The sequence below is a fragment of the Miscanthus floridulus genome, chromosome 11, assembly GCF_019320115.1.
Source record: "Miscanthus floridulus cultivar M001 chromosome 11, ASM1932011v1, whole genome shotgun sequence".
NCBI lineage: Eukaryota > Viridiplantae > Streptophyta > Magnoliopsida > Poales > Poaceae > Miscanthus > Miscanthus floridulus.
Window position 1 is genome coordinate 75,414,629 of NC_089590.1, and position 142,791 is coordinate 75,557,419.

The 142,791-nt window shown below is 46.8% G+C and overlaps 8 protein-coding genes and 2 pseudogenes across 17 annotated transcripts; 6 read left to right on the top strand and 4 right to left on the bottom strand.

Annotated features, from left to right (window-relative positions):
* The first annotated feature begins 14,048 nt into the window (after positions 1–14,048).
* On the top strand, positions 14,049–18,432 carry LOC136491243 (uncharacterized). 2 transcript variants are annotated; one of them, XM_066487491.1, is made up of 13 exons: positions 14,049–14,178; positions 14,259–14,566; positions 14,950–15,479; positions 15,561–15,650; positions 15,728–15,967; positions 16,116–16,337; positions 16,440–16,746; positions 16,838–17,157; positions 17,243–17,346; positions 17,433–17,527; positions 17,624–17,700; positions 17,782–17,884; positions 18,069–18,432. In XM_066487491.1, the coding sequence occupies exons 2-12, from the start codon at positions 14,296–14,298 to the stop codon at positions 17,881–17,883; spliced, it is 2,358 nt and encodes a 785-aa protein (XP_066343588.1). In that variant the 5' UTR covers positions 14,049–14,178; positions 14,259–14,295; the 3' UTR covers position 17,884; positions 18,069–18,432. The 2 variants fall into 2 exon arrangements, with proteins under 2 accessions (XP_066343588.1, XP_066343587.1); XM_066487490.1 differs by having other exon boundaries at positions 18,099–18,432.
* A 3,241-nt stretch (positions 18,433–21,673) lies between these two features.
* LOC136491245 (trihelix transcription factor ENAP1-like) lies at positions 21,674–22,650 on the top strand. Its single transcript, XM_066487493.1, has one exon. It carries the CDS (start codon positions 21,814–21,816, stop codon positions 22,435–22,437), a length of 624 nt encoding a protein of 207 aa, XP_066343590.1. The 5' UTR covers positions 21,674–21,813; the 3' UTR covers positions 22,438–22,650.
* A 134-nt stretch (positions 22,651–22,784) lies between these two features.
* LOC136491244 (cationic amino acid transporter 6, chloroplastic-like) lies at positions 22,785–29,259 on the bottom strand (annotated as a pseudogene).
* Positions 29,260–40,040: 10,781 nt separating this feature from the next.
* On the top strand, positions 40,041–44,962 carry LOC136494193 (subtilisin-like protease SBT2.5). 8 transcript variants are annotated; one of them, XM_066490355.1, is made up of 11 exons: positions 40,092–40,158; positions 40,466–40,556; positions 40,678–40,801; positions 41,027–41,091; positions 41,169–41,319; positions 41,931–42,331; positions 42,425–42,520; positions 42,661–42,730; positions 42,802–43,084; positions 43,367–43,695; positions 43,841–44,962. In XM_066490355.1, exons 3-11 carry the CDS (start codon positions 40,793–40,795, stop codon positions 44,825–44,827), a joined length of 2,391 nt encoding a protein of 796 aa, XP_066346452.1. In that variant the 5' UTR covers positions 40,092–40,158; positions 40,466–40,556; positions 40,678–40,792; the 3' UTR covers positions 44,828–44,962. The 8 variants fall into 8 exon arrangements, with proteins under 8 accessions (XP_066346451.1, XP_066346450.1, XP_066346453.1 ...); XM_066490354.1 differs by having other exon boundaries at positions 40,041–40,556; XM_066490353.1 differs by having other exon boundaries at positions 40,041–40,801.
* A 1,603-nt stretch (positions 44,963–46,565) lies between these two features.
* On the top strand, positions 46,566–74,872 carry LOC136492224 (uncharacterized; annotated as a pseudogene).
* Positions 74,873–79,698: 4,826 nt separating this feature from the next.
* Positions 79,699–83,166, top strand: LOC136491247 (glutamate dehydrogenase 2, mitochondrial). 2 transcript variants are annotated; one of them, XM_066487495.1, is made up of 9 exons: positions 79,699–80,426; positions 80,519–80,632; positions 81,255–81,476; positions 81,572–81,646; positions 81,760–81,876; positions 82,052–82,302; positions 82,490–82,565; positions 82,659–82,745; positions 82,836–83,166. In XM_066487495.1, exons 1-9 carry the CDS (start codon positions 80,319–80,321, stop codon positions 83,019–83,021), a joined length of 1,236 nt encoding a protein of 411 aa, XP_066343592.1. In that variant the 5' UTR covers positions 79,699–80,318; the 3' UTR covers positions 83,022–83,166. The 2 variants fall into 2 exon arrangements, with proteins under 2 accessions (XP_066343592.1, XP_066343593.1); XM_066487496.1 differs by lacking the exon at positions 81,572–81,646.
* A 398-nt stretch (positions 83,167–83,564) lies between these two features.
* Positions 83,565–86,015, bottom strand: LOC136491246 (uncharacterized). Its single transcript, XM_066487494.1, has 2 exons — positions 85,728–86,015; positions 83,565–85,288 (listed from the first exon to the last, which is right to left on the bottom strand). Exons 1-2 carry the CDS (start codon positions 85,881–85,883, stop codon positions 83,705–83,707), a joined length of 1,740 nt encoding a protein of 579 aa, XP_066343591.1. The 5' UTR covers positions 85,884–86,015; the 3' UTR covers positions 83,565–83,704.
* Positions 86,016–94,084: 8,069 nt separating this feature from the next.
* LOC136492225 (uncharacterized) lies at positions 94,085–94,387 on the top strand. The gene has a single exon (XM_066488316.1). The coding sequence runs from the start codon at positions 94,085–94,087 to the stop codon at positions 94,385–94,387; it is 303 nt and encodes a 100-aa protein (XP_066344413.1).
* A 5,533-nt stretch (positions 94,388–99,920) lies between these two features.
* LOC136492226 (uncharacterized) lies at positions 99,921–100,343 on the bottom strand. The gene has a single exon (XM_066488317.1). It carries the CDS (start codon positions 100,341–100,343, stop codon positions 99,921–99,923), a length of 423 nt encoding a protein of 140 aa, XP_066344414.1.
* A 7,732-nt stretch (positions 100,344–108,075) lies between these two features.
* Positions 108,076–111,315, bottom strand: LOC136493444 (histone-lysine N-methyltransferase, H3 lysine-9 specific SUVH5-like). Its single transcript, XM_066489528.1, has 2 exons — positions 111,169–111,315; positions 108,076–111,046 (listed from the first exon to the last, which is right to left on the bottom strand). The coding sequence occupies exon 2, from the start codon at positions 110,983–110,985 to the stop codon at positions 108,301–108,303; it is 2,685 nt and encodes an 894-aa protein (XP_066345625.1). The 5' UTR covers positions 110,986–111,046; positions 111,169–111,315; the 3' UTR covers positions 108,076–108,300.
* Positions 111,316–142,791: the final 31,476 nt, after the last annotated feature.

Consider the following 142,791-nt stretch of genomic DNA (forward strand, 5'->3'; position numbering starts at 1 on the left):
TGTCAGCCGAAGGAGTTGCAGTTGATCCAAGCAAAGTGAAGGATGTGCTTGATTGGAAACCGCCAACCACAGTTCATCAAGTTCGAAGTTTTCTAGGTTTGGCGGGGTATTACCGTCGGTTTATTCCAGATTTCTCGAAAATATCAAAATCCATAACTGAATTGTTGAAGAACCAAGTTAAGTTTGTCTGGTCATCAGATTGTGAGGAGGCTTTCTAGACTTTGAAGAGACTGTTAACCATTGCACCAGTATTAGCCTAACCTGATATCGAGAAGCCGTTTGATGTTTATTGTGATGCTTTAGGTATTGGTATTGGATGTGTGTTGATGCAAGAAGGCCGAGTCATTGCTTATGCGTCCCGGCAACTTAAGCAACATGAAGAACACTGTCTGACTCATGATTTGGAGTTAGCAGCTGTGGTTCATGCTCTGAAGATTTGGTGGCATTGCCTGCTTGGTAATACGTGCCATATGTATACAGACTACAAAAGCTTAAAGTATATCTTTACTCAGTTAGAGTTGAACATGCGACAAAGAAGATGGTTAGAACTGATTAAGGATTATGATTTGGAAGTACATTATCACCCCAGTAAAGCAAATGTGGTTACAGATGCCCTCAGTCGCAAAAGTTATTGCAATTGTCTGATAGTGAGAACAATGAGTTTGAATTTATGTCAAGAAATGGAAAAGTTGAATGTAGAAGTAATTCAACAAGGAAGTTTGACCAACATAATTGTTGAAGCCACTATTCGAGATCAAGTTATTGCTGCTCAGAAGGAAAACAAGGGTATAGCCCATATTAAGGAAAGAGTCAAGAATGGAAAAGCGGAATGCTTTAGTATTGATAATGAAGATGTGTTGTGGTTCAAGGATCGCCTGGTGGTACCAAAAGTTCCTGAGTTGCGGCAATCAATTCTAGATGAGGCACATGCTACTAGGTTATCAATCCATCCGGGAAGTAACAAGATGTACCATGACTTGAAGCAAAGATTCTGGTGGACTAAAATGAAAATAGAGATTGCTAGATACATAACAAAGTATGATACTTGTTAAAAGGTGAAAGCTATACATTTGAGGTCTGCTGGTGAGTTACAACCATTACCTATTCTATCTTGGAAGTGGGAGGACATAAGTATAGACTTTATTGTTGGTCTACCCAAGACATCAAAGGGATTTGACTCAGTATGGGTTATTGTAGATCGACTCACTAAGTCAGCACATTTTCTTCCAGTCAAGACAATATATCCTACGATCCAATATGCCAAGATGTATTTAGCAAGAATCATGAGTCTCCATGGAGTACCCAAGACTATTGTGTCAGATAGGGATACACAGTTTATCTCCAACTTTTGAAAACAATTGCATTCTTCATTAGGTACCAAACTTCTGTATAGTATAGCTTATCATCCGCAGACTGATGGACAGACTGAAAGGGTTAATCAAGTACTTGAAAATATGTTAAGGTGTTGTGTCCTTAACTATTCCAATAAGCGGGACGAATGCTTACCTTTGGCCGAGTTCTCATACAACAATAGTTATCAGGAAAGCATTAGAATGGCTCCATTTGAAGCACTCTATGGTCGTAGGTGCAGAACATCGTTGAGTTGGTCTGAGCCAGGAGAGAGAAGATTCTTTGGAGTTGACCTTGTGAAAGAAACAGAAGACAAGGTTAGGCAAATACAGAGTAATCTGAAGATAGCTCAGTCCCGCCAAAAGAGTTATGCGGATAGACGACGGAGACCATTGGTATTCAACAAAGGAGATTTTGTATATCTGAAAGTATCACCAATGAAGGGAGTTAACCGTTTTGGTGTTAAAGGAAAGTTGGCACCCCGATACATTGGACCATATCAAATTTTGGAGAGGTATGGAAAAGTGGCATATCGCTTGAAATTACCTAAACATCTTGCAGCTGTGCATGATGTGTTCCATGTTTCTCAATTGAAGAAGTGTCTCCGAGTGCCTGAACAGAATGTTGAAGTTGAAGGAGTAAAACTAGAACCGGATTTAACTTATTCCGAATATCCTATCCGAGTGTTAGATCAGAAAGATCATGTTACTCGAAGACGGACAATCAAGTTCTATAAGATACAATGGAATCAACATTCAGAAGAGGAAGCTACTTGGGAATCAGAAGATTACTTGTTAGAAAAGTTTCTAGAATTTCTAGCGTCAATATAGAATAGAGTAATGTAAGTTGAGTTCGGTAGTACAAATTGTGTTTTGTAAAGGGACCTTAGCTATTTTATGAACAGAGTTTGTATGTGTTCTCGCGACACATTTCCTTTTCCATTACTTACCCTATGGCTTTGAATCTCGGGGCGAGATTTCTTTTAGGGGGAAGGATTGTAACACCTCGGGTGTTTAAATATTAAAATCTAACATGTCATCATATGCATTGCAAATCATTTGGCATTTGGTGAAACTTTGAGATGCATACACTAAAATAAGTTTATATTTATGTGGTATGTGTTGCATTGTATTATTTGACTCAAGTTCAATGTTTGTTTGAATTTTGAATTTTTCCAGAAAACCCTGCTTTTCAACATTTAAACCCTACCCTAAAAATCCATTTCAAAATCTAAGCATATTTTGGGGTTGGGCCCAAAAGAAAAAGTGTAGAGCTTGGCAAGTTATACAAAGTTTTTTTTTGGAGTTTTTCAAGTTGTTTAAAAAAAATTTGAGTAATTCAAAAAGGCGTAATTCGTTAAATTTTCCTATTTGAATTCAAAAGTTCATTTCAAAATCTAGACCGAATTAGGAAATGGTTATAAAAGCAAAGTTGTAGAACTTTTGATTTTGAACAACTTTTATTTTTGGAGATTTTTGAGTTGTTATGAAAATTTGGGAGTAATTTGTGAATTTTGGCGAATGGCAAACTTATAATTTCGATGAACAGTGTTCACCGCTTGCGCTACACCGTCGGCGAGCTTCGGCTTGCTTCCAGTCGTGCGCGTGGCCGTCTGGGCGTCGCGTTGGCGCGCTGAAGGCTTTGTCGTGGCTTCCTTGAGCTTCCTGGCCATCCTTTTAAGCCTGAGCCGCCATCGTCGTTGCCCTTCTCCCTTGCTCTGTTTTTCCGTCGCCGCTGCTCCACTCCGGCGAGCCCGTGCCGTCGTTGTCGTGCTCCACCGTCGCTGATAAGCTAGTCCCAGCTCCGCTTTAGCCTTACGCGCTCAGCCAACCCATCAATTCAGCTTAATTTCACTGGGAACCACCGCTCGTCGTGTTTCTTCTCCACGGCCGGTAGCCCCGTCGTCGAGCCCGTGTCGCCGTGGCCAGCGCGCTACGGTGAGTCCCTGCCCTTGCCGAGTCTTGCTTCGGCTTCGCTGCAATGATGTAGTGCTTTGTGACCCATTGGTTTCTCATTTTGACCACCACAGCTACCGGAGCATCGCCGTCGTTGAAGATCGCTCCGCCGTGAACCCTGTCAACATCGACCCGTGTCATCGTAGCTCATCCGGTCCTATTCTTTGCTCCAATGTGTTCATGGTGAGCTACTGGACCTTCCCATGCCCTCTGTTTCCCCGTTTTCGGCTTTGTTTCGCTGGCGTAGCACTACCATGTCACCGTGTCCGCCATGGCCGACGACGAGCTAGTGTAGGGCTGTAATCCGTGCTGATAGGGACGTCAATCGATGCGCCTAGACTTAGTGATCATTTTGATACGTTGGCCGTCGCCGTTGATCTCACCGTCGGTGAGAAATCGCTGGTCAGAGCTGTCGCTGCCGTAGTCAACGTCGGAGGTTGAAGATGACATGTGGGACCCGTTGTCAGTGACTCAACGTTCAAATGGATTTTTTTTCTATTTTTAGATTTGATTGAGTAGTATCTGTTTTTGTTATTTTTGTATAGATTTATTTAAAGCTCCAAAAATTATGAAAATTTTTGTGTGACTTCTCTGTGATGTATAGTATTTAAGAAAAATATGAAATAATGTTTTTCAGTAATATTTAAATGTGGTAAAAATTGCTCAATTAATTCATAAATGGATTTCCATGATTTTTCTAGGCTTATTTATTTATCCAAAAATTATGAAATTTGTTTTGCCACTTAGTTAACATGTAATGAACATGTACTAAAATTTTGAGCTCCATTAGAATAAGTTAATTTATTTCATAATTTTGAATTAAATAATTAATTCATAAAAGCAAATAGTAACCTTTAGTGATTTAGGTTTTGTTTGTAATTTTGGATTGAGTGATGACCTCGGGTCATTAGTTGATAATGATCCTTGGCAATTGATGTATGTGTTACGATAAAGATTTAGTTGGTTGACTTGCAACTGTACCGCGAAAGAAAGTTGTATTCAAATTGTTAATTTTGCATCCATCATCGAGCATCATGTTTCATATTCCACATCATGTTAAACATGGCATTGTTATTACATGTAGTGAACGAAGGTGAAAACGTGGTAGTTAATCAAGCTATTGAGGAGGTTAATCCGTCTGTTGAGGTCGGATCGAATCCTTGTGTAACGTCGCAGGAACCGGACTTTTCCGTCAACAAAGGCAAGCCCCGGATGCATACAACCCTACCTTGTGTTTTACAAATTAATTTTGCTTTTGCTTTCCGTTACTGCATTAAGTAATTAGGAGTTAAGTAAGAGCCTAATTGGTGCATTACCACCCTTGTTATTCCATATTTACCATATTACCAGTTTTAAACTCGTATATGCCTAGTTTTGCTTAGCTATGCGTAGAACGATGAAAGTTGGGTGACCCCCTACCACCTGCAAGTTTTAAATGGGACATTGGTCAATATTGTTAGCATGTGATATGGGAATATGAAGTAATAAATCTAGACCGGGCAGACTCGGTGTGTGTGAGCCACAAGACATGGAGGTCTTGTGAGCGGGTTCTTTCCGCCTATGTCGATTAAGGCACGTCCGTTGTTAAATTGTATGAGGTGAGAATTTGTAGTACTAACCACATACTCCGGTAAGCCTGAACTTGGAAATTCTATTACGAGAATGGCTACTCGCGCACTGAGAGTGGAGAGATGGCGGGAATAGTGTGTACCCACGTGGCCATAGGCTGGAATGGTGGAGTACTGTATTCTCGGGTGGCGCGGACCCGTTCTTGTTTTAGAGGATCCGAGGGTAGGTTGATATATGTGAGTTAGGGACCTGCATATGTCGTGTGGTCTAGAATCCCTAGCTGGGCTTAATCAGTTCGAATCGTCGTTGCTCCTCGGTTATGGAGACTCAACTCACTGTTCATCATCGTAGAATTAATAACCGGAACTTGAATAAGGCTGGTAAAGGTGTTGGATATGAAGTTTCATGATCTCAGTGCGGATCGTGTCAGCTTTGTATATAATTCTTGAGAAGTTTTCTATATAAAGAATGTTGTTAAAAGAGCTTTTACGCAAAAGAACTTTGATCATTGTTAAAGCTATACCTTGAATCCCTGAGCCTGTATTACTGAGTTTATCAATTAATATTTCGGTTAAGTCTTGTTGAGTACTTTTGTACTCAGGGTTCGTTGACCCCTTGTTGCAGGTGAGCTTCATGAGCAGATCTGTTTTGGATCGTGCTGCATGACTATCGTTTGTTCTGACGATGAGAAGTAAATGTGTGATCCTTGGGCAGGATGTTTATTTTGTGTGTTAAGTATATGTTCATTATGCCACTCCACTACTACTATGGTTTGTAATAATTATCGAACTTAGTTTGTAAGGTTTGAAACAACTGGTTTGTGAACTATGTTATCGTAAGACTTCCGCTGATTTCACTCTGGTTTTGATATTTGAATAAATGTTGTAATACTGTAATGACTCTGTAACGTGATCCTGCTCAGAAATCGTGGATGATTCGGGGTTCCCCGAGGACACCCGACAGTCTTTTTAAGTTATTGGAAACATATGCATAAATGTCAAAGGTCGTCGGACAGTGACAGGTGCATGTGGGCCCTATAACTTAGGAGGTTCTACCACACGTGGCGGTGAGCAGGAGGAGGCGACGACCGTAGGCGCCGACGGTGCGATGGCGCAGCAGCAGAGCGCGCGCGGCAGCACGAGCAGCAGGCGGCGCAGCCGCGATGTGGAGCAGCGAGCGCGTGCCGGCAGCGGTGAGCAAGAGGCGCAAGCAGGAGGAGGTGAGAGGTGACAGCGGCTACAGGTGGCTCTAGCGCGTCCTTGGCGCCCTGGCGAGAACTGCCCCCATGCGGTGGTGGCGGTGCAGCGCGGCTCCTTCGTCGGTGCATTCTCCCTCTCTCTCTCCTCTATGTCCATCGGTTTCCTCGGTTCAAACCAAAAACCAAACCAAGAAACCAGACACTGAACTCGTCGGTTCCTTCTTCTTCCACAAACCGATCGGGTGCTATATCTTGGAAACCGAAGTTTGTAGAAACCAAAGAAACCGAATCGAACAATCAGTTAAAACCGATTGCCCAGGCTGAGTCCTTCCATAGTTGCACCTATTACCGAGACTACAGAGACGCTCCCTTCTTCAGTTGCATCATCAGAGCCGCCTGCTACAGTCATACCTGCAGAGTCTTAGGCCACACCTATCCCTGATCTGACCTAGACCGCTTCAGCATCGCTTCTAGCTATGGAGGGTCAGACTACTCAAAGCTTAGGATTAGATGATGATGGTACACAGTTCCAGCTCGCTCCTCGCACCTCAGCGCCCGACTCGTCTGCTGCAGCCACATTGTCTGACCCTTAGGTTTTGGTGTTTGATGCCAAAGGGAGAGAGGGATCGAGTATGTTAGTCTTAGGAGGAGCGATACATTTAGGGGAGTCTATCTATTAGCTTATAGATTATCTATTACATTTGGAGTTTTATGTGTGTGATACATTATGCATTTATGTTTACTATTATGCATTAAACTACTTAAATGTGATCGTGATATTTATGTGATATGTGACATGTGTGCTCTCTACTTTGAATTATTTATATGTCATATCACTTGTGTTATGCTCATTTACTTTGCTTCTGCGTTTAACTCTGATGCAAATGAGCTTTATTACTTGTACTCATGCTTATTTCATACCTTTGGAGTACATTATGTTGGCTTGAGTCATATAAGCTTGCCTAACTCTTTTGTTCTTATTGACAAAAGCTTATATGATCCAAGCATATTAAAAACCTCAACTCTTTCACATACTCGAGGTGGTATTGTTATCAATCACCAAAAAGAAAGAGATTGAAAGCATCTAGGCCCTTAGTTGAGTTTTGGTGATTAATGACAATACGTGATTACTGTGACTAACGTGTGTTTTGCAGAGGCAATTAAGTTAGTTCACTATAATGGAGATCGATTGGGCTATCATGGTGGTCATGCCCCTACGATGAAAATCATTTTGGTTTTCAAAGGATGGACGGCAAGATTAAGGATGGACTAGTTCTAAGTGTCGTTTGGTGTTGAGGAGACACTTAGAGTAGTTTATGACTTTATTTTTTTTCTTTGACCATACTATTAAAGGGGGTATGGACGGATAGCTTGACCTAGGTGAGTCTAGTGGGTTAGGTGTGGTGCACACTTGCTAAATCTAGCACTAGGTAGCTCCTAAAAAGTTCTTAGATCCATTGGAGCAAACTTTATTCACGTATGATCGAGAGTTGGAAGTGAATGAAGGGTCAAATGCTGACTGGACGCTAGTTTCGGAGTGATCGGACACTGGCACAGAGTTCGGTCAGTTCATTTGATCAAGGTGAAATTGTTTGGACGCGACCGGACGCTGAGAGATGAGTGACCGGCCACTGGGTGCCAGCGTCCGATCGACTTCAGTAAGGTTCTAGAGAGGGAAAATCATGACCGGACGCTGTCCGGTGTCCGATGATAACTTAAACACTGGATGTTCGGGGAGAATTGACCGGAGCGTCCGATCACCCCACAGAGGCACATAACGGTTTGTTTTTCAACCAAGGTTATAAATACTTCTCCATTCATGTGGGAGGGTACTTTTGCTTATTTCAACAGCTGAGAAACACCGTTGAGAATGCCAAGAAGAGTAAGGTCCTAGTGAGGTGATTGAGATTTAAGAATCCCAAAGAGAGCCCTCATTAGTGAAAGCAAGAGTAGCAAAGTGTGCATCCACCCTTCTTATTAGGCTTGTCGTGGTCAAGTGAGAGTTCATGCTTGTTACTCTTGGTGATCGCCATTACCTAGATGGCTTGGTGGTAATTAGGAGTTTGGTGATTATCCGACGGAGCTTGTGGATGACCCAACTCAAGTTGTGAGCGGTTGTGGGTGATTCACTACGGCGGAGTGTTAGAGAATCAACCCGTAGAGAGCACTTGATTCTTGCGCGGATCAAGGGGGAGCTACACCCTTACATGGGTGCTCCAACGAGGACTAGTGGGGAGTAGCGACTCTCCGATACCTCAGCAAAACATCGCCGCGTTCCTCCTTCTCTCTTTACTTTGTACATTTACTTTGAGCAATTCAATTCTTGTCATTTACATTGATAGAATTGCCATGCTAGAGTAGGATTAGAACATAGGTTGCTAAACTTTTGTGCGGTAGATCAATAGAAACACTTTTTAGGCACAAGGGGTTAATTGGGCTAACCGTAGGACTTAATTATTTCAAAGAAATTTAGAATTAGCCCAATTCACTCTCCCTCTTGGGCATCTTGATCCTTTCACCCGGCATACCCTGTGGCTACGCCACTGAAGATGACACTTGTACATGTCTTGTTTAGTTCCAAAATATTTGATGTTCGCTTCACCCAATTCCTCGTCAAAAAGCATCGTCTACATTGATTTTGTGCCATGTTCCAACTCGCTGACAGAGGTAACCACTTTAGCACATCTAGCACGGCTTTTCCCTATCCACCCACAGAAAGAGTCAAACACTCTACTTGCCTTTGCATCGAAAGGGAAGCTATTTTTGTCGATCGGAGCTAGATTGAGAGTATGCCTATATCCTCTGTCGTAAAATAAGTACACATCTTACTTATCAAGAAGTCAAACTTTTATGAAGTTTAAGAAATATATACAAAAGTACTAATATTCATGACATGGAATATACTTTCATAACAAACTTATTTGAAGAAACACATATTGATACTATTTTTAATGATAGGAGTTAATGTCATACTGAGCTTGAAAGGTGCATAAGATACCTTTCTATAGTAGTTGCCCGTCATGTTGTTCGAGAAATGAGCTTATAACTCATTTCACCAATGATTATCTATACTATAATTTCATTGTACTAATAAAAAATTGATGTTTATATTTGTTAACATAAAAACTTAAATCACGTTCGTGAAAAAGTCATGTAATATTGATGACTATAAGTGGAAAGTTACTTACATCACACTGAAAATATTATTATTAATAGCACAAGACATATTTAAAGTTAAGTTCTTGTAGCATTATCTTTTTCCCGTTGTAATGCACGAGCAAGATCCTAGCGATGTAGAAGACCCACCAATAGTAGCGGGTAGCACATATCCTAATATTGATGAGTTTTAAGTTGGCACTTGCCCAACATGCTATCAAACATAAATTTGAATATATGATAGAGAAATTTAGAGTTGTAATTGTTATTTACTCTTCTCGCATGCATGATGCCTCATATTGTCAGGTGCAAGTCAAGGAATGGTTCTAATCAACATGACAAAATTTCTATTAGCTACCATCTCATGACAACAAAATGTTGATCACATAGTTGTTGCAATCAAGCCTAAAAGGCAGAAAAACATGTGCTGCAACCAAGGCTAAAGGAAACAAACAAGCGGTTGCAACCAATACTAAATGGAAGAAGTAGGCTGAGGTCAATGAAGAACCAAAAGATAAAAAAAAATAAGTTGATGCCTATACCTCTCAACAGTCTTGCCATGGGCACAAGAAGCAAAAAAAAGGGCTTCTCCAAGCTCTGCAACGAGTGCTAGGAGAAAGAGAAAGTTTAGCTTATGAGCTTAAAGCAATTTGTGATGTGTTCATATGTTTATTTTGTTTGTTTTCAACATGCACACGTAGTATGCAAATTCTCTATTTTGAATACTTTTTGTTGGTCAAGATGACATGTCTATATACTGATGGATGACCTTTTGTTGGTCTGGTATGGAAGAAAACATATTCTAAACCTGATGTATCGATGCAATTATCAACTTATTATTTTCCTTTCTTGAGATCTCTTTTTACTCCACAGCTCGAGTGGTTAGCGCAGCGAGGCCCGAGGCAAGAGGATCAATGTTTGATCCCTCGTTGACACGGTAACTTTGCATGGCACGCATAAATTTCCCCAATCCTTTTGCATGGCACTTTGTTTTTTTCCCTTTGGTGCTCGCACCTGCGCTTGCATGGCACGCGTAGATGGTTTTCCCCTTTGGCGCTCACATGGCATGAATTTAGGATCGATTTGTTCACTGTCGCTCGATTTTTCTTGTGCTCGCGTGTGCCCTTGTATGGCACGCGTAGATGGATTTTTCCCCTTTGGGGCTCGCATGCCGTGAATTTAGGATCGATCTGTTCAGTCGCTCGATTTTTTTTTCTTTTGGCGCTCATTTGATTCGACGTATGGGTTACTACTTGCTTCTTTCTTTTTCAGGCCTTGTTTAGATTGGGGTTAGAAATCAGTATTTGGCACTGTAGCACTTTCGTTTGTATTTGACAATTATTGTCCAATCATGGCCTAACTAGGCTCAAAAGATTCGTCTCGTAATTTACAATCAAACTATGTAATTAGTTATTTTTATCTACATTTAATACTCCATGCATGTGTCCAAAAATTTGATGTGATGGAGAGAGAGTGAAAAAACTTGCAATCTAAACAAGGCCTCATTTGTGCATTGATTTCATAATCCCTGACAATACTACGGACGCGACAGGGTCTGCCGGCATGACGTCTCCTGCCGAGATATCATCATTCGACGCGACAGAGTCCTCCACCGAGACGTCGTCCGACGACACGATGTCCTGCGACGTGTTGAGTCCGGCTCGAGGCATAGGTGGAGATCTTGACGTAGGTGGCGTAGTCCGACACGGTGAGGCCTGGGGGTTCGTGTCAAGAACCAATAAGGGCCTGTTTGAAACGGAGGATTGCAAAACAGAGGAAAGGAAAAAAACGCAGGAATGGGAAAAGAACGTATGGGCAAAACAGAGGATTGGAAAACCGTAGGAATTCTATATGAATGGTGTTTGGAACGCAGGAATGAGATGATATATATTAATCCAGAATCAATAGTAAGAGGATCATTAACCGTTTCCTTTAACATAGACCTTGAATGATACAAGCTATTATTAAGACTTAATTGGACGAGCTGTTGAGTAGATTATCCAGCCCAGGAGGCATGTGACGCACGGGCCCATGGACCAATTCCATTTAGATAAATTCATACAGCGCAGGGCCCACTGGTTCTTATCTCCCCTGCCTTCTTATCTCTTTTACTACTCATCTTCTCGAATGCGCTCTCCTCTGCATACCACGCCGCCGCTCACGCCTGCCGTGCATACCGCCGTCGCTCGCTAGCACGCCGCCGCCGCGCCTGCCGCCCGCCGCGCCATCACTGCACAGCGATGTCACCGGCTTGTCACCAGTCAGGGCCATGGTGCGATGTTCTTTGTATCCATGCAGATCTTACTTTGATGCCGGTGGATATGATTATATGAAAGAGTTTGCTTCCTTCAGCTTCTTTAATCCCTGTTTTTCGGCGTGTACATCCGTCTCACCTCGGGCATCCGCCAAAACTTTGGGTTGTAGTGGATGTTTTTGTTCCTGTGTTTTGTGAAGGGATGGGAGCCTTTCCGGAGGAACAGGAATGTTCATTCCTCCAATCCAAACGCCCCCTGACGTCAGCAAAACGCTGGAAGTGTATTCCTTTGGATTTCCTTTGATTTTCCTGCAATCCAAACGAGCCCTAAGGGAGCATGGCGCCGTCGAGCGCTTTCGTCTGTTCCCAGACCCAGTGCGGCATGCCAGCCATCTCTACGATGTCGCCGGCTGCGAGCGCGTCCGTCTGCTCCCAGACTTGGTGCAGCATGCCAGCTGTCTCCACGATGCCACCAGTGTTGTCGCTGATCGGCCATGCGTGGAGCGAGCAAGGAAGCATGGGGGAGCGGAGGGGATATGGAGATGACAACAGAAGGGGCGCGATTTTATTTCCCCTCGTGAAGCGGCGCGAGGGAACCAAAGCGACGGGGTGTTCGCGTCCACAGGCCGGTTAAAGGGGTGTTTGAGACCGCTCTGCTTCACATTTTTTTTAGTTTCGCTCCATGTTTTTTTAGCCAAACGGTTTGAGCTCTATGCACTCTGTTCGAAGAAAAAGAGTGGGCAAACTCTAGTTTTTTTTGAGCTGCTCTACGATGGAGTTCGTGGAGCACTTCTGAACACCCCCTAAAACTTGTCTCACACTAAGATACGTAAAACCACGTCAGGAATTATTTCAGCTACTAAATGCTTATATATACAAATTAAATAGCAATTCTGGCCTGGTATATAAAACGACTTTAATTTCGGGTACGGGGGAGTACCGACACAGGAGTACACGCAAAACCATATTTCCATCGAAATCGGAGAAGACCAGAACGACCTCTGTCCCGCGGGAAGCGGTCAACGCGAGACCATGATGACCTGTTAGCAAATTCGTAACTAAGGGCTCGTTTGGTTTAAAGCCTGGACCAAATTTGCTTGGGTGAGGAGGTGCCTGGGTGCTGCCTGAGCTCCATTTGGTTGGGACCCTGGATAGCTGACTGGGTCAGGCAGGGGCTGCCTCAGCCATGCGACCGAAAACAAGCGCCCGGGTGTAGCGTCGATGTTGCCTGGGTGGGCTACTGTAGTGCTGTCTTATCAGTGCTTTTTTCTCCTTTATTTATATTATTACTTTGCTGTACGCTATAGTTCCTTGATGAAACGAGTGAGACTCTTATTTCTATTTCCTATTGTTTATCTGTGATCGGCGGCGGATCCAAAGGGGGGCTGGGGGGCTCCAGCTCCTCTAATTTCTTGATTTCAAGCCTAATCACTGTAGCAAAAGCTTGATTTTATCATTAAATTTTCATGCAAATCAACATCTCCATTGTTTTAGCCCCCCCTTATCCCGCATCGTGCATCCGCCACTGTCTGTGATAGGTGCAACCGAGATACATTTAGTACATTTTATTCTGTTTATTCCTTAATCATATGAATGAATTATTAGGAAAATAAAATATTAAATTATTTATATTTTATATTACTTTATTAAAGGTTTTATTTATATTATTTTGTATTATAATAATATATATTACTCGAATGATGCTGAAGTTTTATATAGAAGAAAATATTTCTTTTTTATTAAATTTCTCAGGCATATTCTATTTCTTTTTTCACAGCCATGTGTAAAAACTTTTTGTATATTTTATATTTTCTAGTCTTTCTCTCCTCGGTTGATCATGTTCACGTTAAAATTAGCATAATGTGTGCAGTATAATTATAATTATCTTTCTTTCTCATACGTTCTTTCCTTATAACATTTTTTAAATAGCTAGGAAATCTATTAACTTTATTTGTAATTGTAATTTCAAATATATTATTAATTGAGAAAATATGGATGCTTTTATTTATTTATTATTATTTATAACCATAACCATGTAAGTTTAAATATGGTATTATACTTTTTATTAGCTTTTAAATATATAATGTATCTTTTATTAGCTTTTCTAGGCACATGCTTCCAATCAAATGAACTATCTTATAACTTGTCTAGCCAAACAAGTACTCCAGGCTTTCTTTGAGGCCCTAGCCCAGCATGTTTGCTTGTATATGATCCTAGATTATAAGCTAGAACATTATTTTTCTCTCGTCCATATCATTTGCGACGAAACGAACGTGTTGCTAAGCGCGTGTTTAGTTTTCATCCAAATTTTCAAAAAAGTACTACAGTAGCCATCACATCGAATCTTGCGATACGTGCATGAGGCATTAAATATAGACGAAAAAAACTAATTACACAATTTAGTTGAAAATTGCGAGACAAACGTTTTAAGCCTAATTAGTTCATGATTAAACACTAATTACTAAATAAAAATAAAAGTGCTACAATAGCTCAAGTTCCTAAATTCAAGGAACTAAACACGCCCTAATTAGCCCAATTTGATAAGAACGCGATTCTCCCCGCGGAAAAAATACGTAGGCCACTCCAGGTCGCCAGGTCTCCGTGTCAGGTCACCGCAATCCAAAGCCGCACCTTTCGCCTCCGGCGCTAGGGTTTCGCCTGCCTCCCAATTCGATCCGCGAGTGCACCAGGACCAGGTACGCCCCCACGATTCCACCCTCGGCACCCAGATTCGGGCTCTGGTTCCCCTAAATCTGTGTTTTTTCGTGGTGTCCAGGTGATCTCTTCCCCTTTGGTCTGCTGTGACGTGGGAGATGCCGCCGAAGTCTAAGAGGGGTGGCGCTGCCGCCGCGAGGAAGGCGCCGGGGGCGAGGGGCCGGATGGGGAGGGCGCAGGCTGCTGCGGAGGAGGCGCCGGCTGTGGAGGAGATGAAGGCGGCGCCTTCTGAGGAGGTGAAGGTCGCCGAGGAGGCCCCGAAGGTGGTGGAGGAGCCGAAGCGGCAGCCCTCGCCTCTGCTGCCGCAACAGCTGGTGGTGGAGGAGAAAGGCTCCGATGCCGCGGCCAACGGTGCCAACCGGGGCGAAGGTATTGTTTCTGCTCCTATTTCGTGCATAGGTCGTGGACTTCTGCTGTGATCTGTCCTGCGGCCTCAGAGATTTAGATTATTAGTTGTAGCATGGCGGTTGTATTATGCAATAATCCCTATTATACTTGGTGGAACATGAACATATATTTTGGCCATTCTATTGATGACAAGCCCAGGATATTTATTTTGATGCCTGTGGCCATTTGGCATTCTGTTTTGACAAAGACTACTATAGGTTTTACTTAGTTTGAAATAGAACAAAGAAGATTATGTGTTTGTTGTAATTATGGCTGATGGGCTCTGCTCTATATGGGTCAGATATTGTTCACTGTTTTATCTTAAAATAAGCTGATGGGGGTGTGTCTTATGCTCAAATTTTTAGATGACGGAGTTGCAAAAGAAACATATGAAGAAGAGGACAAAGGCGAACGGCTGGAGTTTGAGGATGAACCAGAATATGAAGAGGAGGCTGCTGTAGACTACGATGAGAAAGATTTGGAGCAGTATGAGGAGCAATACGAGGATGGTGATGAAGAGGTGGAGTATACTGAAGATGTGGTTGAAGTGGAGACAGATATGGTGGATGAGGAACTTGATGAAGGTGGTGATGATGGGGAGGGGGAGGGATACGAAAATGCTGACGAAGAACATCATGTGGATGTGGATGATGAAGAACATAATGAAATGGTCAAAGAGCACCGCAAGCGGAAGGAGTTTGAAGTTTTTGTTGGTGGGCTGGATAAAGATGCAACAGAAAATGACCTTAGGAAGGTTTTTGGTGAAGTTGGTGAGATCACTGAAGTTCGTCTGATGATGAACCCTGTCACAAAGAAGAATAAAGGCTTTGCCTTCCTGCGATATGCAACTGTAGAGCAAGCAAGGCGTGCTGTTTCAGAGCTAAAGAATCCACTGGTTGGTCTTAAGATTGACTATTTTATGTTTCTGTATCCTTTTCACAAATGGCTTACATGTTTTATTTAATATATACTCCAGGTGCGGGGTAAACAATGTGGCGTTGCTCCAAGTCATGACAATGATACACTCTTTGTCGGCAATATCTGTAAAACATGGACAAAAGAACATGTATGACAATTGAGATTTGTTTTTGTGATTTTCATTTGCTTCTTCACTGAAGAAATAACTTGTTTTGGCTTTTGCAGTTGAAGGATAAACTGAAGAGTTATGGAGTTGAAAGTTTTGACGACTTACTACTGGTTGAGGATACTAACAATCCTGGGATGAATCGTGGCTATGCCTTGCTTGAGTTTTCTACTCGACCTGAGTCAATGGATGCTTTCAGGTTATTGCAGAAGAGGGATGTAGTCTTTGGAGTTGATCGTAGTGCAAAGGTTTCCTTTGCTGATTCCTACCCTCAAGTCGCTGACGAAATAATGGCACAGGTGACTACTTATTTTGTACAGTAATTATAACTTAAAAATCAATCATGAATTGCCCATTAACACGTGTACCCAATAGTTTCTATGTATCTACCTGATCTGTTTAAACTTTAAAGTTGTTGCATCCTGATTTATGTTATTTATGATTCAGGTCAGAACTGTATTTCTTGATGGCCTTCCTCCCTCATGGGATGAAGACCGTGTTAAGAAATATCTCAAAAAGTATGGAGCTATTGAGAAAGTCGAACTTGCTCGAAACATGCCAGCTGCCAAGAGAAAGGATTTTGGGTTTGTTACATTTGATACGCATGATAATGCTGTTGCTTGTGCTGAAGGGATAAGTAACTCTGAGATTGGTGAAGGTGATCACAAGGTGTGTTTTACAAATTGCAACTATATTTGCAGTGTCCATATAAATATATATTATGTCATTGTGCAAGTTTTTTTTTGTAATGATTGCAATTTCCCGATTCAGGCAAAAGTAAGGGCTAGACTGTCGCGGCCACTACAGAGACCACCTAGAATGAAGCATGGATTGAGAGGAAATTTTAGAGTCGGGCATGGTGCCCCACGAGGTGGCCGTTTACCGTATGCTCGTGCTCCTCCACCTCGCAGGCCTCCGCCACGTCTTGTTCGACCTGCTGTTAGTCGCTTACCACCCCTCAGGAGCCATCCATTGAAGCGGCCCATAGATATTAGAGATAGGAGTCCTGTTATGTCAATGCCGGATAGAGCTAGGCGTTTACCTCCTCCAGAGAGAGCTTATGACAGGAGGCCCCCAGGTTTGCAGGCCTTATATGCAACTGAATCATTTGTTTTTCAGGGCAATGTATTATAGTTGTCTCACTTCTCCCACAATTTGTTTATGTACAGCTCCAGTTTATCCGAAGAGAAGTCCAAGGAGAGAATATGGGAGGCGTGATGAACTTCCTCCTTCAAGGAGCAGAGCTACGATTGATTACAGCTCTAGAGTTCCAGTTGATAGACGTCCCTCTTTGAGGGATGATTATTCACCCCGGGGATCAGGTTATTCAGACCTAGGTCCTCATAGTGCCCCGCGTCTTTCTGATAGACGAGCTTATGCTGATGATAGTTATGGGGGGAAGTTTGACCGGCCTTTACCGGCCTATAGGGAGGGCCGTGGCCGTGATTATGACACCATTTCTGGATCAAAGCGTCCATATGCAGATTTGGTGAGTGCGGTTTATTTGTTTAAAAATGCCCAGGCCTTGAAGTTTGGTTCTCAAATCAACTTAATCATTTTAATGTTCTGTCAAGGATGACGCGCCTCGGTATCAAGAAATTGGTGTTCGTCAGTCCAAGGCACGCTTAGACTATGACATTGGCAGCAGTGCTCGGTATGGAGATGCGTATAGCGAGAGGTTGGTGGACTCGAGACCGAAGTCTTTTCTTTTCTTTTTCGCCTAATCATTTATTCTATTCAACATGCTACATTTTATCCTCATAGGCCTGGACGACCACATGCGGGATATAGCAGCAGCCGATCTATCCCTGGTCATGATTCAGCATATGGCAGCAGCCGTCATAGCATGAGTTATGGAGGTATATAGTCTTTGAAGCTCTGTTATTTTTTAGGGCACCTTTAGCCATGCTCTTATTTTAATTTTCATAATGTCAATTTTCATTCTACTCTTGCAGGTTCTGCTAGCAGTGCTGATGCTGGTGGTATGTACCCACCGAGTTACAGTGGTAGCTATGGGTCTCGTGGATCTGATGTGAGTATGAAATACATCCAATTCTACTACTAACTTTTTATTTGGGATTCCTGAGTTCATTTGAATTTTGCATTTGGGCAGGTTGGTGGGAGTTCATATTCTTCGCTTTACTCCTCGGGCCGCAATTTGGGTAGCAGCAGTGGTGGCTACTATGGAGGTAGCGGTTCCAGTTCATATTACTAAGGTGCAAAATCAAATCTTTCCGCCTTTCCCGAAGTTTGTTTCATCATGCTTAAATTATTTGTACCGTCCCTCATCTCTATCACACATGCACACATCATGGTGCTATTGTTGGGGATGAGAAATGTTTCCCCTTGTGTATCAAAGATGCGGGAAGTCCAGAACCATAAACTACTTTAATTACACAGATTTGGCATCACCTCGTCTTTGTGGAACAGATTTGGCATCATAGGACGTTGGTGTAGGCCCAGCATTTTATGGAGCTCCTTGATTTAAGCCCTACAGATCTGGAAAAGAAGTGCCAAGCACCCAAGTGAGGCAATGTTTTCAAATAAGACATTTCAACGAAGCCAGACCATCGAGTTGGTTGAAGCAGTAGTCCTGAGGATGTTCTGGCTTGTTTATGTAATGTAAGGATTTGCTTTATCTGGTCAAGAGTTATGAACATAAGAGCCAGATATGGTGTTTTAAGTGTTTCGACATGTTTACTTCCAGTGTTTCTATAACGTTATTGAGACAGAAATGGAGTGTTCTTTGAGGTAGTTTCTGCAATTCAAGGTATTTGGGGATTACATCTTGTGATGTGCTGGCAAAGATCAGGCTTACAAAAGAAGCTTTACAAGGAGTGCTTCTTGTAAGGCTGTTAGTTTCTGAAAACCTTCCCTTCTCTTCTCTAGAGGATCAATAATTGCCAAGACAGAATGTTGATTGGTCAGACTTAAATTCTGGACTCCTATGTTGCATTCCAGGTACAAATGGTTTTATCGGTTGCCAAAATTTGAGAGAAACCGCTTGTGTGGCAAAAATTTCCCCAAGCAGTTACTTTGGCTTCTCCAAAGTTTAAGATAACAGAACTTGAAGCAAAAGGACATTTGAAATTGAGTATAGCCTTGCAATACTATGACTATATAGAGCACAAGGCATCAGGTAAATTTAACAAGCAGTGCCAGTATTGAACACCACCCTGGTTTGATCACCCACCATTTATGAAATTCCTTTGAACTGCTTTATGGAGTATGGATTACTAACAATTTTGAGATTAATGGGTTTTGGATGATTGCAAGCTTTCAAGAATCTTGCTGGAGGCGTAACACACTGACTGGTCAAGTTACAGAAAAAGTATGATTTGTCTGACACCATTAATTTCTATGACATAATTTCATAACATAGTTTGGACCAAACATGTAGCTCAATATCCTCACACTTAGTCTTTAAACCCACCATATGTGTGATATGTCTTATCGGTCTAATTTGTGATAGCATGTTTGTTTTGTGGATCATTTTTACCAAATGATAACTTACTTCGCCAACTTTATATAAGTTGAAGAAAAAAGGCGTGCTTTGTTGCTGTGTTTTGACAGTGACTAATTCTGCTCGGCATCCTGCAAAGTAGCTGAAAGATGACTAGTAATATCAATACCCCAGCTATACAGGCCGCAGAGAGCTTAAACCTGAGCTTAACTTATAACTTCTGGTGTCATCCTTCTGTGAGGTTTAACAAGGAAACCTCATGCACTAACTTTGGATTTACTTGATCAATTGAGCTAGGGATAATAACGCTATTGGATCCTGAGGTCAGACTGTCAGAGACAATTTCGTCCTTGGAATTGGTTTTTGGAGATAACCTAGTGATGACACTGAGTAGGATGAAAGATCAATATGTAGTTTCATGAAGAGGCTGCTCTGAGATGGCTTTTGCAGTATTCAGAAACACATTTTTGTGAGCTTATCGATGTACTTTGAGGGCCATTATTTGTTACTTATGTGTTAGTAGTTACTGGAATAGGACTTCATGAGGGAAAATGATGATGGTATTAGATCTAGCAGAACTGTTGATTGCCAAATGTGCACAGAAGGAATACTTTATGCAATGGCATCAATGAGTTTGATTACTGGGGGCCAGAATGTGTGGGAATCAGCACCTGCTGGTGCTGCCTGGTTTGGTGCTCATTTGAAAAAAGGGCAAGGAGATTATTTTTCCTTGATGGGGGCAAGGATGATAGGTCTGAAAGCAGCGTGGCATGGAAATATTTTTCTTGAAAAACAGTAGGCACAGGATTAAGTACAAGAATATTCCATTCAAATTCTGAGTTGAAGGGTCTTGAATTTTTCCCCTCTTGCTGGAGCAAACCCAAGGATCTAACACAGTTTAGTCTAACTATTTAGTTAAGTATTCAACATAAAGATATTTTGGAATCACAATAAGTTTTTTTTTTGGAATTGTAACTTTGTAAGGCTGCACCATTAGTCCATATCAATTTGACCATCTGAAGGGCATAATTTCCATTGTTTTTTTTTTTCTGTTATTCACATGGTATTTTAGTAATGTTATTATCAAAGCAGTTGTTGATGCTACCATTGCTGTTTTGACGCTGTTACTTGCTTTTCATGCTAACATGGCTTCAATGTCATCATTGTTTTTGAGCCCTTTGAGAATTGTAGCCACCAGCATGCCTCTCCAAAGACGTGGGTCAAGGTTCAAACCTGTAGTGGTTGCTGTCAAAAGCAACCAGATTTCTTAACTCTTGTGTGATGTTGTAGTGCTCTCTAGTTTACCAATTTGAGCTTGTAAATAACACTGTAGGCATGAACGGAACCAAATGTACAAAAATATAATGAACTGCTCATATAAAATGTCATATGGAGATATACTGGCGTTTGTCCCGCGTCGTCCGAATTTGTTTCCAATTTGAGCTTGTAAAGAGCACTGCAGGCATGAAAGGTACCAAATGTACAAAAATATAATTAAGTGTTCATATGAAATGTCATATGGAGGTATACTGACGTTTGTGACGCGCATGTGAATATGATAGTTTTATTCTCGGTGGTTGTGGTCATATTTGGCTATACGTTGGACTGGCGGTGGGCTGTGGAGGCCAAGCTGGGCGCTGCCCGCGCATTGAATTTCCATCTTCCCGTGGCCACGCCGTGCAGCTCTGTGCGTCTGGCCTTCAGGCCTTCCGACCATGTTTCTGATGTTCTTGTGTGTGATGGGGACTGCCTCATGGTCATGAGAGATGGCCATGGCCGATCATGCCGTGTCCTCGTCACCTTGGTGCCCTACGTCTTGGCTCGATGCTCAGATGGGATGGAGGCGATGGTGGTGCGCGACTGCCCCGTCGCACACTCTAGAAAAGTTCAGCTGACGGCTCCATCGCCCAATCCTTGTCTTTAGTGAACTGTCGTTGACATGCCGGCAGCTCTCGCTGCCTGATATTTTCTACTATACGCATTGATGCGTTCCACGCTGCCGGCTGCAGCACGCGACCACCTTTACACCCGGATGCGGGTACGCGGCACGTCACATCACGTCGCCCTTGTGGTGTGGCCACGCCGCGTCGGCGTCGGCGTCGGCGCCCCCGTCGCTTGGTCACACACGGACACGGCCCCTCCGCGCACGCCGAAGCCGCGCCGCGAGTCGCCTTGCCGCTGACGCACCGCTACCCCCAGAGGTGGGCAGGTCGCACGCGCCGCATGCCGCCGTGCGCGGCCAATCGCACGACATGACGACCACCGCTCACCGTCCCCGCTCCAGAAGCCAAATTCCATTTCGGCCCCGACACCAAAACATAATTACCAACAAGAGGACTCAGGAGACGATTGGAGTCCACGGGGGCGGCCCACCCGTGATCCGACGGCCGTCGCGCTCGCTCCCGACGCATCGCAGCCGCCCAGCAGCCGAAAAGGAAGGGGGACGGAAGCCCACCGCGAAATTTTACGAGTCGCACGTCCCGCGCCGCGCGGGGTGTCGGTCAAGGTGCCCCCACGCGCCGCGGTTGGCGCCGCCGCCGCTGCCGCCCACCGCCGCCCGCGTGCGCCCACCGCCACCTGTTGCCGCCTAAGGGGAACGCCTCCGTTATAACCCACAGCACCATCCATGCCGTCCTCCACCACCGCTTCACCATCCCCTCCAGGCCCACCACCACCACCACCATGGCCTCTCCTTCCCCTCCTTCCCCCGCCCGCGCCTCCGGCCGGCGCGTGCCGCCCCCGTGCTGGACGACCGACGAGACCCTCGCGCTCGCGCGGGCCTACACCGCGCGCCGCCTCGCCGTCGGCCGGGAGCACCTGACCTCCGCCGACTGGGCCGCCGTCGCTGCGGCCGCCCCGTCCAAGACGGCCAGGCAGTGCCGCCACAAGGTCGAGAAGCTCCGCCGACGCCTCCGATCCAACCGCCGCCGCCCGTGCCCGCTCCTCGACGCCATCGACCTCCTCGACGGCCCTTCCCCGCCCTTCTTCTCCAAGTCCCAGTCCCGATCCACATCCCTGTCCTCGTCGCCGCCGCCGCCGGCGGTTTCTCCGCCGTCTCCCCCGTCCCCTCCCGCATCCCCGCCCAGGAAGAGGCGGCGGGACGATGCCGGGGACGAGGACGGTGTGAGCGACGTGGTGGGGGCTCTGAGGGCCATCGGGGAGGGTTTCCTGCGGGCGGAAGAGAGGAGGATGGTGGCCGCCCGGGAGATGCAGAGGATGCGGATGGAGATGGCGCTTCGGCACCTTGATGCACAGAGGAGGCTCATGGACGCGCTTGTCGGCCGCATCGTCGATGCCTTGGACTGAAGTGGTGGCACAAAGGTGTCTCCTCAAGGTTTCCTGCTTGTCCTCGTTGCATGCTGGCTTGCGAGTTTAGGAGTTTCTTAGTGCTGTTTATATGTAGTAGCTGTGATGGATCTGTGATGTAGTTGAAGCGGACAAGCCTTAGTGTTTTTTCAGTCTTGTATTTGCTTAAAAGGAGAGTTTCTTATGGATGAAGAAGTTGTCTTGCCTGTTCCACATCTGTTGACTACTTGCCTCCTTATTTTTGTTTTAAATTTGTTTGATTTTATGTTCTGATGATAGTAACATATAACTAGTGATAACCTAAGGATGCTAGAAGATTAGAGCATTGAGTTCTGATAACAATTGTGTTTTCCGGCCCTGGACTTCTAATTCCTAGAAAAGAAAGAACACAATTGTCATTGCTATATCACAGATTTACATCATAAAAAAAAACCTTTGCTACCTTTGCCCCTGTAACATATGGAAAATAATAAACTGAACTCAAGAAGCAAAATAATGAACTGGAGATTTTTTTTTCAGGGACTGTATTTTTTTCAGTCATTTGCTAGTGCCTCAACCTGTCAACTGAGGTCTGAGGCCAATAGTATCCTTTATATTTTTCATTTGAGATCCTGAATGAAATCTCACTACTGGGTTCCACTTTGCTGGTTGCACCAACCTATATGTTTGAGATAATCATGCCAAGGTTTCATTTTCAGTTACGTCCTCCCAGCAGTATACATCTGTTTAGTTCTTGTAGATTTTTTTGCTGTATGGAGCTGATATTCTGCATTCTGCATATTTAATTGGGCTACTGATGGAACTCAATACTCTGTGTATTGTATGTCTATGAAGAATTTCTTGTCCTGAAGTTGGATATCTCAATGACTGAATGGAAAAAGGGGGAGGCAATATTGGTTCTCAACATCCGCATATTAACATTCCTTGGGTCCATGATTGCTGCATCAAATATACATTTTGATACAATTAGTGGTACCGAAGCAAAAATCCTCAAGATAAGGTTGCACAGATTTCCCTTGAAAAGTGAGGCAAAAGTTTACACTCACCTCTTGTATGTAAAACTATTGGTAAAATTGAAGAAGTTGGATTCTACATGCTCTTCTTTATATAATGAGGTTATTCTTGAAAGACATGTTCCACTTGGAAAATTGCACGGTACAGAAAACGAACATGACTCTTAGCCACATGAATTATTTATGTTGGTTACGGATCCTTCATCAAGATGTGTGGCAGTGCTGATAGGCTGTAATCCCGACCTTCATTTTATCCTTTATTGACCACCTTTTCTAAGAAAATAACTTCTGTGGACAATATGTAGTGCCTTTTTTTTATTACTTTTATGTGCTTCCTTTTGCAACTAACAATTCTATTTGGTGAATAAGAATAACCATTCTCTTGTCGTTGGGTTTCTACTTTGAATCCTTCTCATCTCAGGACAATGTTTCTGCGTGTACATGTGTTTTGTGTACATGAATGTTCGCTACTGACAGTGGTATCTTTTCTTTCTTCTTTCTTTCTTTCTTTCTTTCTTTCTTTCTTTCTTTCTTTCTCATTTTTCAGGAGAGTCAACTTTTAGATGATGATTATAATTTGTCACATACTACTCATGTTTGCTATATGTAATTTGTTCTTAGGCCCTCTTTGGCAGGGCTCTGGCTTCTCCAAACGATGAAGCCAGGGAAAGCCACATTTTTGTGCTTTAGGCTTCTAGGCGAAAAAACGGCTTCGGCTTCATCATTTTTTGCTTGGTTTTGGCTTCTCAAGCCATTTTTGCATGTGCATGTTTGGCAGGGCTTTTGATTAAGCTGGTGGAGAAGCCCCGACAAAGCCCTGCCAAAGAGGGCCTTAGAGAGAAGGGAAAGGCTTTCCATCTATTAGGCTAGCTTTCTGCAGAGCTGCAAGTTTAATTACTTTGAATGACAAATCTGGGACTCTAGGTATTCTGTGGCCTGCTACAGTTCTGTTATTGTTCAGAAACTTCTTATCCAGTGAGAACAATACATGGGTACTCAAAATTTTCCAAGTATTTTATAAGTTTCGGTTCAGAACTGCAATCTAATAGTTCTGTTTGTTGTCAGCGGATTTGGTGCAGATGAAGGCACCACTAACCACTTAAGCACGGTCTTGGACTCACCATCAGAGTATGTGGTCCTTAGTATGCTGGTATCCAGTCCTTTGGCTCACTGTGCTGTTCGACAATTGGGTTACCACTTGAGATGAGCATTAAGAAATGAAAACTGAGGTATGCACATTGACTCGATGAAGCATGCTGATTTGAAAGCATGAATACGCTCCATGATGTTCGGCTTTACTCCCGCATTCCATCATGTGTGGTCCTTGAAATTTCAGTACAATTATGTATGTATGACAGCCATTGTTTAGGGTTATCCTGTATAACTATTTAAAAGCCTAGTCTATTGAATATTTTCATCTCATGAGTCCTACGTGTCTTGATAAATTGTGAATACGTTCTTCCTTAGGAATGAACTTGATGTATCTTTTGAAATTTATATGGAGTCTCTTTTTATTTATAGCATGAATACTGGTTATTTAGTTCTCAGAACTGAAATTGTCTGCTATGCTTCTTGTGAAAATTCTCATCTAGTTAGCATCTTTTCCTCGACCAGTAAGGTTAGAGGATGTGCTTGTATGATCTATTTGTTCTTGGTGAGGAACTGACATTTTTTCTCGAACACGCAGAAGAGTTAGTGTACCTTTAGGCATCAAACTCTATGGCATGAAAGGTGAATGGTATCAATGTGTTCATGTGTTAAAGCTATCTGAGACTCTGAGTGAATCCTTTCTCCATACTAATGGAAATAATGTGAGTGAAATAGTATCAGTAATTCTGAAGTCTGAACACAGAATATTCATTTTAGTTTTCTCTGTTTATTTCTCTCCATGTCATGAGTTAGACAGAAAAGCAAAATCATTAACTTTAGCTTCTCATGTTTCATTAACAATGATTTTTATAGACTACACCAGTGCTTGTACATTTTTTAGGACATACTTTCCAGTAAACTTGGATATGATTATCTTGTTTTGTATCCTCACTCCTGCTCCATCATACCAGCTGCAGGCGAAAGTAGTTTCTAGCTGGGGCAAGTCATGTTTGGTAGTTTCCTGCATTCTAGGGCGTTGTCATTTGTTGTGGTGAAAATAGATAGATTTTCAAATAATTGGTCAAACAAAAACATGCCTTGCACAATCCTGCATATGTACCTCGAGTAAAAAGTAACACATGCCAATGGTTTTGGGCCAATCAGAAAGCACAAAAGCAGGAAAAAGGAGGGATTAACCTAAAGCAAAAGACTCTTTTGCACCATCTTTAGGCCTGGGACCATCTCCAAGATGGCCTAATTGCCAATCTATTGAGCTCCAATGTAACTTCTGGCATACCCCGCCACTGCTAAGATATGTCCAGATTTGCCTGATGGATCATTGCATTGACAATCTCATTTTCTTCTGCGGAGTATGTGGAGTGCACCCCATAGCAGACATAGAAAACTATGATCACAAGGCTCCAGATGCCGAACCTCTGGTATGATCTCACCTTGAGAGTGGTTATCAGGAACACATTCAGGAAGACAGATGCAGCAGCAGGCCATGGCATTAGAGGGACCGACCACTCCAATGGGGGTCCAGTGATGTCCTGCCGTGCTGTGCAGTGGAAAATGGTGGTGATTGCTATGGAGATTGCCCCAAACAGTGTCATCCCCCATCGGCACCACCCGTCGATCTTCCTCGAGAGGGAGAAGCCGAGAGAGCTCAGCGTGAGGAGCAGCAGGAAGAGGAGGACATGCAGGGGCCGGTTTGTGCCGATCTTCACATACCGGTGGTAGATGAGTGCGTTGGCGACCAGGTAGAAGACCAGCAGGGTTCCGATGGATATCATCTCGAACACTATTTGCAGCTCCGTGAAGAGTGCTAATGATGCAGTGCAGAACCCTGGGCAAAGAAAGTGCTAGGCTGTAAGAATGTACTGCAAAAAAAAAAGGCTCTGGATTATCTAGTGACACATCTTTTCCGTTAACCAGTTAATGGAAATGGGACTTGTCTCGGGTGGAAAAAAAATCTAGTGACACATCTGTGACTATGGATATATCATTGCCAAGAGTTAATTTACATCCATTAAGACCTTGATTTTACTATAGTTAATGTATACTGATCTTAACATGCTCTACCTATAGAAACAATAAGTTTAACTCAAATTATGGGAGACACTGCTTGTTATGTGGACTTTGCCCATCGATGTTGGAAGCCCATATCAGAGCATCAAAGCAAAAGTGAGGCTAATCTAGTGCAAGAGGGGCAGCTTATTATATGGATCACTTGGTCTAGAGTAGGTTTATTTTGTAAGTTATCTTGAGACTCATAAGCCTAGCCTATGACTTTTAACTATTATATTTACTACTCCTACTTGCTTGTCCCTTTTTCTACACATGTATACCAATTCTCTTATCTCACTCTCTCCTTTTTTTTTCTGGGAATGATGCATTATGTATGTAGTTCTCTTAACACTAATTATGTCACCATTCCAACCATTTGGGAGTTAAAAGTTTCAGCAGTCTTGTTGGGTGTACCTAGAAAGATGGTGGCGTTCATCGGAGTGCCTGTGGAAGGGTGGACCTTGGCGAACCACAGCGGCACGAGACGCGCTCTGGAGATGACGCACAGGTACCTGGCCTGCCCCAGCATCGCCACCAGCAGCGACGCCACGATGCCCATGCTCGCGCCGGCGCCAACCACGCTGCTCGCCCACCTCCACCCCACCTTCTCCCTGAACGCCGACGAGAACGGGGCGGCCTCCGATATCTGCAACAACGCAAGGCACGTACGGTGAGCCGACAGCCGAGAACAGTAGGCACCGAGCGAGCGACCGGCCAGGAGCAACGCCTGCGTATGCATGCATGGTCACACCTCCGTGTAGGGCAGCATCACGCAGAGGGCGACGGACATGAGGCAGTAGAGCGAGGACACCACGAGCACCGAGCCGGCGATGCCGACGGGGAGCGCGCGGGAGGGGTCCCGGATCTCCTCGGCCATGGTGCACGCCGAGTCGTAGCCTATGTAGCTGAAGTAGACGATGGCGGCGCCATCCAGGACGCCGCGGACGCCGTAGGGGGCCAGCCCGTCCGGCCGAACGAGGTTCCTCGCGCTGCCGTTCCACAGGCCGGTCGCGATGATGAAGGCGAAGAAGAGCAGGTGGAACACCGTGAGCACCATGTTCAGCATCGAGCTCTCCTTGGTGCTGCGTGCAGCAGTTTGCAAATTAAATCAGGTATGGTCAATGATGCTAATATCTTTTGCAACGTGTGTTTTATTAATCTCTCTAGCTTAACGTTTCTTCCTTTTCCCCCCGAAGAGGCTAAACCTTGATTTCTTTTAAGTCAAACAACAGAGAACAATTCATGCACAGAATTTGTACTACTATACACTGTGTTCATCATAAAATATAGGAAGTAAGAACACACAGAACCCCATCTAAAGCAAGAACAAATGACAGTCTCAAAGAGCAAATAAAACCAAATTAAAGGCACAAGTTAATGTGAGAGTAGCTTGAAAATGGTAGACCAGCGACGGACATTAGTTACCTATAGCACAGGCATACGGTTATGAGGAGGATGAGCGCGACGGCCGGCACGTCCAGCGCATTGTACCCGTCGGCGATGCCGTCGACGACGATCCTCCACGCGTTGTGTTCCGTGACCCCGAACGTCGAGGCCAGGTAGTCCGTGAAGCTCCTCGCCACCGCCGCGTTCGACAGCACGTACTCCATCAGAATGTTCGCTCCGCCGAAAAACCCCACGAACTCGCCTGACAAAATAGGATTAGAGAGGGGGCTTTGTGTTGCATTGTCCTTGTACACTCGTACTTGTCCTTTAATTTATTAGGACATCAACACATTTTACGGTACACAAATTTGACCGTTACATTTCATTCAAGTGCATGTTTTGTTGATTATTGTTTCAAAAAAAATGTTGTTGATTACAAATCCAATCTTAGCTTGTCCTTTTTGAGAGACAGATGCAACTGATTCTTTTTAAACGTACAGTAGCACCACTTTTTTTTTTAAAAAAAAATTGCCGGAAGAACATGGACAACATCTAGGCACGGTTAATAATCTCATAAGATTTCGGTCGTAGTTTTTCAACAAGAACAATATATATAGCAGCGTGAAACCATGGCGAGAAGGAAAGAGTAACCTACCGAACGTTACTCTGAGGTAGCTGAAGGCACCGCCGGCGACGGGGACGCGCACGGAGAACTCGGCGTAGCACAAGGATGACAGCAGCGCGGAGACGCCGGCGATGACGTAGGACACGAAGACGGCGGGCCCCGCGGTGTCGTGCGCCACCCTCCCCGTGGTGACGAAGACGCCCGCGCCGAGCATGCCGCCGAACGCCGAGCCCCACGAGGTCGTACCACTCGAGCCGCCGCTTCATGCGCGGCCCCGACCGGTCCCGCACCTCGTTCAGCTCCTGCGCCGGCGTCCACGTCACCAGCGCCCTCCTGCGCAAGCCGGTGCGGCGTCTGCGCTATCGACAGCAGCACGTCGCGCAGCGCCATTGGCACGCCCCTAGCTATCTTGATGACTTGCTGGGCTCTTGGTGGCTCTCGGTTAATTTCTCTCTTCTCCTCCTCCTCTTGCTTGCTCTTGGTGGCTTGCGTTTTCTTGATCTGTGGCTGTGGCTGGCTGGGTGGACGTAGCCGGGGGACGATCGAATCGAGCTCGGCTACTATTTATACGAGAAGAGAGGATGGCATTCAAGTTCTTGGCCACTCGGACGGTGGGCAATGAAGTCTCTGTGCTTGTCCAGCTTTTTGGCGTACTGGCCTCACCCTCGCGAGCTTAGCTAGCCAACCCAGCACCAGAAGATGGATGCTTGCGTCCGTTAACTGGGGAGAACCTTGCCTACTGGCTAATGGAGTATCTAGCTCGCATGGTGGAGGACAGGAGGAGCAGCTTCAGAATTAAGTGCCTGTCTCTTGTTGCTGCTCGCTCGCCCTGCGGCGACCTCTGGAGCTCAGTGTGTGCGCGTTCCTGTCCGGTGCCAGGTGGACAGGAGGAGCAGCTTCAGAATTAAGTGCATGTGCATGTGCATGTTCACCCCGAAAAACACTATACGCAGAGCGCACGCACATGCCAACACAGCTGGAGTTGCTGAGAGGCTTTTCTAGCTGCAGCCTGCAGGCTGCTGCGCGAAATGCTGCTGTTCTTGTCCCACTTCTCAGAGAAGTTTGAAAACCTTGGGGCGAAAGATGCTAGTAGGTTTACTTGGGCTGTGTTTACTTCGCGAATTTTGAGAATTTAACTAGTGTAGCACTTTCATTTTTATTTAGTAATTAATGTTTAATTATGGACTAATTAGGCTCAAAACGTTCGTCTCGCAATTTCCAACTAAACTGTGCAATTAATTTTTTTTCGTCTACATTTAATACTCCATGCACGTATCACAAGATTCAATGTGATAGCTACTGTAACACTTTTTGGGAATTTGGTTGGTAACTAAATAAGCACTTGGATAAAATATGGTTGCAGATTCAGGCCTTGTTTAGATGCTATCCAAATTCCAAGTTTTTTCACTCTCTCTCCATCACATCAATTTCTAGCCGTTTGCATGGAGTATTAAATGTAGGTAAAAAAATAACCAATTACACAGTTTAGTTGGAAATCATGAGATGAATCTTTTGAGCCTAGTTGGTCCATGATTGGATAATATTTATTAAATAAGACAAAAATAATACTATTTATCGGGTTCACTTTTTTTTTTGCAAAATGAACGAGGCCTCAGGTACATATTCTCATCACTTCTGCATTTACTTAATCTTGTACACACAGCAGTAGCTTGCTGCTGGTACATATGCAAATGTGCTGTTTCTGACGGCTCCTGCATTTTCTATGCTGCTCACACATGGCACAGGGATTCAGGCTTCCAGCAGATAAATGCGGATGGATCTTGTGGCTGTTTATAAATGGCGATGAAATCTGTACTATGATGTGGTCATGTAGAGCACAGATTCTTGTACCTCTGATATTGACACCTAGCCTTGAAGGTAAGATTTATACGGAGTAGTGCTTTACTGGAAAGCAGTGTGAGGTCAAATCTACATGAGCCCTACAAGGAGACCATCAGACCATCAATATACTAATGACCATGTCCTAGGCAGCAGCAGGTGCACGAGCATGGTGACGTGTTGATATGCGATTGGCTCTCCGCGGAGAGCATGACTCAGGCACTGTCATCTGCAGGCTGTGATTACTTCAAATTCAAAAAACAAGAAGCTGCAGGTTGCTCCAAGTTGTTATCTTTTAACAGCCTGAAGATGTTGTTTTGAGTTTTGTCTCCTGCAAGTAGTACCAGGCCTTGTTTAGATGTCATCCAAATTCCAAGTTTTTTCACTCTCTTTCCATCACATCAATTTTTAGCCGTTTACATGGAGTATTAAATGTAGGTAAAAAAAATAACTAATTACACAATTTAGTTGAAAATCACGAGATGAATCTTTTGAGCCTAGTTGGTCCACGATTGGACAATATTTGCCAAATAAGACGAAAATAGTACTATTTATGAGGTTGATTTTTTTTGCAATCTAAACGAGGCGCCAATATCAATGTGCAGTTACTAACTTTCAATTAAAACAGCACCAAATGCAAGAGCTGAACTGAAAGGTGAGAAAATGCAGAAATAAATTCTAGAAATTAGCAAACGTTATATGTCAAAAATCATTAAGTATTGCAACATCCTGAACCAAATCTTGAACCCAGTAATTAGGAAAAGTTACTTTGAAAATTTGGCGTGCCAAGGTACCTCCCAAGATAAGATTTTCCTATGTTTTTTTTTTCAAAAAGGGAGTTATCCTAACTAAGGATAACCTAGCTAGGAGGAACTCGGACGAGAGTAAAAGTACTGGTTTGCAGTAGCTTAAGGGGTGTTTGGTTCCATGGACTAAATTTTAGTCCATGTCACATCGGACGTTTGGATGCTATTTAGGAGAACTAAATATGAGTTAATTATAAAACTAATTACATAGATGGAGACTAATTTACGAGACGAATTTATTAAGCATAATTAATCCGCCATTAGCACATATTTACTGTAACACCACATTGTCAAACCATGGACTAATTAGGCTTAAAAAATTCGTCTCGCAAATTAGCCACAATCTGTGCAATTAGTTATTTTTTTCGTCTATATTTAATATTTCATGCATGTGTCCAAACATCCGATGTGATATGGACTAAAATTTTCCTGTAGGAACCAAACACCCCCTTAGAAACCATCCAACATCACTTTTCTGAACGGCGCTACGCTTAATTCATAGGCCCTAATTCATATGGCATGCTTTGCATATCGTATTTGATACGGCCCGTTCGGATAGTATGGTTCTGGAGAAATTTAGATGGTTTGGAGGAATTTTGGAGGAATTTGTGAGAGAAAAATAATGTTCCGGATAAAAAAAGAAACGGATCAAGCCAGGTTTAAGAGCACGCGAACGGAGCCTTTGGTAATTGGTGTAAATAAGGGGACAAGGAAATTAATACTGTATTTCTAATAAGAGTAGGTGCTGTCTGTTGGGCACTTTGTTGGCTCTGAGAAAAGATTGTATTTTACAAATGCAAGCCTAAAATGTGTTTACACGTGCTGTTTAGGGAAACATACTGGATCTGTTTGCTGGTTGGTTTCTGGACTGGCTGGTGCTGGTTTATTGTAAGAGAAAAATATTATTGACTGACTAGTTTGGACTGGCTGAAATCAACAAGCGAGCAGACTAACTAGCTTCAGTTATGAGCAATTACAGCTTGGTGACGACGAGAAGGAACGTTGTATTCAAGCCTGACGTACCTAGAGGCTGCGGCTATGCCTTTTTTCCCCCTCCCATGGATGATCTTTTATGTTTAGGATTAAAGATTAATTTTGTGGGTGAGATTGTGACTGTGAGTTTGGTTTACCTTGTTTGGGAGTGTAAGAGAAACTTGTAAATTTCGGCCTGATTCCTCTTCTAGGAGGGTAGAAGCCGGATTGTATTTCTCTCCATTATCTAAAAAGAGGTATGTCAGGCATTAGACGATTGAGAAGTTGGGGGTAGAAACTGTATTGAAAGTGAGTAATGTTGATCCTGATTGCCCTGCACAGATAAGCAACTAGTCTACTAGTACACACACACTCACTTACTATGGTTAGAGATAGAAGAAGAGATTGAGAACAGCGCGCACACACTCAGTACAAACACCAGCGTGGACCGAAACCCTGCCCTTTGGTTTGTGGCAACTGAACTGAGTATTCCATTGTTCTTTTGATGGAATATATACAACTCTAACTATACCTCTACCAGGTACATAGTTGTTGGCCAACTACCTACTCCTGAGTACAAGAGTATACCAACTACCTACTCCTAAGGTACAGGGTACACCAACTATCTACTCCTAAGGTACAGAGTATACCAACTACTCCTAGCAGTACAAAGCTTACCTCAGCCCACTACCAAGGCATAGCAGATGTAATAGCTACCAACTAATGTACTAGAGGTGGCCTATTGCAATACTGCTACGGCTACAGGAACTGATCGGCAGAGCCGATCAATCCCCAATTCCCAACAGGGAGTGGTCGCCCGAGCCGACCAGTCTCCAACCAAGGAGAGAATCGGAAAAGCAGATCATGTTTAACAATTCTTTCCCTAATCCTGCTGCTAGCCTGATGTCTTGACCTCATCCATGCCAATCATCTTTCTCAGCTCCATGAACCGCAGGCGTCCGAGTGACTTGGTAAGGATGTCAGTGAGCTGTCTACCGGTCTCGACAAATTCGATGACGATCTACCCTCCATCGATGTAGTCTCGGAGGAAGTGAAACTTGATGTCGATGTGTTTGCTCCGGTCGTGGAGGACAGGGTTCTTGGAGAGGGCGATGGCGGGCTGGTTGTCCACCATTAGAGCTGGCGGGTGAGCTTACTCATCGGTCAGCTCGCCCAACAACCGGTGCAGCTAGACAGCCTGGCACGCCACCGTGGCCGCTGCGACGTACTCTGCCTCACACGTCGATAGCGCCACGATCTTTTTGCTTCAGCGACTGCCAAGCAATGGGGCCGCTCCAAAGAAGACGAGCACGCCGAAGGTGCTCCGTCGCCCATCAATGTGGCCTGGCATGTCCGCATTGCTAAAAACAGTGAGCTCCGGCTCACCTTCCTTTGCCTTGGGGGTGCCTCACTGAACACCGTGAGTCGCAACCCTCCCTTGCCGCCACTTTTGGGGAAGATGATCGCTTGATCGAGTATCACCTTGACGTAGCGCATCAACCTTTTCACTGCCGACCAGTGATCTTCGCGTGGGTTCTCCATGAAACGGCTGACGTACCCAACCGCGAACGCAATGTCCGGTCAGGTATGAGTGAGGTAGCGTAGCCCGTCGACGATACTCCGGTAGCGTGTCGCATCCACCTTCGCAGCAGTGCTGTGCTTGCTCAGCTTCAGTCGCTCCTCTATTGGAGTCGCGCACGGCTTGCACTCCGCCATGCTGCCGCGCTCCAGCAGCTTCTGCGCGTAGGCACACTGACCCAGGAAAATGCTCTATTTCCCCTGCCTCACCTCGATGACGAGGTAGTAGGAGAGCGTGCTGAGATCGCTCATCTTGAAATGAGCCGCCATCTCACGCTTGAAATCGTCGATGTCCTCTGCTCGTGCTCTAGTGATGATTAAGTCATCCACGTACACGTCGTTGATGAGCTCCTCCTTCCCCCATCGCTACGTATAGAGCGCGTGCTCTGTAGCGCAGTGAGTGAATCCAAGCTCGCCTAAGGTGGCGTCGAGCTTGGCGTTCCACGCCCGAGGGGTCTGCCGCAGCCCATAGAGCACCTTGCGTAGCTTGAGCACCATGTGCTCAGCGCCCTTGATGGCGAAGCTCGGAGTTTGCTTGACAAAGACCATCTTCATGAGCTCGCTGTTAAGGAACGTAGACTTAACATCGAGATGGTGGACACGCCAATCTTGCGCTGCTACCAAGGCTAACAACAAGTGAACGGACTCCATTCGCATCACCGGAGCAAAGACTTCCTCAAAGTCGATGCCCTCACGATGCACGAAGCCGCGGGCGACGAGCCGAGCCTTGTACTTGATAATGGCACCGCGCTTGTCCTGCTTCATCTTGTAGACCCACTTCAAGCCGATCGGCCTATAGCCCACTGGTGGATCTACCAACTCCCATGTGCCATTGTCCTCGATGGCCTTCATCTCTTCCAACATCGCTCGTCACTAATTGGCGTCGCGTTCAGCCACTGCGAACGTCAGTGGCTCCTCGGCACTAACAAGGAGTAGCTCTAGATCGTTGAGCAGCTGACTCGCCAGGCCTATGGCCCTTGCATTGCCGACGATGTTGTCCAGCCTGTGGAACCGGACCTCCCCGTCATTGTGGAAGGCATCCACGAACTCACTGATGTCGCTCGGAGGGGAGGTGAACTCGATCGGTGGTCCTCGGCTTTCCTGTTCTGTTGGAGTGGTTGACATCGCTGCTGGACCGCTCGGCACCTCTGTCGGAGTGGTCGGATCCACTGCTAGAGCGGTCGACTCCACTGCTGGAGCGCTCAGCCCCCCTCTGTAGTGTTCGACACTCCTCTCGGAATGCTCGGCACTGTCCTAAGAGTGCTCGACTCTGTTGCTGGAGTAGTCAGCACCTCCTCTCCAGCGTCTCCACCACCATGGATGACCATGCGTTCGACGACGAAGGTGCTGGTGAAGCCGCCAGCTTCCCCTATGCCCAGACTATCCTAGTCCTAGGCCACCTTCTCATTAAACACCACATCCCTAGAGATCACCACCTTGCCTCTCTTGGGATCAAAAAACCGATAGACCTTGCTGCCCTCCTTGTAGCCTAGGAGCACCATCGGCGTGCTCCTGTCTTTCAGCTTGCTGAGGTGAGGCTTGGTGTTCTTCACATGGCCGACGCAGCCAAATGTTCTAAGGAAGGACACATTCGGCTTGCATCTATTCTAAGCCTCGAATGACGTCTTGCCCTTTAGGGCCTTGGTGGGCGCACGGTTGAGGATAAACATCGTCGTGGTCACCGCCTCTTCCCAGAACTCCGCTGGCATCTTCTTAGCCTTCATCATGGATTGAGCCATGCCGACCACCGTCTGGTTCCGTCGCTCCCCCACGCCATTCTGCTGTGGCGAATACGGCATGGTGTGGTGTCGCACCATGCCCTAATTCACGTAGTACGCAGCGAATTCCACCAAAGTGAATTCGTCACCGCGATTAGTTCACAGCACGTGCAGCTTCTTACCGCTCTCCGCCTCCACGCGTGCCTTGAACTTCTTGACCGCTTCCACCGCCTTAGTCTTGCTGGTCAGAAGCTACAGCCACATGTACCAGCTGTAGTCATCCACCAGCAACATGAAATACTTGCGCCTGCCGAGTGTCACTGACGTGATCAGCCCGCAGAGGTCACCATGGACCAGCTCGAGGGTCTCTACCGTGCGGTACTTCATCGTCTTCGAGAATGATAGCCTTCTTTGCTTCCCAGCCAGGCAGGTGTCGCACAGCTCGCCTACGTGCTCGATGTGAGGCAGCCCAGTCACCATCTTCTCCAGCCGACCAAGAGCGTCGAAGCTAAGATATTCATACCGGGCATGCCACAGACATAGCTCCTCTGTGCGTCGTGCAGCCAAGTAGATGGGCTGCTCCACCTTGAGGTCAAGCAGGTACAGCCGGTTCTGGGACCTCTTCACCTTGGCAAGAAGCCGGCTCCTAGTCCCTGATCCTGAGGACGCCGTCCTTGATCAGTACCTCGCTGCCGCGCTCATCCAGCTGGCTAATATTGATGATGCTTGAATGTAGCTGCGGGATGTAATATACATCCGTTAGCGCGTGGTGCTCGTCGTTCTGGCACCTAAAGATGATGATGTCGTGCCCTCGGATCGCCACCCTTGAGCCGTCAGCGAACTTCACCATGCCGGTCACGTCGTCGTCGAGCTCAAAGAAGACTGCATTGGAGCCCGTCATGTGGTTGCTGGCGCTAGAGTCCAAGTACCACCGCTGCTCCTACTCGCCGCCCACACGTCCAAAGTGGACTTGGGCACGTGGTTCGTCGAGGTTGACATCTTTCAGAGCTTTCCTATGCCATTCCACCGCCATCACCTCTCTCTTCTCCTTGACCTCAATGTCGTGCAGTGCACAGAACGTCGCCATCAGGAGAGTGGCCTCATCATCATCATCATCGACATATGCCAGATGAGCCTCAGCCTTCTTCTCCTGCTTATGATTTGGGCACTCCTTTGCCCAATGGCCCATCTTCCCGCAGCGCTGACAGACATTGGGGTCAACCTTCTTCTTCTTCTTCTTCTTCTTCTTCTTCTTCTTCTTCTTCTTCTTCGAAGAAGCCTTGCCGCGGTGCTTGCCATCGCCACCGCGACTGGAGGAGGCTTCTCTGGACTTCTTCTCCTTCATCTGGGTAGCCCACTCCTCCTCTATCAGCAGTAGCTTGCCACTGTTTGTCGTTGCTATTGCCTGCTCTATGCGCTCGTTTATCGTTCGCAGACGACCTGTCACATCTTCAATGGTGAGGGTGGATAAGTCCAGCATCGTCTCTATAGAGAGAGCAATCTAGATATACTTCGCCGGCACAGAGTAGAGGTACTTGGAGACCGCCTCTTCTTCGTCGATGATGACGTCGTGGCTCCTCAACTTGCTGATGAGCATCTACAGGCGAAGGGAGAAGTCCTCCACCGATTCATCATCCTTGAACTTGAGGTTGTCGTACTCCTCCTTCAGCAGCTAGGCCGTCGCCTTCTTTACGCGGTCGGAACCAACACACATCATCGCAATGGTCTCACACGTCTCCTTAGCAGAGCTCTTCGCCCCCAACGGCTCCCTGTGCTCCGCTGGCATAGCAGCGAGGATGGCTTCCAACACTGACATGTCATCTTCTTTGTTGTTGGTGCCCTTGTCAATTGCATTGTAGAGTCGTTGGGCACCGTCCATTCGCCATAGTTGGTGTGAGTCAGCGTCGGCCAACTGGTGCCGCTGACCTCCCGCACCATGCGCACAACGACCTCCTGTCGTAGCTGAGCAGCCACAACATCGCCGCATCTATCGCCCATCTCCAAACCGTTCGTCATCGTCGGCGGTTAGTCCAACGACGACGCTTGTACGACTTTGATACCACTTGTTGATCCCTGGCCGCCCTGCACAGATAAGCAACTAGCTTACCAGCACACACACTCACTCACCATGGATAGAGGTAGAAGAAGAGATTAAGAACAACGCACGCACACACTCAGCACAAGCATCGGCGTTGGTCAAAACCCTGCCCTTTGGTGTGTGGCAACTGAACTAACTGAGTATTCCATTGCCCTTTGGATGGAATATATATACAACTTTAGCTGTACCTCTACCAGATACATAGTTGTTGGCCAACTACCTACTCCTAAATATAAGAGTACACCAACTATCTACTCCTAAGGTACAGAGTATACCAACTACTCCTAGCAGTACAAAGCTTACCTCAGCCCACTATCAGGACATGACTAATGTAATAGCTACCAATTAATATACTAGAAGTGGCCTATTGCAATACTGATACGACTACAAAAAATAATCGGCAGAGCCGATCAATCTCCAACTCCCAACAGAGAGTGGTCAGCCGAGCCGATCAGTCTCCAACCAAGGAGCAGCAGATTATGTCTAACAAGTAAAACGTATTGCCGTATTCTGATCCAACCCTGATCGGCTTCCTTTTCGAAGGGAACCTCGATGAGTTTTTCTAAGAACGCAATCTCTGTAGAAAGATAACATAGGAGGATGGTACCAATGATCTGACGGCTTGAAAGAGAGGCCAGGCGATGTCGAGAATAGTCAAAGATTCAGAGAGCATAAAATGATTAGTCTAAAAAGCTTAGAAAGATATATATATTCGGTTTATTTGGTTTCTTTTTTTTTCAGCCAGAATATTTTTTCAGCCGGAACAATATTTTTCTCTCACAACAATTCAACCGGAACAATATTTTCAGCCGCAGTCAAGTTTCAAACCAGCGAACGGGCCATACAGACGAACTGCTGCATGAAAGCATCAAGAGCACTACTACACAAAACTGCTTTGCACAACGACACAACGTATAATACTTCAGAAAAGATCGACGGTTAAAAGGTTGCAGGAACAAACAAGCAGAGATTGATCGATCGGTCTTCCGGGATGCAGCCGGCACAGGAACAATTCGCCTTGGATGGCTCGTAGCATCTCCTGGCACTATAAGGGTTTTTTTGGAGAAAGAAGAACACGCACGCATATGCGTACATAGGCTGCCAGTCTGCCACTAATGATGGCCTCGAAAGAAAGATGAGGCGACTCTGCAATTGTTAATCCTTTGGTTTGTTATAGGGGTTGCACGGAGCTGGGATCATCTTACTGATCAAAGGTGAGGTCTAGGATAGATGACAGGTGTAGGCATGCTTGATGGTCCCTATTAGCCTGCCCTTTGGAATAGGGATGTATATATATGATATGGTACATACTAATATCATATACTATATCGTAGCAAAACTGGCTATGCTTCCCCCACGTCCATATGGGCATGCCACTTTCGCTAACAGGTGATCAAGATGCATGTAGCATATTGTAATATATTGAGATTTTCTTTAGGCTCCAAGTCAGAGATGTTGTGGATTTTGTATAGCACTGCAGTGCTACACCTAGCTGACTGCGCCTGTTAATAAGTAGACATCTGAGGGAGATGTAGGAAGCGGGCAAGTGGCACTATTGATAGATGTTCATTCTCTGGCCTCCTTCGGTTTACCTTAAATCCAGGTTATCTGTCTTCCTTTTTTTTCAGCTGAAATAATATTTTTTTCTCATAATATTTCATCTAGAACAGTGCCAAGTTTTAGCAAACCCATGCCGTGGATTCGGCTTGTAATCGGATCGCTTGTTTTATCTTAATATATTGACGCTCTTATGCGTGTTTGAGAAAAAAAAAGAACACATTAGTAAGATCTATATACGGGGAGAACTGCTTTCTCTACATTTGGTTAGAGGATTTTTTTTTTACTAGATGACTTCCCCTCGTTTCTTAAAACTAGAAGAGTATTTTATGATATAAGGAATTTGTAGCAACTTAAAAAAAAGATATAATATCTCTTAAGCAATGGAAAATATTTAAGTTACCAACAAGGCTACAACGATGCTTTTTACTCGATGGAAAAAAAATCTTCACATTTTCCAGTTACCCCTTCAGGTGGAAACACTGAAGAAACACCTGTTGTCAACTGGGAACGAAGAAAAACCGAAATGTTCTAGCAAAATAAAAAAAAATATTCTGAGACTGCGACCTGGCTGCTGTCCTGTCAGTCGCATATAGACAGGCAATTTTTCCGGACCATGAGTTCATCATCACTTTCTGGTCTGGGCTAGTTTTGTTTCAATTAATTACACCGTGGGTTCAAATCAAAACTTGAGACCAGAAGCATCCAATAGACTTGGCCCATTAGCCCATGAAGAACTAGCACCTCAGCATTAGGCCCAATAGAACGTCCACAGCCCAAGGCGCAACACCGTTTACTTCGTCGGTGAGACCGCGAGTCCGCGACGGTCGACCGTCGAAGAGAGGAGAGCAGGAAGACACGACGAGGGTAAGAATGGCGGGCGCCACGAGACGCCGCGACGGGGTCGTTCCCATCATCCAAGGCGGCGAGAGGATCCGGAACGCCTAGCGACTCCGCCGCGGCGAGGGTCATGGTTTGTCAGTGCTCCTCTTTGAATACAGTTGCGCGCTATTAATATTTTGCTAGTTTGGAGCCCCTAGGCAAAAATTGTCGGGTACCTGCATTTGCGCTTTCGTTGGGGCGAGGTATGATACTGCCCCGCTGTTGTGGACGTTCATTTTGCTCTTCTTTGTGCGGTGCAAAGGGTGTTTTCGTGTGAGTTGGTACCACGGTTTGACGGTTCGAAACCTTTATGTTAATTTGATCCGAAAGAGAAGCGTCACAGCGATATTTAGGTGTATCATGCGGTTAGCGGTTTCAGATTAAATGTTTGTACACAGAGCTAGAGGGGATGATCTGCAAAACTAGGCAGAGCTCCCACGCAAAGCATGCGAAGGGAGAAAACGGTTTTGCTTGTTCCAGATGTTGTAGGTAATAACAGACCAAATACATGGCTCACCTGTGATTTGATTCTTTATATGCCTTTGCAAAACTAACCTAAACTGCCATGCCTAGTGTCAAAATTTAAAATTGGTTCGGTTGACTGCACCAGCTGCATGGCCTATACAAGAGTCAAGAGGCCTTCTCATATTTTCTCAACAGTACTGGAAACAGGAAGCCCTCCTTGCGTGCATTCGGTGGTTCAGAGATGAGACAGACCGTTCTTGATGTATCAGGTGCATGCTTCAGTTTAGTTCCCTCTAATTCGCACCTAACATTCTTTTAGATAAATCCTGTTCTCGCACTTATATAAGCACATATGTTCAAGCATAGAAGTTCAGGGAGGTTTCATACAATCACTCAGTGACACCGTTATGGCTTTTCTCAAGCCATCTCTAGTGTTCTGCTCTGTTCTTACTTTTCTGAGCTTGAACTGTGGTCCATCTAATGTATTTGCCAAGGTTTATATGGTGGTGATGGAGGATGACCCAGTCATTTCTTACAAAGTGAACCACAAGCATGTAATGTATGTGTTTTCTGCATAGGAATAAGTTGAATTATATCATCTCCGGGTAATATCAATTACTAAAGTATTTTATTCAGGAGAGGCGAGGAAGCTCAGAAGTACAAACGGGTGGCCACAACAAAGCATGACAGCTTCCTGGACTCATTTCTCCCAGTGGGATCTTACAAGAAACTATACAGTTACACGCACTTGATTAATGGATTTGCTCTCCATGCTGAATCTGAGAAGGTGCTTTTTCAGACTCTATAGTGCATAAATTTCCTTTTATTATTTTCTCTGTTATTTGACTATTTGGGCTAGGAAATGAGGGAACTGTTCCACAAAGCTTCTATTCTCACTTGGCAGAGTAGAATTTCCAGTACCAGGGATAACCTCTACGTGTAGACATCAATCATGAATTCAAGATTGGAGCTGCAAGTATACATGCTAACATATAAACATAATATGAGCAGTATAGCAACTCATGTAAATTCTGGTTATTACCAAATATTATCAGGAGTGTGGAGTATCTTTACAGTGAATTGAGAGTCTGGTTCAGTCTGCTGCTGCCCAACCATATTTTCTGTCAATAACTAGATCTGCCCCACTTTGATCTTTTTTTTTTGCGCAGCAGTATATGACTTACTCTATTTTTCCTATACTCTGTATTTACAAACTGAAACCCATGAAAGACATGGAGATGTCAACCATCAAATGCAAATCCATTGCACTTATATTTTTATACTGGCTAGCCGTTTGCAAGTTTTATTAAAGAGTTGATGATGGTATTAGTGAATGTCGGCTATTTGTTTCTGTTGGAATTAATAGTTGAATATTTATATTTGTTATATGTGTAATAGATAGTTAGAATTCTTAGTGATGCAAAAGGAGTTAGACTTATCCAAGAAGACATCAAAATGGCCAAGATGACCACACATACACCAAGTTACATTGGAGCTAGTGCAGTCTGGCCGCTCCTGGGTGGTGCTGAGAATTCCGGTGATGGGGTGGTGATTGGCATGATTGATACTGGGATCGACCCTAAGAACCCAAGCTTTGCTACCAGCAACACGTCAAGCCAAGCGAAACCACCACCGGCTAGTTTCAAAGGAATATGTCGTACTGGGAATAGATTTCCTCCAGATTCATGCAGTGGTAAGATAGTGGGAGCTAGGTGGTTTGCACGTGCTGCCCAAGCGACTGGGGAGTTCAATGCTACAATTCACTATGAATCTCCTTATGATCCAGATGGTCATGGCAGGTTTGTCCAATTCTCTATTATATGCTGATAACTGTATTAATTCATTTTATCCTCAAAATGCGTCAGCAGCTGATCATAACAATATCTTCACAGCCACACCGCATCGATTGCAGCTGGGAATTTCCATACGCCACTAATATCCAGAGGCTACAACTTTGGGTATGCAAGCGGCGTGGCCCCTGGAGCTCGGTGAGTTGGACTGAAGGAACAATCCTTTTTCAGCATTTCAGATGTTTTTTTTTGCAAGATAGCATTTCAGATGTTGAAACTTGAAAGCCAAGAAGGGAAGTAGTGTATGTAATCTTACGCTCTGTTGATTGCCCTTTCAGTCTTGCAATCTACAAAGCTGCCTATCCTTTCGGTGGATACATGTCAGATGTGATTGCTGCAGTCGACCAGGTTCTTTGATATACTCTACAGAAAGCTACTGTCGTTCAATCTGTATGCTAAACTGTGTTACTTGTATGTAGGCAGTAGAGGATGGGGTCAATGTTATAAGTCTTTCTATGGCTCCTTCTTCAGTTTCACCTGGGCCAGCATCTTTCCTCAATTTGCTTGAGGCACAACTGCTCCTTGCCACAAAGGCTGGAGTGTCAGTTGTTCAGGCCGTTGGCAATGCAGGACCCGATGCAAACACGGTCGTCTCTTTCAGCCCATGGATATTAAGTGTTGCTGCTTCAACGACAGACCGGAAGTATAGAAAATCAATCATAATTGGCAATGGGAAAGTATTTTCTTGCGGCACCCTTTCAGGTAATTCATTTCAACCTATCTTGGTCGTTGATCAATAATTTGTAGCATTTTGCCAATTTGTTAGCATAATGCCCTCGGTATTTCCTTATGGTGGTGGTCTGGGGAATGTAATTTCTAGACAGCCTTACCCTTGCATAACTGTACCTGATCTTGGATAGGACAACATCATTATATAACTAACAAATTCAAGCAGATCTAATGATTGACCATATCACAATGTGCCTATGGTTCAATACTTCACTCGATGCCAAATTTGTTTTAACCCCTTACCTGTCTTGCCAGCACCAACACCAGGTGAAACAATGTACCCACTAGCATGGGCTGATGATGTGGTCAATGAGAATTCATCCGATGGGTCTGTCAACTGCCAAGATCCAAAGATCTTCATCAGACCTCTTGTCCAGGGAAAGGTGATTATTTGCATGTTCGACTCATCAAGCTACTATGAAGACGACCCTGACCTTGCTGGTATTATCGAAACGATTGAGAGAATTGGAGCTGCTGGAGTCATCGTCACCGATCGTTCTTCGGGTGACGTCGACATTGATTATGAGCCTACATTTCCCACGACAGTCCCTTCTGCCATAGTTCTGAGGGGTTCCGACATGCGAGTAAGTTCCTGACCAAGCTGAAATATCTTAAGAGTTAAGAGAATGCACTACAGCAGTGTTTTGATCAGTACTGGAATCGCAAGATTCTGTTTCCACTAGTTAGGAACTTTTACGTGATCGCATTTTCATTTGCTACTGTGTGCAGGCTCTATTTAGGTACTATAACAACAACACGGTTCGAGATGAACACGGAAACGTGGTCAGCTTCGGAGCGACTGTACGGATTACTGAGGGACGGCGTGCAAGCTATTCGGGAGAAGCACCAGTGGTGGCCGACTACTCCTCGAGGGGACCGGACGTGGAGAACGCACAGATGCAGCCGGCGGAGGTGCTGAAACCGAACGTCATGGCGCCAGGGAATCTCATATGGGGAGCATGGAGCCCGACGAGCAACGCGCTTCCAGAGATCCAGGGCGAGAAGTACGCGCTGCTGTCCGGCACAAGCATGGCCGCCCCGCACGTCGCCGGGGTGGCGGCCCTGATCAAGCAGAGGCACCCGACGTGGAGCCCCGCCATGGTCATGTCGGCGATCATGACGACCGCGGACGTGACCGACCGCTCGGGCCGGCCGCTGACGGCGAGGAGCGACGACGGCTCTGTGGACCCCGCGACGCCGTTCGACATGGGCGCGGGCGCCGTGAACGCGGCGCGCGCGCTGGACCCCGGCCTGGTGTTAGACGCCGGGTACAGCGACTACCTCCGGTTCCTGTGCGCGGTGCCCGGGGTGGACAACGCCGCTGTGCTGCGCGCGGTGGGCGGGCCGTGCCCTCCTCCCCCGCCGCGTGCGGGGGCGGGGGCGGGGGCGGCGCGGTGGTGCTCGGACCTGAACGCGGCGAGCGTGACGGTGGCGAGCCTGCTGGGGTCGCGGCGCGTGGACCGGCGGGTGACGAGCGTGGGCGCGCAGAACGAGACGTACATGACGTACGTGCGCGCGCCCGGCGGCGTGGCGGTGCGGGTGTCGCCGTCGCAGTTCGCCATCGCGCCCGGCGCGGCGCGGACGCTGCGGATCGTGCTCAACACCACCGCGCCGGGGAACGCGTTCAGCTTCGGGGAGGTGGTGCTCAAGGGCGACAAGAAGCACCGCGTCCGGATCCCCCTCGCCGTCTACCCCGCCGCGGCACTGAGCCCATGAACTCGAACACAAAAGTATATACCGCTCGTAGTTACTCTATGTTTGTACGCAGGCAGGGAGCACGCGTTCAAAGTTCAAACTTATATACGTACATGTACATGTACCCGTTCTAAAATTAAAATGCAGAGCCCCTGCTGGTAACGCGGGAATTCTCGTGAGATTGGTTTTGTTCCGAATGGGCCAACCTTGACCTTGACGCAAGGGCGCAAGGCCGTTGGCTCTTGAGATGGTGAGCAGGCAAAACCACTCCATTTGACCATTTGTACGTACTTATGCTCTTAAAACCTGGTTTGGGTTCGTGCGTGGGCACGCACGCCTTGCGATGAATGAACTGGCGAGTGACGATGACTTAAGAAGAATAGGATTATCCTCCCACCCATTGAGGCATTGACATGAGAGCATGACTGAGAATTTGAGATGAGGATGTGGGCAGCACTTGATGACGCGGCGGCGGCGTCGGTGCGAGAGCGACGCGGGCACGCGGCGAGGCGGCCGAGCTTATCCGAGTCCGGCTCCCAGTTTCCACGCCTCCACCTCGGCGCGGACGCGGCGGCGGGCCGGCGCGATGCGCCGCACCTGTTGTATGGAAACTGCAGTTGCGCCATGCATGCATGCCTGGATGCTTGACACGTGTTTCTCCTTCTGGTGCATGCGAGCATGCGCTGGATGAGCGTGGCCGCATGAATAAGGTTGGCTAGAGTTAGTCTACTTTTAGAGGGGGGCAGGTATGGATACCGTATGCATAGATTTTTTTTTCCCGCGCTTGAATCCTAGTGGCTGTACCTGTACGGGTCTGACCTGTCTTTTTTTTTATCGACTCCATCAGTGTCCATGGCAAATGGCATGCCGAGACGCCACCACCCACCGGTGCGCGGTTAGCGTGCCCGCCGCGTGGGCTCCCATGCGCAAGCGCAACAGTGAAGCCACACCGTCAGTCCGCCCACGGCCCACCCGTCAATGTGTCCAGTGACGCTGGTGACTCGATTCGCGTTTTGCGCGGTGGCGGTGGGGGTCACCTGCGGCGAGGCGCACGATCTCAGTGCGGCAGCGGTGAGCCGTTGATGCTGCACACGTTCGTTTCGGCCGAGACTAGCAGCAGACTTTAGACAAAAATTGCCATCCACGATCGCCACCACGAAAAGAGTCCCTGTGAGATCGAGAACCTCTGAACCACACGGAAAAGGAGGCGCGTGGCTTGTGATTGCACTGAATGGAGAAATTTTGATATTTAACCCTGTATTCGGGCCCCTCAAGATTTAACATTAAATTCACAAGCCTTTTAAAATATAACCCTACGCATACGAATTCTTTTGAAATTTAGGTTTTTTGATGATTTCTCCCTTTTATTAATTCAAAGGGCCTCTTTTCACTGTTTGGGACATGCGAAAACACCAGACTGTCCCTCTCTCTAAATGAACTGAGTCGCACTTCTCACCCCTGTTTCTAGTCACCTCGCACGAGCCGCGACCCCGCACCAAGAACGCCGCCACACGAGCTCCCTACCGCGGCCGCAGAAGGCCGCCGCTGGCGGGGTCCCGCTGCGCTGGCGAACGCCCTGTACGTCCTCTGCCTTGTCATCCCCGCCTCCGGCTGCCCCGTCCGCCCCCACCTCCGGCCGCATCGGCAGGAAGGCGCTAGGGTTCGGGGGGGGGGGGGGGGGGAGGGGGCGTCGGCCAACAGCAGGTCGCCCTCCACTGCCCGGCGGGTGAAGGGGTCAGCCAACAGCAGGCCGCCCTCCATGGCAGCTCCTCCAGGGTAAGAGCCCCAATCCCAAACCTTCTCACTATACTGCATATTTAGGGTTCCTGGTGATTTGGGGCACAATCTAAGTTGTGTCCTTTTATTTTTTGTTGGTACCTGGTAGAATCGATCCGGATTCAGATGGAGCATTTAGATTGTGTGTTCAGTTTTCTCCGTTCACAGCTAAGTTGAATGATGGCTGCTCTGTTGATGTGCCACGCAAATGTGATGAATGGGTTGTGGATTGTCGATATTATACTCTAGAGATGCTACGAAGTGGTTTGAAAGCTAGGGTGAACTGGGGAAGTGGGCAGCAGCCTGTGATAAATGAATTTGATATGAGTGGTGGTGGAGAAAGGAAGTTGCTGGAGATACAGAACTGTCACTTGCATTTGCTGAAAAAGATGGATGATAAGAAGTTGTTCTTGTTTGTTGATGTTGAGGACAAACCCGTAGAAATGTTTTCTAACTTAGCTGTTACAGAGCCAGCAGTGAGTAATGTGGGCCAGGATAATGCCACAGAACCTGGGGAATCGAGCAATCCTATTGTTGTTTCTCATGAAATTGATTGGGACAGTGTGGAGATAACTCCTCTTGCAGAAGACCAGATTGGTATTGCACTTCCTGTGATGGATGAGGAAACAATGTACGAGTTTGTTGGGCTTAGAGCAGAGGATGGGAGAGCTAAACAAGCTAGTATGGCGGCTGAAAAGGAGAATGCAACTAATCTTGATGATGTGGACCTACAAGGTACAGAGTTGTTGGTTGATGATCATGTACCTGGTGAGGATCTTGTTTTGTATGACAGAGAAAACCCTCCAATGCAAGTTGGAACCATATATGCTAGTATGAATGAGTTCAGGGCTGTAGTGCGATAGCATACTATAAAGGAACAATTTCAACTTGCAACAGAGAAATCTTGTAAAGATTTGTTCAGAGGGCACTACAAAGCTGAGGGCTGTCAATGGTCTATTGTAGCAAGGTTGATGTGAGATCAGCAACAAGTCAGGGTACTAACATCTTCACATGTAGCATGCTAACTTAATATATTGTGCACTCTTGTAAGTCATGCATGTATGTTATGATACTAGCATTTTTGTTTCAATTTGACAGGTTACATTGAATAAAGGAAAACATTTTTGTCCGTTTACTGCAAGAGTGAAAACCAAGATGGCAAACTACAAATGGGTAGTAGAGAAGGCAATCCCTTTTCTAAAGAAAGATCCAAACATGACTGCAACGAAACTGCAGAAGGAGTTAGAGGATAAGTATCAAGTCAAAATTGGGTATGCCACTGTGCATCTTGGTAGGGATGTTGCAAGACAACACATTTTTGGCATATGGGAAGAAAGTTTTGGATATTTGTTCAACTTCAAGACATAGATTGAGCTCAGAATGCCATAAAGTGTTGTAGAGATAGATGTCGTGAATAAGGAGGAAGGTGTATTTTCCATAGATTCTTTTGTTGTTTGAAGCCATGCATTGATGGTTTCCTAAATGGTTGTCGGCTATTTTTGAGTATTGACTCTACAGCTCTCAATGATAGATGGAATGAACATGTACCTTCAGCTACAACACTAGATGGGCACAACTCGATGTTTCTAGTTGCATTTGGATTTTTTGATGGTGAGACTTGTCGGTGTGAAATGTGGTCAATAAGTAAATATTTATAGTTTTGTCATGCGTTGTGATCAGATATGGCCTAGCACGCGATGACACAAAATTTATACTAGTTCAGACAACGGGCCCTATGTCTAGTTGAGGTCGGTTGATGACTTTATTTCTGAGCCCAGGTGCTCGAAGTTTACTGTGTGGTTACAAACGAGTAAGGAATGAGAAGGGAATGTTAGAGGCCCGATTGGACTCTGAACCAAGTGGCCGAGAGTGACGGATGCTCAGACGTGCGCTAAGTATTAGAGTGTATGCTCTGTGTGTTTGAGCTTATCAGCTGTTGAGAGCGTATAGACTATGTAGTGTCGAACTCTAGAGCTATTTTGCTATCGTCTCCTCCAGTCGTCTTGTGGTTGAGAGAGAGCGCATCCCCTTTTATAGTTGAAGGGGATGGCCTTACAAGTCAGAGAGAAAGAGAGAGACTATATATGGGCGCTGCCTAGTCTTGTTGTCCACGCCATTGGGTATGGGATAGCCGTCGTCGCCCGCCATACTGTTTACGCTGCCATCGTCACCTTACTATTCATGCTCTGTTGTATCTGGCAGGCTGCACAGTGTTTGCCTGGTACGACGAACATCGACGCCCACAACACTGTTCATGCTCTGACGCGTCTAACATGCTATACAGTGTTTGCCTGGTACGACAAACATTGGTGCCCACAACACTGCTCATGCTCTGACGCGTCTGGCAGGCTATACAGTGTTTTCCTGGTATGGCAAACATCGGCGCCCACAATACTGTTCATGCTCTAACATGTCTGGCAGGCTGTACAATGTTTGTCTAACATGGCCTGATGACACCGTCCTACAGGTGCGCAAGGCATGGCAGGGTACGGTCCTCGGTATTGTAGTTGACTTGAACGCCTTACCTTATTTGCTCCGCCTGCTCCTCGGGCCCAAACCGAGCAGGCGTCTCTGGTCGGTCGTTCCCAGTCGGCCCCGACCGTGTCGATCGGGAAAGAGCAGCGAGCAGAGGCCCAACGTATCCTCAGTCGGAGAAAGGGGGTCGAAGTCGAGCTACGGTCCCACCATGGCTAGGCCTTCTGGTCGGGGCTCCGACCAGATCTCCTGGCTGGAGGTGCCGGTCGGGGATCGAATCATGGTCTTGGCCTATCATTGTGTATCTGGGGCGGCCCAGGCGTGTGTTGTCGTTGCGTCGCCTACTGGGCCAAGTTTTATAGGGAAGCGGGTCCATTGGGGGCCCTGGGTTTATGAACCCAACAAGACTACTGATAATTAGACTTGGTTTATTCAGCAGTTGCAGAAGGCAATTTGGAATCCACCTCACCTAGCTATGAGTTCAGATGCTTACAAGGGCCTAGAGAATGCAGTGAAGAAGGTATACCCTTAGGCAGAGCATAGAGATTGTTTTATCCATCTGATGAAGAATTGTAGCAAGAGGTTTTAAGGGCCTGCATTTGAGAGAATGTATCCTACAACTAGGATTTTTTGAAAGTGCAATCAAGCCATAATTGTAGGTTTTGGTGATAATGACCACACAATTAGAGAACTAATGAAATTTATTGAGATGATAAGCAGAGAATCTATATTTGAGGATGTTATATGAAATGGAGGAGCTCCCAATTATAAATGTTGATGGCTTCAAACTCAAAGGAGGTTTAAATTCTTTTATATTTTGAAATTGAGTATAAGAAAAGCCGTACTATAAAGGGGGACATAATGCTTAAGATAACATGTGTTACCAAGTGCTCAATCTTACACATACATCCTCAGTTACTCAGCCAAGACAACCAACACTCCACTCTTGCCCTTGTTGTCTTGCCTGGTGCGGCAGTGCCGCACCTGGAGAGAGGCACTGCCGCACTTAAGTCGCGGCACCTGGAGAGAGGCACTACCGACACTTCTAGCTCTCGATCTATGAATCTCATACCTGCAAGGAACTATGAAATTTCTCCAATTCAAGTTTACATTCACTGATTTTGAACTATGACTCGAAGTTATCTGTAGGTGCAGCAGTGCAGCTGTTCTGGCCCGACAGTGCCGCTGTCCGGCAGTGCTGTGAGGTTGAGTTTGATGAAAGTTTGAGTGTTTGTTTTGACAGGCCTATTCACCCCCCTCTAGACTAACCAGAGATCCTATAAGTGGTATCAGAGCAGGTTACCTCATGTGCGCTTCACTGCATGAGGTATGGAGCCCGGAGGAGGAACTAGTGGTGTGAAGCCGGTGGATGTCGACACCGATAGCAGCGAGTTGAGCGCGTCAACAACAAGCAACACCACGCTACTACATTTTGAGGCTACCGATGCCGAAAGAGCTCTCAATGATAATAAGAGAAGAAGAAGGAAGGAGGCAAGAAAGCTCAAAAGAGAAGCAAGAGGGAGGAAGAAGGAGCAACAGCGGTTAGAAGACAAGAAGCAAAGAAAAGAAGAAAGAAAGCTCATAAGAGAAGTAAGAAGAAGGAGAGAAGCTAGGAAGAAGCAGAGAAGGCAACAAATGCATCATCAAGTGACATATCAAGTAGTTCCGAAGATGGAGATGATGATGAGTCCTACCAAGTGTTGAAGGGGGACAAGAAGGAGAAGAGAGAAAAGGGCAAAGCCAACAACAACAAATATAACGCAGTATCCTTTAACTACTCTTCTATACCTATGACTAACCATGATCGGAGGTCTTTCATCAATGTGCCCATGGGCAAGCTGCCCCATTTCAATGGAACTAACTTTGCCAAGTGAAAGCACTTTATGAGAGCCTATCTTATAGGTCTTCACCCCGGTATTTAGGAGATTGTTTGCAATGGATTTGAGCCACTGGTTGATCCCAAGAACCCAACACTAGAAGAGATGAGAATCATTCACCTCAATGGTCAAGCCACAAGTGTGTTGCTTAGTGCTTTAGATGGTGATGAGTACAATAGAGTGATTGGGGTTGATATTTCCAAGCAAATATGGGACACTTTGCACCTAGCACATGAAGGGGTTGACAAAGTGAGAAAGGCAAGAATTGATTTGTTTATGTCAAAGCTCAACTGGTTTTGTAATCTTGGATGGAGAAGGGCCACAAGAGATGTTTGATAGGTTTATGACAATAGTGGGCAAGATTAGAGGCTATGGTTGTAATGAGCTAGATGATCATAAAGTTGTCAAGATTATGTTGGATGCTTATTCACCTAGAAATGAGACCGTAGTGACTCTAATTAGAGACAAGAAGAAGTTTGAGCACTTCACACCAAATAATGTACTTGGGAGGATCTTGACCTTTGACATGCAAAGAGAAGAAGCAAATGAGAGGAAGAATCTTGGTGAATGACAAGCAAATCTAGAAGGCATCAAGATCAAGGATATAGCTCTCAAGGCCAACAAATCAAGTAAGCAAGGCTCTACAAGCAAGTCCAAGATCAATAAGCAAGCTTCAACTAGCAAGCCCAAAGCAATCAAGCAAGTCCAAGAAAGAGTAGAAACCACATCATCTTCAAGTGAAAGTGAAAATGATGATGATCAATATGAGAAGGTTGATGATGTTGCTCTCTTTATGAAGAGGTTTCACAAGGGGCTAAAGAAGTAAGGCTACAAGATAATGAAGAGAAACTTTCCAAACAAGAAAAAGAGGACATGCTACAATTGTGGTAGCACCGATCACTTCATTACTAAGTGTTCATATGAGATCAAGGACAACAAATACAAGAAGGACAAGAAAGAGGAGAGGGCCGACCATAGAAGTGCATGGGAGAGGCTCATATTGGACATGAATGGGACTCAACTAGAGAGAGCACAAGTCAGGAGGATAAGAAGGTTGCAACCATTGCTATTCATAAGTCATCCCCTACACCAAAGCTCTTCAACAACATGTCCAACGATAACTACCACTCCCCTCACATTTGTCTCATGGCAAAGCATGAGAAGGTAAAATCTAAATCGAAGGCCAAATGTCCTCCACCTCCTAGTGATATCTCTAGTAGTGATATTAGTGATAGCTCTAGTGATGAAGAAATAAACATGATAACTAAAAATTTGGATGGAAAGACCAAATTATTCATCACTAAGCTAATGGAGGATTTAGAGAGTGTCCAAGCTAAGCTAGAATCTAGAGAAGAGACTCTTATCCAACAAGAGGATCTCTACATTGCTAGCAAAGAAGCTCTTGCATTGGAGAAAAGTGAGGTGGAATCCTTGCACAAGGCTTTGGCCAAAGAGCAAGAGGACCATGCTATTACAAAGAAATCAAATAAAGCTCTCAAGAAAAAGTATTGTGACTTGGATGAAAAGCACAAAGAACTTGAGATGCAATATGATATTCTTTGGGATAGCAACTCACATCTCCCTAAGGCAAAGGAAACCTCTACTCCCTCCACTAGTCATGGTTGTGGAAAATATTTTAATCTTGATTTGAATGCCTATTCCACTAACCTTGCAAACATAGAGGCTATGAGAAAGGAGATTGCTAGGCTCAATGAAATCATTAGAAAAGGGTGGATGGGTGAGACCCAATCTAATGACAAGAAGAATGATGAATCAAAAGGGCCACAATTCAAGTAAGGAAGTCATCCCTCAATCAAGCATGGGCTTGGACACACAAAAGGAGCCAAGACAAATGGAAGAAGGATAGTGAATGGCTATGAGTGTGTGCAGTTTGAGAGAAAGGGCAAAATTGGTATAGATCAGCCTGCATAGACCGTGGCAGTGCAGCGTCCCCGAGCGATAGTGCCACACAGCGGCAGTGCCACGGTGAAGGCGGCAGTGCCATGCCCCGCAAAAATGGGATGGCTATCAATTATGTTCCTGATCAAACTAAGCCCAAGAAGAAGGTGTTCCAGCAGAAACAGGTTTTCCAGAAGCCTAAGGAATCAATGTGGGGCAACAAGAACAAGTATGCCTATCAATAAAAGATCTATGCACCTCGACAAAGCTTGACATCATGCTTTGTTTTGAAGAGCAATAGCAGTGGAAAAGTGGTTTCCAAATATGTTGAAAAGGAAACCAACATATATAGGAATACTTCTATTTGGGTTCCTAAGTTTTTTATGACTAACATGCAAGGTCCCAAGTCAAATTAGGGACCTAAATCTAGCAACTTAACTTGTTTTGTAGGCATACTCCTCTGGTGGATCAAGTTGAGTGCTTGATAGTTGATGTACAAATCACATGACTGGAGAAAGGAGTATGTTCTCATCATATTCCCCGATGACACACTCAAATGAAAATATTGTCTTTGGAGACAATTCAAAGGGGGATGTGATTGGTCTCGATAAAGTTGCTATAACCCTTGAGCATTCAATTACAAATGTATTACATGTTGATTCGTTAAGTTACAACTTGTTGTCCATTTCTCAATTGTGTGAGATGGGCTACAATTGTCTCTTTACGGATAAGGGTGTAAAAGTCTTTAGAAGGGAGGATTCCTCTATTGTCTTAACGGGTCGATTAAAGAACAAGCTTTACTTAGTTGATTTCAACAAAAGTAAAGCTAAGCTTGAGACTTATTTAGTGGCAAAATCTAGCATGGGTTGGCTTTGGCATCATCGACTAGCTCATGTTGGGATGAGAAACTTGGTGAAACTTCTAAAAGATGAACACATCCTTGGACTAACAAATATTCACTCTGAGAAAGATAGGATTTGTAGCGCTTGTCAAGCCGGAAAGCAAGTTGGCGTACCTCACCCACCAAAGAGCATCATGACCACCAAGTAACCATTGGAGCTAATACATATGGATCTCTTTGGACTGGTCACCTACTTAAGTATCGGGGGTAACAAATATGGTCTTGTTATTGTTGATGACTATTCCCGTTTCACTTGAGTATTTTTCTTGCATGACAAGTGCCAAGTTCAAGAGAAGGTGAAGATATTTGTTAGAAGAGCTCAAAAGGAGTTCGATCTTCCCATCAAGAAAGTGAGAAGCGACAATGGGACCGAATTGAAGAATACTCTAGTTGAGGAATTTCTTGATGAAGAGGGCATCAAGCATGAGTTTTCAACTCCATACACCCTCAACAAAATGGTGTAGTAGAGAGAAAGAATCGTACACTCATTGACATGGCAAGGACACTGCTAGATGAGTACAAGATGCTAGACATCTTTTGGTGCGAGGCCGTCAACATCGCTTGCCATGCCATCAACCGCCTCTACCTACACAAGAAGTTGAAGAAAACTTGATATGAGCTTCTAACTAGTAACAAGACTAAGGTATCTTACTTTAGTGTATTTGGGTGCAAGTGTTTCATACTTAACAAGAAACCCAAAACCTCTAAGTTTGCACCTAAAGTTGATGAAGGTATTCTTCTTGGTTATGGATCAAATGAGCATGCCTACCGTGTCTTCAACAAAACCTCCAAAAAGTTGAGATTGCGGTAGACGTGATATTTGATGAATCTAATGGCTCTCAAATAGAGCAAGTTGATTCAAGTGTTGTAGGAAAGGAGGATCCACCATGTGAAGCAATCAAGCAATTGGCTATTGATGATATTAGACCACAAGAAGATGAAAGTCACTAAAGTGGAGGTTGCTCAAGTTGTTGTTGCACCTATTTCCACTGATGTACCTTATGCTAAATAGCAGAAGACACCTACTGCAACACCTGCATGTGGTAGTGCCGCACTTGAGAGTGGCAGTGCCACACCTACACAGTCAGCAGTAGCTGATTCGACTCTAGCTCATGGACAAGACCTACAATCCATATTTGAGCAAGAAAATGATGAAGGTCTAGAAGATGAATAAGAGGCTTTTGAGCATCCAAGGCTAAGTCAAATAATACAATGGGATCATCCCGTTGACAACATCCTTGGGAGTCTTCGAAAGGGGTTAGAACAAGCACTTGGAGACCCGGATTGGGTGATGGCCATGCAAGAAGAGCTCAACAACTCGAAAGAAACCAAGTGTGGACCTTGGTGGAACAACCCAATACCAATGTCATTGGCACCAAGTGGGTCTTTCGCAACAAGCAAGATGAGAATGGAGTGGTGACAAGGAACAAAGTAAGATTGGTTACTCAAGGTTTCACTCAAGTAGAGGTCTTAGACTTTGAAGAAACATATGCACTGGTGGCAAGCCTTGAAGCAATCCGAATGCTTTTAGCCTATGCCGCTCATCACAACTTGAAGCTATATCAAATGGATGTGAAGAGTGTATTTCTCAATGGCCCTATTCAAGAACTTGTCTATGTTGAGCAACCACTGGGCTTTGAAGATCACAAGTTTCCCAACCATGCTACAAACTCCAAAAGGCACTCTATGGGCTTAAGCAAGCATCAAGAGCATGGCATGAATGCCTTAAGGAATTCTTGCTTAAACAAGGCTTTGAAATAGGCAAAGCTGATCCTACCCTTTTCACTCATAAAGTCGACAAAGATATATTTGTGTGCCAAATATATGTCGATGACATAATATTTGGCAGTACTAATCATTCTTTTTATGAGGAATTTAGTAGGATCATGACCAAGAGATTTGAGATGTCTATGATGGGTGAATTAAAGTTCTTCTTTAGATTTCAAATCAAGCAAGTGAAGGATGGAACTTTCATTAGCCAAACGAAGTACACCCATGATATGCTCAAGAAGTTTGACATGGTGAATGCTAAGCCTATCAAAACTCCCATGCCAACCAATGGACATCTAGATCTCAATGATGAAGGGAAAGTCGTGGATACTAAGGTATATCGCTCCATGATCGGCTCTCTACTTTATTTGTGTGCATCTAGGCCCGATATTATGCTTAGTGTGTACATATGTGCTAGATTTCAAGTTAACCCAAAACAGTGCCACTTAGTGGCCGTTAAGAGAATCTTGAGATATTTAGTACACACTCCTAATCTTGGCTTTTGGTATCCTAAGGGCTCTAAGTTCGATCTACTTGGGTATTCATATTCCGATTACGCCTATTGCAAAGTAGATCGAAAAAGCACCTTGGGGACATGTTAATTCCTTGGACGGTCCCTACTGTCTTGGAGTTCTAAGAAGCAAAATTGTGTAGCCCTTTCCACCGCCGAGGCCGAGTATGTTGTAGCCGATGCTTGTTGTGCTCAACTACTTTGGATGAGGCAAACTCTTCAAGATTTCGGATGTCACTTTACCAAAATCCCACTCTTGTATGACAATGAAAGTGCCATAAAGTTCGCCAACAATCTCGTAAGCCACTCAAGAACTAAGCACATAGACATCAGACATCATTTCTTGAGAGACCACAAAATCAAAGGAGATATCGAAATTCACCATGTGAGCACCGAAAAGCAACTAGCCGATATCTTCACTAAGCCGCTCGATGAGTCAAGGTTTTGTGCTTTGTGTAGTGAGCTAAATATTCTTGATTCTTGTAACATGGTTTGAACTATAGCACACCTTGATTGATAAATTAGCATCGATAGGAGAAATGAATTGGAAAGGTTCAAATACTGTGCTTCAAAATGATTTATCATAAGAAACAAGTGTATTATGATCATTGTTTGTATTGATTATTTACTACTGATCATAGTGTGCTTGAGATATGTGTCCATATCCTATATGTATATAGCTATTTAGTTAGTAGCTAAATCTTGCTGTTCTGGGGAGTGCGGCAGTGCCGCGCCTGCCTTGTGGCAGTGCCACGTGTGGCGAGCGGCAGTGCCGTACTTTGAATTCCAACTAGAATTCGGCCCACAATAGCCTATTACCATGGGGCCCATGTCTCCTTCTCTTTTCATCTAGCCTAGGGTAACCCTCCCCTCACTTTTCACCCGACGCCATCACCCTTCTCTTCCTCTCACGCGTGATAGCTCCATCGCCGCCTCTGTCCAGCACCACCACCACCTCCAGTAGTGCCGCACGCCATGCACCGGTTCCCTCCCGTGTCACAGGTGGCCATTGAAGCTCTTGGGCGGAGCCATTTCATCTCTTTCCTCCTCAATTCACGTGAATCAAAGGTGAAACCATATTCCTTTTCGATCTATGCAATGTGTCAATTCTAGTTGTCTTGGATGGTTGATTGGAAAGTTGATAGTAGTTTGGATGGTGCTTTAAGGATTGATTGAAGTAGAAATTGTGATTCAACCTTGGAGCCAAATTAACTATTGTGGCAATGCCACACCCTCAGTGCGGTAGTGCCACACCTCTGTGGCAAAGCTGGCAGTGCTAAACTCTTGGTTCGATGGTTGACTCACTTTATCTATTTCACTCAGCTCCCAATGCTAAGATTCATGATTACTAGGCTTTCTCTCAATCATATCTAGATGAATCGATGACATAGACATGTTTATGCTTGTTGAGATTGTATAGTGGGCTGGGGGTTAAAATATGAAGTAAGTTCAGTAGACAAGAAGATGCAAAATGCAGTCTTAGTGAAACAACTAGTGCGACAGTGCCACACGTCTGGGGGCAGTACCATATCAGTTGTTCCGTCGCTTGCACATTGACTCTTCTTGAGTACTTAACTTGCTTTATAGGGTAACTTCTACTCTCCATTTGTATAGTTCTCATTTTGGTCCATGTTTTTGCGTAGATGGCCTTCGAAGGTGAAGATGACCGGAGGGGGAAGAGGAAGATGACCAAGCCTCGTGACAAGCAAATGCCTCATTGTGGTTGTGGTAGAACCATAGGGGGCAGCAGCAGTGTAGTAGGCAGAGGGGATCCTAGTGAAAGGGGGAGAAGGCATCAGTTGATCTAGGAGGAGGAGAACTTAGAGGGGGCTGGCAGCACCATTGCTCTAGGTGCTTGCCCAGATACTCCACCTCACCTTGAGGAGTTTGACAGAGGTTACATCAGAGAGTATTCTAAGGGAGTGATCATGAGGCGTCCCATTGACACATGTGCTCATCCCGTGCTCAACTATGCGGGAAAGCTAAAGATGGTGGAAGAAGCACGTGAGAACAATCCTTATGAGCAGCCAAAGGATTTGGGGGTGGACTATAGGTTTTGGAATGAGTTTCATTCCAACTTTTATGCCTTAGTGATTTTCAACTCCAAAAAGTCAAAGATTGTCAAGATGCAGTTTGTTGATTGGGAGGAAATGAGGGGGAAGAATGAGCCTGAGTTCAACAAAGTGATCAAGGCTTGTGAGCTATTTGGCCTCACTGATATCTTGAGCTTTTGGTACAATTGGAATGAGGAAGTGCTAGCCAAGTTTCATACAACCTTCTTCTATGACATCTACACTGATGAGATTCGCTGGATGACTAAGGGACGACATTATAGGATTGACTTTGTGACTTTCAGCCAGATCCTTGGTTTTGGAGAGAAGCAGCAGGGCTTCACTTATATTCATGATGAGGCTAGAGCTGAGATCCATGACATTGCATATATGTGGATTGGCAGGAGAAGTGTAGATGGTAAGGTTAGTGGCTTGAAGAGCTACTACTACATTATGAACAATTTGATTAGGCACACAATAGATCCCAAGGATGGAGCAGCTTCAGATCTTAATGGCTATGTGAGGAATGTGCTTGCTAGGGTTGCTCCTAGAGGTGATAGGTTCAATGTCCCTTGCTTCATGTGGCGTGAGCTGAGGAATGCCATGGAGGATGGGAGAAAGGGGATACCCTATGCCCCCTATCTCATATTCATGATTGATAGGGTCACTAGTTACAGATTTGATAAAGATGGTCTCCACACCATCTACAAGATTGAGAAGACCCAAGCCTTAGGTGCTAGCAGGGCAGTGAGATGCTCTCTGTTAGTTGAGAACGTGCCTGAGTTGTCTCGCTCTAGGCCTTGCAAGGAAAAGAAGATGGAGAAGTTTGGGAAATGGACCAAGGCCATTTTCACCACATGCACGTATGCAGCGAGGACCGCATATGAGGACTGGTTGGAGAACCATGAAGCTAATCGGGAGGCTAGAGAGCATGCAAGGCTGCCACCTCTTTCTCCAGTACAGTCACCGCCGAGGTTTGACAACCTCCCTAGCCTCTTCGACATAGATTTAGAGGATGATGACGATAAGGAGGAATAGGAGCTGCCAGAGCTTGACCCTCACACGAGGTTGAGCTCCACCTTGTAGTCCATGAGGAGAAGCACCAGGCGTGAGTGTAAGACTTCTACCACCCATCGCTAAGGGAGGGCGGTGGTGTCCTCTTCCTCCTCCTCCAACGACGATGATGGTGGTGAGGAGGATGTTGCAGGTGCTAGTGGAGCTGCTAGTGCAGATGGTGTCGATTGGGACACCATCCAAGAAGATGAGGAGTGAGTGTTGGTCTTTCTTCTTTTCTTCTCTTTTTGGTGCTTTATGTCAAAGGGGGATAAAATTAGAGGGGTCAACAACTTTTTTGTCGCCATGGAGAGGAGGTTGATGCAGCTGGAGCTTCATGTTCTTATCTGTTTAGAGTAGACTTCGTTAGGTTGAGAGTTTTCAAAACTCTATTTATGTAATAATGCTACCTAAGTACTTTATATGTGTGGGATATGGACATGAATTAATCTGTGTTGTAGCTAGTGATAAAATTGTGCTAGAATGTATATCTTTATATGTGTTACATGCTGTGTGGTGCCTGTTTTTATCTGTGTTGTTATAGCAAGTGCGGCAGTGCCGCACCCAACTATTACAGCAAAACTTGTTGTGCATGAACTGTCATTCGCATCACGTCTACATACCTAACACAATATGCAGCACCCCATAGGAGCATGGATGTAGGGGGAGCCCCATCACTTTTAATAAAATGTGAATCTTGACTTCTTATGCTAATTTGATAATTCAATTCTCTATTCACACAATTAAGGAAAGGCTCTACACCCATGGCTCGAAAATCTCAGTATTCATTTTATATCTTTTGTAAGCTCTAATTGGGTTATTATCAATCACCAAAAAGAGGGAGATTGAAAGTGCAATCAAGCCCTAATTGTGGGTTTTGGTGATAATGACCATGTAATTAGAGAATTAATGAGATTTATTGAGATGACAAGCAGAGAATCTATATTCGAGGATGTTACACGAAATGGAGGAGCTCCCAATTACAAATGTTGATGGCTTCAAACTCAAAGGAGGTTTAAATTCTTTTATATTTTGAATTTAAGTATAAGAAAAGCCATACTATAAAGGGAGACACAATGCTTAAGCTAACATGTGCTCAATCTTACAAATACATCCTCAGTTACTTTCGATAAAATATCGTTGGTAGTCCTTCAAGGGGTATCCCACGAAGGTAGATTGATTGGCAGAGAGGCGTGTAATCAAGAATAAGATGGCAATAGAGACACATGAGTTAGACAGGTTCAGGCCATCAATATGATATAATACCCTACTCCTATGGTCTATTGGATTGTATCGGCGGAGCCCGTAGCACGTGTAGGGAGAGATCGGAGACTGGGTCTTCTCCATAGAGAACAGAGTGGAACGTGTGCTGCTCGGAGGTTGGCGAAATAACTTAAAGATATACGTAATATTGGTGGCGTCCAAGCAGTTAGTTCTCTACTGTGCTCTTGGCCTTGGCTAACTCATAGTCCATAACATTAAGCGTGGAGCCCATACACATGTAGGAGGAACAGACGTGACCAAGGGACCGCAACCAACCACCCATAACGCAGAGCGCAGAGCCCATAGCACATGTAGGGAGAGATCGGAGACTGGGTCTTCTCTATAGAGAACAAAACATAACCTATGCTGCTCAGTGGTCGGCGAAATATTTTGAAGATATGGAGAAACATGGTCGGTGATTTGGAGAAAACTGTTCAGCGAAATACGTTGAAGATTTGGAGAAACATGGTCGGCGATTTGGAGAGAACTGTTCAGCGAAATACGTTGGAGATTTGGAGAAACGCGACGGAGTAGTTATGGCAATCTTGTACTAGAGTTTGTTAAGGAGTAGCTTCGAGCTCGACGACCGTAAGTGGAGATTAAATCGTAATGGAGAAAAAATAGAGACAAATTATGGTGACCAAAACTTTTATTCATCATGAAGTGGAGAATACATATTTAGAGCGTTTCAAGGATAGAAACGTATAAGGTGCTCGATGTGCCATGAGCTGGGGACATTGATGTTGTGGTTGTAGTACCTCTGCAATCCTTCTAGATATTTGGCTGTACGGACATAGGTGATCAGGCGTTCCTCTTTAGCCCTATTGACGTCCTCTGTCCGAACAGCTATGGCTTGCTCTTCATCATAATTTTCCACCCTAGGTGCTCGGAAGGCAATGTCTGCTGGTAATATGGCTTCTGAGCCATAGACCAAGAAATATGGAGACACACTGGTGCTGCGACTAGCTTGAGTATGCAGTCCCTAGACCACAGCTGGTAACTCTTTGAGCCATCTGCCCGGATGCTTTTCTTCTCTCTGATATAGCCTCTTTTTTAGGGCATCAAGGATCATGCCATTCACCCGTTCGACCTAGCCGTTGGCTCTAGGATGGGCAACGGAGACATATTTGACAGAGATGCATCGGTCTTCGTAGAAGTCCCAAAAATGATGGCTAGTAAACGTAGTTTCGAGGTCAGTGATAATGCTATTCGGGAGACCGAATCTATGGATGATATCCTCGAAGAGCTCGACTGCTTTCTTTGCAGTAGCCAAGACGAGCAGTTTATACTCGATCCACTTGGAGAACTTGTCAATGGCGACATATACGTACCGAAACCCACCTAATGCTAGCTTGAAAGGCTCGATCATATCCAGTCCCCAGCATGCGAAGGGCCAGGAAGCTAGGATGGTCTCCAGTTCTTGTGCTGGCACGTGTATGTGCTTGGCAAAAAATTGGCATCCTTCATAATGTCGGACGAGGTCTTCTACATTAGAGATGGCCATGGGCCAGTAAAAACTAGCTTGGAAAGCCTTGTCGACCAGGTTTCTTGAGGCCACGTGATTACCACAGGAACCAGAGTGAATTTCGAGAAGTAGCTTTACTCCCTTTTCTTGGGTGATGTATTTCTGCATTATCCTTTTCTTAGCACTTTTCCTTATCAAGTTGTCATCCACCAGCACATAATGCTTGCTTCAACGAATTAGGCGTTCGATTTCAGTCTTGTCGGCGGGTACTTTAGCACTGGTGAGGTACTTGATGAACTGTTCCCTCTAATCGGTGGCCACCGAAGGTACCGTAAGTACCAGCTACTCGGCAGGGGGGGGGGATTTCCTAAACTTCTTTCTCTTCCTTAATGGATGGCGCTAAGAGATCTTGAATGAAGACCCCTAGTGGAATCACAGCGCGAGAGGTGCCTAACTTGGATAGGTGGTCGGCGAGCTAATTTTGATCTCGTACCACATGGTGATACTTGATACCATAGAACTTCCCTTCAAGCTTCCTGATTTTGGCGCAGTATGCATCCATCTTTTTACTAGAGCAAGACCAGTCTTTGTTGAGCTGGTTGATGACCAGCGTAGAATCCCCGTATACCATGATGCGTTTAACACCGAGCTCAATAGCTATACAGAGTCCATGGAGACATACTTCATATTCGGCGGCGTTGTTGGAGGCCAGAAAATATATCCAAAGAAAGTATTAGAGCTTATCCTTGGTCGGCGTGATGAACAGAATACCCGTACCAGCACCATTGATGTTGAGGGCACCATCAAAGTACATCACCCAGTGCTCGGGACAAGTAGCGGCGATGGGCTCTTAAATCTCGGTCCACTCAGCGATGAAATCAGCGAGCGCCTAAGACTTGATGGTAGGCCTGCTTCTAAATTCGATGGAGTAAGTTCTGAGCTCAACAACCCACTTGATGATGTGGCCGTTGGCCTCTTTGTTGCAGAGAATGTCCCCTAGAGGGAACTCTATAACCATGGCGATCTTGTAATACTCAAAGTAGTGGTAGAGCTTGCGCGATGTAATCAGGATGGCATATAGCAGCTTTTGAACCTGAGGATAATGAGTTTTGGGCTCATTAAGGACCTCACTGATGAAGTAGACTAGACGTTGCACTTATAGGCATGCCTGGCCTCCTCGCGTTTAACCACAATGGCTGTGCTGACGACATGAGAAGTAGCAGCGATGTAGATCAGGAGAGTTTCGTCTAGTCGTGGCGCCGTCATGATCATAGGCTTTGTTAGGAACAACTTGAGCTGCTCGAAAGCTATGTCTGCCTCCTCCGATAAGGAAAAGCGCTTAGAGGCCTTGAGAAGTTTAAAGAACGGTAGTCCCTTTTTGTCGAGGCGCGATATGAAGCGGCTTAAAGCAGCCATACAGCCTGTAAGCTTCTGTATATCCTTGACGCATGTTGGCCGTTTCATGTTGGTGATGGCAGAGACCTTGTCGGGGTTGGGTTCGATGCCATGTGCGCTAACAATGTAGCCCAACAGTATACCAGATGGAACTCCAAAGATGCACTTTGAAGGGTTCAGCTTCTATCAGTACCGTTTTAGGTTGACGAACGTTTTCTTGAGGTCGGCGATAAGATTATCGATGGTCTTAGACTTGATGACCACATCATCGATGTAAGCTTCGACGTTGTGGTTGATCTATTGATCAAGGCACATATGGATGGCCCTTTGATAGGTCACCTTAGCGTTCTTGAGACCGAAGGACATGGTGGTGTAGCAGTATGCACTGAAGGACGTGATGAACGGTGTCTTGATCTAGTCTTCTTCCTTGAGGGAGATCTAGTGATAGCTGGAGTAACAGTTGAGGAAGGAGAGAAGTTTGTAGCTGGCGGTGGAGTTTACAACCTCATCTATCCGAGGCAGACCGAAGGGGTCTTTAGGGCAGTGTTTGTTAAGATCAGTGTAATCAACACACATTCTCCATTATTTATTCTTTTTTTTGAACGAGAATAGGGTTTGCTAACCACTCAGGATGATACACTTCTTTTATGAATCCGGCAGCTAGGAGCCGTTTTATTTCTACCCTAATAGCCTCCTTCTTGATTGTCGTGAATCGATAGAGTTTCTGCTTGATCAGTTTGGCGATTGACAAGACATTCAAGGAGTACTCAATCTTCTCCCATGGTACCCCCGGCATGTCTATAGGTTTCCAAGCAAACACATCAGCATTGGCACATAAGAAGGAGACAAGCGCGCTTTCCTATTTGGGGTTGAGGTGAGCTCCAATCTTCATGGTCTTGGAGGGGTCATCGAGGCCAAGGCCGACCTCCTTAGTTTCCTTGGACTTGGTGGAGGCACGAGAAGGCTCTAGCTATGGGATCTCCAGGTCGTTGACAGACACCTTCTTGGCGTCGGTGACCACATTGGCCATCTGGATGGAGAGGCTGGTGGCTTCGGCGAGGGCGAGACTCTCTGTCTCATAGGCATAGGCGATGGATAGGTTGGCCCACAAGGCCAGGACTCCTACAGGCAAAAGCATCTTCTGCACCAGATAAGCGTAGTGCGGTACAACCATGAACTTGGCCAGAGTTGGCTGACCAAGTATGGCGTGGTAGGCGGGGTTGAAGTCGGCGACATCGAAGTTGATGTGCTCGACGCGGTAGTTGCTTGCCGTGCTAAACTGTACTAGTAGGGTGATCTCTCCAAGTGGTTTGGATGCCCTACCAGGTACCACACCCCCAAAGGAGGAGTCCAAGGGTGTGAGATCTGTTATCCTGAGGCCCAACTCCTTTAGGGCTCTGACGAAGATGAGATTCAGAGCGCTCCCACCATCGACGAGCACTTTTCTAAAAAGCACTTTCTAGATGGTTGCGTCAAGGACGAGGGGGAAATGCTCTATATAGGGGATGTCCGCCCACTGGTCGGCCCTACTAAAGGTGATGGGGACCTCAGACCATGGGTGATAGCTGGGGTTGGCGGCGGCGTCTTTCGTAGTGACGACGAGCACCCACCAGGCGGCGAGCTTCTTTTTTCTTCTGCTCTCGATGGAGGCGAGGCCCCTAAAGATGGTGGCGACCACCTTGTCGTGATCCTAGAAGGCATTGTTATTGCCCCCAGGTGCTCGGTGGCCTCCTGCTCCATCATTGGTGTCGTCGTCTAGTTTTTTGTCCTGGAACTCCTTAGCCAAGCCAAGGCAGAACTTCATCTTATACTTGGCGTTCTTATGGAGAGGGCATGGGTCATCGAGGATCTTCTTGTACTGCTCGTCGTAGTTACGCTTGGTGTGAGGTTCATTAATGATGGCGAGATGTGGTCTGGCCGGCAGCGGCGATTTTGACCAGACTTGGGTCCTTCTGGCCGATCACGGCCGCTGTCACGATGGTAACTACGATCGTCATAGCAGCGGTCGTTATGGCATCGGTCGTTGGAGCGGTCGTCTTAGGGGCTGCATCCTCGTTGAAGCACACCTCGGCTTCCTTGGCGTCGACGTATTGGTTGGCAGTCATGATCATCTCACCAATCCCTGTGGATGACTTGCGGTTAAACTTGGAGCGAAGCTTGCGGTGATGGAGTTCTCGGATGAACACGGTGATGACCTCCACTTTCATGATGTTGGGAATAGAATTCCTCATCTCGAAAAAGCGTCTGATGTAGCTACAGAGGAGCTCGGATGGCTTCTGGTTGATGCGGTTAAGATCATGCTTGGTGCCCGGCCGAGTACACGTAGCCATATAATTGTCGGTGAAGACTTTTTAGCTCTTCCCATGATTTGATGGAGTCCGGGGCAAGGCTTGTGAACTAGTTTATGGCGGTTGGCGTGAGCATGACAGAAAGATAGTTCGCCATGACACTGGTGTCTCCTCTGACGGCACGGACAACAGTGGCGTAAGCCTATAGCCACCATGTTGGGTTCATCCTTCCCTCATAGGGCTCGACCCCAGTTATTTTAAAACCACAGGGCCACTGAAGTGTTCGGAGCACCCTCGTGAATGCTAGGGGCCCTTCGGGGTTGTCGGTGCTGTCATCTATAGCATTGCCGGCATTGAGCGACTCAAGAGCTGAGTCTGGGTTATCATACTCTTGCTCATACTCCTGGTGGTGGCGTACTTCTTCTTCATGACGACCAAAGCGGCATTCGTCGATACGTCATCGTGCATCTCAAAGATTGTTGAGGTGCACTCAAATGTTCTGGTCGACCTCTTGGTCATGTTGGCGGTGATGTTTAATGCGGTTGCCCCTAGCTCTGCCCTAGAGGGGTTACTTGTCGTCATGGCGCTGGTCGGTGAAGTGACTTGGGCGGTGATCGGATCTTGGTGTGGTTGATCGGCGAATCAAGGTTATGGAGTATGAAGGTCTCTTATCCTGGTGGATCTCATTGACCTGACAGTGCACCGCTTTAAGCATGGTAGCAACCTTAGCGACCTCGGGTGTCTGCGGGAGCCAGGCGAGCTCATTGGCGGCCACTACTAGATTGACGCTTGGGATCTTGTAGATGTCATCGCCATCAACATAGACAAACTCGTCATCGAGATTGCATTGGAGTGGCCTTCCTTGCGAGTCAAGCTGCTGCTCGGCCATTGCAAGGGTAACCTCGTTTGCTCGACACTGCGCATGGTTGACGTTTTGGTTCTCATGAGTAGCGCATTCCTCCTTGATTTCGCTATTCTAAGGGGGCTGTCGACGCTGACATTGAAGATTGCGCCCCCATGGAAAGGAGGGAGAGGAAGTAGTTTGGTGGTGGTTTCAGTGATGGTCTCCATAGAGCCTTGGGACTCGGAGTCTGGATTCTCCTGTAGGATGGTTTGGAGGGATGCTCTGGGGGCATCGACCGACGTGTAGCATGTTGACGGTCGGCGGAGGCTGGTCGATGATCTGGTCGGCGAGAAGATGGACAGCTCCAACCTGGTCAGCGAATTTGCCCCTTAGGGCATCTTGGTAAGTGGTGATGACGTTGGTGAACCTAAAGGGTAGGGTCGTAACCCATGAAGTTTTCCGAGCAGCCTCCAATAGATTTGGATCAGAGGGTGGTCGGCGCTGAACCAAAGTGTTCAGAGCCAATTCGGCGATGGAGAGGCAATCGGTGAGCTTCTGACCAACTTGATCGATAGATGTAATCAGATCGTCATTATTGATGTGCCTCCTCTGGTAGCGAGGAAGCGGGTGGTGAGTTGTCGATGAAGGTGACCTCGAAGGCTGTTCTGAGATCAGATCTACAGTCGCAGGTGTTGGGGTGATCGGTGCAGAATCGATCTACACTGGCTCAATGAGCTCTCCGACTCCATCAGTGTTGATGACCCATGAGATCATCCGACCATGAAGATCTGGCTGGGCTATGGGAGAGACAAAGAGCCTATAGAACGTACCATCTTGTTCGATATAGAAACAACATGCACACCCCTACCTGGCCCGCCAACTGTCGACATAATATCATCGGTAGTCCTCCGAGGGATATCCCACGAAGATAGATTGATCGACAAAGAGGCGTGTAATCAAGAATAAGAAGGCAACAGAGACACACGAGTTAGACAGGTTCATGTCGTCAGCATGATGTAATACCCTACTACTGTGGTCTGTTGGATTGTATTGGCTATCGAATGATATTACGTGAGTTTAGAGGGGGTCCCTGTCTGCCTTATATAGTCTGGGGGGCAGGGTTACAAGTTGGTTAGATCTGAGAGATAACCAAAAAGTAATAATAGATTACATGAATTATGGGATTATACGTATCCTAACAGATCTCGTGGCATCTTTAGGATATCTTCCTAGTATCTTGCAGGAGGCGCCGAGCAGAGTCGTGCCCCACAAGGCTTCATCTCATGGGTTGGGCCACCCCTAGGGGCGCAGCCCATGTGGTCTACTGTGGGTATCTGGGGTCGTACCCCCCATAGTTACTCAACCAAGACAACCAACACTTCACTCTTGCCCTTGCTGTCTTGCCTGGTGTGGCACTTGAGCCGCGGCACTGTCGCGACTTAAGTGACCGTTGGGGCTGGGGGTACTTATACCTTTCCCCTTCTTCCCCAACGTCTCTCTTCTCTCTCCCACTCATTCAGCTCATCCAAGAACAGAAGAGCTCCCTTCACTCTCTCCTCCATTGGTGACCTTGAGCTCCCAAGCATTCTCCCTTGATTTTCCAATCAATCCTTGACAGAAAAGGTCCCAAACTCAATTAGAGAGCAGATCCTTTGATTCCCCAACTCAAAAGAGCACTTGGTTCATGTTTTGGCCGGCGGTTATATTTATTACACTTGGAGTTTTGCTCCTAGCCGATTGGAGCGTCATCCGTGGAGCTTGCCAACTTGTGTGGCAGCTCCGAGAGGTTTATGTGACAGAACCGACCAATTATACGAAATTAAGTGAGAAAATCATCCACTAGAGCAGACGATTTATCCAACTTAAGCTCGTATAACCCGGTAGTCCGTGAAATCACGAAGGATTTCAAACCAACTCGTGTCCCAGCCATGATCGTAGTAAGTTTAGCGGTCACCATCACATATTACATAAAAGTTCGCGGTCTCAGATACATCAGAGTTTAAACATAGTTATTACAAACCAGTTCGAATAAAAGTAGCGGAAGTCATTTGTTCAAACCACACACACACTCACGCGGAGTTTAAATACAGTGCCAGCGGATGATCATCTCCAACAAAAGCATTAGATGAGACGTAAGGAATGACCATGCCCATGGTCCTAAGCATCACCCATCGCAGGATAAAGGCAGTTGATACAGTAGCCATAATACATCTGCCCATCTGCAACAAGTGGGAATAAAACCCTGAGTACGAGAAGGTACTCAGCCAGACTTACCCGACATAACCGAAAATAAATGACACCAAGGATTATGAAGGGCTTTATAGTAGGGTAGCTGACTCATTTGCAAAAAGAAGCATTTTTAGCATTTCAAGAACCTTTCTAAAAACATTATTGCCAAGTGAATTATTATTAACCTGTCAACTAGATTTGCACCTATGCTAGAGTAATCATGTGATTAAGCATATAATGATAACCAATGATCATTAAACAATTTCCATACTGTCATATTCACTATAACTGTCCAAGTGTTCCATAACATTTACTACGATGAAGTAACTCAAGTCAAGTGCTCACTATCCAGGAGCGATGGCGATTCGAATTGATTCCTAACCAGCTGGTGATTTATTCCTTACACAAACCTCACTCACCCGCTAAAGTGAGATATTGATCACCGAGTCAACTTTCCAGGAATCTCGAGTTTACCAGGAACCACATATACCCGGGGGCCGACCGACTACACTTTGGTCTTATCATCCCGCCCCCGTGTCCTACCACACCTGCTCCGGTACAGTGCGTTGCGGGCAATCTACTCGGCCCGAAAAATCTCCCAGCTTCGCGGTCGGAAGGTACTTTATCCGGCCAGCTAAATGTAAGGCATGCGTTCAACATGACTCGAGGCCCAACAACGGTCGGTCCTTAATCGACACAGACGGAAACACTACAGTCCAAAACTCTGTAAGTCTCCGTCCGGTCTCAACTTCATTTAACACTTAGTTATACCATGACTTCATAGTCATCCAAGCAGATCCAGGTAACCACCTATAGCTCGTAGGTGACAGGAAATCACCCGACTTCTACCGGTCTAAGCCAGCTAAGCATTGACTCGACTGCGGATACCAGGGTAACAAGGATATATTATAACAAAGGTAAGCAAGGTATAATGCAGCAACAGTTGCAAACAACTCCTGAACGTAATGCATCAATTTAAAGTAAAGTATTTAATTAAATAATTGCAAACCGGGAGAAAATGCTCCGGGGCTTGCCTCTCTCGAAGGAGCTCGGACGGTGATCGGGGCACTCCGGAAGTTCCTCAACGTCCTCCTCATCGACTTCTGGCACTTCCTGCTGCTGCACCTCGAGCTGCTCCTCGGGCTCCTCGGGTATGACGACTGGGTTCTCGGTTTGCGATCCTATATGATGCAATGCGCGTAAGTGATTATGCAAACGGTGCATCAAAGGAGATGAATGTAATGGATATGTTGAAATGCAAGGTAGTCAACATCATCCAAGAACTATACTACAAGCACATGTCATCTACTGCATTCTCTTCTACTACTAATATGTTAAGTTAACATACCTTATGAAATGCTTCAAAGATACACCAAAGCTTTACTAATTTCCTAATCACACTTAAAGCAACACTTGCTTAAACTCTAATTAATAATAGGTTTGAATAGCAACATATATTTTTGATGTTACTAAAAATCTGAGAAAATTACAGTAGCATACTACTACCCTAAACAGACTACCATAAAAATTTCATGGAATTTGGATAAATAAACTATCCTACACAAAAATGACAAGCTATAGCATAAAAATGAGCATGAAATTACTTTGTACTATGAAAAGTGTCAAACAACAGAATTAGTATTTTTCCTAGGTTCTTAATAGCATATAATGACTGTACAAAAATTATCACATGCATGTTTTATACAAAGTTTGCTCTCTAACAAAAATAACAGAATTCAGCCATTAAAGGTACTTGAACTACACCTCAAAATTTTCCACAACACATGCATGAAACATATTTTTCCTAAGAAGTACATGACACTAGAAGATTAACAAACTTAGAATCATATTTTTCTGAATCCTATAGATTTTTCTACAAATTTTTCAAGTTATCAGCAATATTCATGATTAAATAAAGTTCCACAGAAAAGTATTTCAAAAATGGCATGCAATAATTTTCCCTAGTAGATCTAATGATAAGGAACCTAGCAAAATTTGTTTCAATAAATTTGGAGCAACTTTGAGTATCCAAATATTTTGCAAACCATTTCTGTTTTCAAATAATAATGAATAAATTGAAAACAAATCATTTAAATGCTACTGGGCCGGCCTGCGGAAATGAACTGGCCCACGGCCACAGCCGGCCTGCGCGGCCCGAGCGCGAGGGAGGGGGATGGCCCAACAGGGCGTCAGCCCTCGGCCTGGCTCGGCCTGGCCAGCCGAGGCAAGGTGCCTCGCCGGGGCGCGCGCTGGCGCGGCGGCGTAGCTCGGCCAGCGGCCGGCGGCCATCTCTGGCCTCGGCAGCGCAAGCGAGCGAGCGCAGGAGACGTGCGAGGAGAAGGCGAGCTCGGTAGGGTAGCTAGGCGAGGCTGGAGGGGAGAAGGAAGACGGATTCCATGGCGGCCGAGCACGGCGGCGCCACGGCCGTCGGCGGCGAGACGCAGGGAGGCCCAACCTGTGCTCGGAAGGCGGAGCAAGCTCGAGCGCGACTTGAAGGAAGGCGAGGCGGAGTTGCGGGCGCGAGTAATTGGAGAATGGCGCGGTGGTGCGGGAGTTTGACGCCGGCGGAGCTCGGGCGCGGCGAGGGCGGAGCTCGGGGCTCGCGGCTCTGGCGGAAGGAAAGGCAGCGCGGGAGGAGCGAAGGCAGAGCGCGTGCGGCTGGCAGCAGGGCGCGCTCCTCTTCAAGCCCGCCAGCGCGCTGCGTGGTTAGAGCTAGCCGGGCACGTGGCGGACACGCGGCGGGCGTCGCCTGACGCGGTTAGGACGTGGCGCGGCGACGGGCACGGCGCGCGGGAGAAGAAGGCGCGGCGCGCGGAGGCAGGCCGGGCTGGCACGGCGCTGGGCTGGGCCGAGGCGAGGCGCGCGGCGTGCGGGGGCTCGCTGGGCCGGCTTCGGCTGGCGGGCCAGAAGCGAGGCGGCGGCCCAGACAAATAGAAATGGAATTTTTCAATATATTTTCAAGAAATTTTTTTAAATGCCATCTTTCAATCATTATTTTGAGCAAGAAAATGACATCTTTTGAAAATGTACCAAAAATGAAAGTTGCTTAGAATTTAATTCCCTACAACTTTTTTTTATGACCAAAGTCCAATTCTATCTAGATTTTAAATTATAGAATCAAAGTTAAATTTTAACTCAAAAACCCTAATTTTGGGAATTTACTTTGGAAGCAAAGTTTTGAATTAATTTGAATACAAACCTTGCTCCAAAAATTGTGCTAAACAATTCTAGATGATTTACAAGCATAACCAACAGTTTCTACTCAACTAGCAAGCAAGAATCAGAGCAAAACAACTCTAATAAGTGTATGCATCATTTACTTTTCACAAACATGTTTCGTATGTTTCGAAGTAATGTTTCAGTTGTTATATGCAAGATTACGCATGTATGATTAGGATGCTTGATGAGGCATGATATGTATGATTAGCAATGCCTAAATGCAGGCATAACACCGGGGTGTTATAGTTTATAACTACCTCTTGAAACTAGTAAACTCACCCCTCATCTCAAGAGTTAAGTCTCTTGACTTGAGAACGAGGAAGGGTTGCAAAGCCCTAAGCCTTAGTGGCTAACCTCAACAACATGGACATAGGCAAGCCTTGGTGGTGAGCTGAACCATGGGTTAAATCATCGTATCACCTTGTGCTTGATTTACATCATTTGCATTTCATATTGTTGTTGAGGTGATTTCTAGGGTTTATGGTCGATGTACTTATGTGTTGTGTTCCTACCACTTCTAGCTCTCGATCTGTGAATCTCATACATGCAGGAAGCTAAGAAATTTCTCCGATTCAAGTTTACATTCACTGATTTTGAACTATGACTCGAAGTTATCTACAGGTACGACAGTGCAGTTGTTCTAGCCCGGCAGTGCCGCGAGGTCAAAGCGACAGTGCCGTAGGTTGAATTTGATGAAAGTTTGAGTGTTTGTTTTGACATGCCTATTCACCCCCCCCCTCTAGGCTAACCAGAGATCTTACACTTTCCAACTAGAATACCATGAATACTTGATGCAGAAGATGTATGAAGTAAATAAGAAGGTTGAGCCATGGTTGAAAGCGCATCACAAGTTGAAGTGGATGAGGAGTAAATTCTCAGAGGCAATAAAGTGTGATCATATCACAAATAATTTGGTAGAGGTTTAGAACAATTGGGTGAAAGACATTAAGAACCTTCCCATAGCTGACCTTGCTGACACTCTAAGGTCCAAATTCATGGAACTATATGCAAGAAGGAGAAGAATAGGTGAGAAATTTGAAGGACATGTAATGCTGCCAATTGATGTTCGTCAACTATATGCAATGAGTCGGTAGTTGGGTCACTTAAACATAGTAGAAGGTGGAAGGGAGGAAGCAGAGGTGACAGAGGTCACTGCTTCACACAAGATCATAAGGCATGTGGTTAATATTAAAAACCATGTATGCACCTGCAGGGAGTGGCAAGTCTCAAATAAACCATGTCCACATACTTTGGCACTCATCACCACATGTAGAAATCCAAAGATGGAAGAGTACCTGGATCCTTATTATTCAGTGTACCATTTTAGACTAGCATATGGTGGTGTGATCAAACCACTTTTTGATAAGTCTCAATGGGTGAAAGTGGATCCTGGATTCAAAGTGCTACCACCACTTAATAAGAGAGAGGTTGGAAGACAAAGGAAACTCAGAAAACCTAGCTACATTGAGAACAAGGGAAGCAAGCATAGGCGCAAAGGCGCGTGGCAGGTGAAGTGTCCAAATTGCTTGGGTCTTGGCCATAGGTCTACATCCCTAAAGTGCCCTCTCAATGAAACACAGAAGAGGTAAATGCTTATGCCTTTTTTGAACTAACACATACTTGCTTCATATTATGTACTCATCTCAACTTTACATTTAAAGGAAAAGTGATGCCAAAAAAGGGAAGGCAGGTAGGCCTGCCGTTTGTACCAAAGGTGATGCAGCTCCTAGTCCATCCAAAAGGTACTAGGTTCATGTGCTAGAAAATTCAGTGAATAATAGTCCCGGTCCTATTACAAGAAGGTAACTGAATCTTAACTTGGAATTTCAAACACTAGTCTTTTTTTAGGCTAAATATTTATCTCATTTTGTAGCCAATTGCAATTAACAATGGTGGAACCTGGAGGGACAAATCAGCTCACTACAAGCTCCAGAGCAGTGACAAAAAGGTAAAAATGATTCACTTTGTATGTGCTTATCTCAGGCCATGTGCTGAACTATTTCATTTACCTATAACATTCAGTCAAGCTGGAGAAGGACCCAGTGATACTATGACCACTCCAAGGAAGAGTCTAAGGAAAAGGCTAAGTCTGAAGAAAAAACTCACTCCAAGGAAGGAGAAGAACATGAATGTTTGAATAATCTTACACCAATGTCATGAGTCTTTTGTTTGTTTATATTCCCAGCCATCTTTTGTGTATGTGAACTTGTAGTCTTAAATTGGCCAGATGATTCTACTCTTACTATGTGATCTTATGTGAACTATGTGAATACTAGTATAATGCCCATGCTAACACAACGGATTTATTTTGGAGATGCACATAAAAATAACCAATGTTTTTTCCATAGTTCAACTTTTACACAATATCTTTGAGCATGTATACAATCCAGAAAACTAAGAAGTCATAGTACGGTATTATCAGTGATTGCAGCAAACTCAGGGGCCACGGCAGCTTCCTCCTCCTACACCTTTGCTTCCTCTAGGTCTATGTAGAAGAACAGATCAACCTGCAAACAACATTCTCATATAAGAATGCAAAGGTTACCAAAAAAATCTGGACTCATTACATCTCCAATGTCATTTTGAACAACATCATTAGCTAGCATACCATGACTTCCCACTTGTGCCCAGGGAGGATAGTGCCCCTCATCTGCTGCAGAACTATCCTAGACAAAAGCCACAACAGGCATCCAATGTTGTTCCTCCCCCTGTTGTTTGCTGGGATGCCAGACATCATGTACCCCTCTTGATATTCAGTTTATTCTCATGGCATCACAAATAATCAAATACCAAAACACATAATTCAAACTGATAAACAGTGTTTCAAGATCGTGATCCTCCAGCCCATTACCAAGAGCCCCACAGTCATCGCTATAGAGAGGGACAACCACAGGGTCTCGCCGCCCAACAAGCTGTCAGAGGATAATGAAATTTCATCTGCATCTTCATCAGGCTACCCAGGTCATCGTGGATGGGTGACTGAGCTGGAGAAGTATGGCAACCTGGCGAAGGTGCCGGGAGCTTCAGCTACAGGATCGACACCGGCCTAACCAAGTGGCAGCGGCCAAGGAGGAGAGGGGGTAGCAGGAACACTATGGCCAGGACACCAGTGTCAGAGACATCGGCCCTTACAAGAACCTCGTCAGGTTCACCTCCAGCTCCTTCGACCTCACAGCCTCACAGGCTTCTCAGCCTCAACCCTGCTAACCAAGCTGAGCACTACAGCATGTGGATTGTGGACTTGCAGCCTCTGAATCACCACCAGAAGCTGGCACTCTGGCTTAGCTCAACGTCTACAACCCTGCATCATGCATGTAGTTATGTGTCTGTCTCCTTCAATTCATATGCACTGCAAATACTTGTTCAATTTTAGTCAGAGATTCCTTTTGTGTGCATTTCGACTAATGAAGTAGTTGAATGCCATAACTGTATTTCACATGAAGGGGATTATGTAGCATGGTTTGCCCTTAAACTCAAATAAACAGATTGTACCATTTCTTATGCATATGTCTTCTGTAGCCCCTTATTATCCCACATTGATGAAAAAACAAACAAACAGGATATAGAAAGAGGTGTTGTTGTTTACGTGATCCTTGCCAGCGAACAGGTTGACAACGAAGGTGGGGATCTTGTCCATGAGCCCGACAAACAAATAGACATAGCTTTTATGCATTTGAGGCTAAGTCTAGTACTATACCACTATGTTCTACCCATTCCAACAGGTCTATCTAGTTGCAGTGCTATCATTCTTGATAAACTAATTGAACTATTTTTTCCAAAGCAACCTAATGTCTGCCTTTGCCTAAAACACAAGCACAGGACACACATTGGTATATTATCAAACATGAGGTGTTGATAAAAAAAGGAGGTGAGCAAGCAAGTTACCTGAATAGGTGATAGATCCCGCTTGCCACTGGCCACTCCATGCTCTTGTTCACAAACATGTAGCCAAGTAATGTCATGTTTGGCCTTTATGGTCTTGAGGTTCCCATAGGTCCGATGGGCAAACTGAGATAAAAAAAATAGTTCTAGCAACGACTGCAAATTAAAAGAATAAACTAAAAATACAAAGGACATGGGAACTTACCAAAGCATTATGTATTTTTCCAGGAGATGCAGCGATGAAATATTGCTATGCATGCTGATATAATAGTCAAGAGCTTCTAGAACTGAAGCCTTCCCTTCAACATTAGCAAGTTCCTCTTTGAATGCAAGGTTCCTTTCGTCCTCCATTAATGGAAATATTTTGCGCAAGCTAGAGATCCTAGCTTCTCCACCACATACCTGAATATGTGAGGCATGTTCAAACTTTCTGATTTACCCAGCAAGATTAAGTTAGTGCACAGAAGAGTCAAACCTTGTGAGAGCAAGACATAGTTGAGTTCTGCTGTCAAAGCCAAGGGCTACCAGAAACAGCCCAATCTCTTCTGGGGTGAACGCACAACGTCCTATGTTCCGAAGCTGTGAGTTTAATACCCTCCTTTACCATATATATAACTTTCCTGTACTTAGCGAGAGCTAGGTGTTCAGCTCTGCCGCCTCTAAAGTTATAGGCAGAATGTGCAGCCATATCCTGAAAAGTACAGGTCAATTTGCAATATTCTCAAGAGCACCAAGATACACAAACACCATCTTGCAGAAAATGGTAATTAGGTAAGAAAAGCCGCCTTCGTAAGACATTTTGCAATTTCAGACCACTTTTGTAGTTGTGTCCAATAACTTTTTGAGTATGCATGATAGTGACAACTGACAACCAATTAAATATTAGAATAAGGAAATCATTGCTATCCTATTTGGATGCTGTTGCTGGCTGCTGTCACATGGTAAGGTAACTTCAATTTCAACATCAGGATGTAAACAAATTTTGTTGATTGGGAAACTTTGAGTGCAAAGCAAACAGAACTGCAGGCACAGATCCAGTAAAGGTCATGGGAGTGCACATGTACGCATGATAATCTTTGAAAGGGATCGAAGTTAGCGGGCATAATACTTGCATCCTACCAAGGTGACGCTGGAGGAAACATTTTGGTGATCAGGTTAGGAGCACAAGCAAGACACCTCAATGGACTTGGCATTGGAGAAGGCGTGCGGCGTCCAGCGTCAACAGCGTCCGGAGTCGGCAGCATCGACGAACGCTTGGCGTGGAGCAACAACCGCAACCTCAGCGCCTGGCGTGACGGAGCAGGGGGCGGTCCGGCTGCGCGTCTGGCGTCGTCGAGGCGGCGCCACGCCGATCTGAGCACCTGGCATGATGGGGAACGGGGCAAGACCTGAGGAGGGACCTGGCATGACGCGAATCCAACTCCTGTTTGCGAGTCCGTCAGAGAGCCCGCTGGGATCGCTGATCTTAAGAGATCAATCTTCCAGGTCGCGTCCTGCTCGGCCTGCTCCCGCGGATTTCGCGTTACTGGTGCCGCATCTTGGAAGCCGCGGCCACCGTCGTAAAGACCCGCCCGGACTTGTGCAGGTGCGGAGGCAGGAGATCGAGCGGAGGCGGACTCCATGTGGAAAGAGCCGCGGATTTCTCGTGCGTCAATTTTTCTCGCGTCAATATTCCTTTTTCCGCGACGCATGGAGGGAGAGGAGGAATACCATACAAAATCTGCTGATCGTTGGATCGTGCGTTAGTAATGAGAGAGAATATTGAGGACAGATCTGGGCGATTGATTCGGATGTGGTTGGTTTTGTGTGTATAATTTTTGGGGTGCATTTAGGATGACTATCTCAGCGGGGGACACTTTTCTGGGTGGACCAAGCGAAGAAAACTTGGTGCATTAGTAGGGTATAGATGTACTCTTATCAAATTGGCTAGATGGTTGAACTGTCGAGGTGTACGCAATATTTACTAAATTGTATGGCTGTTTTTATTGTCTATGCTCACATTTTATTATAATTTATCACATTTATTATTACAAATTTAAAGCATGTTTGGTTGCCGCCCTCGCCTGGGCTTGCCTGCCAGGCAAACGATCGTAGCCCCACGATCGAAATCCAAAGCCTGGGTAGCTGCCTGGCGTCGTTCCAAACATGCCCTTAATGTCAAATCTTGAACGCGCGAATACAGAGAAATTTCTCCGAATGAATGAACTGCCGCTGTCTGGCCAGATACGACCGCGACCTGTGGACCTCACGCTCACCGGCTCCTCCCAGGAAAAAAGTCAAGGGCCCTGCCTGCCTCACCCTTCCAGTTGCCATTTGGGCAGCTGTTTTCCTGGGGAGGGCAGGAGGCGCCTCCCTGAACGAGGAAGTAGTTGTTGCCTGCCTCAGATCAGATGCCACTGCGCTTCTCTCCTCGCCTTCTGGTCGCCAATCCAGCAAATCCTCTGGGCCGAGAGAAAAGCAAGTTTTTTATTTTTTTTTTGAGCCTCTACTCTAGGTACAGCTGTAGAATTCATATATGAATACACACCCATACACACCACACACTACACACACCACGCGTACACAATCAGATCTACAACTACACGTAGATATGAAGACCGCATCCTTTTTTTAATCACCGGAACCATCCACGGCTCCGTAGGCGACGAGCGCGTCGCAATTCCTTTGTAGTTCCACGCGATAGAGGCTGTAGAATTGTTTGGGAATAAATCCCGGTGAGAGATGTGAGTCGAATCCAGGATTCGAACCCACGTCGACAGCGAGCGCACCTGGCTCAGCTAGCCAACCGAACCCAGTTCGGTTCTCAGAGAAAAGCAAGTTGGCTACGGAGTAGTGTTACCTCAACTGAGGGCCTGTTTAGTTTCCAAAAATTTTTGCGTAGGACTCATCACATTGAATCTTGCGGCACATGCATGGAGTACTAAATGTAGACGAAAAAAAAACTAATTGCACAGTTGAGTGAGAAATCGCGAGACGAAACTTTCAAACCTAATTAGTCCATAATTAGACACTAATTGCCAAATACAAACGAAAGTGCTACAGTAGCCAAAACCCAAAAAAATTTGTATCTAAACGCGCCCTGACATGAAACATTAGGGTCATGTTTAGTTCCCCCAATTCCTGAATTTGGCACTATGCAAAAAGAAGATTTCCCGTCACATCAAACTTGCGGTACATGCATAGAGTACTAAATGTTGACGAAATCAAAAACTAATTGCACAGTTTGGTTGTACTTTGCGAGACGAACGTTTTAAGCCTAATTAGTCAACGATGGGACAATTATTACCAAATAAAAATAAAATGTTACTGTACCTACAGCAGCCACGATAAATCGGGCGGCGCCGATTCGGTGGCCAACTAAGGCCCCGTTCAGTTGCCAAAAAATTTTGCATAGTAACTGTCATATCGAATCTTGCGGCACATGCATGGAGTACTAAATGTAGATGAAAAAAAAACTAATTACACAGTTGGTCGAGAAATCGCGAGACGAAACTTTTGAACCTAATTAGTCCATAATTAGACACTAATTAACAAATACAAACGAAATGCTACAGTAAGCCAAAATCCAAAAAAAAAATTTGATCTAAACGCACCCTAATAATGGTAGGCTAAACTGTCCTGCGTGCTAGGTGTAGCAGAGGAGGAGCGGACGCGTACCAGACGAGAGCCTGAAAAGACAACATGGCAGGATGATGCAAAGCTCAGGGCGCGCGATGCTTGACTGCACACGGGCAAGGCTGCAGAGAATGCAGCGACGCCACGACAAAATCCTGACGATTCCTGAGTAAAGGAACACACAAAGCACAGACTTTTCAGTTGCTGTGAGATCATCGGAACAAAAAGAGCACCAAAAAGGTTAGCAAACACGGCACGCACTGGCAGCCAGCCGTCCCATGTGGGCCCTGAATTAATATCTTCACTGTCAAACGGGACCCACAGGCAAAATGAGATTTTTTTTTTTTTTTGTAAAGTGGACGGGAAAAATAGGGAGAGACGCAGCACTGCAAGAGAGACTCGAGAAGCCATGGATGGTAGGAACAACTCCCTCGGCGCCGTGGCGGCCTCTCCCAGGAATTTTCCTAATTGATGGAATTCGATCTCCCTTCCTTATCCGGCATCAGCGCGCACCACTAAATTCCTTCCGCTTCGAAGACGTACTGCTGACTCTAATCGAGTTCCAGTCCCGCTCCAACGTTTGAGATAGAGACAGAGCATGTCTGACCTGCGAACTCCTGCCCTCTCCTTCCCCAGGAGTTCCAGATCGTGAAGCCAGCCACTCCTCTACTCCGACTCGTATAGCTCACCCCCCGCTCGTCGATCTTATCCTCCAGTCAATTCCAGCTCCGAGCCTCCACCCACCCCGACCCCTCCCTCTATTAATACAGCCCGGTGGTTTTACCCCCGATCTCCATCACCATCAGGCCGGCCCTCCCTCCTCGATCCTCGGACGAAACGCGCCGCCTTTTCTTCGTCTCGTCTCCTGCCGTTTTTGGGTCGCCCGGATCTCGCTCTTGTCGCGCGCGCTTGTTGTTTCTGTCGGCGGTGCTGGAAAGGCGGGTCCTTTTCGTGGCCGCGCGCTCGTGATCCTTAAAAGGAAAAAAAGTTGCCGCCGCGATGAACGCGCTCGCCGCCACCAGCCGCAACTTACGGCGGGCCTCGAAGCTGCTCGGCCTCGACTCGAAGCTCGAGCAGAGCCTGCTCATCCCGTTCCGGGAGATCAAGGTGAGGCTCCGGCGCCGTTGCTTGTGGCATCTCTGTTAACCGTTCGTGCTGGTCGAATTGTTTGCTCATGGGTTTCGCGTTGTTCCTCGCAGGTGGAATGCACCATCCCCAAAGACGACGGCAGCTTGGCGTCGTTCGTCGGCTTCCGCGTGCAGCATGACAACGCCCGCGGGCCGATGAAAGGCGGCATCCGCTATCATCCTGAGGTGAGCGATGCCCGCTGATGCGATTCTGCTGTCTATTCTTTCTATTGTGTGCTCTTCGAAAAGTACAAATAATGCAGCAATTGTAAAATAGGAATACAAATAATGCAGCAATTGTAAAAGGCATGTTATGGTTACGTTGATTTCTTCTTCCTGTCAAACTGATAGAACACTTGTCGTCACTTGTCATTTTGTAAAGCTCCTCCACTATCTTTTAATCTCTGCATATATGGTTACGTTCATTTCTTCTTCTTGTCAAAGTGATAGAACAGCTTAATGTGTAATAATTTTTTTGTTGGACCAATCTATTAGTGGCTTTCTGTGAATGTCCAAGACTTTACTTCCTTATTAAAGGCTAATGCTAATTCAAACTGTACAAACATATCCTAAATCTGAACTAGGATTCTTGTTCTGATATATCTATTCCAGATCTTTCTGACCCTGGTTGTCAGTTATGTTTTTTAATAGGAAAACCTTGCATTTTTTTTATAAATGCTTTAGTCTTGTTCTTTTCTGCTAAATCTCAGTACAGGCCTAAAAAAACATCCATAATTTTCTTGTATGTATTACTCGATTCAGAAATTTATAATAATTAAAAATACGAGTTCATTGTTTTGTCTGACAGGTTGATCCAGATGAAGTAAACGCTCTTGCTCAACTCATGACATGGAAGACGGCCGTTGCAGCAGTTCCATATGGTGGAGCAAAGGGAGGGATCGGGTGCTCTCCTGGTGAACTAAGTACAAGTGAGTTGGAGCGGTTGACGCGAGTATTTACCCAGAAAATTCATGATCTTATCGGAACGCATACAGATGTCCCAGCTCCTGACATGGGGACCAATGCACAGGTAGGCCTAATATTGCTTTTGGTATTGTTTGTGATCCGCTCTTTTTTGTATGCTTAGCTACCTTCTTTATTTTTATATATGCAATTATGATACAGACCATGGCATGGATGTTGGATGAGTACTCGAAATTTCATGGTCACTCACCAGCAGTCGTCACAGGCAAGCCAATTGTACGTGAAAAAATGTGGCAGCAAGTTACTTTGGTGCAAATAGTTTTTACAAAGTGTAATAGGGAAAACAGAGTGCAATAGTTATTATAAATTTTATATTTTTTTTCTTGTAGGATCTTGGTGGATCATTGGGTAGGGATGCAGCAACAGGGCGAGGTGTCATGTATGCTACTGAGGCTCTACTTGCTGAATATGGAAAATGTATTTCTGGATCAACTTTTGTGATTCAAGTGAGTGATAATTGATTGACATATGTCCATTGAATTTACTTTTATATAAGATAATAAAAAGAGAATCATATGTTCCGTTTAGCCAGTTAACTATTAAAAAAATACTCTATATATGTTATTGCCAGTATGCCAGCACAATACAATATATATAGATTAATATATGTCAACCTTGCAGGGTTTTGGCAATGTTGGCTCGTGGGCTGCACGACTTATCCACGAGAAAGGTGGTAAGATTATTGCAATTGGAGATGTGACTGGTTCAATCAGAAACACGTCTGGTATAGATATACCTGCTTTGGTGAAGCATAGGAATGAAGGTCATGCCATGAAAGACTTTCATGGTGCAGAAGTTATGGATTCGACTGAGTTGCTAGTTCATGACTGTGATGTTCTTGTCCCCTGTGCCTTAGGTGGAGTTCTTAACAAGTAAGAACGAGTTTCCTTGTCTATTATTAGTTTCATTAGCTTTCAACAATTTTTGCCCATTGATATGTGTCAGTCCTGATAAAATATGCCAATTTTGTTTTCTAAATAGCCTACTTTTGATTTATTTTCCAGCTCTGTTGTGTATATACACCAGGATTGCTGATTTCTGGTAATTGGTTTTGTGCAGGAATAATGCACCTGACGTGAAGGCCAAATTTATAATTGAAGCTGCTAACCATCCAACTGATCCAGAGGCAGATGAGGTAGAACCATCTATTTTGTGCAATAATATCAGGAAGACAACCATTTTGCCAACTTTTTTTTTCCTGAGCTGCTGCCTCTTGCATATGCTGTAGATTCTTGCCAAGAAGGGAGTAGTAGTATTACCTGATATCTATGCTAATTCAGGTGGTGTGATCGTTAGCTACTTTGAGTGGGTTCAGGTAAATAAATGTCTGTGTGTCGCCACTTTATTGTTCGATTACTTCCTTGCTTTAATCTGTTTTCTTGTGCTATGTTGATTGATGGTGCAGAACATTCAAGGTTTCATGTGGGATGAAGAGAAAGTGAACAATGAACTAGAGAAGTACATGAGCAGTGCTTTTCAACACATCAAGGCCATGTGCAAGAGTCTGGATTGCAACCTTAGGATGGGGGCATTCACCTTAGGAGTTAACAGGGTTGCCCGTGCCACCCTCTTGAGAGGCTGGGAGGCATGAGACCATTACAAATTCATCAGGTGTATTCAATAATTCATTTCCAACAATGTTGGAGGATCAGTGTTTGATACGGTAAAATTCATCAGAAAAGGCTGTCTTGGAAGGAGTCCAGTTGAAATAACATTCTGGGTGTTGTGCTTGTTGATCCAGGGTTACTAATGGTTGGTTATCTAGTTCTTGGTGATGATCATTGAAAATTGTATTTAATCATTTTATTATATTTTAGAAAGCTTATTAGGTCTCAACAGAGTTCATGTATATTTTCATTCTTAATGAAACTCTGGTATGGGGTTTGAAGCTCCCAGATATAAATGATCCGCAAAAATTGCAGAACAGATTCAAATAAACCACAGCCTGTTCGTTTCGTCGTAAACGATCGTGGATTATTTACTACTGGCTGGTTTGGTGTGAGAGAAAAACACTGTTCCAGCTTATAATCCACGATCGTATACGAGCAAGCGAACAGGACACAGTTTAAAGCACTGCTGTGACTATGAGTTACTCATAAGTGCTAAGTAGTAGCTTAATAATTCAGCAGAAGAGAACACACTAAGGTTAATTAAAAGAGCACACACTAAAGTTAATTAAAAGAGCACACACTAAAGTTATCATCCTGCGCATTGCATTTAGCAATTCTGAAAGTGTTCGGCGTATGAGATGCTTCAGGTACCCAAGTTTTGGAGCTACGCGTTTGATGCTGCCAGCGTCTGAGAAGGCAACGCGAGCAAAACAAATCCCGGATCATCTGAAATCTCGTCAGCGGTAACAGGGTACAGTTTGCGAGGCTTTTTTTTTAGCATGAGTTTGTGAGGCTGGCCGTGCTGCTTCAGCGCCGCTGATGTTTCCATGCCGCCCTGGTCAGCAACTGAAGCTGGAGTAGGACAACCACCAGCAATCACCGGTGTCAACTTGGGCGATGCAAATGAGACCTTACAGCCTAGCTTCTTGCCAGGTGTAAGAGCAGACTGGTCACCAGTAGCCACCGCGGCTGATTTGTGTTGCCGACGACGGCCCTTGGGGGTAGCTGACAGAGCCTTGCCGCCAGCCTTCTTGCCTGCAGTTGGAGCAGAGCCAGCCTTGCGAGGCTGAAGAACATCCTTGTAGCTTGCAGATGGAGCCTCCTTAAGGCCACCCTTCTTGTTAGCAACCAACACTGGAACAAAGCCAGCAGCAGCAGCAGCCATGAGTGCCAGCTTGCAAGCCTGGCTGCCAGGCTCTGGCGCAGTGGGCGCTGTCCAAATGTTCTCATTCTTGTCCACGATTGAAGAAGCATCGCCACCATCCTTGTCCATATCAGGCGTTGGCATTGGCGCAGGTTCAGACACAGGCACCTCTGTGCTGGTCACCAGGGCCGGGTCAAGAGGCTGATCACCATCCTTGTCCATAGCAGGCGTTGGCGTTGGTGCAGGTGCAGGTTCAGGCACAGGCACGGGAACCTCTGTGGTGGTCACCAGGGCCAGGTCGAGAGGCTGACCACCATCCTTGTCCATAGCAGGCGTTGGTGTTGACGCAGGTTCAGGCAGAGGCACCTCTGTGGTGGTCACCAGGGCCAGGTCGAGAGGCTGATCACCATCCACAGGTGGCGTGGTTGGAGAGACCTCGGTGCATGCCTTGTCCATGGTGGATGCAGCAGAGCTATCACCGAGGATCACCAGTCCCAGCTCACGCGGTGGCTCATGCTCCTTGTCCAAAGTGTATGAAACCTCACTGCCATGTTTCTTGCCTGCGACGAGTGCTTCACCAGAGCTGTCCGTGGTCGTGGCCATCCCCAGCCTGCGAAGCCGGCCACGGCGCTTGGGCTTCAATGACTGTGCCTGGCTTTCGTCCTTGTCTGCAACAGCAACCGGTGACACTGGAACAGAGTCTTTGGCAGCAGCGGCCAGTGTCAAAGAAGAGCCTGCAGGCGGTGTCATCCACAGAGCCCCTGCGCCGCCATCCTTCCTGCCTGCAGGCGGCGTCGAAGGAGAGCCATCACTCCGCGGCCTGCCTCGGCCACGCTTGGCCTCAACGGACGCCACCTTGCACGAGCCGGCCTCAGCCTGCTCCAGCAGGAGCACCTCATCCGCGTTCTCCTCAGGGCAGCGCTCGTACCGCCCCGCAGCGGTTCGCACGAAGATGCCCTCGGCGACGTGCTTGCCGAGGTAGTGCCGGAGGAGCCTATCGTGCGCGGGGGGCACGCCGGGGTGCCTCGCGCAGATGAAGGCCGAGATGGAGTCCTCCGACGAGCCGCCGTCCTCGGCCAGCGCGTCGATTGCCTCGCCGATCATCTGCAACCCAACACGGCCACAATGTCAAGACTAGTAAAGTGGTAATCGGTGCCCCACCGGAGAAATGACTGGTGGGAACTCCATTGCAACGTCCTTTTCTCAACAAAATAAAAGAGGGGGGAAATCCTCCATTGACGGTTGATCAACGTGTTAACATAAGCTTGTTCGGTAAGGCCGCTCTAGTGGTGTGGCCTCTAAATCGGAGGTCGTTATACTTATACCTAATAATTAATTTCCTAGTCCGTTCGATTGAGCAGAGATTAACAGAGCAAATTAATCGCAGAATAAAACTAATTACAAGCAGTGCTAATTAATTATAAAATCTAAAACAATGTTTTTTAGACCATATATCATAACAAAGAAATAAAAGGGGAGCACAGGATGAAATGGCAATGGGGTGAGTAATCGATCAACGAATCCGCGGCGAGTAGGGTATTACCCAGCAATAGGGTGGGTGATCCGGCGTGGGTTGGCGGGGCTTCCGCGCGACCTCCACCGGCTGCGGCGGCGGCGGCGGCGTCCACTGCCCCTCCTCATCCGTCGCCTTCCCCCGCTTCGCCTCTTGCCCCGCGTCCACCTCGACGACGGCCACCATTGTTGGGTAGGGATGCGGAATACCGGGCTCCTGCTGTTGTTCGGGTAGGAGAAGGAAAGAGTCAGAGGGCGAGAGGGGAGAGAATGCGGCCGGTGCCCGGTAGAGGTAGGCGGTGGCTCGTGGCTGTGGTTGGGCTGGGCTCTTCCGTCCTGTTCTGCTGCCTTGGATGGTGTGGTGTCTGGCCTGGGAAACCCGACCTTTTCTTTAGGCCCTGTTAGTTTCTCCTAAAATACCAAAATTTTCAAGATTCTTCGTCACGTCGAATCTTTAGAATATTAAATATAAATAAAAAATAAAACTAATTATACAGTTTAGACGAAATCCACGAGACGAATCTTTTAAGCCTAATTAGACTATGATTAGACACTAATTACCAAATAACAACGAAAACTGCTACAGTGTAATTTTGCCAAAAATTTCGTATCTAAACCGGCCCTTAACCAAACTTCCCTTGGCTACTTACGGAGTACTCGTACTGTACCTGCGTCCGCACGCGGCACGTCCGGTCTCCTCTCCGGCGAGCAGAGTTTGGTTGGTTACCGATAAAGAGTCAGCGCCTGTTTTGAACAAACGAATTGAAAACAGAGGAACGAGAGAAAAAAACACAGAAATAGGGTATGGATGTATTGGCAAAACATAGGAAAGAAAAACGTAAAGAAAACATAAGAATAGGTGTTTGAAACGCAGAAATTAGATCACAGGAATCCAAGTGAATCTAGATTAATAAAGACACATAAGATGATGACGTGTGGATCCAATTGTTATAATTATATAATATTTTTTGTACACAACCTTCATGTCAAATGGGCCCCAAACAAAATAATTCCTACCAGCCAGCCATACCCACCTTTGGCTCACAGGTCCGACACAGCAGGAGATGACCTACGCTGCTCCGCTGATTTCGTTGATTGCGTGCTGCCTCGGTCTTCCACCCAACCTTTAGCTCCAACTGGACGTTTTCTTTCCTGTGAAACGAGGACACAGGAAAACTTCCTCCTATCTAGGGCATGTTTAGAAAGAAAGAACGCAAAACAGAGGAACGAAAAAAACACAAGAATAGGATAGAGGAAAAGGTGGAAAACCACATTATTTTAAAACGCAGGAATAAATACTTTGAGCCGTTTGGATTACAGAAATAGGTTTAGATCATCACATGTCTCTAAGCAATGATTATAGCCATTGATCCATCCTAACCTGGTTTAGGTGCTTTTCAAGTCATTTAGGATATTATTTTTAATTCATCTATAAGCATAGTAGTCCCTTTACTTGACCGTTCTCTCTCCTGTAAGTTTCTACTTTTTTATCATCCCGAGCTCTGGCCGTGTGACAGTGTGAACGCAAGCGCGAGTGACCATGTTGAGCGAGCGACCAAGCGAGCCATTAGATTTCCATTGAGTTTGAGTGGATGCTTTTTTTCCTACATTTTGTACAGCATAGGAATCCTTTCCTTTGAAATGAGATGCTTCTTTCCTCCATTTCAAACAGCAATCTTCAAAAACTTTCCATAGGAATGCATTTCTTTGAAAATCCTTCGTGATTCTTCCAATCCAAACAGGGCCCTAACTGTTGAAACTTCCTCTATTCCATACGGTACTTTCACAAACCTTTCCAAAGGAATGGATTCCTATAAATTTCCTATGAAATTCCTTTGATCCAAACAGGGCCTCGGTAAGTCGCATCCACATAAATCTTGCAAGAATTCAGGAAACATATTGGGAGAGGTTTTACTGAAGAAAGTCACGGCGCAACTTTCCACGTATAGTAAGGAGAGATCTAAGGGTTCGCAACCAATCAAGCAATTGCTAGTCCGCTTTTTTACCGAGGCACGTGAGTCGGAGCGCTTCCCGCGTGCCGCCGTGCCGCGCTCCTATCTTGACTTGCAATCTATATATTTTGTTGTGCTCCCCATCTAATTAGTTGCAATGTAGTATGTCATTTTGCAGTCTGAATATTCCTCAACTAATTAGTTGCACTTTTATTAGCAGCCACAAAAGGAAAAAAAAAAGTGATGTAGAGCCTCAAGTAGAAGTGGAATAAGATGGAAACAAGAAAGGAGATTTCGAGCTTCAAAAGAACATTGCCATTAACAATTTTACTCAGCTCATAAAAACTCCAACTTTGGCAAATGTGGACCTTCAAAATCTGCTCTAGCTTTTACTACCTAATTACAGGCTAACTATAGTATCAGCACTGGTAAGTAGTTGATTGTTGTTGTGCCAACACTTGATTATTTAGTGATTTGCTATGTCTAAACTACTGTAAAAAACAGTTACTCCTATGTCTGAGGTGCATGAGCTATTGAGCCTCAAATGTTGTGTCAACACTTGTATTTTAGTTTTTTTCTTTGAAAGAGCATGAGTTGTGTCTCAACTACTGTAAAAAAAAACAGCTATGTTAGAGGTGATTTTGCTTTCCAAGCACAAGAGCCGCTGGATCTAATTTGAATGGCTGGATGGTGGAGGTAAGTAAGATGGTGACTTGTTCAAGATAAGTTATTGAGTTTTCATCCAGTCTGTATTTCCCAAGGTTTCCGATATACACGACAAGAGTAATAGCCCAGTTAAGAAAGAAATAAAGAATTTTTTTGGGTGCCTCTCATTTTTATCTTTTCTCTTTTTTTTTACATCTTAGGCATCTTTCAAGCACTACTAGGTGCAAATGACATACTCCTAGTGGAAATTTGATTTCTCCCCCCCCCCCCTCCCCCAAGCACACTTTTGTACATGCTCAAAGCCTCAAAGTACAAACAAAGCGTGCAGGCTAGACAAAAAAAGACAAAAACGATCTACACTCATGTTGTATTGTTTGTGTTAAGCAACTCTAATAGGCCCACTCTAGCAGGGACCTTAGGAGACCCTTAAAAATAGAAGACCCTCCAATTTCTATCTCAAGCCTTCATTCCACGGTTTACACGAGACCCCTACTTTTTAATTTTTCTCAATCCTCTTCTCGAGCACCGAACATTCTTTCCCTTTTGTTGTTCAAGCTTCCCTCCTTGCCGCCAAATCCACTGTTTGGGAGTTGCGCCCCATAAGTTGGGCGTGCCTGAAGTAGCCACACCCCTAGGCATGTGGGCGCAACATGTGTGGGTGTAGGGCTGGCGATCTTCGATGGCTATGGAGGAAGAGAAGAGGGATGGGAGCCCAAATGGTGGAGGAGAGGGAGGTGGTGGACCAGTGTTGAAGGATGCAGATGCAAGATGAGGGAGAGAGAGATGAAAAAAGAAATATGGCTGACAAATGGATACCACGGAAATAATTAGAGGGTCCTAATTTAAATGTTGCTGCTGAGTTGAGCTAGAAAGGACGACGCCAAATAGTAGAGTAAAGCTTGTAAACAAAAAAAGGACGCGGCTAAAAACCGGTCGTGTGTGCGATCGTCTTCAACCTCTCGCACGTCCCCCTCCACTTTCTTCCTCCTCGTCGGTGGCTACGCCGGTACCTCGCCCTCGCCCCCGCCGCCGCCTCCCACCCCTCATCGGAGCTCCCCTGCCCCGCCCTGGCCCAGCCGCCTCCACCGCCAATAGGGCCCCTAACCGCCCTCCAGTCATCCCCACCGTCTGGCTGACCTTCCTCTCCCCAAACCTTCCCTTCTAAGACCGCCGGAGTTAGGGAAGATAAGAGGGAGAGCTCGTCGGAACCCTAACTCGGAGGAGGAGGAGGAGGAGGAGGAGGAGGCGGCGGTGGCGGAGGAGGAAGCCTACCTCGCCAAATCTGCCATGGCCGCCTCCAGATCCGCCCCAAGCCGCCGTTCATGGTGCGGTGGGGCGCAAGGAGGATCTTGCCGAGGAGCAGCTCACTGAGGAGGAGCTCACCGCCTGTCGGGTACCGTAAAAAGGGGTCCCCTAAGCAAAAACCGAAAATCGTTTAGACCCTGTAAAAATCGAAGCCAAGAGACAACTGCTGGCTAACCCCACCTTGTTCGAGGCTACCGATTCTCCGCCTCGCTCGAGGCCCCGCACGTAAGGCCTCAGACAGGGAACCAATTCTCTATCTCGCTCGAGGCCCCGCACGTAAGGCCTTGGACGGGGAACCAATTCTCCATCTCGCTCGAGGCCCCACACGTAAGGCCTCAGACGGGTGCTGATTCTTCGCCTCGCTTGAGGCCTCGCACGTAAGGCCTCGGATGGGGTACCGATTCTTCGTCTCGCTCGAGGCCCCGCATGTAAAGCCTCGGATGAGGTGCTGATTCTCCGCCTCGCTCGAGGCCGGCTCGGCGACAACCCCGTCGCCTCCGCCTCGACCGATTTCCCTGACAGAACATCACGTCCAACTAATGCGACTAACCACTCCTGCGACGTCAGCCAGACGATGGCTCGACACAGCGGAGTGACCGACGAGATGGGAGTCGCATCAACACCATGTCATCCAGGATAGGATGGGGCAGGGGTTACTGACCGCTGTGATTAGCACTGTGCCCACGACTGACGCCCATACTGCACTGTGCTACCTAACCCCTGCTCCGAGGGCAGTGTGGTGTGGGGAGTTAAGTCTGGGTACCTGTAGCCTCGAAATTAGTGTACGAGACCAACTGCTCCCTTCGAGCCTCAGCAATCCGCTTCAGGGTCTCAGAGGCCTCGGGATTCGCGCCCGCCGAGCCCCCCACGATGGTTCGGCTTCTACACCGACTGAGCCTTGACTCTCTATGCTGTCGACATACAGCGACCGGCACGTTGTCCGCCATGCCCTGCGTCAAGCTATCACTAGAGCTCCCACGTCGCACAGGATCGAGCGTGACCGGCGCGTCGCTCCAGTGCATCAAGGACAGGACTGCTCCATCGACCATGCTGCCACAGTGACAAGCTATAGGGCCCGAACACGCCATTGCTACTCACAAAACACCACATAACATTCCATGTAATGCCCCCGTGCCTCCCCTTAACTATAAAAGGGAGTGACCGGGGTCATTTCTAGGGATAGAGACAGATAGACGCTCAGACACAGAGACTCACACATGCCCCAGCAACGCTCAACACTCTGTAATACGCACGCTCCCTCGCTGCCTAGGATCAACATCTCAAGCAATTCACACCACTCCACGCAGAGACCTAGGACTATCTCCCTCTCTCGCCCTGCTTATAAATCCCTACTACAAGCACCTCGGTGCAAGGAATACAAGATCGCTCTCTCAGACTAGACGTAGGGCATCCATTGCCTGAACTAGTATAAACCTTGTGTCTCTTTGCATCACCATCCGGGATTAGGGTCATGTAGTATATTTTCACTAGTTGGTTGAGGGCCCGCCGGTCTAAAACACCGATAGTTGGCGCGCCAGGTAGGGGATCTACTGCGTGTCAGCCTCGTCATCCCAACAAGTCTCGGATGGCAGACCCCGCGCGTCCACTGCGTATTGGCATGATGATCTGGTTCGGGAGCCTAGAGTTCATGTCTCTAGGACATGAGTACGATATGGTACTCCTCTCACCTAGAGCCCCACCGATCAACGATGACACCACGCACCAGCAGCCCAGGCACAGACAGCGCCTGGGCCGCCGCTCTTGTCGCGCTCGCCAGGCACGACACGAGCGGGACCACCCTGACACCATGCGAGCTTAGGGCAATGCACTATGCCCCATCGGTACCCCATGCCCGGCTATTGGTACAGAGTCCCTGGTTGGGGACCTGTCCAGCATAAGCCTGGGCAAGGGAAAGACACTGGTGGCACGCAGCGACGCCCTGTCATCAAGCTCTACCCCACCACCTCCTGAGGGGTCGACTCCGGCAGAGCAAAGCCCGGTGATGGCACCATCCCCGTACCCCTTCGGGTTTGGCAATACCGCCACCGCCTATGCTTCCGCCTATGCTTTCGCTCATGCGGAGCCCTCAGGACGCCACCAACGCTTCGCCCTTGACCTCAACGCCACGACCTCGACCCACACCCACGCTGACTCCTTGGAGGAGGATGAGATGTGGGCTAGGGTAGACTTCTCTGGGCTCCGTGACCCTGAAGCCATGCGCTGCTTCCTGGCCGCGAGCGACTACTGCTTCGGCTACTCCGACTCTGATGACAAAGGCACTTATGATCCTACTCGTGAGTGCCTCCACATCGAGCTCGAGATGCCAAGCATGGGCGAGGACGACGAAGGGGCTAGTTCTCGCTCCCCGCCCCCCAAGGGGGCGGGCGTTGCCGCACCTCCACGTGTTGAGCCCCAAGCAGCGTGGAACGAGGACCTTGCCCCTAAGGAACTTCGATGTCTGGACCTGGAGCAGCTTCGTGAGCTTCAAGCCAAGGTCAAACAAGACTGACTCCTTCTACAGCAGCTCCAAGACACTCTCGAGCAAGAGCAGTGGGGTTGCGGTGATGGTGGAGCAGCCTGGCGGAGGGCTCGCGACGTCAACTGCCGCATCAACAACGACGAAGGGGGCGAGCAACCTCCTATCTTCAATCGCGCTAGCTAGAACATCGTGGCAGTGGCAATGCTACTCTGAACGATGCCTGAGCCCTCTACCACGGAGGGGCGACGAGCCCACGACAAGCTCCGAGACCTCCTTGAGACTGCCATGGTGCAACAGGCCAAAAGTTCTGCCTCTCAACGATGCGGAGGCACCTCGGAACTTTCCATGGCACCGCCTCGGTAGGATAGAGAGGCCTCAGTTTGTCTTGAGCCCGCTCGGGCACCGACGGCCTATAGGGTCCCCTCGTTGCATGACCGCCTTGGCGACCGACGCGAGGCATAAGGCGACCATGTTGTGGTCAACAGGCGACAGCGCCACGACAACAAGGGGCCTACCCGAGGCTACCACCTGCACCGAGGTGGCCGCTACGATAGTGGGGAGGACCACAGTCCTTCTCCTAGGCTGCCTGGCCCTCGAGTCTTTAGCAGAGCTATCTGCGGCGCTCATTTCCCGACTTGGTTTTGGCAACCGGCCAACCTCAGGAAGTACAGCGGCGAGACCAACCCCAAACTTTGGCTAGCTGATTACCGCCTGGCTTGTCAGCTAGGCGGCATGAACGATGACCTACTCATCATCCGCAACCTCCCATTGTTCCTGTCAAACTCAGCACGAGCCTAGCTCGAACACCTCCCTCCCTCGCAGATCCACAACTGGTGCGACTTGGTAAAGGTCTTCGTCAGGAATTTCTAGGGCACATATGTATGCCTCGAGAACTCTTGGGACCTCAAGAGTTGTCACCAGGGACCGGACGAGTCTCTCTAAGACTTCATCCGATGCTTCTCCAAGCAATGCACCAAGTTGCCAAGCGTTGGCGACTTAGAAATTGTCTAGGCTTTCCTCTCTGGCACCACCTGCTGAGACCTAGTCCGAGAGTTAGGCCAGAATGTGCCAACCTTAGTTGCCGTGCTCCTCGACATCGCCACCAACTTTGCCTCAGGCGAGGAGGCCATCGGGGCCATCTTCCCCGACAACGACGCCAAGGGGAAGCAGAGGGATGAGGCCCCCGGGGCCTCGGCTCCCCACCTCCCCAAGAAAAAGAAAAAGGGTCGCTAGGGGAAGCAGGAGGTCCTCGAGGCTGGCCTAGTCGCAGCCGCAGAGCGCAAGAATCCCCAAGGCCCTAGAGGCCCTGGGCTCTTCGACGATATGCTTAAAAAGCCCTACCCTTACCACCAGGGCCTAGTGAAGCACACCCTCGAAGAGTGCACCATGCTCCGGTATTACTACGCCAAGCTCAGGCTCCCCAGTGACGATGCCAAGATGAGGGATGTAGGCGATAGGGACAACGACAAGGATGACAGGTTCCCCGAGGTGCACAACGCCTTCATGATCTTCGGCGGGCCTTCAGCGTGCCTCATGGTGTGCCAGCGAAAGAGGGAACGTCGGGAGGTCTTCTCAGTGAAGGTGGCCACTCCCCGGTACATTGACTGGTCTCAGGAGGTGATCACCTTTGATCGGGATGACCACCCCGATTATATCCTGAACTTCGGGCAGTACCCACTTGTTGTCGACCCCATCATCGGCAACACCCGGCTCACCAAGGTGTTGATGGACGGAGGCAGTGGCCTCAACATCCTCTACGTCAACACCCTAGAGCTCCTAGAGCTCAACCGGTCATAGCTCCGAGGTCATGTCGCGCCTTTCCACGGCATCATGCCGGGGAAACACATGCGACCCCTCGGGCGCATCGACCTGCTCGTCTGCTTCAGCACTCCCTCCAACTACCGTAAGGAGGTCCTCACCTTCGAGGTGGTTGGGTTCAAGGGAACATACCACGCCATCCTGGGGCAGCCGTGCTACGCCAAGTTTATGGTGGTCCCCAACTACACCTACCTCAAGCTCAAGATGCTGGGCCCCAATGGTGTCATCACTATCGAGTCCACATACGAACATGCTTACAACTACGACATTGAATGCATCGAGTACGTCGAGGCTCTCATGGAGGCTGAGACCCTCATCGTCAACCTCAACCGACTTGGTAGTGAGACACCTGATTCCAAGCGTCGTGCCAGGACTTTCGAGCCTGTGGAGGCCGTCAAGCTCATCCTGGTCAACCCCACCTGCCCCGACGACCGAGCACTAAGGATCAGTGCCACCCTCGACATCAAATAGGAAGCCATGCTCGTCGACTTTCTTCGCATGAATGCCGATGTATTATTGTGGAGTCCCTCGGACATGTCGAGCATACCGAGGGAGGTCATCGAGCACGCCTTGGACATCCAGGCTAGCTCCAGACTGGTGAGGCAGCACCTGTGTTGATTCGATGAGGAAAACTGCAGGGCCATCGGTGAGGAGGTGCAGAAGCTTTTGGTGGCTGAATTCATCAAGGAAGTGTCCCATCCGAAGTGGTTAGCTAATCCTGTATTAGTCAAGAAGAAAATGGGAAGTGGAGAATGTGTGTAGACTACACTGGTCTGAATAAAGCATGTCCAAAAGTCCCTTTCCTATTACCTCGAATCGACCAAATCATTGATTCCACTGCGGGATGCGAAACCCTATCTTTCCTTGATGCGTATTCCGGTTACCATCAAATCAAGATGAAAGAATCCGACTAGCTCGTGACTTCTTTCATCACACCATTCGGCATGTACTGCTATGTGACTATGTCGTTCTGCCTTAGAAACACAGGGGCCACATACTAGTGGTGCATGACCTAGGTCTTTGGCGAGCACATCAGGCGAACCGTCAAGGCCTACATGGACGACATCATGGTCAAGTCTAGGAAGGCTAGTGATCTCGTCGGTGACTTGGAAATAGCCTTCAAATGCCTTAGGGAGAAGGGCATCAAGCTCAACCCCAGGAAGTGTGTCTGCGGGGTCCCTCGAGGCATGCACTTGGGGTTCATAGTCTCAGAGCGCGGTATCGAGGCCAACCCGGAGAAAGTCTCGGCCGTGACCAACATGGGACCAATCTGAGACCTCAAGGGAGTGCAGAGGGTCATGGGATGCCTCGCGGCCCTGAGCTGCTTCATCTCACGCCTTGGCGAAAAAGGCTTGCCTTTGTACCGCCTCTTAAGAAAATCTGAACGCTTTTCTTGGACCCCTGAGTCCAAAGAAGCCCTCGCCAAGCTCAAGGCATTGCTTGCCAATCCTCCCATCCTGATACCGTCGGCCAAGGATGAGGCCCTCTTACTCTACATCACCGCAATGACCCAGGTGGTCAGCGTGGCCGTGATGGTTGAGAGGTAGGAAGAAGGGCATGCTCTACCCATCCAATGACCTGTTTACTTCATCAGCGAGTGCTCTCCAAGACCAAGACACGCTACCCTCATATCTAGAAACTGATCTACACCATAATCTTGGCTCAATACAAGCTGCGTCACTACTTCGAGTCCCACCCGGTGACCGTGGTGTCGTCTTTCCCCCTAGGGGAGATAATCCATAACTGGGAGGCCTCGGGTAGGATAGCCAAGTGGGCCATCGAACTCATGGGGGAAGCCCTGTCTTTTGTGCCTCAGAAAGTAATTAAATCCTAGGTCTTGGCTGACTTTGTGGCTGAGTGGACCGACACCCAACTACCACCTGCTCAAGTCCAGACGGAATGCTAGAACATGTACTTCGATGGGTCCCTGATGAAGACCGGGGCAGGCGTAGGTCTGCTCTTCATCTCACCCCTAGGAGTGCACATGTGCTACATGATTCGGCTCCACTTCGCCGCCTCCAACAATGCAGCCGAGTACGAAGCCCTTGTCAACGGCTTGCAGATCGCCATCGAGCTTGGAGTACGGTGCCTCAACATACGGGGCGATTCGTAGCTCGTCATCGATCAAGTGATGAAGGAGTCGAACTGTCATGACCCCAAAATGGAGGCATACTGCAAGCTGGTATGTCGCCTTGAAGACAAGTTCGACGGTCTTGAACTCAACCACATCGCACGAAAATTTAATGAGGCCGTGGATGAACTGGCAAAGATGGCATCGGCGTGGGCCTCGGTCCCCCTGAACGGCTTCGCCAGAGACCTTCACAAGCCTTCCATCGACTACGCCTCGGTGGTGGAAGAGGGCCCACCGGTTGAGCCCACCGTAGGGCCCAAGGCCCCCTCTGTCACCAAGACCCCTTCGGCTGAGCCCAAGGTCATGGAAGTCAGTGCAGAGCCTCCCGAGGCCAACCAAGGCATGGACTGGTGAGTCCCATTCCTTGACTGCCTCATTCGAGGAGAGCTTCCTGTAGACAGGACCAAAGCCCAACAGCTTGCGCGGCAAGCAAAAACTTATGCCCTCAGCAACGGCGAGTTGTATAGGCAAAGCCCATCTGGCATCCTCCAACGTTGCATCACCACCAAGGCAGGCCAAGCCCTACTTTGGGACTTGCACGCGGGGGCCTATGGGCACCATGCAACGCCCCGAACACTCGTCGAAAACGCCTTCCACCAAGGGTTCTACTGGCCAACAGTGGTTGCTAACACCACTAAGCTCGTATGCTCCTACGACGGGTGCCAGTACTATGCGTGACAGACGTATCTCCCAGCCTAAGCCCTCCAAAGCATCCCCATTACATGGCCATTCGCCATGTGGGGGCCCGACATGGTTGGGCCTCTACAGATGGCCCCTAGAGGCTACACCCATCTACTGGTAGGGATCAATAAGTTCTCCAAGTGGATCGAGGCTCGACCGATCAATCAAATCAAATCTGAGCAAGCGGTGCTATTCTTCACTGAGATCATCCACAGGTTCGGGGTTCCGAACACCATCATCACCGACAATGGGACGCAGTTCACCGACCACAAGTTCCTAATATTCTATGATGACCACCACATCCGTGTGGCCTAGTCAGCCGTAGGACACCCTAGGATGAACGGCTAAGTAGAGCGTGCCAACGGCATGATCCTACAGGGCCTCAAGCCAAGAATATACAACCTGCTGAAGAAATTTGGCAAGAAATGGCTTGTCGAACTCCCGTCGGTCATCTAGAGCCTGAGGAACACCCCGAGCCGAGCCATGGGGTTCACACCGTTCTTCTTGGTCTATGGAGCTGAGGCCATTCTCCCCACTGACTTGGAGTACGGTTCCCTGAGGCTACAGGCCTACAACAAGCAAAGCAACCGCACTGCCTGTGAAGACGCCCTCGACCAACTGAAGGAAGCCCGAGACATTGCGCTACTACATTTGGCCAAGTACCAGCAAGCCCTATGACGCTATCAAGCCCGGTGCATTCAAAGCCAAGACCTGAAGGTGGGTGACCAGGTGCTGAGACGGAAGCAGAACAACAAGGGCCGCCACAAGCTGACCCCGCCATGGGAAGGGCCGTAATCGTCGCCCAAGTGCTAAAGCCTAGGACCTATAAGCTAGCCAACGAGAAGGGCAAAATCCTCACCAATGCTTGGAACATAGGACAACTATGTCGCTTCTACCCTTAAATTTCCAAACATTGTATACTTTGTTTCTCGAAATACAATAAAGAAGCGTTCTTTAGTTGTTTTAATTTTTCGAGAAACCCCCTGAGCCCATCGTGGGCCTCAGCGTTACGATAACACCATAAGGGAGACTCGGCTCTACCTCTGTAGAGGTGCCACTGCGGGGCTCGAACAAGACACAGCTCTGCCTCTGCAGAACCGAGCCTCCCTCGGGGGCTAGAAGGGGGGACTCCCCCCCTAAGTCCCACGCACCATTTTTTAGTCGTTTTTCAAAAAAATTTCTACGCTAAACTCTCTAGCGTGCTCTAACAAATCAATTGTAAAAAACCTAAGGACCAAAAAACTGCCTCAAGGCCAAAAGACTGGCCGAGTCACGAGACGGCCTACGCCTCCGGGCTACGGCACTCCCTCACCACCTTTTGCCCGAGGGGTAGCTTAGGCTCCGAGGAAGTTTTTTGCAAGAGATATGTTTAGAGACGAGATAGAGGGCAGAGGCTCAGAAATACAATAAAAATGATTAAGAAGCATAGACGCATAAGTACTTTAAAAAAGGCCTCGACGGCCACAAGCATCACGGTATGATAATAACCCTAATCTGTTTACATGGCCCCTTTGGCCCAGGTCAAGGCTCAGGGTCTCCAACGTCGGTGGACGGCGTGGGAGGAACCACCTCCTCTTCAAACAGCTTGGCCAACGCCGTGCCGGGGCCCTCAGCCACCTCCATTAGCTTTGTGACCTCCTCGTCGGCCTCCTCATCATCCTCGGCCAAGATGTAGCCATCGCTGACAGCCTCAAGGTCGACGTCGGCGTAGTGCGAGGAGACGACAACCAGGGCGCGCTTGACGCCCATGTGCGGTGCCTCCTAGAGTCGCTCACGCACTTGGCCACCCAACACGATCAAGCGGCTCCCAAGGGAGCTGCTCGACTCGACCCCCTCAACCTCTAGGGTCTCGTAGGCGGTATGGGCGGCGCTCTACAGCGCGTTGTGCTTCCCAATCTCGGCCTCGAGCACCGCCTGCACTTCAACAGAGGCCTCAGCTGCCCGGGAGACCTCCTCCTCCAACCCTACGCCAAGACAAGCAGGATAGGGTCAAGCGCAAAAGAAAATAAGCCAAGCAGGGGCGAAGGCCTACGAGACTCACCCTTGGCTTTCTCTTTCCAGTGCTAGACCTCGACCCGAGAGGCCTCAGCTGCCCGGAAGACCTCCTTCTCCAACCCTACACCGAGACAAGCAGGATGGGATTAAACACAAAAGAAAATAAGCCAAACAGGGGCGAAGGCCTACGGGACTCACCCTTGGCTTTCTCTTTCCAACGCTGGACCTCAACTCGAGAGGCCTCGGCCGCACTAGAAGCCTCCTTCTCTAGCTCTACATCACATCAGGGAGTTAGGGGTCGAACGCAAGAAAAACAAATAAAACAAGGGGAACGGGACTCACCCTCGGTCTTTCCTTTCTAGACCAAAGCCTCGGTCCAGGAGGCCTCGGCCACCTTGAGGGCCTCCGCTAGGGTGCCTTTCGTCAGTAGGTGCGCGCCCTGCTCCGCCCCTAGCTACCCAGCGATGGCCTTGGTAGAGGCCATTGCTTCTTCAGCCTAGGACCTGAAGGTGTCACGATCACCAGCCACCTGGGTCAGCTCCTCCTCTAGCTCCTTGATCCGTGCCGCTAAAGGGGTGGCCTGCTCTCGAGCCATGGCTGCCTCAGCCTTCATATCAGCATAGCAAAGGCAGAGGTCCTCCACCTCCACGCTCCATGCCAACAGAAGCTCATTGGCATTGGCAACCAAGTCCTTCTGCCGCTGGAGCTGGTCCTAGACGTCCCTCTCTAGCCAGAGGAACATCGACTTCCCGAGGGACCAAGCCTTGAGCTCCTAGATAGGCAGAACAGGGGTCATGCACTGTGTGAAAACTCAGAAAAAGACAACACCACACAAGAAAAGAAAGCGCGCACCTGGGCAATGCTAGGTAGATCGTCAGCCATAACGGACAACGCTGTCCGCAGTGACCGCTTCGCCAGACGGCGGTATTGCTCGAAAGAGCTCCAGCGCCCCCCCTCGGCCGCGTCCTCGAGGGCGAACAGAGGCTTCCCCTCAGGGTCGTCCTAGCTCTATCACAAGACACGTGGGTGATCCCACCCATGGGGCTCGGGTTGTACCCACACGAGGGCTGAGCTTCCCTCACCAGAGGTTGGAGCTGGCTGCTCCACGGTGCTGGCCGCCTCGGCATCCACCACCTCCCTCCCCTAGGAAGTATTGTCGGAGGAGATCGAATGGACCTCCACTTCCCGAGCGCTCTCCTACGACGGCGGCGGGCCTTGGACCGGGGGCGGTATTGAAGCTTGCCCCGCCTCCGTCTCCGCTTCCTGGGCCACCGGCTTCGCCACACTCACACCGGCCTTCTCCACCCCAGCCTCGGTGGTCCCGGGGGCTTTGGCCTCCGCCACCTCGGCCTCGGTGGTCCTAGGCACCCCAGCCTCTGTCGCCTCGGCCTCGGAGGTTCGCGGGGCCTCGCCCTCGCCCTCGCCCTCGCCCTCAGTGGCCTCGGTGATTGAGGGCATCCTAGTTTCATCTGACTCGTGGGCCTCGGCCTCATGGGGCGTAGGCTCCTCCTCCTCCACTTGCTCCGTGGCTGCCTTGGCCGCCTCTCCTTGGGCATCTGGCTCCTTCAGGTTGGCCCTGGCCGAGGCCGCACCATGCTGTATGGTGGCTTGCGCCTCCATCACCCATTAGGTGGTGGAGCTGGTGCTCACCTTGAGTGCCTTACGTGGCGCCAGGGCGGGCACTTCCGCCTGACGCTTCCGGTTGAGGGCAAAGCGCTCACGAAATCAACATATGACCAAGGGATGAGTGGGAGAGGCTGTAGACATTGACAAAGCACTTACCTCGAGTGGGGACACAACCGTTTCTACACTGCATCCTTCGTCCTCTGCAACGGCGACAGCGGTGGTAGAGGCACGGCCCCCGTGTCTGCCGGTGCCGACCGGCCCTCGCCGGACTCCAGCATCCCCTCGACCCTCTTCGGAGGTGGTCGCATCGCCCCTGCTGCCACCTGCTCCACCTCCGCCGTCAAGCCCACTGGGCTAACGGCGTGCTTCCCTAACACCTGTGCCTCGGGCGTGTCGGCCACGACCTCGGGGCCAGCGATCGCTAGCCCTAAGGTGCCCTCCCCTCCTCCTCCTGGGAACACTGGGCCGCTCACCGATGCCCTAAGTGTCGTCCCCCTAATGTCAGGGAGATGGTCCAGGGGACCCCACCTCGCCTTGCTCTTATCATCATCACTCGAAGAGTCCGTCGACGGCGATGGAGACGGAGACGCCTCCACCGGGAGACCATCGTGCCTCTGCTGCCGGTGGTGTTTCTCCAGCTCCTCGCGCTCAAGGTTTTTCCTCTTGCGCTTTGCCTCCTCAGCGTCTTTTTGCTTCTTCTGTGCCTTGGCATGTGCCCTATTCACCGCCCGTTGCTCTACGTCCTCAGGAATGGGTGGTGGGGAGGCTCGCACATCCCTCATCCCCTGCAGGAAGAGTGAACACAAATAAGGGAACAGGAAATGGTGAGGAACGAGGAGGCCTCGGGGGCCACAACAGCATGTTACTTACCAGAGAAAGGTACCCTCGCAATGGGCGCATTGTGAACGGGGTCAGACCACCACTCCTCAGCCGCCCCTCCACCATCTCTCTCACCCGACGTAGAATCTCCTCGTCAGAGAGGGCGATGGCGGACATCCGGATGCCCTCGATCGGCTCATCTGGTGTCATGTCGAACAGGCGCCGCCACCGAGCCATCAGCGGTAGCACCCTTCGACGGTGGAAAGCTGCCACGACCACAGCTGTCATAAGGCCATGGCTGCGCAGCCTCTCCAGCCCCTCCAGGAGTGGCTGTAGCTTGGGCTGGTCAACCGTCGGGACGCCGTACCTCCACTTCTCTGGCTAGCTCTCCATGACCCACCCGGTGTAGGGGGAAGTCTACCATCATCGTTGCAGAGATAGAACCAGCTATTGTACCAGCGATGGTTGGACGACATGAGCTAGGCCAGGATGTAGAGGAGCTGCCGGTCTTGGCGCACTTGCAGAGTGCAGCCACCAGCCCTCATCGCCTTCTGCGTGCTCGCTGTGCCCATCGGCTTGGTGGTGAGCCCCACCCAAAAGAGGTGGAGCCACAGCTCCCAGTGGGGGGCAATGCCCAGATACCCCTCGCAGACGGCGATGAAGATGGCTGCCTATGCGATGGAGTTGGGGTTGAAGTTGTGGAGCTCCACGCTGTAGTAGTGTGGGAGCGCCCACATGAACCAATCCGCCGGTAGGCCGAGACCACGCTCATGGAAGGACACGAAGCTCACGATGTAGCCATCGCGTGGCCTCAGCTCTGGCTCACCCCCCGGATCAATCCACTCTGGTCTATTGGGGTCGGTAACTGGGCGGAGAAGGTCGTCGTCGACGAGCGACTACAGCGTCTCCACGGACACGTCGGACGAACCCCAAGGATCCGCCTGAAGGACAACAGCGCCGTCGGCCATTGCGCGGTGGAGAATGCGGCTACGGCGGTAAGGCTCTCTCTCTCTCTCTCTTCCTCGCCCTTCTCCTTTCTTCTCCCCAGCGCTCTCTGCTCTTAGCAACGGCTCGAAGGCAGAAAAGGCGAATGTAGGCAAGGTAAGGAGGAGAGGGGTGAGGCTTGTCACGTATTTATGCAGGAAGGGGGCGGAACAGACGGGCGACAAAACCAGGAAAGTTTCCCTCAGATCTGGCATAGTTAATTCAGATCCGATTAAACTGCCCATGTGCCCACCTTTTCCTTATTAATCGTGCATGCACAGTAACGTCCCATCCACCGACATCACGTTGCGTCCGACCATAGCAACGACAGTTGGCACCGTTCCGTCTCCTCGAGAAAACCACCTCGAAAGGCGCACCTGCCGTTGTCAGCCGATGGGAGGGGAATATCCCCCACCCAATTCCTTTTAGACGAAGGAACTAGGCACCGAGTCCGTTATGGTCCAGGGGTTTGAAGGTTGGGCCCCCGAAGGTCTCGACAGCCGCCCCAAGGCAAACAGAGTCAGGGACAACTACGGGCGAACCCATACATGGCCGAGGCCCGAGCAAGCGATCACTCAGGATGCCCCAAGTTGTGTCTGAGACCAGCGAGGAGGTCTCTAAATGGGATCCCACCAAAGGGAGGCATCGAGCCCCCGGGGCCAATCGAACGGCCCTGGGACCCACTAGAGAAGCCCTCTGGTACTTTTGGAGTGCGTCTCTAGACCACCAGCCGACCCCTATCGAATGGGACATAGGCCTCCACTCGGACTTACCCGATAACAGCTCACCGGAGGTGTCACTGCCCGCGCCCACCGAGGGTAGCCTAGCATACTCCACCCCTCCTTCCGAACGAAAAAGATGCGTGAGGGTCGCAAAAAAAGATAGGGAAACTCCTGATCACCCTCTCGCTCCGTGTAGAGGCTCAGGGGCTCTTCCTGCAACCAAGCCGAGACCCAGCGACCCAAACTTGCACTCGAGAGCTCAGCAAACAACCCCTCCTTCTGAACGAAAAGGATGCACGTGGGCCACACAAAAAAGATAGGGGAACTCCTGATCACCCTCTTGCTCCGCGCAGAGGCTCGAGGGCTCTCCCTGCATATACGTCGAGGCTCGGCAACCTGAACTCACACTCGGGGGATCGGCAAAATGCAATAAAGGGCATCGAGCCCGTTATGGTCTAGGGATTCGAAGGCTGGGCCCCCGAGGGTTTCGACAGCCGCGCTAGGACAGCAGAGTCAGGGATGACTATGGGCGAGCCCGTACATGGTCGAGGCCCGAGCAAGCGATCGCTCAGGATGCTCTAAGTTGTGTCCGAGACCAGCGGGGAGGTCTCTGAATGGGATCCCACCGAAGGGAGGCATCGAGCCCCCGGGGCCAATCAAATGGCCCTAGGACCCACTAGAGAAGCCCTCTAGTACTTTTAAAGTGCGTCTCTGGACCACCAGCCGACCCTATCGAATGGGGCACGGGCCTCCACTCGGACTTACTCGATAATAGCTCACCGGAGGTGTCACTGCTCGCGCCCACCGAGGGTAGTCTGGCATACTCCACCCCTCCTTCCGAACGAAAAGGATATGTGAGGGCCGCACAAAAAAGACATGGGAACTCCTGATCGCCCTTTTGCTCTGCGTAGAGGCTCGGGGGCTCTTCCTACAACCAAGCCGAGACCCAGCGACCCAAACTCGCACTCAGGGGTTCGGCAAAAGTGATAAAACCCCTCGCACAACACGAGAAAAGCCCCTAGAGGAATAAATCCACTCCTCTAGGGCCTCGAGGGCTACACCCGACGGGTACGCTCGCGTGCACCCACCAAGGCCTCGAGTACGAAACACCATCCCGCCAGGAGATGCCATGAGCCAAGTCTCGTCAAAACCTCAGGGAGAGCGCTCCCACTCTCCTCGAGGCTCAGGGGCTACTGTCGGGTACCGTAAAAAGGGATCCCCTAAGCAAAAACTGAAAAATTGCTTAGACCCTATAAAAATCAAAGCCAAGAGACAACTGCTGGCTAACCCCCACCTTGTCCGAGGCTACCGATTCTCCGCCTCGCTCGAGGCCCCACACGTAAGGCCTCGGACGGGGAACTGATTCTTCGTCTCGCTCGAGGCCCCACGCGTAAGGCCTCGGATGGGGAACTGATTCTCCGTCTCGCTCGAGGCCCCGCACGTAAGGCCTCAGACGGGGTGCCGATTCTTCACCTCGCTTGAGGCCTCGCATGTAAGGCCTCGGACGGGGTACCGATTCTTCGTCTCGCTCGAGGCCCCGCATGTAAAGCCTCAGATGAGGTGCTGATTCTCCACCTCGCTCGAAGCCGGCTCGGCAACAACCCCGTCGCCTCCGCCTCGACCGATTTCCCTGACAGAACGTCACGTCCAACTAATGCGACTAACCACTCCCGCGACATCAGCCGGACGATGGCTCGACACAGCGGAGTGACCGACGAGATGGGAGTCGCATCAACACCATGTCGTCCGAGACAGGACGGGGCAGGAGTTACCGGCCGCTTGTGCTCGGCACTGTGCCCACGACCGACGCCCGTACTGCATTGTGCTACTTAACCCCTGCTCCGAGGACAGCGCGGCGTGGGGAGTCAAGTCCGGGTACCTATAGCCTTGGAATCAGTGTACGGGACCAACTGCTCCCTCCGAGCCTCGGCAATTCGCTTCAGGGTCTCGGCAGCCTCAGGATCCGCGCCCGCCGAGCCCCCCACGATGGTTCGGCCTCTGCACTGACTGAGCCTCGGCTTTCTACGCTGTCGACATACAGCGACCGGCACGTCGTCTGCTATGCCCTGCGTCAAGTTATCACTGGAGCTCCCACGTCGCACAGGATCGGGCGTGACCGGCGCGTCGCTCCAGTGCATCAAGGACATGACCGCTCCGTCGACCATGCCGCCACAGTGACAAGCTACAAGGCCCGGACACGCCACCACTACTCACAAAATGCCACATAGCATTCCATGTACCGCCCCTGTGCCTCCCCTCAAATATAAAATGGAGGGACCGGTGCCGTTTCTAGGGACAGAGACAGATAGACGCTCAGACGCAAAGACTCACACACGCCCCAGCAACGCTCAACACTCTGTAATACGCACGCTCCCTCGCTGCCTGGGATCAACATCTCAAGTAATTCACACCGCTCCACGCAGAGACCTGGGACTATCTCCCTCTCTCGCCCTGCTTGTAAACCCCTACTACAAGCACCTCGGTACAAGGAATACAAGATCGCTCTCTCAGACTGGACGTAGGGCACCCATTGCCTGAACCAGTATAAACCTTGTGTCTCTTTGCATCACCATCCGGGATTAGGGTCATGCAGTACATTTTCATTAGTTGGTTGAGGGCCCGCCGGTCCAAAACACCGACACCGCCGAAACCACCCGCCACCGCCCGAGGGGAGAGAGGGAGGAGCGGCGGCACGTGGGGAGGGAGACGAGCACGTGCGCGTGGGGAGGAGAGTGGGGCTGGGATAAAAAAGTGGCCGACCATCTTAAAGTCATTACAAAAAAAATAGAGGCCCTAATTTGGAGGTTATTGCTTGAAAGATTCTTCACTCCAGCTAAGCACAAGCGCGTGCCTCCTCTTTATCATTGTGAGCAGGGGAGGCCTTCTCATTCTATCTGCACACCATTTTGGTTGGAAAACAAATAAATTATTAGTACAATCAAGGCATCCACAATGAAAACCTCATCTTATAAGGGAAATCGAAACACCGCCCGGTTGTTCTTTTGCACACAAGCATCCATTTTTCCTCCCCTGTTATTTTTTCTTTCTTTCTTTGCCTTCTTTTTCCCCGGTCTTTGAATCCATCTAAGAGTGAAGGAAACAAATTTTATGTGTTTCCAAGGCCTCCAACACATGTTTTTTTCCTAACTATAGTTGCAATTAATTCTTGTTGGAGTTACAATATGTATGTATATACTAGAGTTACAACAATCTTTTTATGTGATTTTCAACTATTCTTGTTACAATTATCAAGAAAATTGGATGTTGGAGTCAGCATCGTTGTGGCACTAACAGGAAAAGAAACCAATGGAGCTAGTAGATGGGTCAGTCCTGTCTCTATAGGTGAGTGTGTGTATTTACTGTGTTTTGAAACAAAACAAAACAAATCAGCAGTGTGAAAGCGTGTACTTTCTACTTGTGTAGATAAGAAAACAGTGCTCGCGAAGTCGTCGCACGCAATAAACACGGCAAAGACTTGATAGCCAGGCGACGCCGTGGTCGCGTGCTCTCGTCAAGCAGATCTTCGTCTTCCACCTCTTGCTGCGGTCTGCGGGCGGCATGGACGGACCGAGAGGTGTCGCGCCGGGGCGCGGGCACCGGCGTGGGCAAGGGCAAGGGCGGAAGGTGCCGCCCAAATGGACCGGCGATTCCAGGGCCGGGCAGGGCGCCGGCCCCGACGGCTCGTGGAGTTACAGCTGGGGGTGGACATCGGGGCCCGGAGGTGGCTGGGGCTACGGCCACGGCTCGGCGCAGGGCCCCCGCAGCGCTGCAGACGGCGCCGCGCACGGGTTTGCCTTCGGCAGCGGCGGTGGAGGAAGCGGGCGTGGAGGGTTCGAGTTCGGCTTCGGCGGTCACGCTGTCGGTTTCGGCTGGGGAGCCGGCGGCGGGTCGTTTGGGGCTGGAGGAGGCCACGGCAGCTGGAGCGCGCGCGGTGGGCTAGGCGGCGGCGGCGGAAGGCCGCGGCCACCGCGAGGAGGCCGCGGTCGTGGCAGCAACTGAAGAAGGCCGATTAGCGTCTGGGGCAGTGTACTACTGCTAACCTGCATATACTCTAAACTCTATACTGTAACAATTAACACTCTCCTAGTACTTATTGGTAGTACTTTTTTTTTTGCAAGTAACTATTACCTTGTCATAACTGTGTAATCGACATGACGTCGAATCGTGTTACTCCAATCGATGTATGGAACGAGAATCCAACGATGGTAGAACTCTATTTTTTCTAGAGGGATGATGGATCCACCCCGATAAAAACGACTGCTACTCAGTGTTGCTTTTGCTACTGAATCTGACTGAAGCTCTGAGTTCATCACACCTGCACATGTGAGCATAAAGCCAAACGTGCATAAAACAAGCTTCCAGTTCCAGGACAAGAATAGCATCCGAATCCTGAACGAAGTCAAGGATAGTAGTAGTCCTTTTTTAAAACCAGTTCCAGGACGGTCTCAGATTGAGGGCATTCTAGGTTCTAGCCAGTCATTGCCATAAAGATGTCCAGAACTGAGCAGTTTTGGATCTGGGCCTTGTTTAGATTGCAAGTTTTTTCACTCTCTTTCCATCACATCAAATCTTTGGACACATGCATGGAGTATTAAATGTAGATAAAAAAATTAACTAATTACATAGTTTGATTGTAAATTACGAGACGAATCTTTTGAGCCTAGTTAGGCCATGATTGGACAATAATTGTCAAATCCAAACGAAAGTGCTACAGTGTCAAATGCTGATTCCTAACCCCAATCTAAACAAGGCCCTGATGTCATTGCTGGTGAATGGTGCTCTAAGAATTTCCATATATGGAAAAATGCTCTAGGAACCTGTAGCACCTAGCAGTAAGCCAGTAATATTGCAAAATGCTCAAGGAACATAAAATGTTTGCAACTTGCACGAGCCAGAAAAGCTCAAGAACAGAAACCTAAAACCATACAATAGTATTCAGACCGATGATGTTAATCAAAATGAAATATCAGGAACAGTTTGAAAGACACTAAACAAGTGCAAATGAAGCTAGAATTTTCAAATAAAAGTACTGAAACATGAATATCTCATTCCATATTGTAAAGCATGATTCACGATAAAAATAAATTGTCATAGCATGACCACAGGCTATAAATTCATGGTAGAGTGCTAGTTAATAATAGACCAACCAATAAGGAATGGAAATTGTCGAAATAGAAAATTCATGTAAACTTATTGGCATATGCACACATTAGTCTTCACATTGAAAGATAAACATACAAAATAACGAATAGGATGGGAAAGAAGGAAAAAAACTTACCCCACTGACAACTAGAAACACTGGTGTCTTATCTTAAATTTTTAGTCATACCATAATCTAGAAGCAGGTGCAATGACACAAGCTCAAGTTCAGTTGTGCCTAAAAAACTGCTGATTCTAAACTTAATACAGCAACTTTCAAAATAAAATTAATACAGCCAGCCATCACACTCAACCGAGCCACAGAGGCATTTCTTCTTCTTGATGTTCCCATTGGCATCATGAACCTGATCTATTTTGTAATTGTAGTGGTATAATAGTTCTTGGTTGGGTCGAATATCGTCGCAAGCAAAGAACATGATATGAGGGACACTGATATCTTCATGATCATAAAGGACGTTTTGTGCATATATGTTTGGGGTGCAACTATGATTGATAAATTTTGCAAAGTTCCCCATTTCTGAAGCATCAACAGCAAATCCAGTTTCATCGTCTTTGCCCGGACCCTTCTGAAGTGACGGTATAGATCTTGATAGGCCCTCCCAAAGTGACTCATCATAATAATTGTGCCCAATAGCAAATAAATACTCATCATTTGTCCTTTTTTGTGCTTCTTCATCCTCCAACACTTCTCCTATATATTCACACACAAAGCTTCCAGATGGTATGAAGTCAAGAGTTCTCACACCCCAACCCATTGATTTTGTTTTGAAGATTTGCAGCCGAAACTTGAGCCCATGTTGGCCAACTCTGTTGTGACATGTAGGAGGGCACTTGCAAGAAGGCCCACACTCATAAACGAGAGGCTTTGCTTCTACAATGCGGCCTTTATCATTGAAAGGGATTTCTCCACCATTTTTCACTGCACATGCACACTTTTTTGAGTCTGAGCACCCACCTACACAGCCACAACCTGCTGGAGGAGTTGGACGATAGTTACGGGGATATTGAAGGCGTGAAGTGTAGCGATAGGGCATTGGGCACTCATCGGATATTTTGTTAACAACAGGTACTGGAACTCTCTCCAATCCACGTGATAGATCTTTGATGATAACATTGTCATTTGATCCAGAGTTCCCTGTTTGCAGAATTTCTTGGATGTCAATGTGTTTTTGCCCTTTCATTCTTCTCAGTTGGAACATATACACATAACGGTCTCCATGCTCTTTCTCCCTCCAGTACTTCTCAACAAGGTATAAACCACCATATATATAAGTAGGAAATTTCTTTTTTCCATTTTGACTGGTGAACCCATGGATAACACGGACTGGTGTATTAGTGTCCATGCTCTTTTTAAGAGCCAAGTTGGTACCCTCTATCCTCTGATTGACTGTAACTGCCACTGGTCCAGCATATACCAAGACATCCAGATTATACTTGATGTCAGAAGATTGTGCACATGACACAACACTAACAGCCACAGTAGTACCATCATCCTTCTTGGTACAATCAATACCTACCCTGTGTGGGTGATGGAGACCAACAACACAAAGCTCAACCCTCAGATGAAAGATATCACCAGGATAGATTCCAGGCACACTGCCAATATATTTCTCATCATCAAACTCTGTGGAGAACCGCTCCCTGAAAATTTTGTAAGCCCGTAGATCAGCCCGCATGTTAAGCACTTCTTCCCTCGAATTATCCTCTTCTTCATCTAAAAGCTCCCGATAAATTAACCGGAGATCCTGTAGAGACCGCATGATGCGCTCTCTAACGATTGGACCTCCATTATGTAGCATCACTTCATCCTGATAATCGTTATCAGTTTTCCTCTTTTTACATTCAGTACCAGTCCCATTTTCACCTTTCATTGAGAAGTTATACATAGCAGAAACTCTAACACCAGAATGAGCACTTGCATAACACCGCACAGAGCTTCTAGTTGCTGGAGCACACTGTGTTGAACTGCCGTCAAACCTGTATGCTGGACTATCAGGAGATCCATTATTGGAGCCAAAAGCATCAGAGAATGATCGCTTGTACCCAGCCTGGAATCTCCATGGTACAACTGCCTTCCGTCCCTTGCGGCAGTACGTTCCATTACCATTGCCGCCAGGAGTCGCCGAGCTGCAACCTTTGGCTGTTGCGTCATTCTCCTTGGCTGCCCCATCTCCCATGCTACACCCCTTTGCGGCGTGATAAGAGGAATCTCCCAAGCCAACATTTCCATCAGGGTCCTCTGACCTGAGTCCTGAAGCAGAACCATTGCTCTTTGACCCGGTCTGATCCACAAAGGGCTTCTTCAAACCCTTGGCAGAGCACTTCTCTGCTCCTACATTGATCTCAATCACCTCAGGGTCGCAAGCTGCTCCATTGCCAGCACCCCTGAAATCCGGGGTGCGAGCATCCTTCGAACTACCATCACAGTTAGAGCTCCCCAGATTGCAGTCCTCTCCAGCGGCAGCCTCGCCACCATCATTGGCACCCCTGCTATTTCCAGCACCTTCCAATGGAGAGCTCTTCACCCAGCCACCCCTTACAGACCTGCCCGGATTGCATGCATTTCCGGGTCCAGGGCGACCACCATTGTCCACATCAGGGCTCTTCAAACTCTGACCTCGAGTGCATCTCTCCGATTGCTCCTCTCCTCCAACAACTCCCCCGCTCTTGCCGCTGCTCGGCGCCCCACCTGATCCGAAAATTTTTGCGTCGCGGAAACCGTTGGTTTCACCGCCGGCGCTCGGCGCCCCATCCGATCCGCAATTTTTGGCATCAGGGACGCCGGCGGTATTACCGCCACCGCCGTTGAGCGCTGCGTCGTTGGCGGAGGCGGCGTGCTTGAGTGGCTGCCTGACGAAGCCGGGCTGGAAACGCCAGGGCACGAGTACCTTGTGCCTCCGCACGCCGTCCGCTCTCGGTGCCGGTTTCGCCGCCGCCGCCCCCATCTCCATCCAACGCCGCCGCTGCTCCGCTCGGACTCACCAGCAGACCCCCTCCGAGATCCCCTGCCCCCTGGACGCGGATTAAAAAGAACAAAGGAACACGCGATGTCTCAGTTTTCAGGTGCTCAAATCGAATACTGGGGGCCGACCTTGCGGGCGAGCCGGTAGACCGGAGTTCTCCCCGATGCGTACCTGGAGATGGAAACGGCCCACGGCGCGGCGGAGCGGTTCCGGGATGGGGGCGGGGAGTAGAGAGCGACGGCGCAGTGGAGGATTTCCTTCCGGAAATGGCGGAACTGGCAGAGAGGGTTGGGTGCCGGAACGAGATCCTCTGCGGTTAGGGATGAAACCGGATCTGTTACGGACACACCGATATTATATTTGTTTTCGTATTTATGTTCAAATTTGGATTCAAATATGAATAATGTCAACTATGTCGGATAGGATACGATTGAATATCGATATCATAAATATGTGATTTGAGTATTCGGATACGGATACGATATCGGATGTTGGATATCCGGACTCAGATATAGACAGATCTCAACCCCTCTAAACGGATTCAGTTTCGAATACGGTCGAAAAATATCCGTACCGTTTTCATCCATATCTGCAGTCATGGCAGCGACTGCTCTCTACAGTCAGGCCGGTATTCGACCGTTCACTGAGATCCAACGGCAACCAGCTCCCACCAGGCTTCGTTTGCGCCTGAGTCGTCGAAGCACTGGGCCTTGGCCCAACAAGCATAGCGTTGTTGCTGGCGTTTTTGGCGCGAGGTCCGCATGCCCTTCGGTTTCTAGCGTGAGGGTAAGCCTTGAGCGGCGATTTTCTTGAGGCCGGTGGTCACTGCAAAGAGAGATTCAGGGAGGATAATTTAGTCGTCTTCCAAATTCCGAGTGCCAGTACAGGCTTCTCTAGCTCGGCCTCGTCGACCGGCACCACCTTCCTGTCGTCGGCCTTCGGCGGTGGTGCCGAGATGGTGACAAGCCAAAGACGAGCAGCGACAGCGACGATAAACAATCCAGCCTCCAACCGAGGTGAAGCGTGCGGCGAGCGTGGTGGCCAGCGCGGGGCCGGCATTACGCCATTGCTGTCCTTGTCGTCATGCAGCTCATTGTCACAAACCCGTGGTTCTATCTGTGCAGGAATTGGAGTAGAATTGGAGTCACAAGCTAGTTTCAGGAAGAACAGAGCATATAGGATTGAAGTTTTAGTTATTCATCTTGCATGGCTCATATGAATGCTTCACATTTTTGTGTAGTTTCAGAAAAAAACAATTTGAACAAATTTCAAGCACTTGTGCTTCCTGTCTAATTTCCTATTCAAACAGGCAAACAACCTTCGGAGGAAGTGCAACTTTCCTGCACAAACAGATTTCACCACATATGCAGCTTTCTTGCACAGCCACCTGGAGCTCGATCATCAGGGACTGCACCTGGAGGTGTGCGTATCTCATCACCGAGCAGGACCGAACATGGCACAGAGGGCAGGGGCGCTGCCGGCATCCATGAGACCCACAAGCTACGCGAGGAACGCCCCTGCGAGGCTGCGGCTACGACAGCGTATGAGCGACAAGGCAACATGAAGGGGAGGAAGCTAGATTCACAGGCTCGCATGAGGGATTTAGCTCGAGGACGCGTGACAACAGCCTTGGTGAACGAGCGAGTGACCGAGCAAGATACACAAGATGCCAGCCACGGCGAAGAAGACAGCGTGCTCAAGCGTCACTCGTGGGCTTTAGATGGGCTGCTGGACTGCCTGCGTGGTAACTGGCTCATATGGTCCTTCGGATGGCAGCCAACGACACAGATACGCTGACGGCAGACTGCAGTCGATGAGGCCGACTGCAGGGGATCTCGTTCTTGGGTGCCTGGGATAGCGCCTTCTCCACTCGAGCGATGCAAGGCTCGCTCTGCCTCGAGACGACCGGTGCCACGGGTATATATGTACATGCAGCCCGCAGCCGATGGCTCGGCCCGAAGCCCGCCTTTTTAGCCTAGCCCGAGCCTAGCCTAGCCCAGCCTTTTTCGTGCCCGTGCCGGCCCGACCCGAGGTAGCAGGCCGTGCTTGGGCTGCTCCCCCTGTCAAACCCTAATCCCCATTCCCAATGGGAATTTCCCACCCACCGGCCACCAGCCGCGGCACCTCTCTCTCACTCTCGCAGTCACTCCTGCCACCCCCGTGCCCACCACAGGGCAGAGGATCCTCACCTCCGCTCAGGCGCTCACCTCGACAGATTCGGCGTCATGCGTCAACCTCCGCGTGGCCAGGGGCTCCTTACCTCCACGCGGTCGCGCCCTAGAAGCGCCGCCGCCGGCGTGCCTCTACGGCCCTACCTCCTCTTGCCGCGCGTGGCCGTCGGCGTTGGGTGCGGCTGGATCCGCCACAGCCCTCTTCCTCATCTTCACCCCCATGCCTCTAGAAGCCGGCGACCCCACGGGGCAGATCTGCGGGAACAACAGCAGCCGCTGCACCGCGAACGGCGCCTACCACGCCAACATCCAGCGGCTCGCCGCCACGCTCCCCACGAACTCCTCCTCGTCCGGGAAGCTCTTTGCAACGGCCACCATCGGCGAGGTCCCCGACACCATCTACGTGCTCGCGCTCTGCCGCGGCAACACCAACTCCTCCTGCAGGGCCTGCGTCCCCACCGCCTTCCCGAACGCACAACTGTTGTGCCCCTACAACAGGGACGTCAGCATCTTCTACGGCTCCTGCCTCGTCCGCTACTCCGACCAGAACTTCCTCTCCATCCCCTTCTCTTCTCGTCGGATCCGACGTTGAGCGCCGCCACCGCCTCCCGCCTCTCTCAGCCAGCGCCGCCCCTTCGCCACCCGTGCCTGGCCTGGAGGCGACGACGACGCCTCCGTTCCCCTCTCATCTGCTGGGCCAGCACGGCCTGCTAAGACGCTCAGGCTTTTCAGGCCGGCCCGGCCCAAAAAATAGCCCGACAGCCCATGCCTGGGCCGTTGACCAGGCCCGGCGCCCGGTTTGGCACGGCCCGGGAGGCACGACGTGCCGTGCCGGTCCGACCCCTATCGGGCCGTGCCTGGCACGAGCCAGCCCGTTGGCCATCTTTGGCCACGGGTTGGCCCAGCCCGGGTGGCAGCTGTGGAAGAGGGGCTGCCTTCCTGTTCCTGAGGCTCCTGTAGTCTGTACACCTGTCCTGATCGGGAGCGGTCTTAGCGGTTTATATATAGGAATCCACCTTCATAGATCGTCGGATTCTGATTTTTAACGCGAGTAAAACCTCTGGACTTGGGTGCTTGGCTGATTCATAAATAGAGTCGGACACTCGGACTACGTAAATTAATTTTAAATTATTTTTGACCTGTAGTGATCGGAAGCGTTTTGTGAGCGGTTTATGTATAGGAATCCACCTCAATAAATCGGATCCTCATTTTATTTAGGTCCCTGTTTGTTTTCGGGAGTGGCCAACGCGCGGCGAGATTTCTCGCCGCCCAGTTCAACTTCCCGTGTTTCGCGTGACGTACGGCCGGCCAATGTGTGTCGAACGCGGAGCGTTTGACGGGATGTTTGCGTGTTTGCCGCTCAAACACGCCGTGGATGTGGAAACAAACGCGGTCTTATACAGGTAACATCTAGATTGGCATTCGGCTGCCTAAAGATTCACGTACGGAGTCGAACTACGTTAAATTGTTTTGTCATTAAACCGTATCACATCACTTCTCTTTATATGAACATAGCAGCCACGTTGTTCCATTATTACTAGATTGGATATAAATTTTCGTAGATTAAATGACTCGTGCTGCCAAATTTAACCCTTGGTTATACCTCCATCTATAATACCGTTGGCTCGATCCAAGTCGCTCACTCCATTGTTGATAACATCATCATCACAAACAAAATCATCATTAGGCATCTTATCAAACTATCTAAGTCATTCCATAGTTGTTTTCTTCATATTATATCTGTTTTCCTTTAACTTTACTAAGTTGAGTAAGTCATGACCTACGCCTAACAAATGCACTGAGTGTGTATGGCTGCTTTTCTTTTTAGGATTTAAATGCCTAGGTGAGGCAAGCTCCTAAACATCTATTCTTATTTACAATTACAGAAATTGATAGGTGCAAGCTATTGCATGTTTATATGGGTATTTCCACTTGAACGCACTTTTTTTTTACAACAACAACTTTTAATATATAATATTAAAGCACAGTAAAAACAGTGTGGGAAAAGAATTCCCAGATTACAGAGCACATATAAGTAAAAGCTACTACCAATCTGCTTTTGTAGATATATGTGATGCTTCCGTCAGGAGCACGGGGCCGTCGAGGCCATAGGGCCCACGAGAAGTGGCCACGATCAAGGGTCCTCGTTCTTGCACTCCGATAGCGCAGTCGGCGCTTTCCTCAACTGTCTGATCGACCCGTGTCTTTAAGAATTAATAGTCTTGGGCCATAGATAGGATGAAAGTTTCACTAGACTCAACAACATGGATCTACAGCCATCATCGTCAAATCTGAGGACCTACATCGACTGACGTTGACTGTCAGCCGAACATCAGTGGTTGTGTTACCTCTTCCATATCTGCAGGTGGCCAGAAGAGCAGCACAAAGAAAATCGTAGAGATAGGTATGTGCCACACCCACACACCACCGAAATTGAAAAGTGCGGACAGATAGAGCACAAGAGACGTGGCTGGCACGTGTCACCAGGAATGAGCAGAGACGGGCACCACAACCTCCTGCATGCGAAGCACCTGGCAATGACGGGCCCCACAGCGCAGGAGACGAGCCCCACCATGAAGCACTGTGGCACGGACGAGGGAAATCTCGAGCGAAGCCGCGAGCCACGCTCGGAAGTCCATCCGCCGCCGCCGCCGCCGCCGCGCAGACCGCCTTCCATTCTTCCCCATCGAACGAGATGGAGAAGCTGGCTTTGAGCAGCCGGAAGACAGGGGATGCGGGCCGTCGTGGCCGCCAGCAACTCCTGCACTTGCCGCAGCGCCGATTTCTCCGCGTCGCTCCGCCCCCACCATGCGAAACAGACCCGCATAGCGACGAAGATCTGAACTGCAAATGTACAGAGGACACAAGAGGAAGAAGGGGACCTCGTCATCACAAACGCCTTGACAAGCCGGGCGGAGGGCACCCGGTGCCCGGCGTCCAAATATAAATGTCCATGCCGCAGCCGACGGGACGGCCCGAAACACGGTTTTTGGCCGGCCTAAGCACGGCACGGACTGGTATTATACGGACCCAGGCCAACACGGCCGGATGCATCAGACCGTGGCTCTATTCACTTGCTCTTAAATTTGATTTGATCTGTTTTTTTATTCAGAATAATGTTTTCCTCTCATAAATTTCTTCAGAATTTTTTTAAATCATCCAAATTCCTCCAGAACCATACCATCCGAACAGGCCCGTGTCCGGACCGCACCCAGGCCCGTGGGCTAGCACGATACGGCACGTATTTTTTATGGTAGGTCTGGTGGTGGCCCAGTAACCACTATGGGCTGGCCTGTTAAGATCCTAACTATTCAAGTCATGTGCACACTGTAACCCTAACTCTCTCAATTCCACACCCCCTCTCCCCGCGCCGCCTGACTCCTGCTCGCGAAGTCGCGACTCGCACCGCGTCGCGCTGCTTTCCTCCCACGCCTCCTCCCCTCACTCCCTCACCCACGACTCCTCAGCCCACACCACTCCTTCTTCATCGTCCGGCCGTCCCCTCCGGCTCGTGACGCCACGCGGCGCTACCTCCTCGCTCGCAGTGCCGCCGCCGACGGCCGACACCGAGTGCGGACGCCGACGTCCCCTCCCTCTCCTCGAGCGACGTCGCTGGGAACCAGCCTTGATTGCCGCGGGACCGAGCACGCTGGCCCCGACTTCTGCCCCGACGCCAAATCCGGTGTCAACAGCCCCAAGGGCAAGCTCGCCAGCGGCACTGCCATGTCCGGCTGGCGGCTGATCGCACTTCCTCCCTTTTCCCCTCTCTGTGGCTGCTCGCGCTTTCTCATGGGCCCCGGGCTGGCCCGACACGCTGGACTTGTCGTGCTTCTTGGGCCGGCCCGTCCCAAAAAAATGGCCCAGCAGGCCGTGCCTGGGCATAGGTCAGGCACGATGCCCGCCTCGGCACGGCCCGGGAGTCACGACGTGCCATTGTTGATATTTCTTAGCATCACTCTTAACTAAGTTGTCATCCCTAGTATGATCCCAAAAATATGTTGTTGGTAATTATGAGAACACTTGTAAACTATATATAAGGTATCCGCAAGCGCACAGATAATATACCATCGTAGCATTTCATCCGAGAGTATACCGAGTATCGTTATTTATATTTTATCCATAGGGAGGAGCTATGGGGTTGTATTGGCGTAGAGATATTGACAAATACGTATACTTATGATAAAACCACTCTCATGCTATGACAAGGGTAAGTCTAAGTGATAAATAAATGATAAGTGTAAGATAATAATGGTGTTCCAAAGATAGAAATAGATACTCATAAAATGTAATAACTATAAGCAGGAGATTCGTTAAGAGCAAAAGATTTCTAAGTCATTACTTATCTACTAAGTCTTTTGTACACCAAAGTATATATACTCTCATCTATAGTATAACTAACTTTGAATCTATACATAAGAAACATTACTAAGAAAGATTAAGAACAAAGTTTGTCTTCCTTCGTAATCACGTTCTACGTGCTCTACAAACAAGGAGTGGACTATAAAGGACTCAACGAGAATATCACATCCGCGATCTACCATATGATCTAAAGTGCAGAATGCATCCGCAGACAAACAATATCTAAGCACCATGCTTACATAATGTCGACCACTTAACTCTCTCGAGAACTGAGCTAAGAGCTTTACAAACATATGCATATATTCATCATCAATCATAACTATATCAAGCATATTACTAGAGCAAACTAGGAACATAATAAATAGCAATATAATATTGAAGTAGCAAAAAGTCATAAATAAAGAGATACTGTGGCTATACCAGTCTCCAAACTATAGATCCAGAATCCTGTGCGATAGCTCAAACTCTACTTAAACCTTGCTAGCTAGCCTATACTAGAAACTTGAAGAATTGTAGCTCTATTCTCTTCTCTCTAGAAACCCTAATTTCTGGTTTACTATTGACTTATGGAAGCATGCTCTGAAGGGGGCAGGGGTTGGTTATATAGGCCTGAGCGTCCAACGTGAGCCCGTGGATCAAACCGACTTAAAGGATAGTGTAGATGCATCCTAGGAGGCGGTGGGAAACCGACTTTCAAAGGAGGCTAACAGGTGGGTTTCCCATAGGCCAGCGTGGCCTCCAGGTGGGGCCGGCTGGCCCCACTTGGCAGTGGCTTGCCCCCCGCTTCGGTGTGGAGTCCTCTTGAGTCTTCTAGAACCTTCTGGAGTTGATTTCGCTGCGGATAAGCATGATTTTATTTGACGATTTAATCATCCTTGATAGTTTTTTGGAGAAGCCCTGCTAAAAATACAGATTCACCAAAATTTGTAGAAATTGTTAGTTTAAACCCCTAAGTCTATGTTGGTCATTCTGTTTATGCATTTATTCAAGTTAAGTTGACTGTTTATGCTGGATGTAACTACCGTCAACAAACTCCCCCCAAGCTTAACCTTTGCTCATCCCTAAGCAATGTCAAACTTAGCAATGGATCAGAAAGTTAGGATTTTTGAAAACATTGATGCAACTCCTTTAAAGTACGTATGCGTTCAAATAAGAATCCCCCTCCGGATTAAAATTCACCGATCTGACTTTCAAACTCACCCATATTACCTTCAACCATGGGGCTTTCTAGCTTTCACTTGGATCTTGAGCAATTGAAAGGTAGAACGATCAAGTCAAGCACTATATCTTAAGTTCTTTGTTCAACCATTGTTCTAGAGTTTTTATAAGTTTTTAAAATAAAACTCAGAGATTCCTTTATATGACACTCTCAAGTCTCTCATATATGTGGTATTTGTGGATCTTCACCAAGGCAATAAATGATGTTATGCCTTTTCTTCTTCTATAACTAATGCTTATGTGGAGCTCATAGGACTGGTAATTGCATGAAGAGAGCATACTTGCAATACATATATTGTAAAGTCAAACAACGGATCCAAAGAGAGTCGAGTCATACAATCAAATCAAGATGTGCATGTGTATAGAATATGGTGGATACGTATGGTGGCTAGCCTAATTCTACTATCCTCCTTGAAAACATATCTCTCATTTTAAACTTAGAAACAATTGCAAGAAAACATGGGCTGTCTTATTCATCTCTTTCTTTTTTGTCAGACGGGCATCTAAGTACCCATTGTTTTAATACTTCGGACACTTGTCCATTTTTTCAATTCTTCTTTCTTCTTCTTTTTTTTATTTTTTATGAATAGCTTTTGCATAGACCATGTCTCTTTTCTGTAGCAAACTTTTGAGAGATAACAACAATAACTTAGAGCATTTATTTGGTGAAAAACCTATGAAGCATATTTTTGGTGTTTTCTCCCAGTGTACGAGTAAAACAATTTTGAGTGGATCTAGATAGAAGGCATATTTTTGCACCTACCCCTAGTGTAGGAGTAGTGCATATGTGGGTGGTGTGTACGTGATCTTGATTTTAAGAGTATAACAAACCTCTCATAAGGCATCAACAAAGCTTGACTAAACTCAATGTAAAACAAGTAGCATATAAGTGAATGTTTTCCTAGCCTAGATAAACATGTTTGGCTCCGGTAGGAATTCAAGCTTTGTCATACAGGATCTCATCATGTGATTCTTTTTATGTTTTTCAAAAGAAATCTCTAGAATTTAGTATCACTTGAAACAAGATAAATAGCATCTCAGACCTTCTCATGTCTTATCTGTCAATTACCTGGACTTAGATCAAGCATATGCTACCTACGAATTTCAAGTTCAGAGCAAATTCTCATGTCAAATCAATTTCATCCAACACTCAGGAGAATTCAAGGCTGAAAATTAGGTACTTAAAAGAAACAGAGCAACTATTCATCATTTCCATCATGTGAGATCATCTTCAAGTTCTATTTATTTATTGACTCTTAAAAACAAACTAAAGCACACCTTAAGCAAACTATATACACACTCTTTTTATTTGGTTTCCATCATTTTTAGATCACACCATAGTAATATATATATATATATATATAACATAAAGGCACATTTTTATTTTGTTTTCTTAGTTTTGCATTTTTTAACTATAATACAAATTCAAAAATTAAATAAACTAAAGAAAATAATAAAATACTAGAAAGAAAACTTACCTTAGGTAAATGGGGGTTCCTCCCCCAAGCTAGGTGATGCTATGGTCCTTCATCAAGGCGGGTGGTCAATGTGGAGATGGCCAGATAAGTAGTTCCAGTTGTCATTCTCCTGTTGCTAGATGGCAACGAGGCGTTGTCCTGCTTCTTCTTATCACTGGGAATGTTGGTGAAGAGTGTTTCGGATCTCCTATTGGTTCTCCTCGATGGTGGTGAGCCTAGTGTCGAAACAAGCGTACTCCATCTGCTGCTCATGATAACATGTGGGATGGTTGTGGTAGCCATGGACAGAGAAGGACATGCGTCCTCCTTGGTGGCCACTGGAGACCTCCTCGTAAGACTACTGCTGGTAGTAGTCAAAATTGTTGTCCTGCCATTGCCCACTTGGGCCTTGTTGTCAGAAACTCTCTGAATGATGCAGAGAAGGCTGCTCCCACCTAGCATGCTCAGGTTGGTGCATACAGGATGATGAGGACATTGCCACGCTAGACACATCGACGCCATGGTCTTCCCCAAGTTGCAATTCATTTCCAACTTAGCTGCCACGTCGTCCTCGGATTCAGCAGACACGTCATCACTGTTTTGGTCATAACTTCCTCACACGACATCGAAACGGGCCGTTCTTGGATGCGTTGGAAAGGGGACGACAACACCGTCGTTTTGGATCTAGTCCCAGCTCCAGAAGGTCCGTGGATCATTCTATGTGACCACGGCAAGGTGCTGCATCACCTATTTGGGCCAACTTGGGCATGTATCGTGTTGGGCCTTAAGCCCAAGTTGTGGGTGCCCAACCCTTGGCCGTCCCCAACCCTAGGTCGAGTCTTAGACTATAAACACAGCCGCCGCCGCTGCTACACAATTGGGTTTTGTTTAGAGTTTAGTTTTCCATCGAGAAACTGAATCGTTCATTGTAATTGTGGTGACAAATCCTTTTACAGTGATCCAGGGCCCCCGTTCTTGATCTCCTCCACTGTGTCGATTAGTCCTTTGGAACCGAGTTCTTGAATCCTCTATTGATATCCGCGTCATTCATATTTGCAATTTCAGATTGCGTGTTTTACCTTCTTACTTGTGCTCTTCGATTCGCTTGCAGGAAAAGCCTTCTTGGTGAGGTCAATCAAGTTGTGCTTGGTTGATAACCAATGGAGCAGTGGTGTAACGGTTGTAGGGTTCGAATTGTGTCTGATTTGAAGCCGGATCGCCAACGTCGAGATCTCCACAAATCGAACTTACCGGCTACCTCTCGGAAGATCGGGCCTGTACTCATCACAGGAAGATCCTAGCTAGTCCCAGCCTGCATGCATAGGATGGTGCACCTGGGAAGGTCCTGCTTGATCAAATCTTGTGTAGCCGATGAAGGCGGGGCCTTCTGGAATGGGGTCATCTCCACGATACTGATGCCGCGGGTTCCAGTCTGATAATGGAAATTCATTTATGTAGTCCATATACATCATGACTATTTTCCTATCCTTGCCCTTTTTTAACATGTGCGCATTGTTAAAATAGCCATAATCAATAATCCATCGGGGACTGTCAATGTATGTAATAGAAGCATTTGCTAGTAAACCCAAATTTATAGCTATGCGGGTGACCAAAGAAGTGCACCCAACATCTCCTTTAAGTCCAGGAATTTCTGCCTATTATGTCATCATGAATTTTATAGGTGAAACCTTCTTTCTTTTAACCATGGCATATAATAACTTTAGTTCATCATTCCTAGCTGCGTGGAAATCATTTCTAGGAAAAAGAAGAAATCCTAGCCATTTGTGCATGAACCGCTGTCGACAGAATATCATCGACAGTCCTCCAAGGGGTATCCCATGAAGGTAGATTGATCGGTAGAGATACGTGTAATCGAGAACAAGAAGGCAACAGAGACACATGAGTTAGACAGGTTCATACCATCAGTATGACATAATACCCTACTCCTATGGTCCGTTGGATTGTATTGGCTATCGTATGATATTGTGTGTGTTTGGACAGGTCCCTGCCCGCCTTATATAGTCCCGGGGCAGGGTTATAAGTCGGTTAGATCTAGGAGATAACCGAAAAGTAATAACAGATTACAGGAGTTATGGAATTATACGTATTCTAACAGATCTCGTAGTATCTTCAGGATATCTTTCCAATGTCTCACGGGAGGCGCCGAGCAGCATCGTGCCCCGTAAGGCTTCGTCTTGTGGGCTAGGCCACCCCTGGGGGCGTAGCCCATATGGTCTGCCATGGGTATCCAGGGTTGTACCCCCCATAGCTAGTCCCTGAGCATCTTGTATCCATTGTGCAACGCCGTCTTGAGCTTGTCCGAGCATGTGCGAACAAAGCTGAGCATTCAAACTCATGGTCCGACCACTATGATGAGTTGCCGAGCAGTTGTGAGCCATCGCCAAGTAGCGTGAACCGTCACCGAGCAGCGTGAACCAAGTATGGCTTGCCATAAGGATGTAAGGAGCTCAAGTTTAGAATCGAAAATTTCTTCACAGTGGACCAAGTGTGCCCACTTAGAGTCCGACCACGAGAAAGGGAGATAGTCTTCTTTAGCTTCAAGAGGCGCGGAGTCTTTTAGATTAAAGCAAACACACTCACCGCAAGATGAAGTGTGCCCACTTAGTCCTCGAGCCTGACAGTAGGTGACATAGTCACGTGGTGCCAGAGTCCAAAGTAGAAGAAAAGTAGAAGACCAGCCGAGCAGGCAGCCAGTCCCCGGGCGTAGCCCTGAAATAAGAAAAGCACAGTCACCACAAGGTGAAGTGTGCCCACTTAGTCCTCGAGCCTAATAGTAGGTGACGTAGTCACATGGTGCTAGGGTCAGAAACAACAGTAAACAGGAGATAGTTTCCAATGCAGTGAGGATCCAAATCATATTGCTGGCGTAGTCCCTAAGCCACAAGTGGAAATTTTGGAGAAAACAAACCGCGGAGAAAATATCGGAGTAATGGCTGTATAGTAGTAATTGCTAAGCCGTAACGGTTGGTGAAGAAGTTGGCGAATATTTGATGAACAGTAACAAATTGCAGAGATAAATAGGTGATACGGGTTGTGGTTGCATGAAAGCCTAGGTAACGGCCCACCATGCTATTGCAGAGAATTTGGAGAGGCACAAATCGTGGGAGCGGTTTTCCAAAAACCCTCGAATGCGAAGGGTGGGAGGAGTGCTTTATAACTACGCCGCCGCACCCCGCGTTCCCACCTTTGCCAGTTTGCCATTTCATCCTCCTCCTTAGGCCTCACACTTCTAGATTCATATCCATGCATGCTTCCACCGCTAGCCCCAATCTGGATCTAGGAGATGGCACCGAAGAGGGGAGCTGTGAACCCAAAGAAGGCGAGCGCCGGAGCCAACAGTGATGAAGAGTGGGTGCCGTCGTGCATGGAGGAGGCGGAGCTCAACAGATTGATGGAGGCGAGCATTCTTCCAGACTATGTCATCGTCAGATGGTGGCCGGCCCTTGGTGAGCCTTACCCAATGCCTCATACCGATGAAGCTGTAGTATTTGAGGATTATTTCTGGCATAGGTTGGGATTTTCTGTTCACCTATTCTTGAGGGATTTGTTGGAGTTCTAGAGAGTCAGTCTGTGCAACCTCCACCCAAACACAAAATTACACATATCTATCTTCATCCATTTCTATTAGGCGTATCTCAGAATCCATCCCACTTCAACCTCTTCCATCACCTGTTCTGGCTAAAGAAGAAAGGCAGCGGTGGTTCCAAGGTGGTTGGCGGCGTGTATCTTTAGCTGCGCGATGGAATAGCGGGCGAGTACCTTACTGTGCTGCTGAACACGTCGCTGAAGGTGTGGAATGCTAGGTGGTTCTACATGAAGCAGAGCCACCCTGCCATCTGCTATGACGCCGACCACATCCTGGAGAGCCAGAAAAGCTGGTCGGAGAGGCCAAGCAGTGCTGATATGGAGCAGGTGAGGGAGCTCCTTAACTTGATAAAGGGCGTGAGGATCAACGGTGGACTAGTGGCAGCGAGCTTCATAGTGCACCATGTCAGGCCCTACAAGGAGAGGGCCCACGCGGGTTTTGACTTCAAGGGTGACACCGACGGTACCCGAGAGAGGATGAAGATGCTGTTGAGTCCAAATGTAATAACTATAAGCAGGAGATTCATTAAGAGCAAAAGATTCCTAAGTCATTACTTATCTACTAAGTCTTTTGTACACCAAAGTATATATACTCTCATCTATAGTATAACTAACTTTGGATCTATGCATAAGAAACATTACTAAGAAAGATTAAGAACAAAGTTTGTCTTCCTTCGTAATCACGTTCTACGTGCTCTACAAACAGGGAGTGGACTACAAAGGACTCAATGAGAATATCACATCCGCGATCTACCATATGATCTAAAGTGCAGAATGCATCCATAGGCAAACAATATCTAAGCACCATGGTTATATAATGTCAAGCACTTAACTCTCTCAAGAACTGAGCTAAGAGCTTTACAAACATATGCATATATTCATCATCAATCATAACTATATCAAGCATATTACTAGAGCAAACTAGGAACGTAATAAATAGCAACATAATATTGAAGTAGCACAAAGTCATAAATAAAGAGATACAATGGCTATACCAGTCTTCAGATAGCAGATCTAGAATCCTGAGCGATAGCCCAAACTCTACTTGAACCTTGCTAGCTAGCCTATACTAGAAAATTGAAGAATTAGAGCTCTATTCTCTTCTCTCTGGAAACCCAAATTTTTGGTCTACTCTTGACTTATGGTAGCATGCTTTGAGGGGGGGACAGGGGCTGGTTATATAGGCTGGAGCGTCCAACATGAGCCCTTGGATCAAACCGACTTAAAGGATAGTGTAGATGCATCCTAGGAGATAGTAGGAAACTAACTTTTGAAGGAGGCAGATAGGTGGGTCCCCTAGGGGTCGGGTGGCCTCTAGGTGGGGTCGAGTGGCCTCCAGGTGGGGCTGGCTGGCCCCACCTGGCAGTGGCTTAGGCCCCACTTTGGTGTGGAGTCCTCTTGAGTCTTCTAGAACCTTCTAGAGTTGATTTCACTATGGATAAGCATGATTTTATTTGACGATTTGATTCTCCTTGATGGTTTTCTGGATAAGCCCTACTAAAAATATAGATTCACCAAAACTTGTGAAAATTATCAGTTTAAACCCCTAAGTCTATGTTGGTGATCCTATTTATGCATTTATTCAAGTTAAGTTGACTATTTATGCTGGATGGTAACTACCGTCAACAGCCGTGCCGGCCCGATCCCCATTGGCCCATGCCTGGCATGGGCCCAGGCTGGGCTAGCCCATTGGCCATCTATACGTCCAAATCCCCCCCCAACCGCTCTTGGTAATGACCTCGGCGACATTGGTGACCTTGGATGCACTATTGTTGATGATGTTGCTGACCATGCCTAATCCTTGTCTCAAGATGGATGGGAGAAACACCATGAGGCCCGAACATCCATAGAGCAAGCAAGGAAGAAGCAATGGAGAAGAAGTGGGCTTTATTGAAATACTCACCGCGTCGAATCGGTGGAAGCTCCTGATGGCCACTATGACTGCTAGGAGCTAGCCCACCACTAAGACGACGAAGGTGAGGAGGATAGAGATCCTTGAAGCACCCATCCAGGTCGCTTATTCCACCAAGGAACTACTAGAAGAGAAGGGGAAGGAAGGGGAAAGGGAGACCAGCCCCAACCCTCGATGCTAGTGAGAACGCTGGAGAAGAAGAGCATGGGCCGGTAGCTGGTCACCACTGGGGGCTCTCTCTCTCTCGCCTGCACAAGCCTCTTTATTCAATTTTCACTTGAACACACTTAGAACCTAGTTGAGCTTAGAACCTAGTGGAGCTTGTACCTTATTTATTTAGCATCTCTACCTTTGTTATGTTGATTGTTTACCTTTTTGAACACAATCAATGCTTGCTTGTTTAGATACGGCAAAAGTTGAACTCATGATGGATTTCTCATGGTTCACATGACATAGGAGTTGCTTAGCTAGTAATGAACTTTGGAGGGAGCAATGGTCTAAATCCTGATTCATGTAATGAATTTGAGTTAAGGGCCGGTGAGGGTTAGCACATTAGGGTCATGGCAAGACTAGGGTTCTTCAATGACTTAACTCATTTGGACCGTTAAGGGACCATAACATCCATTATAGCAAGTCTCGAACACACCCTTATACAAATAACTTGTCATGTATGGCTATGGTAAGTCTAGTATTGTGTCACAACTGGGTGACCTCATGGATTCGGTGTGACTTGGGACACGTGGTAGCTAAAAATCTACTACCCCTAGACCATCCCATACTGTTCGTGGGTAATTTGGAAGGACATGAGAATGGTTAATGCGTGCATTACTCCTTATATACTGATGGGTCGTATGGGTTATAACCTCATCATTTGGTGAGTAAAGCATGTACCCCTTTGCAAAGTTTTAACTATACATATCATTCAAGTGTCGCACTCTTGGTTATGAGCATGTTCATGACTTCTAGCTTTAGATTAGTCAATGTGATAAAAAAACTCATGGAAGGTCAAGCTCTAACCTTTGCTTTTGTTCATCCTTATCAAGGCTTGTCATGCTAGAGAGCTAGTTGATAGAAAAGTTTACTTAGTGCACAAATACCTTTGAGTACCCTAAAATGCCATGATAAAGCAGCCAATCTCAAGATTGCCGAAGTCACCATATGTTTTTTGCTATCGACGGGCACGTCGTCTTCCAGTGAAAGAACAACAGCGATAAATCCTAGAAAATATGAGCACCCACATCAAGTTGAAGGCTTAAATATGAGTTTAGCAAGTTTAACACAAGGAACCCAATCAGCTAAACTATGTTCACTTTGCGCTTATGGCAGACTTATGTCACCATGTTAATCATCTCTTAAAAGGATAGGAAAGAAAAGAAGAGTAAGAGAGTAAATATTGGTATTAGTTTTCGTTTGCCTCACGGTAGCGCATAATTGATGTTCTCACATGGATCTCTGAGTGCTCCTCTTACCTCATACTATCTTTGCTCTAAAATATACTTTCCCAATTAGAGTTTTGTAGATTTAAATTTATTTATAAAAATACATAATATCAAATTGATTTTATTATAATTACTAGGGAGTCTTTTTGAGGGAGCATGTAATTACTGTTAGGAATTTAGGCATTTTCATATTAAATTTAATCTAGAAAAATCCATAGCAAATTGGTGACAACATGTTTGTGCACGTGTGTGATATTACTACTTGCACTAGTAGCAGATATGAACATGAACAACATATAGATCATAGCGGAAAAGATATTGAATTTAACAAATTCAAGAATAGAATTATACCCAGCGGAGGGACCCATGCTCAAGGCACCAGTGGCTCCACGTGCACTAGTCGACATAGTGCGTTGCTCAATGTCGTAGACCACAATTGATGTAGGATGATGTTCACAGTGTAGTCCCTCGAACGTCCTCCGGGAATTAGACGATCCGAGGAAGAAGAAGAAGACGTTGGCAGTCACCAGGAAGAAGCGAGCAGTCACGAAGATGCTCCCCAAAAACCTGATCGCCCACACACCCGAGCAGGTGTTACATATGCAGACGGTAGTTCTAGAGGCCTGCTCTCCTAACTCTCCATGCACACAGAGGATCAGGACAGGGAAACTTAGAAGGCAACACTGTAGTGAGAAGTGGAAAACACTAATTGACTATCTTAGGATTTTCCAAATTAGGAACTTCCAATGATAGTTCTATCATTGTTGTGTCTTTTCCCAGGAGGATTGGTACATATATATAGGGAGGAGAGCTCCCAACCTCCACATCAACTAGCAATATGATACTAATTAAAGTTGTACCTTCCACCTCTACTCATGGGCTTAAATAATGGAGCCCATTAAGGAACACAAATATTGGGCCTTTGAGATTTATTAGAATTTCTTCATATGGATTTAGGGAATTTTATCCATATAAATTCTAACAATCCCCACCAGATCTCAAAAGCCTAGTATAGATATTTTCCTTCTCCTACTACTGTTTATATACCATTGTTTTTCAACAAAGACTGTTAAGTTGAATATCCACCTAGAGCTTCAAGCTACACCCATCCACAACTTGAACAATGGACTACGCCTTGAATTGCAAGTTTTGTGTGAATGAGTTTCACCTTTTATGAGTATCTAGAGATCACCCAAATCTCATAGACTGTGACTAGTAGTCGAACTCATATAGGTGTATTCCTCAAAAGATGTTTTGTATGACAACATCTTTGCTTCAGCAAGCCACTTGGAACACATTAAGGTAAAAACCAACCTACCTTATAGCAAAGAAAAGATGTGCATCTGACATGGGCCAAGTTAAGGGTCTTTCCTCATAGTCTACCACTGGCTTGTTTCACTATCCTACTTCACAGGATCTTCGATCACATAGAACATGTTACCACCATGATATACTTCATGTGGGTCTCAAGCCCATCTCACTCGATGCACGACCTATCACATTACGTGACAGTCCCTTAGTGAATTTATTTGCCATATTTTTAGACGTGTGGACATAATCCAACGCTATCACTTTGGAGTTTCTCAATTTTCTGATAGATTTTAACCGCCTCTTTACATGTCTTGTAGACTTTATGTTATCCTTAGAACTGTTCACCTTGATTATCACAGTCTAATTATCATAGTTCATAGAAATAGCCGGTATATGTTTCCTACTACCGGTAAATCCATAAGGAGTTCACGAAGCCACTCGACCTAAACAGTGGCGGTATCTAATGCTGCGAGTTCTGCTTCCATAGTTGACCTCATTAAGATAGTCTGCTTGCAATACTTCCATGAAACAATGTCACCTCCAAGTAAGAACACATATCCACTTGTGGCATAAACCTCATTAGCATCAGATATCTAGTTCGCATCACAATAACCCTCTAGTACCTTTGGGTACCTGGTATAGTGAATGCCATAGCTAATAGTACTTTTGAGATAGCATATTACTATCTCAAGAGCACGCCAGTGATTATCTCCTGGATTTGACACAAATCGACTTAGTTTCCTCATAGTAAACAAGATATCAGGCCTCGTAGTGCTAGCTAGATACATAAGTGAACCAATGATTTGGGAGTATCTCAATTGATCCCTTGCTATTCTCCGATTTTCCTCAATAGCACACTAGGGTCATAAGGCGTAGGAGCAGGCTGACAGTCACTAAACCCAAAGCGACTTAAAACCTTTTCCACATAGTGGGATTGTAGAAGTGTAACCCCACCATTGCCTTTTCTTAACAGCTTGATATTAAGAATAACATCAGCCTCTCTCAAATCTTTCATCTCAAAATTTTATTAGACAAAAATTCTTTAACCCCCTTGATCACATCAAGGTTGGTTCCAAAGACCAGTATGTCGTCAACGTACAAACACAAGATCACACCTTCACCCCTACCATACCGATAGTACACACATTTGTCAGCTTTATTCATAACAAAGCCAGTAGATGTCAAAGTTCTATCGAACTTCTCATGCCATTGCTTAGGAGCTTGTTTCAGACCATATAAGGACTTCAATAATCTACACGTCTTGCCTTCTTGATCGTTTGCTACAAACCCATTTGGTTGATCCATATAGATCTCCTCTTCTAACTCTCCATTTAGGAAAGTTGTCTTAACATCCATCTGATGAATGAGAAGACCATGTGAGGTAGCCAGGGCAAGTAACACTCGAATTGTAGTCAATCGAGCAACAGGTGAATAAGTATCGAAGAAATCTTCACCTTCTTTTTGGGTATAACCCTTGGCCACAAGCCTTGCCTTGTACCTCTCAATAGTACTATTAGGCCTAAGTTTTTTCTTGAACACCCATTTGCATCCTATAGGTTTACACCCATAAGGACGTTCAACAACTTCCCAAGTTCCATTAGACATAATTGAATCCATCTCACTCCGTACTGCTTCCTTCCAAAGGTCAGCATCAGGAGAGGAATATGCCTCTTCAATGGTTCTTGGTGTGTCATCCACAAGGTACATAATATAGTCATCACCAAAAGACTTTGCAGTCCTTTGTCTCTTACTCTTTTGAGTAACTACAGTGTCATCCTCCTCAGGATTTTACACATGGGGTTTCCTCAATATGTTCTATCGGATAAATTGCTCATGGGATATTATAGGTTCATGACTAGATGTACTAGGTGCATTTTTCATAGGAAATTCACTTTCAAAAAATGTAGCATCTCTGGACTCTATTATAGTATCAACATGCATATCGGGTACTACAAAATTTATTATTAAGAACATATATCCAACGCTGTGAATAGCATAACCAAGGAATACACAGTCAATAGTTTTAGGTCTAAGTTTGCGCTTCTTGTTAATTGGCACATTCACCTTAGCCAAACAACCCTAAGTGCACAAATAAGAGAGATTTAATCTTTTCTTCTCCCATTCCTCAAATAGTGTGATTTATTTATTCTTTGTAGGAACTCTATTCAGGACATGACATACTGTTAAAATAGCCTCACCCCACCATTCCTTAGATAGTTCTGCTGTCTCTAACATGGCGTTAACCAACTTAGTTAGAGTGCGGTTCTTTCTTTTGGCAATCCCATTAGATTATTGTGAGTATGGCGGTGTCCTCTCTTGAATAATTCCATGTTCTATGCAGAATTCAGAAAACTCACTTGAAAAGTATTCTCCACCATGATCAGACCTTAACCATTTAATTTTCCCCTCAAATTGATTTTGTACTTCAGCTGTAAAGGTCTTAAAATAATGCAACGCTTCATCTTTTGATTTTAGCAAGTACACGTAGCAAAATCTAGTACACTCATCTATAAATGTCATGAAGTATCTTTTGCCACCTATAGTCAACTCGTCATTCATCTTGTATAGATCAGAATGAACTAGTTCTAATGGCGCCAAGTTCCTCGCCTCCGTAGCCTTGTGATGCTTGCGAGGTTGCTTAGATTGCACACATACATGGCACATAGAACCTTTGACTAAATTAAATTTTAGGATTAAATTCAGATTTGCTAGCCGTGATAGACAACCAAAATTAACATGACAAAGCCGTGAATGCCAAATATTTGACTTATCAAGGATAATAGCATTGTTCACAATGTTATTACACACATCATCATGCAAAGATAAGCGGAACAAGCCTCCGCAATCATAACTTTTACCAACAAATATCCCATACTTTGATAGTACATATTTATTTAACTCGAAGACAATTTTATAACCATCTCAACATAATTGAGAGCTGCTAACTAGATTCTTTTTGATGGAGGGACATGATGCATGTTCTTCAACAACACCATCTTTCTCGAAGTGAACTTCAGAATGACTATACCAACACCAAGAACACGCGCATGGGACCCGTTCCCCATCATCAAGGCTCTAGTCCCGCTGACCTGATAAGAAGAAAAGGAAGAAGCATCAGCACACACATTTATGTCAGCCCCAATATCCACCCACCACTTAGGTGAATGATAGACTAAAAGAACAATATGTATAGAATTACCGTGCCTAGATGCTCCTCCTTCGGTCTCGCTAACAACCATGTTTGTGGCCTTCTTTTCTTGCTTGAATTTGCGGTTTGGGCACACACTTGCCCAATGCTCTTCGCTCCCGCAAACAAAGCAACCACCATCTTTGTTCTTTTTCTTCTTAAAATTGGTTGTTTGCTTAGGCTTTGAGTTGTTCTCCTGCTTGTTCTTCTTTTTTTTTATTATGAGATGCATTTTTATTTTTTCTCTACACCATATTGGCAGCAGAAGTCTCAACTCCTTTTCCATGGTTGTCTATTGCTCTCGCCCTCTCCTCAACATCAAGAGACCCAATAAGCTTAGCTACGCTAAACTCTTATCTCTTGTGCTTTAGAAAAGTAGCAAAATCCTTCCAAGAAGGTGACAGATTAGCGATAATACCATCGACCACAAACTTGTCGGATAACACTCATGGAAACTATTCGAGTTCCTTAGCCAGTGCCTGTATCTCATAAGCTTGTTCCACTACTGAATGGTTATCAACCATTTTATAGTCATACACCGGCTCTATGATGTATAGCTTGCTACCATCATCAGAAACATCGAACTGAGCATCAAGTGCATCTCATAATTATTTGCCTGTCGTGCACATTATGTAATTATTCTCGTATTTCCTTTGAAGAGCACTAATCACGACGCCTTGAAACAGGTTATTAGCAGCCACGAATCTTTGCTCCTCCTCATGAGTAAATTGTTCGGGCTTCCCCTGTGCAGCGTGATAGCAATTCATAGCAGTCAACCACAAGACCATTTTAGCACGCCATCTCTTATAGTTTGTGCTATCAATATCATCCGGCTTCAATGTAGTAGCAAAACCACTAATAGAAAATTGCCTAATATCAGATTTTGAGAATGTTAGGAATTTATGTATTTTCTTATTAAATTTATCAGAAAATTCATAGCAAATTGGTGACAACATGTATGTGCACGTGTGTGATATTACTACTTGCACTAGTAGCAGATATGAACATGAACGACATATAGATCATAGCGGAAAAGATATTGAATTTAACAAATTCAAGAATAGAATTATACCTAGCGGAGGGACCCATGCTCAAGGCACCGGCGGCTCCACGCGCACTAGTCGACATAGTGTGTTGCTCGATGTCGCGGACCACAATTGATGCAGGACAATGTTCACAGTGCAGTCCCTCGAATGTCCTCCGGAAAGTAGATGATCCGAGGAAGAAGAAGACGTTGGAAGTCACCAAGAAGAAGCGAGCAGTCGCGAAGATGCTCCCCAAAAATCTGATCACCCGCACACGAGCAGGTGTCACAGATGCAGACGGCGGTTCCGGAGGCCTGCTCTCCCAACTCTCCGTGTGCGTAGAGGATCAGGACGGGAAAACTTAGAAGGCAACACAGTAGTGAGAAGTGAAAAACACTAATTGACTATCTTAGGATTTCTCAAATAAAAAATTTCCAATGATAGTTCTATTGTTGTTGTGTTTTTTCCTAGGAGGATTGGTACATATATATAGGGAGGAGAGCTCCCTACCTCCACATCAAATGACAATATGGTACTAATTGACGTTGTACCTTCCACCTCTACTCATGGGCTTAAACAATAAAGTCCATTAAGAAACATAAATATTGGGCCTTTTAGATTTATTAGAATTTCTTCATATGGATTTAGAAAATTTTATCCATATAAATTGTAACAATTGTTGTTTTCACATAGATATCTATAGAGCGCTCCTCTTACGACGGTCTTACCCCATACTCCCTCCGCTCTAAAATGTATGTCATTTTTTCTCTCTCGGCAGATATTTTAAATTTAATTTTATTTATAAAAATATTTAAAACCAAATTAGCTTCATTAAAATTACTATGGATTACGTCTTGATGATGTCTTTATTTTTATATTTTAGATGTTAACATACTACTATGTAAACTTGGTCAGAGTTAGTTTTGTTTGATTTATGACAAAATTAAAATTACTTATACTTTGAACTGTTGGATGGAGCATGTGTAAGAGATTGGCAGATCTAGACCAGTTGTCTTTTATCCAAAAAAAAATTAACAATTAACCTGTAGTTACGGGTCCTTCCTAGTAGGTTGCGCTAGGAAAGTTCTATATCAAGAAAACCTAATAAGTCCAAATTACTTTTTGAGTGTCTTGGGAGAATCCTTTGGCGCAAGACTCTGGGTAAGCAGAAGTGCAGAATCCAGGCTAGACGGCGGAAGCTTTGCCGGCCCATTGCAGTTCTCGGCCATCCAGCCAGCACAAATGACATGCATTGGGCAACGTACCGTGCTGGCACGGCAAAGGAACCCATCACGACCCCAACAGTGATTTGGACCGTCAAATCTGTTCCATGTTGTGGATGGGCTGCTCGGATGCAATTTTCTTTTTCTTTCTCCGCACAATTCATATGTGGTGGGCAGTGGCTGATTTAGGATTTTTTTTTCATCGGATATGCCACAACAAAATTTTCACATATAATTTGATGAAATTCATTTAGCAATTCGGTAAATAACCGTAACTTTTGTCCTATAGGCACAAGGTATAATATATCTTAAATTGAACAATTAAGTACACAATGCATGAACGATCAACAAATAAATCCTTAATTACTACTTCGTACATCTACATGCTACATCAATCAATTGAAATAATTCAAGGTTAAATTGACCTAATTAGTAACTATCGTCACGGTAGGTCTGTAACATACATTAGGCTTAGCCCTTGGGGAGTTCAGATTTAGGGTCTGTAGCACTGCTGCCTGTCCCTGAGGCCATGTGTCGTGCGTAAACAAGAAGCAACAAGAGAGGTGAGGTGCAAATGCCTGCCGGCGTGACCTGCTAGCCGCTACTACTCTAGTGCGGCAGCACCCACTCACACTTCATCAGAGTTACAGACAAATGGACAGGAGCGGAATAACTCCTTTTTTTTTACAACAAACAACTTTATAATTAGCAGCAACGTGCTGCAAGGATCGTTACATCGTTCAAGCCTACAGACTGTAGGGCTTGTAGTAGATTGCACTGGGATACATGATGCTCAAAGGAGTAGAAGAACTCCAGATCGGGGTTCTGAGTAGTGGAATCCTGTGCAGCTTGGCGCGCCAGAGCGTCGGCTGTGGTGTTGAGGCGCCTGTTGATCTTGAAAATGTTGGATGACCTGCTTCTTGTATAGTTGGAGAAGGTTTGGGTGTAATGCTTGATTCTCCAGTCAGGGGGGTTGGAGATGTCATCCTTGTTAAGGAAGTGAGCCAACTGTTCACAGTCCGACAAAGAGTTGACACCTGTAAGATTGAGGCTGTGGATGATTGCCGAAGCAAGGGCAAGACTAGCAGCCTCCGCCATGATCACCGATGAGCATACATCAAGCCTGGCCTTATGTAGATGGCCTAGGCCGGTTGTTCCTGAAAATTGAGGATGAATACACCAAGTCCAGCCGATCTGGTCTGGGAATTTGGTTGATCCGGCTCAGTGGATGCATCGACGTAGCATCTTGAACCAGCAGGGCTGGTGTAGTAATTTCATGGCTGTTCATCATGTGGACCTGTTGCGTTAAAAGAGTCATACCTGGAAGAGTAGGCGCTGGCTGCGTTGGTAGATGTTCTGGTGCTGTCAGTGTATCTATAGTTTGAGTTGACAATTCAGCAACAGCAGCCGATCCTGCAGTGGAAATAAGCGTACCTTGCAGAGTCTGTGGAGGTTGTTGTAGTGATTGAGCTACGCCTGTGGTGGTGTTAGCTGTAGTAATGGCCGGAAGGAGCATTGCTTGAGTGTGGGTGTTTATGTGGGCAACAACTGCATTGTGTACCTGCATAGGGGTCCATGTATGCCTTTGGAAATGATTATCATTTCGAGCTTTCCAAATATACCACAGGGTAAAAAGAATTTTTTGGAAAAGAGATTCAGAGGTGGAAGTGGAAATGAAGCTCTGAAGAATCAATTGGATGCCATCATTCTCTTGAGGGAGATTGTCAGTTCTCATAGAAGGGATGAAAGAGAACCATACCGCCCGAGGAAGGTCGCAGTGAAAGAATAGGTGGGCATCATCTTCCACAGCCCCGCAGGTGGAGCAATGTTTATCTATGTGAGTTGAATACCTGGCTGCTCTCTCTGCAGTGGCAAGAGCTCGACGAATAAGCCTCCAAGTGAATGCTTTGATTTTGGGTGGAAGAGCCCTGCTTTTCCACGCTCGCCTAAGGATCTGGCTAGCTTGGGGAAGAATGCTCCTAGAGCCTGTTGTGGGAGTTGAATGAAGTTTTGGGCAGAGAGGTGCTTGTAGATATCCTTAGTAGTGCAGATGCCATTCCTGGAAGGCATCCAACGAAGAATATCCTGGTGATCATTAGGAACTGGCCGAACAGAGGTGATGGCTTGCACGGCCTGGCTGTCAAAAGTTGCATATTCCAAGATTGGGTGTGAGGGGTCCACAGGTCGGAGACTGTGGAAGGAAGCGGTGGAGTGGTGACCGGCAGCAGCAAATGGTCATGGATGGTGTTCCAGACCAGGCACCAAGGAGCCGACCAGACAGAAGTGTACCTGCATGGATCTGGTAGATAGCATTGGTGCACAGATCCTTTTTCACCTGCATGATAGAAGACCAAAAAATGGACCTGGGTCCAGCATTATTAGCAGTCCAGAAAGAGTTGTTAGGAAAGTATTTGGCCTTAAGAATAGCAGTAAGTAAAGGGTTTTTATTGTTAGCAATATCATAAGCAGCATGGGTGATGAGGCTCCTGTTAACAGTATGATGGGGTTCCTGTCATTGTGGTTGAAGATGATGGGGTGACCCAGATGCAAGGTATTAGGAAGAAGATCAGGGACAGGGAAATTTTACTTGATCTGAGCTTTGGTGTGGCTGTCAACATTTTTACTAAAGAGGATAGAGGATTTGTGGAGGTTAGGAGTTTGACCAGAGGAGTTGCAAAAGTCTTGCATGATGCGGCGGATGGTAGAGGCTTCATGCAAAGTAGCAGCATCACAGAGAATCAGATCGTCAGCAAAGAGCAAGGGGACAGTCAGGTCCCAGTTTGATACCCGACAAGTTGGATTGTTGGAGTTCATTCTGAAGGCGAATGGAGAGCTCATTGATGGCCACCACGAAAAGGTAAGGAGAGAGGGGACATCCTTGACGAATTCCCCTCTAGGAAGAAAACTGAGCTGTGGGCTGACAATTCACAAGGATGGAGAAAGTCGGGGTGGAAATGCAAGCATGGATTAGGCTGATGAAGGTAGCAGGAAAATCCATTCTGTGAAGCGCCGCAACGATGAAGTCCCAGCTGATGCGATCGAAGGCCTTGGCAAGATCTAGCTTAAGAAGGAAACCCTTATGGTTCCAACTCCTAAGATTGAAAGAATGGATGATTTCCTGAGTGATGACAATGTTAGAAGAGATGTGCATATTGTTAATGAAAGCCGCTTGGGCATTGTCAATGAACCCTGGAAGATGAGGTTTAAGTCTATCCGCTAGAGATTTAGCGATGACTTTATAAATAACATTACACAAACTTATCGGTTTGAAATCTTGGGGAATCATGGGCTGCATTTTCTTGGGGATGAGAGCAATATGAGTTCTGTTGACATCATTGTGGAGGACAGCCGTAGTGTAGAAATTTGTTACCAGAGTGTGGACGTTGTCAGCAATCTAAGGCCAGACCGATTTATAGAAGGCTGCATTGAGACCGTCAGGCCTAGGGGAGTGTAACACCCTCGGTGTTACACCCTAAACAAACCACTAAACCATGTCATGAGCATCATGTTTATGTGATAAAGCATGTGATAAAGTGTGTAGATCAATTTCTTGTAACCTAAAATGGCTAATAAAAATATTAAATGAAAGTTGATTCAATAGCTCATGTATATCAAGTAGGGTTGAAAGCCAATTTTTATTAAACAAAAGTATTATAGAACATATGTGTGACACCTAAATAAGGTTTGAAGTACAAACTTTGTAGATGACAATGCAACTCTTGCTATAGAAAAAGAGCATTGCTAGCTAGTATTTCTAATGGCCTAAAAATGGAACCTGAAACTGAATCCAGCTCAAGACAAGATTTTCAAGTTTGAAAACAGGGTGACAACGCTATATCGGCGAATTAATTCCGTGCAATTTAGCTAGGCAGTGGTGTCATGTTTTAGCTCATGTTGGTAGTCTGATATACCTGCTTTAGCATAGTGAAGGTGGTTTGGTCTCAACTTCCATAGTCCGGTTGTTATTGACACTTCAAAATTCATGCACATCACCTGCTCGGTCTGTGTGCGCGGTCACCATGCGCCTGTGCTCGTCGTGATCATCCTGGCTGGGCCACGCGCGCGGGGCCGCATTGCTAGGATAGGGTCACCCTCGGCCGGCCATGGCTTGGCTGCAGCCTGGCCGCCACTGGCTGCTACCGTGCGGAGCCGCCGCTGCTGCTCGCCCAGCCGTGCGGTGCTGCTGGATGCCCCGCCACTCCTGCCACACTACTGCCCCTGCCTCGTGTCGTGGCACAGCTACTGCCGGTGCCGTCGCCTCACCATCGCGTCCGTACCCCCCTGCACCTCCGCGCCGCTACTGGCCCGGTCCGATGCCTGCCACTGCTACACGCACATGGCTGGGCTCACCGTCGTCTTGCCATTTATGGCACTACGGTCGCGTGAGCTGTGCCCAGTCGTGGACGCACGCGTTTGGTCCGCAGTGTTTGCGCGCATGTCTCCCCGACCGCGTCGGTCACGTCCCGCCAAGACAAGGTCGAGCTGAGCCCCACCTATCTCTCTCTTTGCTTCCATGGCCGGCTAGGCCGTGCCATTAAATCCGTTAGGGAGGGATCATCTCGAGCCGATTCGTCGCGTCGTTGGCTTTGCCATCAAGTCGCCTAGCCACCCGACCCCACCCCGCCTTGAACCAAGCCCCGCCAAGCTTCAATTTTGGTGTTTCCTCGCCGCCAGGCCGATAAGGCCGTGTGCGTCAAAAGCCGATGGCAGTTCCCATTGAACCTCTCGTAGCTAATTCGTCTGCACCACGAGCCTCGTCTTGACTCCATCTCCACCCTGCGCGCGCCAGCGGAACCAATATTGCCTCCCCAGCATCGCTGACGCGGTCATGTCTGCCGTAGCTCGTCGCCGAGCTCGCCGCATGCACGTGGCCAGCCCATCCCTAGCCTCCTCTGCTACAACCACCACACCGGTCGAGCCCACGGTAAGTCCCTGGTGCTCGCTCGCTAGCCAGTTAGGTCCTTAGGTGCCTTGGTTCGCTAGAACTATCGCGCCACCATCGCGGATGGCCATGCATCGCCGTAGCTTGCTCCTGCGAGTCCCGCCGCACTGTGTTGTCGCTTAGCATAGGCATTTAGGCCGTAGTTGAAGGTCGGCCCGACCGATGGGCCTGTGTGAGCCTCTGGTGGTCGGCGTAGCCACCCAATGCCAATACTCGTCGTGCCGCCATGCACGGGTTAGCCGGGGGTGTGTGTGGGGAAATTAGAGGAAGGCCAGGGGGTTAAGTGAAGAGGTCAGAGAGAGAGAAAATTATTAAACGGATCATGACATAGTTTCAGAAAAGATCAGGGTCTCTTTTGCAAAAGAGCCACGCCCGCGCGGGTTTCCCTCTTGGGCCACGTTGATGGGTCGGCCGTGAGGTCGGTTTCGTTTTTTCTTTTTCTTAGAAATAGGTAATAGCTTTCTATTTTAATTTATGAGCTAGATTTGTATAATTAATATAAATTTGTATAGATGTCCAAAAATTATGAAACTAATTTTGTTAGGTTTCTAAAATCATCGTCTACCTGATAGTGTAGTTAGTTCATACATATCTGTGTTGTTACTAAAGGCTATTAAATTATTTAAATGTGCTTAATATTATTAAGGTAATTATTGTAGGAATTTTTATGGTAAATTGATGATAACTTTAATCCTAAAATTTTTACAGTAGCTTCATTATATTATTATATGCTCACTGTAATTTTTGTAGCCTTAAAATAGACTAAACATTAGGGTAGTTAAATGTTCTATGTTTAAATATACATTAAATCTTTAATAGAAATAAAGGCGTACTATTGAATTGTGAAACTAGGTGCTTGTTAGTTGAACTCAATATCTTGCTTGATGAAGATGATAGTTAGCTTAGTATCTTAGTCATTAGAGCTAGCTTAATAGCTTAACATGTGTATTCTTCTTTTAAGAGTTGTCGTTGCCTAAATACTAAATAGTTGCATCATCATCATCGCATGCATATAGAAAACGAGTTGGTGGAGATCGTGACCACCAGCGAGCCCAAGTTCAAGGAGATTGTCAAGGAGTACAAGGAGGAGATTCTCGTGTAGGAGGAGGTCCTAGAACCACCACTGACTGACTCAACTGACACCACGCCTGCCCAAGGCAAGCCCCAGTGTATAACCCTTATTTTTTATAATCACTATAAATATATGTGATGTGCATTTACATTACAAGAATTCTATGAAAACCACATGCATATATATCCATCCTAAGAGTCCTACTAGTGTAGGTTCGAGTAGCTGCTATGTTTAGGTCGTCGGTAGCGTGAGTAACCTACCGTTACTCACAATAGTTGATTATTATTACTTTTATAATAAAAATGATGAAGAGAAAATAGAGACTAGGCATGGATATGGCATGGGTTATTTGTTGGTGTAACAAGTTGTGTCCCATGGCCACGGGACTTAGCTTGGTTACACTATTTTCTCTGTCCGTGTCGATTGAGGACCGTCCGTTGCTATGGATGGTAGTTAGATCACACACTTATTATCCTGAGCACATACTTGCTTATGGAATTGGGAAGGCTCGTTGTACTCTTGTCATGGGCTCTGGCTCTTTCCGGACCGACTGATTGGAGGTGGGGAAATGTGGAGGTCTAAGCACCATGTTGAGATTGGGTCTCAAGTGTGGGGGCTTGGAGTCCAAGTTTGGACGAGGACCTGTACCCTTCGACAGGAGTGGAGTGGGTTGGTCTCATTTGTGCCTGGGGTATAAGCGAGGCGTGTGTTTTGGGATATCCAGCTAGGATACATTGGTTCGTGAATTGTCGTTTCTGTGAGATAGTACGACTTGGCTATGGTCTAGCACCGTAGTAAAAACTAAAAGATGAAAGATGGTGAAATGGTTTTGATTGCTCAACCCTTTCTGAAAAGTAGAATATGTGTTTACCTAGAATAGTTAGCTAATTAAGTAATCATGACTATTAATAAAACTTGACCCTAAGGATGTACTTTTAGTAATGCTTTTTCGCAAACAAAAAAATAGCAGAACATATTGCCTATCATGTTCCTTGCAAGTCGGGAAACTATTCCCACTAGTCGGGTAAGTCTTGCGAGTACATTGTGTACTCAGGGTTTATTTTACCCTGTTGCAGGTGCAACTTGAGGAGTTAGCTCTTGTGTGGAGGATTCTTCTGGTGGGCACAGATGGATCCGTGTATCGTTTCTGCTAGATGATTATTATTTTTTCGTTGTTTAATTGTCGCACTCTGAACTCTGGTATTGCAATAAATAATTTTCAAGACTCTAGGTTGTATAAAATGGACTAAGTATTGTAAGCTCGTACTCATTATTGGATTCTGGATGTAAAACATGGATTGTTTCGAGTTCTTCCTTGGGGCATGCTCGACGAAACTATCCGGTATAGTCTACTTTCGGGGTGCTTAGTGTCTAGTGAAAGGTAAGCACCTCCGAAAATGTGTTATTCTAGACGGTTCTGCTATAGGGAGGCATTGCTGCACATGTTCTTGATGATGGAGTGAAGTTCCGTCTTGTGAGGGACGGAGTTGATACGCTGAGTAGACTGGAGAGACATCACCTATTGCCCTGCATTGATGTGGTTAAGAGTATGAACAACGGCATTAGTAGTTGCTTGAGTTGGGTTAGAGAAAATGTCCTAGAAGTAAGCCATCAGTGTAGATGAAAGTTGGTCATGAGTGGTGGAATCGGAGCCATCGGGGTTTTGAAGGTAGGTAACACTACGCCAGATTCTTACAGCAGGAACGAGGGCATTTTTACTGTAGAGGCGGCTGGGGTTGGGGGCGCCCCTACAGTGGGCGTCCTCGGGCCCTAGCAGCCCAGCCGCCCTTACAGATAGCACTGTAGGGGCGGCTAGTAACCTGAGCCGCCCCTACAGTTGGGGCTGATCTGTAGGGGCGGCTCAATCACCAGCCGCCCCTGCAGTGCCCACTTGTCTTTTTTCAAATTTCAAAATTTAAAAGGTTCAAATTTAGTCAAATGATAAGATAACCAAAATAAAAGTTATAGATCTTGATGAGTTGAACAACTTTTGTATTCATCACTTTTACATATGAAATCATTTAGGGTTTGAAAATTTAGTTTGAACTTGTCAAATTTCAAAATTTAAAATGTGTAAAACATTATCACATCCAAGTTTGATCAAACTTAAATGCTGAAGCATGATTTTAGAAATTTTTAGAAAAAAACAATCACATTTGGAGTTAGTATGAGGGAGAACAACTAGTTACAAAGTTTACCCACAGATTAAAAAAAGAAATCACACTGTTCTAGATGATCCTTACATGATTATAGTGAATAGTATGATTTCTTTTTTTAATCTGTGGGTCAACTTTGTAACTAGTTTTTCTTCCTCATACTAACTCTAAATCTGATGATTCTTTTTCCTAAAATTTTCTAAAATCATTCTCTAACAATTTATTTTGTTGGTTTTGTCAATATATACATATGAAAAGTTTGAGCAATTTAAATTTTGAATTTCAAAAAAATACAACTTCAGACAAGATTTTGGTTCCCCAAATGATTTCAGCTAAAAAAGTGATAAATACCAAAATTGAATAACTCATCAAGATCTACAGCTTTTGTATTGGTCATTTCTTCATATGACAAAGTGGTAACGACATTGTTCATAAATGCGACACATCTCTCATAAGGTTTTATAAACTATATGAGACATGTGTAAGATTAGTGAACAATGTGTGCTAAGAATTTGTCAAATGAAGAAATGATTAAAATAAAAGTTGTATATATTCATGAGTTGAACAACTTTGGTATTCATCGCTTTTTAGGTTGAAATCAATTTGGGTCTCAAATTTTGGTTCGAACTTGTCAGTTTTCAAAATTTCAAATTTGAAAGGTTCAAATTTTGTCAAATGACAAGATGACTAAAATAAAAGTTGTAGATATTAATGAG

Bases quoted from the DNA above. Each gene is read 5' to 3' on its own strand.
- LOC136492225 (XM_066488316.1), top strand. From the start codon at position 94,085: ATGGTGGTCCCCAACTACACCTACCTCAAGCTCAAGATGCTGGGCCCC.
- LOC136491243 (XM_066487491.1), top strand. From the start codon at position 14,296: ATGCCGCCGAAGTCTAAGAGGGGTGGCGCTGCCGCCGCGAGGAAGGCG. The intron at 15,480-15,560 runs GTTGGTCTTAAG...TATATACTCCAG, and splicing joins CAGAGCTAAAGAATCCACTG to GTGCGGGGTAAACAATGTGG. The intron at 15,651-15,727 runs GTATGACAATTG...TGGCTTTTGCAG, and splicing joins AAACATGGACAAAAGAACAT to TTGAAGGATAAACTGAAGAG.
- LOC136493444 (XM_066489528.1), bottom strand. From the start codon at position 110,985: ATGGAGATGGGGGCGGCGGCGGCGAAACCGGCACCGAGAGCGGACGGC.
- LOC136491246 (XM_066487494.1), bottom strand. From the start codon at position 85,883: ATGGTGGCCGTCGTCGAGGTGGACGCGGGGCAAGAGGCGAAGCGGGGG. The intron at 85,289-85,727 runs GTAATACCCTAC...GTTGGGTTGCAG, and splicing joins ATCACCCACCCTATTGCTGG to ATGATCGGCGAGGCAATCGA.
- LOC136494193 (XM_066490350.1), top strand. From the start codon at position 40,940: ATGGCTTTTCTCAAGCCATCTCTAGTGTTCTGCTCTGTTCTTACTTTT. The intron at 42,731-42,801 runs GTTCTTTGATAT...ACTTGTATGTAG, and splicing joins TGATTGCTGCAGTCGACCAG to GCAGTAGAGGATGGGGTCAA. The intron at 43,085-43,366 runs GTAATTCATTTC...CTGTCTTGCCAG, and splicing joins TTCTTGCGGCACCCTTTCAG to CACCAACACCAGGTGAAACA.
- LOC136492226 (XM_066488317.1), bottom strand. From the start codon at position 100,343: ATGGAGGCGCAAGCCACCATACAGCATGGTGCGGCCTCGGCCAGGGCC.
- LOC136491247 (XM_066487495.1), top strand. From the start codon at position 80,319: ATGAACGCGCTCGCCGCCACCAGCCGCAACTTACGGCGGGCCTCGAAG. The intron at 80,427-80,518 runs GTGAGGCTCCGG...TGTTCCTCGCAG, and splicing joins TCCCGTTCCGGGAGATCAAG to GTGGAATGCACCATCCCCAA. The intron at 81,477-81,571 runs GTAGGCCTAATA...ATTATGATACAG, and splicing joins ACATGGGGACCAATGCACAG to ACCATGGCATGGATGTTGGA.
- LOC136491245 (XM_066487493.1), top strand. From the start codon at position 21,814: ATGGCCTCTCCTTCCCCTCCTTCCCCCGCCCGCGCCTCCGGCCGGCGC.